The sequence below is a fragment of the Octopus sinensis genome, linkage group LG2 (assembly GCF_006345805.1).
Source record: "Octopus sinensis linkage group LG2, ASM634580v1, whole genome shotgun sequence".
In the NCBI taxonomy this organism is placed as follows: Eukaryota; Metazoa; Mollusca; class Cephalopoda; order Octopoda; family Octopodidae; genus Octopus; species Octopus sinensis.
Genome location: NC_042998.1, coordinates 109,480,151 through 109,602,650, shown reverse-complemented (window position 1 = coordinate 109,602,650; position 122,500 = coordinate 109,480,151). Strand labels below are relative to the sequence as shown.

The 122,500-nt window shown below is 35.3% G+C and overlaps 1 protein-coding gene and 1 long non-coding RNA gene across 3 annotated transcripts; one reads left to right on the top strand and one right to left on the bottom strand.

Annotated features, from left to right (window-relative positions):
* The first annotated feature begins 9,313 nt into the window (after nt 1-9,313).
* On the top strand, nt 9,314-82,903 carry LOC115229640 (zinc finger C3H1 domain-containing protein). 2 transcript variants are annotated; one of them, XR_004997190.1, is made up of 33 exons: nt 9,314-10,104; nt 22,904-23,262; nt 24,983-25,175; nt 32,487-32,728; nt 33,436-33,603; nt 35,044-35,502; nt 36,255-36,377; nt 36,875-37,015; nt 39,470-39,603; nt 39,731-39,905; nt 41,497-41,667; nt 42,931-43,302; nt 44,150-44,239; nt 45,777-45,886; nt 46,896-47,027; nt 48,166-48,287; nt 49,700-49,801; nt 56,877-56,999; nt 57,088-57,271; nt 57,618-57,810; nt 58,608-58,787; nt 62,452-62,619; nt 63,595-63,776; nt 66,038-66,158; nt 69,628-69,705; nt 69,821-69,921; nt 72,873-72,983; nt 73,104-73,208; nt 75,445-75,702; nt 75,869-75,970; nt 76,393-76,432; nt 80,496-81,228; nt 81,615-82,903. XR_004997190.1 is itself a non-coding variant. In XM_029799968.2 (33 exons), the coding sequence occupies exons 1-33, from the start codon at nt 9,414-9,416 to the stop codon at nt 81,890-81,892; spliced, it is 5,907 nt and encodes a 1,968-aa protein (XP_029655828.1). In that variant the 5' UTR covers nt 9,315-9,413; the 3' UTR covers nt 81,893-82,903. The 2 variants fall into 2 exon arrangements, 1 of the variants encoding a protein (XP_029655828.1); XM_029799968.2 differs by having other exon boundaries at nt 9,315-10,104; nt 80,496-80,558; nt 81,779-82,903.
* A 454-nt stretch (nt 82,904-83,357) lies between these two features.
* Nucleotides 83,358-83,874, bottom strand: LOC118761191. The gene is made up of 2 exons (XR_004997205.1): nt 83,439-83,874; nt 83,358-83,408 (listed from the first exon to the last, which is right to left on the bottom strand). It is a non-coding gene; the product is annotated as an uncharacterized LOC118761191 (long non-coding RNA).
* Between the last annotated feature and the right edge of the window lie 38,626 nt (nt 83,875-122,500).

Here is a 122,500-nt window from a genome sequence, read left to right as displayed (position 1 = left end):
TGGGGTCAGGGTATCGAATGAGACGAAACATATGAATAAACAAACAATTAAAATATATACAATTAAATGAGAATGAGTGATTTACAAAAAATGAAGCGGAGGACGCGGTCAACCCCACAAACCACATACTCTCACTGAAGATTTTGCTTTCTCTTTTTTATATTCTCATTTAGACAGGTTCTTTCACTCGCAACATACTTGCTATATACTTCCATCTTTTACGAAACACTTTGCGACAGGCATTTCTTCTCCAGCCTTATTTTCCGTTTCATGTGGAAAACGAAAAAGTCGACTGGAGATAAACATGCCTGTTGCAATTCCTTTCACTCTCGTCTTCCATACTAACCCTTTCGCAACAGCAACTACCGAGAGAAGACAGGCTCGCTCCTCCCTATTCAGGGAGTACGAGGTAACAATAAAAAAAATATTGTATTTAGTTTCTACCAAGTTACACTGACAGTCCCTTGTGCTTCTCAACATAAGGAATTCAGTGAACCAGTGACGGGCCCCTATGTTATTTGTAAATAACGATGACGATGATGCCACGTAAAATAAAATGAAAAGAATAAATATCAAAGCATGAAATAAGACAATCTAATGGTGAGAGTTGTACAAGTCGTTACGCGTGAATGTTAACTATTACGTCATTACTTCCACATCCACAGGTCAACGTCCTGTTGCCATCTACACTTTAGATGGAAAAGCACGATAGATACAAGTTTAAAAGTGTTTAGTTACAAAGAAATTATTTTAAAAATCTGCCGGTCAAAGTGAAAAGATCCTGGTTTTATTTCTTACCTCTGTAAATGAGGTACCTTATATATATATTTTTTTTTTTTTTGCACATATAACATATTAACATGTGCATCTTTTAGAAGATTATCATTTTATAAGATTTTGCTGGCAAACTTTTAAATTAACATAAAACATTTATTGTTCAATATACAGTTTTAGCGATGCGGCGAGCTGGCAAAAACGTTAGCACACCGGGCGAAATGCTTAGCAGTATTTCGTCTACCGCTACGAGTTCAAATTCCGCCGAGGTCGACTTTGCCTTTCATCCTTTCGGAGTCGATAAATTAAGAACCAGTTACATACTGGAGTCGATCAAACATATACATGACAGACTGAAACTACAAGCATTTACTCATTTTACCCCGATTACTAATTTCCACTACCACCTTCTCAATACATGACTTTAAACTGAAACTGCAAACGTTTCTAAACTCGGAACTTTGAAAAGCTTATTTCAGATTTATCAGTATTGTTGCTATTATTGTTTAATCTTAGATTAACGCATATAAAACTCACCTACGGTCAAAGGTATTTCGGTCTTGGTCATCATTTTTTTAACTATATTCCATCCTCTAAATACAGTAGTTTTGGTATGTTAGAAATTTGATCGCTATTTCTACATGTTGAAAGTTTACTCAAATTTACGTTAATACTAGGTTAAAGCCGCCATTCAACCAGGCTTCCAGCACATGTACCCCACACCAGAGAACTATTCACAAATACTGGGTAGAGTGGCGACTATGCAAGATTTTTTAACCGTATACTCGACCTAAAAGAAAATAAATGAATAAATAAATAAATAAATAAATAAATAAATAAATAAATAAATAAATGAATAAATAAATAAATGAACCGATCATTAATACATTGTACTACTCCTCTTCTCGTCATGAGTTCAAAATTCAAACACATTTTCTTCCACGCTTTTCTTCCCGTACGTAAATGTCTCCTGTTAAACACCGCACGATCGCCTTACAAAAGAAGCCAAATAAGTGCCAAACGGAATAAGGAGAAAACACAACCGTATAATGTATAAGAGAAAAGACTCTATTTAGGCGTTGATAATGTGGATAGCAGAGCGGGTGTTCGTGAGTGCTACAAGTGTCCGTGTTCGTGAGTGTGACAAGTGTCCGTGTTCGTGAGTGCGACAGTGTGTCTGTGTGCGTGTGTGCGTTATGAGTGTGAGACAACACAATACAGAGCATAGAAGGAGTGTCCAGGCACAAATGGAGATAAATACAAGTTTGTAGTAATGAACGCAATAGTATTAGTTCTGTATCAATGAAGTTGGTGGTCACAGGGCAGATGCCAGTTCAACACATGTTGTGTAGCGGTTGTGGCTTCAATGCTGTGCCGGGTTACTTTGGTACAGAAAGTTCTCGCAGGTAGACTGAGCTGTTAACCTTGGTGGGTATTCTCAACAGCGTAAAGTTAAACCTAGGCGAATTGCATGAAGGCAACGGTGGTGGTGACGGCATTAAGGCGAAGTCGATAATGGTGATGGCGACGGTGGAGAAAGGTCCTGAAATGCTGCGGTGGTGTTGGTGTTGAGTCGCTGGAACATGGCTGTCTGTCGCTGGATGCTCTGTGGTCAATGGCCTAGGACCAAAGACACAAATGGTTTGTCGTGACTAGCTTTAAAAGGGTTTATATGGTTCAAACAAGGTATTAGAAAAACAGTGTCACGGGACCTTATCTGAAGGTTGCAATTTGTTGGTTTACACATTGGCGCGAAATAAAGCAAGAGATAAAACTGCACCAAAACCAACCAATCAGAGTAGCGGACACAACAGGGCCTAAACAGCCGAAGGAAGGCTGCTCTCTGCCACGAAATTATTTGTATGATGTCTCTCAAAGGGGGATAACGTATTTCACTAACCGCTACAGAGCTTTTCATCAGTCCTTTTGTTGAAGACAAAAGAGACGATAATAAAAAATGGACATAACTGTTGTGAAAAGGGGAAATTAGAACGGTTGGTCAATTAAACTGGTACTGGGTCACCATTTATAGACGTTCGAGTGAGCGTAAAGGCCGGCTGAATATATTTGTGGCTGCATGTTAGAAAACGAGGGGTCACCACTTGTAGAGCGACCGTATGTAAAGGAGGTGGTGACAAATGTCTCCCTTTTGAACGCCGCACGGTCGCCTTACAAAAGAAGCCAAATAAGTGCCAAAAGGAATAAAGAGAGAAACACAACCGTATAATGTACAAGAGAAAAAACTTTATTTACAGGCGTATTCGTGAGTAGCAGAGCGTGTGTGTCTGTGTGTTCGTGAGTGCGACAACAGTGTGTGTCTGTGCGTGTGTGCGCGCGTGCGCGCGTTATAGAAAGAGTGTCCAGACACAAAATGGTATTAATTACCAGTTCGTAAGATACACAATAGTTAGTTCTGCAACAGATAAGTTGAGGCAAAGTGGAGAGCCGGTTGAACACATGCCGTGTAGCGATTGTGGCTTCTATCCTATGCCGGGTTACAGAAGATCTCGCAGGTAGACTAGCTGTTAACCTTGGCGAGTATTCACAAACAACGTGTAGTTAAACCTGGATGATTTTGATGTGTATATATTGTTGAAGTCGACGGTGGTGAAAGACGACGTTACGGTGAAGTCGACGAGATAAAAGCAAGAGATAAAACTGCACCAAAACCAACCAATCAGAGTAGCGGACACAACAGGGCCTAAGCCTCCGAAGGATGGCTGCTATCTGCCACGACGTTATTTGTATGATGTCTCTCAAAAAGAGATAATGTATTTCACTAACCGCTACAGCTAAAATTCTTTTTTAAGCACCCTCCACAGTATTCCCCGAAAAATCCACCCGACTGGTTGGTATGAAGTCGTTCGTCAAAAGACATCGTCGAACCTGCAGACTTGCTGTCTCCACTCTCTGTCATTTGTACTGCTACTACTGTGGCAACTGCAGGGTCATAGCCAGCTTCTAAAGTTAATGGGAGCAAGCATATAAAAAGAAAGATGCTATAACACATACCAAACACTTTTAAACTCATTTCATTTGTTTATGTTTCTGTAACAATGTCAGAAATTGAAGAATTAGAGGTGTATCAAAATTAAACAGCAGAAAAAGTAAAGAAATAAGTAAACACAAAGATACCAAAAGGAACAGAAGAAAATTACAAAAGTTTAAAAAAAGAGAGGAAAAGGGAAGGAAAGAAAAAGAACAAAAGTTATTAATCTTTTCTACTCTAGGAACAAGGATCGAGAGGACGAAAGGATAGGTCGACCGCGGCGGAATTTGAACTTAGAACATAAAGACAGACGAAATACTACTAAGCAGTTCGGCCGGACTGCTAACATTTCTGCCAGCTCGCCGCCTTACAAAATTTATAGAATACAAAAGCAATGTATAAGCACCGACACCCATAATCGTCACGTCAGTTGTTTCTTACTTTCATTTCAACCCCGTGCTTGCAGCTCTCGCCTTGAGATTTAAGCTAGCCATTACAGGTTTTTGCAAAAGATCGAGGGCAGCAACGGAAAATAATCTTCGTCATTATTGTCAACATCAATTTTATCATTATTAACTTAATTTAAGTCATTTAGATATTGTGATCGGTGTTTGTTTAGTTTGGGAGTGACTTGTATAAACAGGAAGCGTGTATATGTGTAGAAATGGAAGTGCGTATGTGATTTGTGTTTGTACTTACAGCACTCTTTAGTAAAACCAAGGGAGACCCTAGACCTTCGAACAAAAACCGGTGACCTGGAACCACCACAAAAACTGACGATCTCGTAATAACTATTCACGCTCGACAGCCATCTTAAACAATGATTGAATGCCGCTCATATACAGAAGATCAAGTACACCTTCGAACAACGAACCTTCCACAAATCCTGAATGAATATTGACGCTCAGTTGTTTCGATTACCGTTACATACTGTGCACAAAAGTCTTTTCCATTGAAAAATTCAAATACAGAGGTTTTTCATCGCCGATTTTCCAGTTTGAGTCATTAGGAGTGCGAGAAGTTTTCTACGTTCAAGTATTACCGACTACCCTCCGCTATTTTGGGCTTCCAAGGGTCCTCAATAGATAGTTGAATTAAAGTGAAATTAATTTCGCGAATAGCTGTGGAGCTATACTTTCATGTTTTGCGTGTCGATGTGTCTCAAAACGTACGAAAGATGTTAACTTACTCTCACAAGATGTTGCTTTTTACTCTTTCCCTTAACTTATCAACTCTACCCAGTCTTTTACAGACAGACCTAGAATGGTGAGATAGAGGCAAGATGTTGCATAGCTCGAATTAGTGTAGATTTTTAATGGTTGCTTGACCTACTAAAAGTAGCATCCAAATCTCCATCGAATGCTACCCCCATCGTTGTTAAAAGGAAGAGTAGGATAGAATGACACATTAGATTCCTAGACACACACATACACACACACACAAATTATATGATCAGAGCTGGAATGCTTTTGTCCAAGTTTATTCGGACAAGAAATGTATGCATGCCCTTGACAGGCCTTCCAAAGCCAGCGAAAACAATTGTGAATTGACGACTGCAGAAGATGGAGGGGGAATTTCCAAAATGTTGACGTCTTGAGGTTGAAGGATTAAACAGCGAACACTGAGGTTGACGAGAGGAAAAAAGACAAGTGAGTTGGAAAGGCCTGAATAGAGGTGATATGAGACCAACCAGCTTCGAGAGAAAGTTGCACAGTGGTGTAGCTAATAGGGGCATAAAGGGAGCGACCACACCCATCGAGCACGTTTTTTCAAAACCGGTGCCTTTTCAACAACTTATTTTTGGTAAACTATTTACTTACTTCTATCAGTAGTTGTAAGTTTCATATATGACGTTGTTACTGAAACATGAACAAATGAAATGAGTTTAAAATTGTTTGGTATGTGTTATAGCATCTTTCTTTTTATATACTTGCTCCCATTAACTTTAGAAGCTGGCTATGCCCCTGCAGTTGCCACAGTAGTAGCAGTACAAATGACAGAGAGTGGAGATAGCAAGTCTGCAGGTTCGACGATGTCTTTTGACGAACGACTTCATACCAACCAGTCGGGTGGATTTTTCGGGGAATGCTGTGGAGGGTGCTTAAAATTTTTTTTAAAGCTATTATGGGAACAAAAGGTGTTTGAATTTTGAACTCATGACGAGAAGAGAAGTAGTACAATGTATTATGATCGGTTCATTTATTTATTTATTATCTTTGAGGTCGAGTATACGGTTAAAAAATCTTGCATAGTCGCCACTCTACCCAGTATTTGTGAATAGTTCTCTGGTGTGGGGTACATGTGCTGGAAGCCTGGTTGAATGGCGGCTTTAACCTAATATTAACGTAAATTTGAGTTAACTTTCAACATGTAGAAATAGCGATCAAATTTCTAACATACCAAAACTACTGTATTTAGAGGATGGAATATAGTTTAAAAAAATGATGACCAAGACCGAAATACCTTTGACCGTAGGTGAGTTTTATATGCGTTAATCTAAGATTAAACAATAATAGCAACAATACTGATAAATCTGAAATAAGCTTTACAAGGTTCCGAGTTCAGAACCGCTTGCAGTTTCAGTTTAAAGTCATGTATTGAGAAGGTGGTAGTGGAAATTAGTAAATGCTTGCAGTTTCAGTCGGTCATGTATAGAGGTGGTTGTGGTGGCGGTGGAGGAGATAACATTAGTAACCGGGACAAAATGAGTAATTTCTGATTTTCTGTTACTTTCTCTTCTCATGTTTGAAACCATTATATTGCAAGTATAGCATCATTATTTTGTACTATTGCATCATCTTTTGGAGACTACTTAACTTATCTTGGCTTAGTTACTTTGTCCCATCTAAACTTATCTTTTATATGCTCAAAGAGAACGGTGATATTTTTCTGAAATATTCTTCTGAATATGTCATAGTGTTTTGAATGCATTTAGAGGTCATTTGTGTAGCTGATATAGTTTTTGTAAGATAGTGAACATTCGTGAAAATAATATTTTTTCCTCAGAGTCAAAAAATATAGTAAAAATTCCTCACTACCCACCCTCTCTCTCTCTCTTTATAGCTTCCCAACCAGATGGTTCTAGGTTCAGGCCCACTGCGTGACACTTTGGGTAAATATCCTACTAATAGCATCGGGCTGACCAAAACCTTGTGATTGGATTTGGTAGACGGAAACTGAATGAAGTCCGTCGTGTGTGTGTGTGTGTGTGTGTGTGTGTGTGTGGTGTGTGTGTGTGTGTGTGCGTGCGTGTGTGTGTGTGTGTGTTTGATATTCAGGAAGTAAATTTGATAGATAACAGTGTCAGGAAATGCAATTTATGAAACAGAATGAAGTGGGTTTTTAAAAATATTTTATTTATAGAACAGTGAATAAAACGTTAGCTGTTTCAATCTTGACATTTCAAATATAATTTCTCATACTAACACAAAACCATACATTTGTAGGGGAACAGTAAAGTTATTTGAATTGACCTTAGTAAATGGTTGGTATCTATTTTAGCGTCTGAGAAGAAGGAATTAAAGGTAACGCTATTCCTCGTGTCATTTTAACAGGGAACAGAGACGAAACCAATTACCCGAAGATATTTACTGTAATGGCCTGTTATTTTTATCATTCCAGTATTTTTCTAAGTGAATAATAATGAATAAAAGGCAAAAACATTATTTTAAAAATTATATCTCTGTCGATTGTTTGAGGTGAACAAAACGAGCAGGAATTATGACATAAACAATGATTTCATTGGTATTTTATTTATCGACCCTGTAAGGGACAAATATCAAAGCGAAACCGACTGGATTTGAACTCACAACTTAAGGAGCTGTACGAAAATACTAAGCTACCACCTCCAAAATAAAGAACACAAATATTTATTAACAGGAATACCAATTTTATGTATTACTTTTATTTGCAATATGTAAAAAAAAAAAACCCACAATAAAACGGGAACGTGGTAAATAGAAGTGACATACCTACACAAGAGTGCTCCCCCGACTTCGTTTCCTCATAACTTCTAGAATGGATATTTTCTAATGAATTTTTTAGGTTACAAATACGCTTCAGATGGTGTAGATTCCGATTATATCGGAATTTATTGTGACAAAATTTGTCCGAGGGTAGGGAAAGAAGTTTCAGAAAATTCACACAAAGTGACTTTATTTCCTAATAACTTTTTTAAAAAGTAGGTATTTTTTAAATGAAATTTTCTACAAATACCTTTCAGATCGCGTAGATTATGATTATATATATATATATAGTTATATCATTTGATAGCTTAATCATATATCAATTAATTAGAATCCCTAAACACATATAAAACATCTAAGGGTATATTTTCCTCTGAAGATATTATGGTCTGGCCATATAAATTTAATATTTACTGAGTATTAATTGAAACAGCTGTAAGGGATGATGATTAATTTACTGTTAATAATAAACAATTATTAACTTCCCGGTCTCCATTTTCTTTATATATATCATTGGGCTCACACGCCTGCATACCGACGCACATTACATGTGTCTACAAAATGAAATTTGAAATTCCGAAAAAAAATTGTGGTATGTGTCAGAATGTATGTGTGCGTGCTCACTGTTTTTTCTTTTTTTCACTTCAAATTCCGATATGATCGTAACCTGCCCATCCTAAAAGGTATTTGAAGAAAATTTCATTAAATATACCTGTTTCTGAGTTATGAGGTAACAAAGTCAATTCGCGTGAATTCTCCGAAACTCCTCTCCCCACCGCTTGGAAGATTTTTTTTTTCACAACAAATTCCGATATAATCGGAATCTACATCATCTGAAGCGTATTTGTGGAGAATTTCATTAGGAAATAACTATTTTTCTGAAAGTTATAAGGAATCAAAGTCGGAGTGGGGTACACATTTGTGTGAGTATGCCATAAAATTAATATGCATTGCACCAAGGGATACTCGTATTCGCATCTAAAATTTTTGAAAGCATACCGAAACACTCTCAGCATTACCGAGGGTGATCGCGATGTTGGGGAGCTGGCACCATCACGAATATTATTTCAGACATTGATGAATCAAGACGCTAACAAAGTTATGAAGTTCCTTGTCAGCATTCAGCTCAGCAAAACATCGAAATGCCACAGGTTGAAAAATGTAATTTACACACAAATTACCGTATTTCAACATCATAAGAAAAATAATATCAATATGCATCTATACCTGAGAATTATAGTGTATTATATCGATTTCAAATTTTGGCATAAGGCTACATATTTTGATGGGTGAGGAGATAACGAACTAGTACTTGATTAGTTCTTATTTTATCAAACCCGGAAGGATGAAAGGCAAAATTGACTCCGACAGAATGTGAACTTAGAAAGCTGAAACTAAATAACACTCTAAAGATCCTGTCAATCAATCGTCACAAAATATATTATGGCATATATATAAATTAATCTGTAAATGAGAATTATATTGTAATTTTAATAAGTTACCACAGTGATTTGAAAAAGGGATTGGGAGGCCCAAGTGGTAATTAATGGAACGAAGGGGAGATAATTATTAGTTGACTTTAGCTTAGTCAATCTTTAATAACGAAAGCGGATAAAGAGAAGTAACGCCATATTGTGTTGAGGCGAGACAGAAGAAGAAAGTTCGTGTAAATACACAAAATAAACATGGAAGACATGTTAATTGTTGTGAAAAACCCGAAGTATTATTCAGCGAAAGAAGAAGGGGAACTCTCAGATGACGATGAAGACGGAATAGTTCGTAATGAAGGCCGTGGTGAAACAGACGAGAACAAACCAGTAGAAAACAACAACAACAACAACAACAAACATTATTGTAGGAAACCTCCATTGTTTAACAATCATTCCAGAGGTATTTTTGATAAATTTGGTAACAATATGAGAGATCCTTCCTGTGGTAATGGTGCTCCTTTCCCATTGTCTCCAAACCGTAGCGGTGAAGACAGCCCAAGTGGGTACTTCAAAAAACGGCGACCACCCCCGCCACCTTCGTTATCTTGTGGTATGATGAATCCGGGTGGCCGTAGAGACAACAGCAACCCTATGTCTTCTGACATGTGTGGTAGTAATTCTAATACAAGTGTTAGTGGTGGTTACTGGGCACCTCCGCCACCTTTAAGACCACATCACCCGTCACGAATTCCTCAACAAATGCCACCGATGTCTCACCACCCTTATCGTCCTTCGCCTCCAAGGTGTCCAGGTGGACCGGGTGTTGAGAACCTTGGCCCTGGAGGACATGGTCAGATGCCTCCTGGTAACAGAGATGGTCTTCCTCCTGGGCCTTGGCAAGACAATCGTCGATACGGTCCTATGACTCCTCGCAGTAATTTTCAATGTATCCTTTTTTTTCACTCTTTTTTTTCATTCTTGAGTAATCAACATTAAACTGCTAAACATTTATTGCTGTATTCATTCTCTCCTCGGATAATTGCAATGTTTTATATACATTTCTATATTGTATAAGTTAACGGTAAGATGTTTGTTTACATTATAACGTATATGACGAGCGACATATCCGATTATTTTTAAATTCTTTAAAAAATTTTATATCGTTAACATTGTTGATTATCTTAAAGTAAAAAAAAAAGAAAAAATTGACAGTAGTCATTTAATATTAGGTACAAACCATTTTAGAAACCTTTCGTAGGTTAAGTTTGTATTGACGCAGTAAACATGAAATGTAATTCACAATAAGTATTTGTAGCTGAGTTGTGAAAGCAAAAATTTAAATTCAAATTTTTTTTTTTATAACAATCATCAGTTCTCCTTTCCATGTTATATGTATTTTTTTTTTCAAGATATATCTGTATGAATAGATATAATAATTATTTTAACATTTTCTTGAAGAGTTCGACTCTAGAAAGATAAATGCAAAGTAGACATGTATCTTGCGTGGCCAAACTGCCACATATTTTACAGAAAATAAAAAGGACTCGTATTTTATAATACTTTTATATTGTAAGCAATTCCTCTTGTTCTAATGTAACTTAATAGGTTTCTCTAGAAATGTCTGTTATTAAGGAATATTAGTGAATACAAGGAAGTTGTAAACATTTTGGTACCACAGTTCTGACCATTTCTTAGGTCTGTAGGAATCAAAGGGAAAAGATGAAGTGGAAAAAAAAATCACATATTTAAAAATAAAACCATAAAATGTGATCTTTTTCATGCTGTTGCCATTTTGATATTTAAATGTAATGTGACTTTTTCTTGCTCGTTCGCTGTTTTAGAAACTAAGTTTGTTGTTTATCAAGTAAACAGACTTCTGTTGAAAGGCGTTCCAATCGTTACCTTTTTGTATGTTTAAAATTAAATCCTACATTATGGCCTATCTTTCCAAGACAGTAGGGTGTAATTTGATGGTTTTAGGTTGTTATTGCTTGCAGATCGATCGACCGCATATTAAAGGCAATTTTTTGCTTGAACTATGGTTTCGACTGTCAGCAACAGAGAAGTTAATTCTCAATCTCTTGTTTATTCCCATATTACCATAATTTAAATGAAATATTCATTTGTAACTTATGTTACTACTAAAATAATTTTGTAGTTTTCCTCAAGTTTTAATTAAAAGTTGGAAGGAATTTAGATACTAAATCGTTACCAGATTATTTCGAGTAAACTTTTCAATTCTTATATATAAATTTCATTCAATGTAATCTTTCCTGTCTACTTAAATTTTATGTTTGAACAAGTTTTTAATCCTTAGAAGCAATGGTTAATATAGTCTCTATTTTTTCTTATAGTATTATAGATTCCAACTTTGGTATTAACTTTGTCATTGATAGTTTTTTTTTTAACATTAAGTTTGGTTTTATGCTTGCTTGTAATTTCATTTATAAAGCGACGACAGCATACAATGGTACCAAAAGGTAGCCTGTTGAATTAGCCATGCATGAACTGTTTTCAAACAATCTGAGGAATATGTCTTATGACGAATATGAGTCTGTGGTAACTAAAATTAAATTGGATTCGAAAATAGTGTGTACCGTCTCCACTGTCGTTGCTTGACGTAGACTTAGTTTCTATTTCTAGCATATTTAAAAACCTCTATTTAGTTCCCTTGCTGGGATTATTTGTCTTACTGAGTCTCTCCTCCTTCCATTCTTCTAGTCCTTTTTAAAAATTATTTTTACTGAAAAATACTAGTTTTCCTCAATGGCAACATTCTGCTCTTTTAAAACAAATTATATTTATTCTGTTCACTACTACATTATAATTCATATCGGTGAGTAATTTCTTGACCTGCTAAAGAAAATCTCACTATTGTTTTCGAAGGAAAAGGCTGGCTCATAAGCTCCCCCGCCAAATCCTGTAGTGGCTTTTAGTCTGTTCACTCGTGATTGACCTGTGGCTAAGCAATAGGAGTAACAAATAGAATAAATTATATATCTCAGATATTGAATTTATAGTTTTGCCCAAACTATAACTTCTTTTCACTCAATGCAGGCTATTCTAATATTAGATATCTTAGAATTATTTTCTAGAAGGCTAAACGTTTTCTATATTTTTGTAGCTCACTGGAAACATTATTATCATATTGTTCGAAGAACGTCTTAATAATAATTATCATTATAATGATACTGATACTATTTTCATTAATGTAAAACTATTAACTTTTGTCGTGGAATTATTGCGGATGAGCCGTTGGAACAGCACTAAATGTTTGGTCTCTAGTCATTCTGATATCGAGTGTAACTTAATCACTGGTCTACCCTATAAGGACAAAATAATTTAACGTAGCTTCGCGTTTATTTTTCTTTACTTTCGTGATTTAGACAACTCTCCACTTGTTGGTGTTCTTTGTTAGCCCTCCTAACATCAGCTAGCATTTACCGCTCTCCCCTCCCGTATTTTCCTTTGCCCGCAGGATCGCTTTGCACATCTTTACCTGTCATCCGCCATGCGCATCGCATGTCCGTTCCCACAGTCTTCCCTCGAGCAACCACATTTGATTCCTCTACTCTCTCTCTTTCTCTCACACGCTGCTTTCGATTTATTTTGAACTATTACTTTCATTTTGATTTGTGCACGCCTTCTTTTCTTTCTCTGACAGTCACCATCGATAACGTGTAACTCCATTACTTTCATACAGAGGCCATTTGATCTTTTCTGAAAAATAATACCCAATTAAAAAGAAACAAACTTGCATAATGTTGTAACAGATATATGTATAGTCACGAGTAGAATGCTTATTACTCATATGATGCCTGTTCCATTAGGGCTGACCTGAACAGCAGTATTGATTTTCTAGGAAAAACTTCATAAATTATAAGGCTTCTTACATCCACCCACCTCCTCTTTTGACTAATAACGTTATTAAAAAGGAAAATATTTGCTCATAATTCCATCAAAAGTGTTCTTTATTGAATAAAATGGTTTTTATTTTATAATATAAGATATATTGCAATTCTTTTACAAAAATATGTATATAGATGTTCTAAACCTGTAAAAGTAGTACCAGTGCAAAGCCCAAATAGATATTATCAATATCAATTACTTCCATTATCGAACACGCACATGTTGATTTACTGGTTGCTGAGGAACACTTTATGACAATATAAAAATTACGTATCAGTGGATTCAGTTAATTTATATTATGTTGCACTCTTGTGAGCAATAATGTCGACTGACTAGACATTGGTTCACTGCATTTTTGACAGTGAGAATGAAATGGCCGTATCTCTAACACCAATGTCTTTAGTTAGAAGAGTACCGTTTTTCTCATATACATTACTGAAAGATATATATATACACATACATCACACACTTTCCATGATCACTTACCCCCTTGTCACCGAATTGTCTTACTCTTCCCCATCCACTCTTGCAACCCAACAACTTATCTCTCTTGTCCTTCTGTTTACTGTATCTTCAATATTCTGCTGCTGCTCTGCACTATTAAACATCCCCTATGTCCCTACTCCTTGCTTCTCTCTATCCCGCTCGTTCCTTCCTATCACATACCTTGAAGGTCCACTCTGATATGTCATCACCACTATTTTAATTGCTTCCCACCCTTTTAAAATGTGAGTAGTTATGTAGTTCCTCTACAGCTAGAAATCTGCTTCTTTTCTCATTCTTTACGTATCTCTGCTCATCTCTTAGCATAAAGTTGCTCCCTTTGGGCCTCATCTAGTAGGCTACAAGGCAACACTAGTGCTGGTTGTGTAAAATATATCTAGTATATGTTGTAATGTGGTTGGCATCAGGAAGGGCATCCAGCCATGGAAACCATGCTAAAGCTGACACTTAAGTGCAATGCAGATCTTGGGCCCATTGGATCTTCATACTGTCCAATACATTCCAGCATGTAACATAAATGTTAAATTATAGATGTGTGTTTATATGTATATTTATATTTAGTAGTGATAGGGTTCCAAAGAATCAAACAGATCTATTTAGTCTCTGCCAAGTGCATAGCTAACCGGAATGACTGTTGAGGTTATGTATTTATATATGAATACATGTTTATGTATGTATATATATATATATATATCCTCATTTAATGTCTGTTTTCCATGCTGGGATGAGTTCGATGGTTTGGCAAGCTGGTAAGGCCAGGGGCCACTAGGCTACATTGTTCTGGCATAGTTTCTATGGGTGATGCCCTTCCCGATGCCAACCACTTGAAGTGTACTGGGTCCTTTTTATGTGTCACCTGGACCAATATACATATATATACATACACACCAACCAATTGTGTCTGTTGCCAGCCTCCTCTGGCTCCTGTGTCAGTGGCAGCTAAAAAGCACCCACTACACTCATGGAGTGGTTGGCATTAGGAAGGGCATCCAGCTATAGAAACACTACCAGATCAGACTGGAGCCTGGTGCAGCCTCCTGGCTTACCAGACCCCAGTCGAACCGTCCAACCCATGGAAAACAGACATTAAACGATGATGATGATATATAGTGTGTATGTATGTACACACACTCACATATAAGTGAAGGCATAGATGTGTAGTTAAGAAGTTAGCTTCCTTACCATATGGTTGAGTCCCACTGTTTGATGCTTTAGGCAAGTCTACTATAGCGTTGGGCCAACCAAAGCCTTGAGAGTGAATTTGGTAGAGGGAAACTGAAAGAAGCTTGTTATATCTATCTCTTGTATAAGAATATAAAATGTCTGAGTTTACACTTGCACTTTGAAAATTGTGAGCTAATGGTGTTGTTGCTATTATATCAGCAAAATTGCCTTTGCTTTATAGCTTTGAAGATGTGTGAATAGACCTCTTCCTTGAAAACAGGTGCAGATTAGTGACTGAAAGGGCATCTGGCTATAAAACAACACCTGAATAATATATTCAGATAACCCATGCAGGAAAGAAAAATGGATGAACAAAAATACATTCACATACATGTTTGTGTACTTACATTGTATACATACATGTACATATGTTTATATTTGTATGAGGTTAGTTGAAATTTAGGATTGCATTGGACTTTACCAGACACTTAGTAAACTTGATTTTTCTTGTTTCAACATTCTGTCATCCCAACCACTTAACAGAAAAGTTTCTAGTTTCATGCTGCCATTTGTCCATTACTATGACCTGAACATTACAATAACACTGGTTTGATTTTTGGTAGATGTTTACTTCAGTACAATCTTTAGTATTGGCCTCTATATTTTCATGAAAATTATCACTAGTTGTTATTTGATCTCTATGTGTTGTGGAAGTTATCTGATTTAAGGAGTGACGTTGTCCACTCCTAGTTTTCATAAGTTCTTTACCATTAAAATAGCAGGATTTTTTTTTACATTGGTTACTGTTGAAATATTTCAGATCATCAGTCTAAACAATACTCACTTGCAAAATTGGTGAGAAAACTTCTGCTTTAAATATAACACTTTTAAATTTACAGAGATACATTACAGATTGATATGGTGAGGTGGCATAAAGCACTCTCCTTGTGAACATTTTGATATGGGTCCTATTATTTTCAGAGTTTCTCACACAATTCTTTAAGGAATTTCTTCTCTGGCAGCATTGTGTCTAACAAAATGCCATGTGTTATTTACTTATGACTCTTTACAACCTAGTTTCAAATCCAGCTGAGGTCAGCTTTGCCTTTCATCCATCCAAGGCTAATAAAATAAGTTATAGTCAAATACTAGGTTGATAACGGCTAACTCCCTTCCCCTAAATGTCAGTCCTTATGCTTGTGTTAGAAACAATTGTAACTTCTTTTGTGCATTTTACAACTTGGTAGACAAATCTTTAGTTAGACATTCTGTCCTTCGCCTTTTTGTTTTTCATTATCAAAATGAACTAGATATAAAGATTACATTCTATTAAAAACATGTAAGTTAGGCATATCTTGACTGCCCCACTCTAATTTTGACTCCTTCCACCTTTTCAGAAACATGATTTTATTTGAAAGGTTATAAGCGTGATAATATATGATTTTCATAGATTAACAGTGATGCTAAGTTGTGATGTGAATTTTCTAATAGAATTAGTGACAAAAATGTGATCAAAATGCTTTGTCACAAGTTTCTTACCATCTCAGCTTATCAATCTGTCATGAACACAACTTTCATTGTTATCAATTTTATAAAAGACTTTTGATAAGACTTTTCCAGTTGTGACTAATCCTCCTTTTTGACAAACAATATTGACTAGTACTACCATGGTTGGAGGAAGAGTTGTGATGTAACAAAAGTAGTATTGTCATCTCTAAAGCAAGCTCTAGTGTTTTAGATCAAGTATGATTTTTAAAATTGACTTCCCCATATGTTTTACAGGATTGTCTCCCTTGATGTTCACAAGGCACTATTAAACTGGCCTTTTTTGCTTTTATTTTTATCTTGTGTATTGAGATAAAAATACATAATTACAAATTGTTGACCTCTTCTCTATATTGCTGTTGTTCATACTACATTGACAATTTGTCGTTATTTAACCCTAAGTCAACTTTAATCCTGTTCAAAGTATTTTCTCTTGAAACCAGATGTGGCTATGTGGTAAGAAGCTTGCTTCCCAACCACATGGTTCCGGGTTCAGTCACACTGCATGGCACCATGGGAAAGTGTCGCCTACTATAGCCTTGGACTGACCAGTCTTGTCAATGAATTTGGTAGATGGAAACTGAAAGAAACCAGTTTTGTGTGTGTGTATATACATGTTTTGCATAAAATGTGACCTCGTGTGTACCGTTGGCGATTTTTTTTGTTTCCTCTGTCTTCCCTTCTCTGGATCTTTCCTTCTATGTTTCCGATGAAGAGCTCCGCTCAAAACGTTAAACCATCCTTCTTTCCTGAGCGTCCAATAATACTATATTTGTTCCATGTCCTCGCGTTGTTGTGTTTTTTTGTGTTTTGTTGTTTGGATTAACTTTATATATATATACACACACATAGCTTAAAAATATCTCATGTTAACAAAAAATGTAATTAATAAGAAAAGAATAGTTGAATTCAATTATTCAAAATGTAATTGAATGGTTGGAGGAAGAGTTGTGATGTAACAAACATAGTATTGTCATCTCTAAAGCAAGCTCTAGTGTTTTAGATCAAGTATGATAAATTTTTTCTGCATTTTAAGTTCTTTGTTATTCTAACACTTAAAGCTGTTTAAAAAAATAATTGTTTAATTAGATACTTTGCCTCAAATTAAATATAATAAATTAGACATCACTCATTCAAGTCTTAATAAAATCAAAATTTGGTACCCATCATTCCCTTGATAAATAGTATCTTTCTCCTCCCTAGTTATGATTTCTGATGACACTTCGGTTATATATTTTATGGAGAGAGTAATCTACCATAGTGATATCTCCATTGCCTTATATGTTTTTTCTCTTTTAAGAGCACTATTTTTTTTTTCTAATTTTAAATTTCCCTGTTTATTCCTTGATTTGCATATTTCTGTATAATTCAGCTTCAGAGCAAATGGTTTTATTTAAACCTATGCATTTGATAATTCGTCTGCTGAGTCTATGAAATATTTTTATATACATACTTAACCCAATTATCCACATTAACAATATTTAGATCACCTTCACACAGGTCATATTTGAAAGCATTGTGAAGAAAAAATTATGAACATACTTTAAGTTCAACAATATAATAGTCATTATTATTATTGCCTTTATTAAAAACTCAGGATCGATCTTTCCATGAAGGTATTTCTAATGAAATACACTATGCTTCTTTAAAATATTTTTGTAAATTACTAGACTTCTGATGGGTTTAGTAACATAACTAATTTTATTCATTGAAGTTGGTGTTTGGAATCTAATAAAAACATTTTGCATAAAATTATAAAGGGCAGTTTTAATTAAAATATGAATGCTTAAAAACAAGCACTTTATATTGTAAAACCAGTGGGTTGACATAGTATGTTAAGTAGGCCAAAATAAGTTTTTTTTCTGTTCCTTGATTTCATTGCAGATTCACTACAAATTTCTGGTTAAGCTGTATCATTTTTACTTTATATATATATATATATATATATATATATATATATACACACACGTTGGTGGCATGGGTATACTTATCGCTGAGAAATGGATAGATAGAGTAATTGAGGTAATCAGAGTAAGTGACAGAATACTTAAGATTAGAATAGTGCTTCATAATAGATTAGCAACCATTATATCGGCCTATGCCCCTCAGCCAGGGCTACCCGATGGACAGAAAGACAGTTTCTATGACACCCTACTGCAGACCACCTCATTGACGAACGACAGGGACCTTCTCTTTGTGGCTGGTGATTTCAATGGGCATGTTGGACGACATGCTGGGGGCTTCCATGGCGTGCATGGAGGCTACGGTTATGGTTCCCGCAACGAGGAGGGAACCAGGCTGCTGGAGTTCTGCGATGCGAAGAGTCTTATGATCTGCAACACTAACTTCAGGAAACCAACAAGCCACCTGGTCACCTACCGATCGGGCCAGCATACTAGCCAAATCGACTACATCCTCGCCAGAAAAAGGGAAAGATGGCTGCTTATAAATGCCAAAACCTTCCCAGGCGAAGAATGCACCCCACAACATAGACTGGTAGTTAGTGACTTTAGGATCAGGACTAAGAGGGCGACTAGAAGACGACCAACATGGAGAAGAAGGGTCTGGAAGCTTAAAGACCCTGCGAATGGACAGAGATTTAGAGATATGTTACTTGAAGCCTTTGACGAAGTGGAAGGGGGTATAGCTACACATGGGGTAGAAGACAACTGGACGTTTCTGAGGGACAACCTGCTGAAAGCCGCTGACCAGATCTGTGGCTGGTGCAAAGTCCCCTTAAGACGCAAAATAACATGGTGGTGGAACAATATTGTTGATAGGGCTATTAGACAAAAGAAACAGGCTTGGAAGGCCTGGAAGAACGGTGGTAGCAGGGAAGTGTATCAGACTGCCAGAAGGGAAGCTAGGAGACAGGTCTATCTAGCCAGAGGGGAAGCAGATAAAAGAAAATTTGCCAATGTCCTGCGCCGTGAGGATGAAAGACTTGAGGTATTTCGTGTTGCAAGACAGTGTGTGAGAGAGAATCGAGATGTGGTAGGAGAGAAATGTGTTCGCATGGAGGATGGCTCACTTGCGCTAAATGAGGATGCAAAGAGAGAAGCTTGGAGACGCCACTATGAAAGGTTGCTGAATGAGGAAAATGAATGGGATAAAGAGAGTCTGCCGAATGTTGACCCAACAGAGGGACCAGCTATCCGAGTTGATAGTTCCGTGGTAGCTAAGGCAATTAGAAGCATGAAGACAGGGAAAGCCCCAGGCCCATCAGGAATTACTGCAGAGATGCTCAAAATATCTGGTAGTGTCGGCTATAGCATAGTCACCCGTATAGTTAACCAGGTGATACACGAAGGAGTCATACCCAATGACTGGTGTAGCAGCATAATAGTCAACTGCTACAAAGGTAAAGGCGATGCCCTAGATACAAATAACTACAGGGGCATCAAGCTGTTGGATCAGGTAATGAAGGTTACGGAGAGGGTTATAGCCCAGTTAATTAGAGAGAGAGTTAGCTTAGATGATATGCAGTTTGGGTTCGTGCCAGGGAAAAGTACTACTGATGCTATATTCCTGGTAAGACAGCTGCAGGAGAAATACCTAGCCAAAGGTAAGCCCTTGTACCTGGCTTTTGTTGACTTAGAGAAAGCCTTTGACAGGGTCCCCCGATCCCTTATCTGGTGGTCAATGAGGAAACTAGGGATAGATGAATGGTTAGTGAGAGCTGTGCGAGCCATGTACAGAGACGCAGCTAGTAAGGTGAGGGTTGGCAACGAGTACAGTGAAGAATTCCGGGTAGAGGTTGGGGTCCACCAAGGTTCAGTCCTCAGCCCCCTCCTATTTATCATAGTCCTCCAGGCAATAACGGAAGAATTTAAGACAGGATGCCCCTGGGAGCTCCTATATGCTGATGACCTTGCTCTAATTGCCGAGTCACTATCAGAACTGGAGGAGAAGTTTCAGGTGTGGAAACAAGGATTAGAATCGAAGGGCCTTAGAATCAACCTAGCCAAAACCAAAGTCCTAATAAGTAGGAAGGTGGACCAACCACAAACAACTTCAGGTAGATGGCCCTGCTCGATCTGTAAAAAAGGTGTAGGTAGAAACTCTATAAGGTGCACCAAGTGTAAGCTATGGACACATAAGAGGTGCAGCAATGTCAAAGGAAGGCTAACTAAGAAAATAGTTTTTGTCTGTGGCAGATGCTCAAGAGAAATAAACACTGGAAATGTGCAGAGACCAACTTCTACCACGTTCCAGGGAGACAAACTAGAAGTAGTTGATAGCTTCCGCTACCTAGGAGACCAAGTCAGTAGCGGGGGTGGGTGTGCTGAAAGTGTAACTGCTAGAGTAAGAATAGCCTGGGCAAAGTTTAGAGAGCTCTTACCCCTGCTGGTGACAAAAGGCCTCTCGCTAAGAGTAAAAGGCAGACTATATGATGCGTGTGTACGTACAGCCATGCTACATGGTAGTGAAACATGGGCCGTGACAGCTGAGGATATGCGTAAGCTTGCAAGAAATGAAGCCAGTATGCTCCGATGGATGTGTAATGTCAGTGTTCATAATCGTCAGAGTGTAAGTACTTTGAGAGAAAAGTTGAACCTAAGAAGTGTCAGTTGTGGTGTGCAAGAGAGAAGGCTGCGCTGGTATGGTCATGTGACGAGAATGGCTGAAGATAGTTGTGTGCAAAAGTGCTACACCCTAGCAGTTGAGGGAACCTGTGGAAGAGGTAGACCCAGGAAAACCTGGGACGAGGTGGTGAAGCACGACCTTCGAACTTTAGGTCTCACCAAGGAAATGACTGAAGACCGAGTCCTATGGAAGTGTGCTGTGCATGAGAGGACCCGGCAGGACTAGTCAGGCCATATCCCGTGGCCCCTACCTGGGACGTAGTCGATCCACCTGTGCATACCTTCCTTCTTGTGACACTTGTGAAGACCTGCTGAGGCAAGTGAAAATCAATCAAAATAGATGAACATCAATGGAATTTGTATCTTTGTGGTACCAGTGCCGGTGGCACACAAGAATCCATCCGAACGTGGCCGTAGTCAGTACCGCATCACTGGCCATCGTGCTGTGGGCACATAACAAACACCATCCGGTCGTGGCCGTTCGCCAGCCTCATCTAGCACCTGTGTCGGTGGCACATAAAAAGTAGTCAGTACCGCTTGTGGTACCAGTGCCGGTGGCACACAAGAATCCATCCGAACATGGCCGTAGTCAGTACCGCATCACTGGCCATCGTGCTGTGGGCACATAACAAACACCATCCGGTCGTGGCCGTTCGCCAGCCTCATCTAGCACCTGTGTCGGTGGCACATAAAAACACCATCCGAAGACCCGGCAAGACTAGTCAGGCCATAAACCATGGCCCCTACCTGGGACGTAGTCAGTCCACCTGTGCATACCTTCCTCCTTGTGATACTTGTGAAGGCCTGTTGAGGCAAGTGAAAATCAAATCAAAATCAAATCAAAACAAATCAAAATAGATGAACATCAATGGAATTTGTATCTTTGTGGTACCAGTGCCGGTGGCACACAAGAGAAAACCATCCGAAAGTGGCCGTAGCCAGTACCGCATCGACTGGCCTCCGTGCTGTGGGCACATCCGAAAGTGGCCGTAGCCAGTACCGCATCGACTGGCCTCCGTGCTGTGGGCACATGACAAACACCATCCGATCGTGGCCGTTCGCCAGCCTCATCTAGCACCTGTGTCGGTGGCACATAAAAACACCATCCGAAGACCCGGCAAGACTAGTCAGGCCATAACCCATGGCCCCTACCTGGGACGTAGTCAGTCCACCTGTGCATACCTTCCTTCTTGTGACACTTGTGAAGACCTGTTGAGGCAAGTGAAAATCAAATCAAAACAAATCAAAATAGATGAACATCAATGGAATTTGTATCTTTGTGGTACCAGTGCCGGTGGCACGTGGCACACAATAAAACCATCCGAACGTGGCCGTAGCCAGTACCGCATCGACTGGCCTCCGTGCTGTGGGCACGTAACAAGCACCATCCGATCGTGGCCGTTTGCCAGCCTCATCTGGCACCTGTGTCGGTGGCACATAAAAACACCATCCGAGCGTGGCCGTCTGCCAGCCTCGTCTGGCACCTGTGTCGGTGGCACATAAAAAACACCATCCAAGCGTGGCCGTTTGCCAGCCTCGTCTGGCACCTGTGTCGGTGGCACATAAAATCACCCACTACACTCTCGGAGTGGTTGGCGTTAGGAAGGGCATCCAGCTGTAGAAACACTGCCAGATCTGACTGGACTGGTGCAGCTTTCGGGCTCCCCAGACCCCAGTTGAACCGTCCAACCCATGCTAGCATGGAAAGCGGACAAAGAAATAAGAAGAAAAAGAGAAAAAAGTAAGAAGACACACATGGTTAGACCTGTTACACTGAGACAAGTTATAGAGATGATTAGCAATGTAGTTAATTGTTTATCAGATAATTTATAATCTCTAAATTGCCATCCATATCAGCTGTCCTCCGGTTTTTAATTGTTACTCCTACCAATTTTAGTTTTTCTTACATTGTTCTTAATGTTACAGTCTATATTAGCACACGCAGTTGTGTGTTTGTGTATATATATATATATATATATATACTATGATTTCATATGTATATGAATGTCTGTTGTTACCCTTAACAATTAATTTCAGTATGGGAGAAGAAACGGAGAATGCGTGAGAGTCGTGGATCGCTGTTTTCTGTTGGTGCTCATCAAATGTCATCTCTCAAGGAAAACAGTGACTATGAAGACCTGTTGAGAAAGTACCGTAGTATTCAAAAACAAATAGCCAATCTTGATGAAGAAGAGAATTTAGCTGTTCAGGATAAATCTACTCAGTCTCCTGGCAACAAGAATTGGGACTCCTATCGAACTATTTCTGTTAGCTCCAAAGGTTCTCAATCTCATGAATCATCTTCAGAGTCTAATAAAAAAACAAAAAGTCGATGGAATCCACCAAAATCTGGGTCAGAAAGTAATGATAAGAGAGTAGTTTTTGTTAATTCTCACGTAAGTTTTTATTTATCTTTTTTTCCAAGTTTTTCCAAAATATAGCTTATGAATTTTCATTTTGGACTGTCATATATTTAATCTCTAGAAATGATTGTCAACCTGACCACTGTACCTATTTTAAATTTTCATGAGAAAATATTTCTGTATGTGACAATGGACCAAGATGTCTGGTGGTATAAGGTTCTTGAAAAGACCTGCTCACTTAAGTGAAACTGAGTTCTAGAAGTGCTGTGTGTTCCACCCACATGTACACCCTACCCCAACAAACCAAACTACATATCTTCCTCACATTTCCTCTTTTTCATGTCCTATGCTTATCTCTTCCTCTCTAATCCTGTACTCACTATATCATTGCTATCCTGTTGTTCCTCTACCCAGGTTTCACAGTCACTACATTCCCCACACCAACACTTTGCATTCATGTGAAGTCTCTACTTTTTACTCATGTACCTTCGGCAATACCCTACCATTTGTATTCTGATCCCTGTTAGCTATGAGTATGCCCTGGCACTTCACCACCATCTCTCTCCTGCATTCTCATATTCTTCTACTCTTGCTCTCTCCATCTGACTGGGTAACCATGTATTTCCTCTACAGCAACATACCTGTTTCTGTCCTCGTTCTTGATCTCTTTGCCTCTCTCTGGCCAAGTAACCATATATCTTCTCTACAGCAAGGCACCTGTTTCTGTCACACTAACCTTTCATCACCTGAAACAAGGTTGCTTCCTCCATTCTCAAAGGTTCATTGTTTTGAAAGCTACTTGGTGATCCTGCCAGTGTTGGTGCCATGTAAAAAAAAGTATCCGGTCCACACTGTAAAATTACTGGCATTTGGAAGGACATTCAACTGTAAAAACCATGCCAAAACTGATATTGACTGCTGGTTCCATGTAAAAAGCACCCAGTCCACTCTACTGGGTGGTTGGCATTAAGAAGGGCATCCAGTCATAAAAGCCATGCCAAAACAGACATTGTAGTCTTCTGCCTAGACAGTTCCACGGAAACCAGACATTAAATGATGATGATGTTTTATACAGAATTTTAAAAAATTTCTTTTCCTGTGATATTTTATTGATATTAAAAGCTGGATTGTTTGATACTCTTGAAAATACTGACAACATTTATTTATTGGTTCTGCTATTTCATTTTACATTTTCCTTTTAATGCATGATTAGATGGTTGTCATATATGTTTCTAGAAAGGCTGTTGACTGAATACTATGAAATCATAAATGTTTAAATAAATACAAAGTCACTTCAGCAAGCAATAAACGTATTCAAGTTGTATTATAGAAAATGTTTGTCTACTTCAGCTGTCTTAAAATTAAATGTTGATTATGTAGTTTTAGCCCTTCTTTTTATATAACTCGAACATTAATAATAGATTCATTATCCCAAATATAGTCCCTATTTTGGCTACCAGCTACAGATTTTGTCTCTGTTATTCCTGATCTCATTTCTTCTCACATATGAATGAGAAATATAATTTCTTTAAATTGTAAGATTATGATTCAGAACTGTTATCCATTTAACTAAATAGCCGTGCTCTTGAGCTGAAACAAGTAAAAAGATAAAAGAAAACTTTAATATTTGTCATTCTTAATGTGATATGTTATTGTCAATTTTATATAAGTACTGAATTTTTGTATATTGTCTTTTTCATTTACTTTCCATTTTTTTTTAGCCATGTTTGTCTTTCCATATTTTGTTTTTCAGAAGGCTGAAGATGAGGATGATGAAATAGAAGAACTGCGACGCATTGCTTTAGCCTCAACATCAGAAAATAACAAACCTAAACCCTCTGTTTCAAAATCCTCTCAGTCAAAGCCTGTTAGTCGGTCAAGATCTGAGACTTTGCGTCGGAAGACAAACTCTTCAAATAGATCGTCATATAAAAGAGAGTCAACAGGTTTGTTCCCAAAACTTATTTTACCTAAAAAAATTCCATTACTACATAGATTTCTTGGATTAGTACAATAAAAATAGCCATATATATGTATATATAAAGTGCTGGCATGGTTGTCTGGTTAAAAAGTTTACTTTGCAGTATATATATATCTTTCCAGTTCCACCCCACCCACTCTTTTATAATGTGAGAAAGCATGTAGCTCCTCTACAGCAAAAAAACCTTTTCGATTATGGCCCCCTTCTTTCATACATCTCCTAGCATAAAGTCACCTTCTACTGCAGTCCCTTATATATGTGTGTGATGGGGTGGCAAATCTTTGTGAGTGTTGATGCTTACATTCCCTGCTAACTTTCTGCTTTCAAAGCCTTGTGGAATAAAAAAAGTCTCTTTCCTGAAAAACATTTTAGTAACAGGAAGGGCATCTGGCTGTAAAATCTTGCCTCAAATAAATCCCTGTCCAACCTATATTGATAAACACATTAGACATATGAATGAGTTTATATATCCTGACGGTAACATACACCCATGTTCTTGGGTTCAGTTCCACTGCATGGCACCTTGGGCAGGTGTTCTACTATAGCCCTGGATCAACCAAAGCTGTGTGAGTGGATTTGATAGAGGGAAACTGAAAGAAACTTATCGTGTGTGTTTTTGTATGTATCCTTGTCTAGGCATTGTGTGATAGTTTTAAGTGAGCATCATCACACAAGTGAGGTTATTCATTTTCAGTCTTCTGTAAATGCATGTCTAGCTATGGCAAAATATTACTTTGTTTGGAAACAGTTTCTGCCTACCAAATCCTCTCAGGAAACTTTGGTTGACCTGAGGTTATTGTAGAAGATACCCAAAGGCTCAAGCAGTGGAACTGAACTTGAAATTACTTGATTGGGAAGAGAACGTCTCAACCACACAGCCATGTCTGCACTTTGTGTGTGTGTAAAATCGTGTATATATAAAATGGATCAATATAATTTTGTTGAAAGTTTGCAGAATTTTATTTACCATACTGATGTGTCCATCAAAGCTTGGTTCTGAACCTCTTGATTACAGTTCTGCAAATTATGAAAGAGGCGTTCATCACCATCTGTTTGTGTGATCTCCTGTATGATGATGACCTAGTTTACATATCCAAATCAATTGAAAAATTAGGCTTAAGTTCTGATATGAAAACAGGCTCTAGAATTGAGAGACCTGAAGGTGAATTTCTAAAATATTTGATAAAGAGAGAAAACACAAATACTACCAAATGGGAAGTGATCCTGCTCAGTATGCTGAGAGTAGGTTAACAGCTCTATACTGTACTCCCAATGTAAATACACAGTGAAATTTCAGGCAGTCTGACAGAGGAAGATTTTACATGTAAGAATGGTTAGCACTGGACACACTCAAGAAATGAAATCTTTCAGAAGGCTCACTAGAAGTTGTTGGTAGTTTTTGTTACTTCAATGATCTAATATGTTGTGGAGGTATGTTTTTATAAAAGTACTAGTGCAGGCATATACAGCTGCATGCGTGCACACATACACGCGAGTACTGTCCAAATCTCTGACCAATCACATATAATTAGCTGGCATTCAATTGGCATATCAAGTTTCGGGCATTGTGATTGGGTTTTGGATAGAAAATTCACAAAAATGTCACTTCTATTGATTTTTTAATGGCTTTGCGGGGTGACTGGGGAAATGTAAAGATGTGCACGACCACCCTTGGATGGTTTTGAATGACCATAGAAAGTGTGAGCTCTAACTGAAAAATTGTGGATTTGCATAAAGGATACACACACACACACACACAGTCATTTTGCCGTTTATATATATATAGATTTTAGCTATAATAGAGCTTCAAGGAAATATTACTCCTGTTGGTAACAGAATGTGTCATGGAGGGAAGAGCAGATTGTATGATACTTGTGTATGATGTAAGATATAAATTGTAGCAAAAACTGAGCACTGAATGTAAAATATAAGCAAAAGGTGGAAAAAATGTACCCATTGCAAAGTTAAGGTGAGATACACAATGGGGTACTCATCATGCATTTGGGTCTGTATTCAGACAAACATCATAGACTTTATCTAAAGAAAAGTTATTTAAATGGTGTAAAGTTGCTCAACAACATATTCCAATTTCTGCTGTTTGGTCTTGTGCCACCTTAACTCCAGTAGTCTTGACCCGTTCATTTCTCTTACTCTCTCAACTTGCATAGCAATTAGTATTCCCAGTCTTACCTCTCCTGAATGTTGGCCCTCTGGAATTACACTCCCAACACGTTTTTCTTGCTGCCATTGACTGGAATTTGTTCAAGAGCACTGTTAAAAAGTATTGATCTCACCAGACTTGGAGCATCTGCAAAGGCCTTGTCCTTCAGATAAACAAATGAAAATAAGTCAGCATACATGAGCATCAAAGCACAAGTACACTGCCAGAAAAACTGAGTTTTAGCAGTATCAGTTAAAGTGTGTAAGAACAGAAACTGTCTTGGTGTAAATGTGATGTGCATTAACAATGATATTTAGGTGAAAAAAAAATGTCATGATACAAGTAGAAATGAACCTGTGAAAGAGGAATACTGAAGAAAATGTGGGCAGAAATGTTAATGTTCATGGTTGATTTTAGTTTTAATTTTAATGCTAAATTTGAGTAATGCTTCATTTATAAGTGTTGAGGGAAAGAATGATAAGAGGTTTGTGGATCAGAGAAACTTCAAGTCAGCAAGGTTTACAAGTGAATTATCAGTGGACTAAGGTCAGTGAAAGATTGAATAAAGATTTGGATGTGGTAAAGAAATCAATAGTCTCAGCAGTTTACTTTGTCTACTCCTCATCTTGCTCATGTCACTATAAATCAGTATTTATTGAGTTTGGTTTTGTTGTATTAAAACTGATATCACAGGGTTTAAGTTGGATCTGTCTTAACATTTAAGTTTTGGTTCCTCTGATCAATATTAAAACAAATTAATATGTAATTTAGTTGTTTTTTTTTAGTGTTTGAATTGTACATTTATATTTATCAGTATCACACAGCAGAGGTAAAAGTTTTGCTTTTTGCTTCAGCTTGTTAACCACATACAATTGCATCCTATTGTAGCCAGGGAAGCAGCATCTACATGGTCACTCACCCAGCATGGCTGGAATGCTTGTGATCATAGGCCTGCTTGTTCTGAGCTCACCTATGGCTAAAATAGTAGTAACTGCAGAGTTTGTATGCTGTTACTCATAGCAAAGTTCCCTGAAGAAATAGTGTACATGTATTAGCCTACTCCACACCCAATTATTACTAAACATTTTCAAGAAAGATAGAATCAAAAAATAATGAGATAAATTGGAAAATAACTTCAGAAGATAAGAGAAGTCAATGTTATGAAATAATGAAATATGAAACCACTTCTCTTTGCTGTAAAATAGATGAGTTCAGCGATTAATTTACAAATGAAAATAGAAATTTTACAAAAGCGGGAAGATTTTGCATTCACCATTAAAGAAAGTTATAACAAAGCTAGTAATTAAGAGCACCATTATGAAGTAAATTGCAAAATCATTTTGTGTGATTATCCATCAAAATCAGAAAACGAGTCAGCTATAATAAAACATGACTAAATAACCAACAGGTCCATAATAATGTTCAACAAAAAACTGAAACAACAGTGAAAGCTAGTTATGCTGTGTTATGGAATTTAGAATTTTTTTAATGCTAAATCCAACTTTCTGAAGAATATACCTGTAGTTATTACATTGTTAAATTTTGACCCCTTCCCCTGGTAAAAAAAAGAAATAATAATAATTATAAATTTCAGTGACCAAGCAAACAAACTTTGTTATCACAAAATGATTCTCTCCAATCAGTATCGATGTTGCAGATAAATGCAAAATGACTTAAAGAATTTCCTGGAATTCAGTTTAGTTCTTGGTGAATCTACAGCAGACAGGGTAACCTACTGTTTATCAGGCTTCTGATGTCAGTTGTGAAAGAAAAAGCATTGGCCACAAAAACAATATGTGCCATTGACATTAAAAAATGTGCTTGGTAGAGCCTTAAATATTGATATTCCACTGTGTAGACTCATCAGTGCTGCATCAGACAGAGCACCTGCAATAATGAAGAAAATGCAGAGTTAATTGCATTAAAGAAAAGAAATGCCTGCTTTCCAGAATTTCTCCATCTACATTCTTCAGTGTGAACAGCTTGCAGCCAAGTATTTTATATATGAAGATATAGCGCAAACTGATCTTGAAGTTGTTTATTTCTCATACTTAAAAGGAAGACCTGGCATTTCAGAAATTCTGGGGATTGAAAGCTCTAATGTAAACTCAGTGATATTTCTTTCTGTTGTGATATGGATGGAAAGTGATGAATGGATGCATGATCTGATGTTCCTTATTCACATAATAAAACATATACAAACTCTCACCTTGGTACCCCATTGGATGTATAAGATTGTTTCCGATCTTACTCAGCTGATTTTCAGTTTTTGAAATGTTATCCAAAAAGACATCTTGTCAAGAAACTTCAGACACTTATCCAATTCTTAGTAAAGTAAACACATTCTTTGATATTGAAATAAAAGATCAGAACCCGAAAAATACTAAGGTTAAATTACAAAGATTTCTTGATAATTTCCTAGACATGTTTTATGTCTTGTTGCAGCTGAAGTCTTGCCTCACTTTTTTTTGCCAATTTGTACAGCTTTGACAACCTATCAGCCACAGTATTAACCCTTTCGTTACTATATTTCTGACCAAAATACACCCCCCCCCCATGAGTTTCTATTAAATTCTAAAATAATCATGAATCTAGACTAGTTTCATTAAACAACTGTAACCTTTTTTACTTATCAACATTTTAATGTGATATTTGGAACATAATTAAAGAAAGGGTTTTTAATTCAATTGCATAACTTTTGTCTCAAAGTGACTCTAATTACAGGTAAATCCAGGCAAACTGAGCAAAAGGTAAAAATATTTAAATTTTGTTTAAACATCACCATAGAAAATGAATTATCAGCTAATATTCATTTGGGTATGAAACAAAATTTTGATATAAAAGAATTGTACACATCACTAGATTATCAGTTGAATTTAATGCACAACAGAACAAGTGTACCATAAAGGTGAAATAAACCGAAATACTGGAATCCACCTAAATCCACTGCAAGTTTGACCAAACTAAAAAAAATATAGGTAAAAAAATAATATACGGCCCTGGTTATGGTATGGAAGTGATAAATTCCAGGCCACATCGTACCCTAGGCCATGCTGACTAACATTATTTTTCCTGTATAAAAACAAAATCCACAGCAGTACCCAGTATTTGCTTCACAAATTTTCCAAACTTTGATCCCCCATTTTGTGGGCTTTCGTAGCATATACTGTTTGCTTACATTCTGCGTAACAGTTTGTTTCCACAGTGATCGCTTCAAACAAGCATACTGAAAAAAATTGTTTCACTTCTTAAGAAAGACTATGGATAGACCCCATCTCCTCAGAAAAATTGCTAATAAAAACATTTTAAAGTTTTTACTTCATTCCGATGTAAAATTGTCTTCACTGTTGCTATCACCGCTTTCGGTTTCAGATACAGAAATATCCTATTCATTCTCGTACACCACGTGCTTTTGTACCTCATTCATTCTTTTTCTCGATAACTCCATATTTTCTGTTGAAAAGCTTTTAAATTTGGAATCACTGCTTGGTAGCATGAAACTCCTATCCATTTTCAAAGTTGAAAAAAAAAAATTGACGTGGAAAAAATCTCCCAAAATTTACTGAGTTCAGATATCACATCAAGCAATGTCGGATACAATAACTCAACTATTTACAAAGTGAAATCACATATTTTCACAAATGTACTAATGAGATTTGTGCTTAAATTCGCATTTAAATAACAATGGGTACTCTTGGCTGGCTATAGCTGGGTTGGTCTTATGAACCAAAAAGTTTTTCAGCTGGGTTAGTATCGAAAGGGTTAAAGATTCACTGCCAAGGTGGAGACTCACAAGACTTAAAAGCAGCAAACGTGGCTTTAATATCTTGGTAGTCATAGCAGTAGCAATCATAAAAATATTAAAGGCTGTAATTTTGGAAGGTGTTATTTGATTAAAACATTTCCACTTTTTAAAAGAATATATGTATACTTTTGATTGTTGAAACAAATTTAGAAGTTGAAAGTCAATAATAAAATTTGTAGACATACATTTGTTAATATTTATATCTAATTTTTGTTACCAAATATTTATGCAATATGTAAATGTCTTGCATCTCTTGAGCATTTGATGTTTAATATATGTGGCTCTTGCATTTAGTGTATTTGGCCCATAAGCAAGTGTATTGCTTATGGGTTTTCTTTTTACTTCTTCAGTTGTGATTTCAGAACTAGTAGGGCTGTTTGTGATATTTAGTCTTGATTCATATGGTTGGTTGATCATTGTAGGCTTTGTGAATTGAGATAGATTCATGCCCCTTGAATTGTATATCTTATATGTCTATTTACATATTTCTGCACTCTTATCAATTTTAAAAGTGGAAAACTGTTGTCAGATACATTGATGCCTTGCCATTTATCAAGTTAGACTCAAATACTTACTAATTTCATCAACGAAATTTATTTTTTCAGATTTTCTGATTAATATATTTGTGCTAAAATTAGTCAAGTTCTTAAAGAGTGACATATTTGTTATTGAAATGCTTTATTATAGAATTATTCCTTTTGTTGTACATACATTAAGTGTAACTTGCTGTAATTGGATGTTAGAAATAAGAATAACAATTACTTTGATAATCTCCAATGCAAATTAAATTATTTTATATGAAAATCCTCTCCATTTGGTTGGAAGTGGGGCAGGGCTCATGACATTATCAGGCTTTTTTGACATTCTGTTTGAAATTCTGTAGGGCAATGTTTGCAGGGAAAGAGACTTCCAGACCGTTATAGCTTTTGGAGTTAGGTTTGAGTGAAATGTTTAATGCAGTATCTGTACTGGGTTGAAGAAAGGCAAGTGAGTCAAGTCAAATTGAGTAAAGTGTGTTCGTATGTGAGTGTTTTTCAAACAGTTGAACACTTTTCTTTTGGAGGGAGCTGAAGATGCTTGTAAGGTAACAGTAATTGTGTCCTATAGACTTCTCCATTACAGTTCTTAATTACTTTTTACAATAATAAACCTTTAGAAGCTTAAGTTTCTTAGTGCTTTCAGGGAGGTAACTGCAGTGACTATACTTTAATTCTTAACTGGTTCCTTGGTAATTATGAGATCATATTGGTGAAAGACATGGGGCTAATTTCAGGACTGTACATAAATACTACAATAATTGTTACTTTCAGTGTTGAGAGAACAATCCTGTAATAAAAGCGGAATCAAACGGAAACTTGGATTCCTGAAGCACCGACCAGCTTACCGTTCGTGTCGTAGAAGATTGAGTTCCAGTGAAGATAAGTCAAAATTGGTAAATAACCAACGCAGAGAGATAAATAAAATTCTTGAAGTAGATGACCCAGTTGAACAAATAGAGAGACTAGCGAAGTATCTCAGTGAAAAGAAGAAGGAATTGGCAATTAACAATAAGGTGTGTTTCATTTTCTTTCATTAAATGTACATATCCACCGCTGAGAGAAAATATAGACTTTTATTAACAATAACTGATCTTTGTTTAAACCACTTAGTGAACAATGTCTTATCCATAGCAGCTTATTACATTTGCATGAGAACATTACTCCGTCTTTCTTGTAGCTAAAAATCATTGATATATGTTTTGACTTTTAAATTTTAACTAAATTCTGGGACTTAGTTTTGATTAAGCAATATCTCTTTTCATGTATGTACTTTTATTACAATGGTGTGTACTGAATATTCCTTCCACTACCAGCATACATCTGTAATGTATCTTACACAATTTAGACTGTAATCTTTTAAATTAAATAACTACTTTTAAAAAATAGTGTATAACCTTACACCAGCAGCATACTAATAAATAGAATTAACAATTGCCATTGGCTGTATTCGCTATCATTTCTACAGGTAATGAAATATATACATTGTTAGCTGCCTTGGGGCTTCCTCCTTTGGTATCTTCACTTTCATGGGTTGTTTACATTTTTTACTACTCTTGAGTGTAATGCTCCCTCTCCCTTTCTCTCTCTCTCTCCAATTTTGACATGACTTTATAAATTTTTGCATTATGTGCAAGTAAATATTGTTTGTAAAAAACAAAAATTTCAATTAAGTAGTATGAATGTATCATTATCACTTCAATATCTTTATTTGAACATCTAGCCTCCATCCTGTTTGTCCCAGCTGAATGAAACCAAAAGCGATGGTAAAACAAGTAAGGTGCTCCAAGACAACTATGAAGAGGTAGCAATGGAAATTGATTCTGATGATGGTCTTGTTGCTGTTAATGAAATTGAAGACATTCATATACAAAGAGAGCCATCCCTTATGGCAAGTAAAACATTTATTTACCAAAGCAATTATTTTAGTAAACCAATATTTTACTGAGCAATTGTTTCTGTAGTAAACTAAAATATTTACCTAAGCAATTATTTACCAAACCATCTCAAGCACTTTTACATGCTGGAGCCTGTAAAAGCGCTTGTGTAGTGCCATGTAAAAGGACCCAGCACACTCTGTAAAGTGGTTGGCTTTAGGAAGGGCATTCAGCTGTAGAGACCATGCCAAATCAGACTGTAGCCTGGTGCAGCTCTCTAGCTTGCCAGCTCTTGTCCAACTGTCCAACCTATGCCAGCTTGGATAACAGACGTTAAATGATGATGTTCTGTTTATTGTAAGTCTTAAAGTAATGTTGACAGTGTTTTTGAGTTGTTGTTGCGGTTTCATCCCAACAGCAAAAATTGTCAAACCAGTGAGGGAGCTTCTATATGATTACTAGAAAAACCAACAGCTACTGTCTTAAATGGATACATTGGGTCGGTGTAATCCCAGATATGTACAGGCATGATCATCATGGCAAGAATATTTTTGACCATAGGTCTGCTCAGTTAGAGCTGAAAGCTGATCTATTATTAAGCAATAGTATCAACAATAATGAAATAGAATTTAAAAGAATAAGTTGCTTGTAAGTATATTTCATATTATCTCATTTTTCAAATTAACTTTATTTTGCCTGTTGTCTATCATGTTTAGAGCTGTAATTTAAATGACTATAACAGTTAACCTCATTATTAGACATAGTTTTAATGCTACTTAATGTATGTGCACATCTGTATGCCTGTCTTGTGGATGCTGGCATGGAAAAAAGATAACAAAATTTGCTTTATAATCACATGGGCAAGTGTGTTCTGTCATAAGTTTGGGTTGACCCAAGCCTTGTAAATGTAATTCAGTAGAGAGAAACTTTGTGGAAGCCTGTTGATTGAATTGTAGCTATAATCCAAGGAGCAAGCCTTGTTGTGCACTGTTTCATGAATGTGCTTCAGGATTATGTTAATTGTGTAAGTGCTTTGGTATTCATCTACTTAAACTATAATTTAGCAAGTAGGTAGTTCCAGCATCAGTTTACTTCTACATGTTAAAATTATTGCTGTTTAATCCCCTGTCATCTGTGATTGAGACTTATGGTCAAAAGCATTTTAACCATAACTATCATATTTTTGTGTTTGTCTGGTTGCTTATTATCTAATGTACCCTTTCCTTATTTAAAATGTATGGTTAGGGGGAGATTTCGTTGCTATTTCTACAATCTGGAGCAGTCATGTAAATACTCCATTTTTGGCTTTATAGTTGCTGTAATTATAATTGTTTCTACCACCAAAGCCTACTTTTGCTATTCTTTGTGCAGTAAATTTATTCCCAATATAGCCTTCTGTTCTAACTTGAATTTTTGTCAGTTCTTATTCATTATTTTATTTATTTTACATATAGAGTTCTATATCTGAACTGCCGCCAGTATCTAACAGAAATGGTCAAGATATGAACTTTGAAAGCAATCCCAAAAATTGGGTGACTCTAATACCACCTCCTCCTCCTCCGCCTCCGCCGCCACCTCCACCACCGCCGCCACCACCTCCACCTCTTGTTGACAAGTCTGAGAAAGTTAAGCCCAATGAACTCTCTCTCCTTGTGTCTAGTGTTGATTCCTCATCACAACTACCATACACTCTTGATCCACTTCTAAGTCCAAATGTACAACCGTTGATGTTTCACAGTCTAGTACCACCACTTCCACCCCCTCCACCACTACCTGATGAGAAACCACCGGAGAAGCCACCTGAGCCAGACTATGAAGAAGATGAAGAGGAGGAGAAGCTGCTACGGGCACAGTTGCTACAATCAATGGCCATACGTCGCAAAGAAAGTGTTCAGATCCCACCTAAGGCTATTGTAAGTTGACTTCCCTTCATTATACATTGTTTTGGCTAACATTTACAGATTAGTCAAAATTAAAAAGGTATATGGGTGTATGTTCACTGGTGTGTGTATGTGTTTATATTTATTCCCAAGTCCCTTAATTTTAGTGCAACTTTGTCTTTCATTCTTCTGTGGTCATTGAAGTACCAAACGAAGTTAGTGCTGGGCTGATGTGACCAGTGGATATTGGTGTTGCTCAGGATTTGTCAAGCAAGAGAATATGACTGGAAATCGTCAGTGAATCTTAGTGTTTTGTACTTTAACGATAGAGAAAGCTATAAATCTCCAACTATAATGATAGAATAATTCCACTCAGAACCCATATTTAGCAGTTTATATGACATGTCTATTATCATAATAGCAAGTTAATACAATATGCATATTATCTTTTTATTTGAAAAACAAATATGAATTGGTGACGGGATGTGTTTCCAGCTGTAAAAATCCTACTTCAGCAGTTACTTCCATATAAGCCATACTAGCATGGGAAACAGTTGTTGAACGAAATGAATGAGATTCAAACATACACCTGCATGTCATCATTTTAACACCTACTTTTCTATCCTTGCATAGGTCAGCCAAGGTTCATTTAGATAGATTTTTCTACATCCATCTTCTCTTCAGCTGATCTAAATCTGTACTTGTGGTGGAATGTTTCAAATTGATCTGATTAACTACCAATATAAATGTATTTCAAAGAAGTTACAAGTATATATATTTTATAGGTTGATGATACTTCAGGGAAAGAATCGCCATTTTCTCCTAGGAGTCAGTCTCCTCACAACACTGATACAAACTTACCTGATAAGAAACAGCCTCCTCAGCAACAGCCGTATTGTGCTCCAAAGGTATGTAATCTTTAAATTTATAGTTTTCTATTATCTAGTGGCTGGTGATGTTATGTACAATATATATGTTTTATTAGGTGGATACAAAGTATTGACATTATCTCCTAAAAGAAAGATAAATGGTCATAAGTTCATTATTTGTATATATTCTGTTTTTTAGGTAGATGTTTTAATTTGTCCCTAAAATGCCCTCTACAAATGCTCTGTATGACTTTGAAAGAAATGATTTCTTTCATACCTGCATGTTTGTTATCCACATTAAACTTTGGAAAAAGGTTTATTTTATTAGTCAGTTCAAAGAATAAACAATTAAAAACAGGAAAAAAAGGGGAAAAAATGAATGTGAGCAATATATTAATTTGATGCTTGGTGAAAGGAGAGAATTGTTAATGTTTCGAGCATGGTTCTTTGTTGGAAAGAGAAAAGTCTAAAGAGATTTCTTTTTCCATTGTCATTTATTAAATATTTTGAAGTTTAAATTTACAATATCTTTGCAGATTCCGAAGCATCCTTCTGTAGTAATAAACTTGGCTGAGGATTCTACTGATAGTGAACATGAGGCAGAAGCAGAAAGTCAAAAACAGAACATTCTGTCTGGTATTGACCAATTTCTTAAAGATGCTCGCAAATCAGTTGAGGTGAATATTTCTCTCTCTCTCTCTCTCTCTCCTCTCTCTCTCTCTCTCTCTCTCTCTCTCTCTCTCTCTCTCTCTCCCTCCCTCTCCCTCGCCCTCCATCCCTCTCCCTCTCTTTCCCCTTCACTTTCCATTTTTGTTTCCCTGTAATTGTGTAGAAGTTGTTCTTTGATACTTTAGAATTGTCCAGCTTACTGTGTAGAGATCACCTGCTATTAGCCTATTGTTTGAAAGCTAATGGAAACCCTCATTAACTCTTTTCCTGATCTGTTCTGGTGTATCTCTAACTGGTGCTTTCACACTGCTGAGAAGTTCCATAGAAGTAGTGTCAGTGCCTTTAACATCATTTAAATTTGATTTCTTGAATAGGAATCTTCCTAGCAGATTGCACTATCACAATAGATATTGACAGTTCCCTGGTTACAACTTATTAACTCTAATTGCCTCAAAGTTTTGTTAAATTTACCTCGTTTTGCTTGCTGTCACCTTGAACAATGTACTCTCATTTCTATTTAGATGATTACAACTTTCATTTGTTTTAACTCACCGTACAGAAATGTCATCTATATACAATCTTGTTATCTCATGTTAAAACTATTTCTGTGAACAGAAACCTTGAAAATATTCTTCAGTGGCGTCATAACAATCCTATCTCTTTCAACAATACAGACACAATCACTTGTTTATATCAAAGAAACAGTCAAGTACTTCATCCTCTAATTTTGGATGATATGCTGCTTATTTATGCCTTCAAAATTTACACTCCTCTCTCTCTTGGGTACTCAACATATATAGCTAAAAATACATTTCAAAGACTAATTTTCCTCTTCCACCACCAAAGCGTATTCCTCTCATTAACAGGCCCTTACTGATATGCTCTCACCATTTAAGGACAACACTACAGCTATGCTACAATGCATTTAAAGAAGGCCAGCCAACTAAATACTAAAATCTCACTAATCAATGTTACTACACATACACCCCAACTTCTATCATTGCTAAAATGGGCTCTTACGAGTTTCATACCAAATCCCCCGAAGCCCTTCTCTTGACATCCCCACTGTATCTTATTCCCCATGCCTTTCACTGACCTTTCAATAGTCAGATATAAATGAAACATCACTGCCTTCAACCTCGAATCTGGAAGGGTGTGTGTGAAGATTTGGAGATGCATTTCATCATCATCATTGTTTAACAGCCGCTTTCCATGCTGGCATGGGTTAGGCAGTTTGACTGACGATTGGCAAGCCAGGAGGCTGCGCCAGGCTTCAGTCTGATCTGGCATGGTTTCTACAGCTAGATGCCCTTCCTAATGCCAACCACTCCGAGAGTGTAGTGGTTGCTTTTATGTGCTACTGGCACGGGAGCCTGACAGGTAACACTGGCATTGACCATGCTCGAATGGTGGTTTTTACATGCCACTAGCATGAGTGCTAGTCAGGCGGCACCGGCATCGGCCACAACTACGATTTTGCTTGACTCAACACGTCTTCTCATATACAGCATATTGCCTGACGGTTGAAGGGTGCTTTTAAATGGGCCAGTTATGCAACACTGGCATAGGCTGCACCTACAATCTTGCTGGATCTTCTTTATCACAACATATCTCCAAAGGTCTTGGTCATTTGTCAAGCCATTAGAGGTGCTGAGGAGAAAGACATCTGGTAGAGGTCAGAGGATAAAAACTTCCGGTGGGATGGACAGGCACACCACAAATGGCAAGCACTGTGTTAGCCCTATTCCTTAGAAGGAATCAGCATGGGCAAAGCAAGTGGTTAACAAAACAGAGGGAGAGCAGTGAAAATTTTCCAGAATTATGGTTGATCAAAAACAAGATGAAGAGATGGAATTTTCGAGATTTAGAACATTTGAACATTTGCATTCTTAATGTTAACTATAGCCATGACTATAACCCACAGAATGTAGTAAGCCAAATTTTGTGACAAAAATAGATAAACAAATGAATGAAAACAATAATTATAATTACTGTTAAGGTGAGAGATTTGAATTGAATTGGTGCCAGGTAAATAGGTAAACTCGTTTATTATGTTCACAACTCTAGTGGTAGATTGTAATTGAAGCAGGTTTAGATTGGTGGGCAATGAGAGTTTATAACTAGAGTAAAATGAGGAGAGAGCAGTACTGGAGTAGTGCAATTCTGTTTTCTCTATTATAGTAATTGTCATTTTTATATGGCTTCAAGTCAATACTGGCTGAGGTCATGAGATAGTTGAACAAATGATTAGGTATAACATAGAATTGTTGCTTATGAAGTGTAGTAGAAATAGCTTTTACTGTTGAAATGGAAATATTAGCTTTGATCAGCCAAATAGCTGAAATTCTTAATAGACTTTGATAAAAAAAATGTAGCTGATATTTGTATAAAGTTGGTAGAAATTTATTTGCTTTCAATGATCATATGTAATATTCTTTTATACCTGAAAACTGCTTTTACAGACCAAGAAGAACAGTATGGAATCAAAAGACGTTAGTAACATTAAGAAAAATATCAGCCTGAATAAGCAGGAAGTAGATTTGTATACTGCAGACAGGGGCTTTCGGGAACTCGAAGAGAAATATGTTGCTCAAAGGTAGATTTTAAAAATTTTTTCATTTTTCTTTACTGTTTTGAAATTTTAGTGTTGTAAACTGCATTTTCTTCTGGTGAAACAGTGCATATCTTTGCGTGTTTATCTGAATATGTATTATTTGTTTCAGAAAACTAATGTTACAAGACCAAAGAGAATTGAAAGCTCTAGTAACCCAAGCATCAAAAGTCCTTACCAAAATCAAATCAACAGAAAAAAAGTGTGAGATTTTCAGGAAAAATCTGAAAAACTCTGATCATTTGGTTGCTATGTATCGTAAACAAGATATTAAAATTAAAGACAAGGTAAGATTTTAAGGTTTAATTTTTTCTTTAATAAAATCTTTAAGGAACTCAAAACAAGACCACAATTACAAATGTTTTCTTTGCATGTTGTCTCCCTCCCTTCATATAAATTGTAAAATTAAAGGTTTAGAAAGTGTGTAATGTAACACCTTGGAAAGATTTTATTCTCAAACTAGAAAACTTGTTTTAATATCTTAAGATAAATTTGTTAGTTTATATGCTATGGAAATTATATATTTATTGTATGCATGTTAGTATTATTATGTAATACCTAGACATCACAACTCTGCCATACTTGTTTGGTAACTGAGTAAATCACCAAATGAAAATTAGATACATAATTTTAAGGTTAGTTGACTAGAATTATGGCCACAATGCAATAAGTTCAAACCTTGCTATTATTTCCCCTCAACAAAGCAATGTTGCTCAAACTGTAGGTTTCAAACTAAAGTAGTTGCCATTCTATAAATTTTGAAAATAGCACAATTTTGATTAAAAAGCAAAAAGAAATACTTATTAGCATTATATTTTAATTATTTTTCAAGCCCATGTTTCTTATGAAACCCACTGTCAGAATGTTTCAAATTTGAAAATGATCAAAAATTTAACAGGATACAATTAAGTAAATTAGATATGTTTTCTTATACAGTGTACCAGTTTTTTTTAGTAAAAAGTGTCCCAGAAAATTGGCCTCTGCTTTATAAACACCAGGTCAGTGTTTGCGTTACTAGCAAGTGGTGGTTTATTTGCTGCGGTGTCTCATAAAATGTACTAACAAGTATCTCTCTTACAAAGCTATTTCCCAGAGTTATTAATGTTTTCAGAAAGTATTCTTTTTACATGATATAAAATAACATATTTTACCTGTACTTGTAATCAAATTCAGTTTTGAAATAAAAATGTAATAGATTCAAGAACATTTGCTGAGTGTGAAACATTTGAATATGTCAGAAATTTTAAAAAGTGATGTTTGTTTTGGGAAACTAGATTATTAAATTGGTTTGATAGTGCAGAAGGCTATGAATATTTGCGGGAAATGATTTTTTAAAAATGTTTTTCGAAGAAGGGCCTACCAAAGTTCAGGTGTATTTTATAAATTGTACACCTTACAAGCTGTCAAATACCCTAACTTTTTTATTATTAAGTGGCTGTTTTGCAAAATATTTCCCAAAGAGAATTGTATTATTTGGTAGTTTGCTTTTGGCTCAAATTGTACGCAAAGCAACTTGGCTCTTCTTCCTCTATTGGTCAATAAAATGATTACTAGAAGTACTGGATCTACTAATGCCATTCAAGAAAGTGACCTAGCATAGTTGCAGTCCATTGACTAAAACCAATGAAAGTAAGATTCTTATTACAAAAGATATGTTTCAGTTCAAATATGAATGCCTAGAAGGAGATAGTTTTGTATTAAAGAACTTGGTATTATGTTTATGACTAGTCTAATTGGCCTAATATTGTCATCTAGCTGTATGAAGAATTCTATTCAGATATGCAGTTCATGAAACTTCAATTGTATACAAATGGACCTGGAGTAACAATCATATCTCTTTAATAATTGACATTTAATTTTTGCGATCTTTTACTTCAGATACAACTTGTGAAGATTCAGCTTGCTCATAATGAGTCCACGGTATTACAGTTAGAAAAGAATCTCCTACAAATTGGGAAACGTCTTTATGGTGCCTGCTACCAACCCCGTACAATTGCTGTTGATAGTGCTGGAAACAAAAGGGTATTGCCCCTTCTTTCACATAATCAGGTAAGTCTGAATGCTGTTAAAATAATTACCTTTTGTTTTTGTTAAAATTATTACCAACACAATCTGCACAAGTATATCTTGTACCAGTTAAGGATCCTTTCATTGATCAACCTGCTAAAGATAAGGTAGATCTCCCTCAAAATATACATTACTTTTTAAATTGAAAGGCCACTGTATTATGTAGACTGCCCACCGACACACATACACAAGCACGCACACAGAGGAAACAAGAAGGCTGTTCCAGTTGAAATGCTAATGATCATAAGTCAGTTCAGTTTGTCTACTCTGTGCTATAACATTAACACTGTATCTCTTAAATTAGAAAATGAATTTAAAGAAGCAATTTAGAATGTCTGAAATGTGTTGTTAAATTATACTTTTGAGTACTATTAATCTCATCTTCAAAGACAAAGTATTATAATATTTACATCTAGGCTGTTTGATAGGTTTGATGTTCTAATCACTCCAGATGAACTTGAACCGGGATTCTTTATTTCAAAAATAACCCATTGAAATGTTGTGTAGGTATAGATATTAAAAATCTTTCAATATGCACTGGGTATTCTGAAGAATTATATTTTATTTAGTATGTTAATCCTTACCTAGATTAGCATATTCTTTATGCACATTTAGGTTTCTTAATATTCCAAAAACATTTTAAGAATTTTTTTTCAATGGTTTATTTCCAGTTGTAAAGCTGTTACATAAGTGTAACAATATGAGTCTCTAAAAATTACACTCGTTTAAGATCATTGGCTGTGTGATAAGAAGCTTGTTTCCCCAAACACATAGTTCTGGTTTCAGTCCCACTGTGTGGCACCTTGGGCAAGTGTCTTCTCTTGTGGCCTTGGGCCAACCAAAGCCTTGTGAGTGGATTTCATGGACAGAAACTGAAAGAGGCCCACATATATATATATATATATATATATATATATATTATATATATATATATATATATATATATATATATATATTATATATTATATATTATATATATTTGTGTGTGTCCTTCCACCATTGCTTGACAACCAATGTCCCCGTAACTCAGCAGTTCGGCAAAAGAGACCAATAGAATAAGTACCAGGCTGACAAAGAATAAGTCCTGGGGTCAATTTGTTCTAGCATGGCTACAGTCAAATGACTGAAAAGAATAAAACATTGTTGTGATACTCATTTTTACTATATTGCTAATTTGGCATTCAATAAATATGTTTATTCTTCAAATTGGGTTGCTACTTATTGCACAAGATAATCTCTTTGCAGCTTAAAACAAAAATTGAGGATATTCCTCATAAAAGACAACAACTTCAACAGATGCAGCAACAGTATGCACTAATGTTGCAGAAGCTACAGACTCAAGCCAATAAGAAGATTACCAAATCATCAGTCCTTCAGCTGGAGAAAATTTCATTAGACTGTACTGAGGAAGCTGAGGCAGCCTCTCAACAAATTGCTGAGAAAATAGATTCTCGACGACGTTCAATGATTTCACTTAACTCCAAAATGAAGCCAGAGATCATCCAGAACAAAGAAAATATTCAACCAGATATACGTGTCCCTCAGCAATTAGATAAGACAGAATATAACTTTGAAATGCCTGAAAATTCACAGCTAGCAAACCTTAAAACGATTTTGGTAAATATCTAATGCTTGTTTTAAAGATCAATAATAACTGTTTTTCTTTTCCATATAAAATTTAATGTATTACTTTTGAAGAATGATTCGTATAGTCAGTCTCCAGATGTTTGTTGTTCTGTGGAAGAGGTAGACCCAGGAAGACATGGGATGAGGTGGTGGTGAACTATGATCTTTAGATGTTGGGTCCCACGGAGGCGATATCAAATGATCAAGTCCTTCGGTGGTTTGCTGTACTTGAGCTGGCTTGTTAGGCCAAGTGAAATCATAGTCATTGACAGTACCAGTGACACGTAAAAAGCACCCACTACACTCTTAGAATGGTTGGCGTTAGGAAGGCTGTCCAGCTGTAGAAACCAAGCCAAAATCGAACTGAAGCCTGGTACAGCTCTCTGGTTTACCAGTTCCAGTCAAACCATATAACCCATGCCAGCATGAAAATGGGCACTAGATGATGATGACAATACACGTATTTTCTAGTTTCACTTGTTTAATTCATATTTGTCCATCTTTTTTAACTGCATATGCATTACAAACTGATAAATAGTAGGGTATTGCACTGAATATTCATGCAAGTGTTTTATAGTATCTTTGTTTCTGTCTTCCACCAAGAAACTGAATTCTGTTTATCATACTGGAGTATCAATTTGATACTGTAGAAATAAAGAACCAGAGTTTGCTCTAAAAAGAATCTACTTCTAAAACGTAGCTGGACTTAACAAAAATATAAAGAGCAGAAATATTGTTTGAATTATATTTTTTTGTAACCAATTCTTCCAAAGTCTTAAATATTAACCTTGAATTAGAAATTTGTTAGATTTTGCTATTTTAATTTTCTAATTTTTAGCATGAAAAGATGCAAAATTTAATAGAACCAGCACAATCAAAAGCTGTTTCTTGGGAAAATTTCTCTCATTTGACTCCACCTTCAGATTCTGTAAGTTGCTTAATTTAATTTTACTTTAAAATATTTTCTGCCATTTTGTGCATGTGTTTTGACAAGCTTTTTCTTCTGTCTTAAATCTCAACTTGTAAACTAATAAGATTTCTCACTTTTATGGTAAAATGTGAATTAAAAGCCCAGTAAATCATTGTAACTTGCACTGGTACACCATGACATATTTCTACTTGGTCAACCATCTAAATCAGTCATTCTTAATGGAAGCCAATATGAAAACTGAAAAGAATGGCCTTGATATATTGTGGTGAAGTGGCACAGTTGAAAGCTGTAAGATAAGCAACGTTTTAGTGTTGGGGCAGAGATGTTCATCCAAAACTGAAACCATGCCAGGAAAGCCCACGAAATGGGGGATCAAAGTTTGGAAAATTTGTGAAGCAAATACTGGGTACAGCTGTGGATTTAGTTTTTATACAGGGAAAATAATGTTAGTCAGCATGGCCTAGGGTATGATGTGGTCTGGAATTTATCACTTCCATAACATAACTAGGGCTGTATATTATTTTTTGACCTTTTTTTTTTTTTTTTGCCGTTTTAATTTGGTCAAACTTGTAGTGAATTTAGGTGGATTCCAGTATTTCAGTTATTTCACCTTTATGGTACACCTGTTCTGTTGTGCATTATATTCAACTGATAATCTAGTGATGTGCACAGTTCTTTTATATCAAAATGAATACCCAATTAAATATTAGCTGATGATTCATTTTCTATGGTGATGTTTAAACAAAACTTAAATACTTTTTACCTTTTGCTTAATTTACCTGGATTTACCTGTAATTAGAGTCACTTTGAGAAAAAAGCTATTGACAAATATTACATTAATATGTTAAGTAAAAAACTTACAGTTGCTTAATGAAACTAGTCTAGATTCATGATTATTTTAGAATTTAATTGAAACTCATGAGGGGTGTATTTTGGTCAGAAATATAGTAACGAAAAGGTTAAACAGTGTCGGATACTATAACTCAACTATTTACTAAGGAAATCATATGTTTTCATGAATGTACTAACGAGATTTGTGTTCAAATTCACATTTAAATAACAATGGGTACTCTCGGCCAGCTACAGCTGCGTTGGTCTTATGAAGCAAAAAATTTTTGGGCCAGCTAAGGCCGGGTTGGTATTAAAAGGGTTAAACTGCTTCAGATATTTAATTGATTATGTGAATAAGTTCCATTCTTGACTTACATTCTAGAAAGTTGAAAATATGCTAATGAAATAGAATTAATTTTATTATGGATTGTGTAAATGTTTACATATAGGTGCTAGGTGCATAAAAGCACACAGATTGCAGCAGACGAGAATTGTCTGTCATGGGTGCTGGAATTCCTATATCATGTGATTTTATTCTATTGGAAATCAACTGTGGTAGGCATTCAGTCATTACTTACACACACACACACTTGTATATATATATATATATATACATATACACACACATGCAAAACCATTGATCTATATATATAAATAAATACTATAACATATTTTTTTACAACTTTTTGTTTTCTTTCTTTAGATTCCTTATCCTAAATCTGATAATCAGTCCCTGAATAATCTCAAAATGTCCCAAGCTTTAAGATCATATAAGCCATATAAAAGTCCCTTGTTACATTTTCGAGCATATCGGTAAGTATTTATTTAACAGTTGATATTCCCCATTTGTTATTTATTTAACTATGATAGCACTAGAATTCAGTATTTACAGATAATCTTATTCATTTATCTATTTGTCATATCTGTTTGTAGTACATGTAAAATCTTGGTATTTGCCCTATAATTCTCAGTCTCATATGAAGAATAACTGTCTAAGCTGAAGATGCATTGGAGGAAAATTTAGAAATGACAACTATAAAAGGGAATGATTGAAATATCTGTTTCATAAATGCTTAATTTAATTCTTGATAAGCACCTTGTGTCAACATTCACTTCCAAATCAATTGAATTTTTATACAGTTCTTGTTTAGTTTATGTTATTAGTTATGATGAAAGAAATAGTTACGACAAAGTTTCATTAATAATAATGATAATATGGCTTGAGAGATAGGTATTGTAAAACAGATGTAAAACCTAGAATGTTGTTTAGTGTCACTGAGAAGATAAGTAGGCTACTGCAGATTAAAACAGCAGATTAGTGAGATTGATATGGCTGACACCATGCCTAAATATTTGCGAGAAAATCTGAAGGAATGGAGTAGCAGGGTTCATATGCTTGCAACTTCATGAACATAATTAATGGATCGGATGATAGTATACAACCAATTGCTGTGTTAGACATAACAGCAAAGAAGCAAGGTTGTTACAAGCATGTTGCATTGCAGTGTCTGTTCACTGTTCATGAGTTTAAATCAATATCTGGTATAGAGTTGCTTTCTTTTTATTAATCCAACATTAACTCAGTTTACCTAAATGTTGCTAAAATATTCTAGATCAATCTGGCAGAGCTCATTCTAAGTTAGTGTCTGATGAAAACAAAGAGTAGGAGTAGGTGAAAAAATAAAATAGCCAGTTTGAACTCAAACCTTAGAAATTATATTGTTGTAATACTCTGCTTGTATGAGTATTTAAGTTTGACTTATCTATTGATTTTTTATATCTATTTTAATTATTCCTCTTGTTTTTCTTTATTTTCCAACAGTTTCAGTCCTTTTCTTCGTACAAAAGAGAATTTGTCCCTTTCTAGCCAGAGTTTCTCTCATAAACTGAACTGCAAAAATATTCTCTGTCAGTATGATCTTCAAGGAACCTGCAATGACCAACAGTGTAAAAGGTAGGGAATTTTTCAAAATGTGAAAGTTCACTTTGCTCCCAACTTTCAATGTTATTATTATTGTTTTAACCTGCCTGGTGTTCCTATTGGTTTCTTTTGTACAAATTTGTGTTTGTTTTAAAGTTTTAACTATTATAATTTTATGCAAGGAACTGTTTCAAACAACAGATTGATAATGAAAACCTGAATTATTTTACTATATCCATCCAGATTATCAACCCCCCACCCCCAAATAATTGAAATACAGTGTATTTTCATTTAAAATATTGTGAAAAGGTTAATAGTGTAGTGAGTTGGTTGAAACTATAGAGCATCTTTCCATTGACTTCTTGGAGAGGCTTGAAAAGAAAATGTGAAGTACTAGGAATACTTTTATATATGAGACACATATGAGGAATGATTAATTGTAGAGAAGGAGAGTAATAACAGCTACCTGATGGATGTCAGTAAAGAGTGGTAATAGATGAAATATTGGGTAATATAGAATGATTGGAGAAGGAGCAATGGTTGAGAGAGAAATGGATTATGGTAGCTGGGAATGAATAGGGACAGACTTAGTTCACATGATGAGACATTGTTTTCTGTTTCATAGGTGGCAGATGAAAGAAAGAGCTAGTGTTATGAGCTAATGTGTACAAGAGACCCAAATGTAGATATTTAACATCCTAACTTTCACAACCATTAGTATTGCTTTTACTACTATTTTTTCCATGTTGTCTATTTGATGGATTTCCAGCATAGCGTTTTGCTATAAATTGCAGTCATTTTTCACCTTCATGAGGTTCAGCTACTTGAGATCAATCTTCACCTCTTTTCCCTGTCATCTTTGCCTCTTCCTTCCATATGTTCCATCCGTTTGACATTTTCACTTCCTTACACATCTGATATCTAGTGTAGTCTTCTCTCTAGTACACTACACTTAATTCCTCTTATTTCCAGTTTGTCTCTTAGCTTATTTGTGCTCTGATGCTAACATAAAGAGGGAGATATAGAAGATAATTAGTGGGAATGCTTGTGGAAAAGAAGCAGTTAATTTATTTACAATTTTGAGATTTTGTGTTACAATTGTTTGGCTGTGTTTCATGTAGTTTCGTATATTAGCGCATTCCTAACCATTTTGTATTTTTCATTTTTCAAGTCAACATTTGAAGGATTGTTCCATGTCAACACAGGAGATTTTACAAGATATTGTATCCTATGCTCCTGCTCTAACTGGTGCTTCTAAGGAACAATCTGGAGAAAAAATAGCTGGCCAAATTTGTAAGTGTTATTATTTGCTTTTTTTAAAATGTCAAAAGAATCACATATTAAAACAATAAACAGTGTCATCAGTCATCATTTAACATCCATTTTCCATGCTGGCATGAGTTGGATGGTTTGACAGGAGCTGACCAGCTGAAGAGCTGCCCAGGCTTCATGTCTGTTTTGGCATGGTTTCTACAGCTGGATGCCAGCAACTTTACAGTGTACTGGGTGTGTTTACATGGCATATGTATGGGTGCGTTTTAGAGTTAAAAATGCCCTGTTGCATATAAAGGACACTGTTTCACTTACCTGTGTCATTACAGATATTTGTAAAATTAGTTTACTAATTATGTCTTCTGCAAATGCAGTTTATGTATCTTGAATTTTAGCCAAGTTTAATCAAATTTTATGTTAGAACATAATTTCAACATAATTTTACTATTATTGTAAGGTTGACATTCATTTGGGGTTCAAACAATTGAATTTTTCTTTTCTTAATTTTTTTTTTAGTAATGCTTATACTATGATAGACTACACAGCTATGGCTATATCTTTTATCTAAGCTGTGTTTTACTGATAAAGTGGAAGATGAAGTAGATATAAAGTGAAACTTGTAGGAATCCAACTCACATCAATCATGTTAATAAAATCTCTAAAAATATTTGGAATGTGGCTTTGGTTTCTTTAAAACTGATCTGGTTGAATACTGAAGGCTACTTTTACTACTGGGATAGTATTGTAATATTTTGTGATAATTTTTATCTCACTTGTAAATTTGGATCAGAACAAGATACTAAAATGTTCATGTAAAGACTGAAAACGGTTTTTTATTGACTGTCAGTATATATGGTACTCATAAAAGTATCATCAGAAATTACTTTGAAGTGATAACACTGAAGTCACCACTAAGGAAATGTGTTCAATTTCCATATCCCTTATCTACATTTTAAGATTTAATCAATGCCCATTCCCTTTCCAAGACTGTTAATATTTGTACAGTTTGTGTTCAGAAAAATATCAGTATCGCTGAATTTCAGAAGGTTTTTCTAGAGAAGAAGAATTGTAAAAATTGGAACACGGTATGAGTAGCACGAGAAAGATAAATGGATGTGTCAAATAGGCCTAGGTGGAGGGGGTATGGCATTAACTAGTTTGAGAAAGCAGATGCTTTTGTAGTAACTGAAGGTTATGGTGTCTGTTGGCCAAGGGTTGTGTTGATGGGTCATTGCTGTCTTCCACATTTAGTATCTGTACAACATACAGTTTGAGGAATACATAAGTGAATATTAAAAAAGTTTTTAAAATCTAGGAATCCAGTATATAAGAACTCATTAAGGAAGTTCCTGATATGTCATTCTGCTATTGTATGTCAAGAAAAATATATTAATTACTACTCATCATTTTGTCTTGCCTTTTTTCATTTCTAGGTGATTATGTAGAAAATATAATGAATCAAAACCAAGGTAGAATGACTGTTGATGAATTGTGTTTACTTCAGATCAGCAAAGTAAATGAATTTGTGCATCATGGTATGTTTCTTAGTCTTAATTATTTTTTCACCTTCTTGTAATTTTCTCTGACTAGTCTTGATAATATTCCTGCAAAAGTTTTATTCGTTTTAGCTTATTTCCTTGTTTGAAATTAGACTAACCACTGCTCTTTTCCCCTCCAGTAACTTTTCCAGGTACTTTTTTAAGTAGAAAATGCATCTTTCTCTGTGTTTGTTTTAAATAAAGCTCAACAAAATGTGAATATTAATACAATAAAATGACAATAAAAAAGTGTGTTCTTATTTAGGCAACTTGATCTGATATTTTGAAACTGAAACATTTACATGGTGGTAGTTATTATTGTCCTTTATAACACATTTTATTTTGTAATATAGTATACTCTTAAGTGTCAATGGTTTTTGTTACGTATATACAATTTTGTCACTGACACTATTCCATTATGCCTGAATGTAGTGGAATGGCATGTTAATTACCAGTTGTAGATGCATTACAAAATATAGTCATAGCAAATTTTAAAATGTAGTTCTCAGAATCCTAGTGATTTATGATACCTGTATAAAGACATCGTTGAAAGGAGAATCATTCTAGAAAAAATGGAGAAAATAATAAATCAAAAGTTTTTTGGAAGAAGTTATTTTTATTGCATCATTGTGGTCAATATTAAATTAATGAAAAATGTTTCAAATTCTTCTTTTCATTTTTGGATTTGGTTTGCAAGATTCTTTATATGAGTTCATGTGTTGAAGCATATTCTGTTGTGTCTGGGAAGATTCATTTTCTTTTTGTGCCTTATAACATAACACACTCACCAGTAAAATTCCCACCTTTTTCTTATTTTTATTTTCCTAAAATTTTCGTTGTGTCTTGCAACCTTTTCAATAGTTTTGACTCTCAAAACTATTGAAAAGGTTGCAAGATGCGGAAACCGGACGTTAAACGATGATGATGATGATTAATTTTATTGTTCATGCAGCAAAACATTAATCAATTGGTCCTCTGGTCCCAGTTAAGTTGTGATATCATTTTGAGATTAATCATTTAAATTATAATGGAAAAGAGTGAATTTTAAAAACTTAAATGTGATAACACGTTGAAAGATAAAGATTTTTCACTATGTCATTTCACACAAATAATTAGAAAAAAGCTACAATAGCTTACATAGAAGCATTACTTTAACCTGGAGAAAACACATACAATTAAATGCTTTTAAAACCTGAAGCAGATATGAGTGAAATCTGGGTGAAAAGTCAGTTAAAAGAAATCATAGGAATTCCACTTACTACTTATACAAGTTGCTCCTAATATTAAGGATTTATCATGTAACTTCACAACTGCTTGACTTGTCTTCAGAATTGTTTGGCACACAAATGGGCAAATCATCAGATGTTACTGGTCTTACTGTGTTGCAGTTTTATACCCCATACCAGTGTATCAAAACTGAGCTCCCTACAGATAACGAATCATAATATAGCAATATCTGAAAATGCATGAAAAGCTTGTGACAACTTTTTTATCTCTGATCTCAAACTCTGCCAATTAATAGTTTATAGCCATTTATAATAGTCTATTAAAATATTATTGAAATGGTATCGTGTCCCAAAATTTCAGGATTTAATTAGTTCTATGCCTACTACAAATGTGCCAAAGCTGACACCCCTGTGGTTTGTACTTTTGGATTTAGCTAATCTGAAAACACATGTAAAGCTTATGCTTGCGTCGTGAAATTACCTGTTTGGTATATGCAATGAAATAGGCTTTACATAAATATTTAAAACACTAACTGGCCCCGTACCATGAATAATGACAGCTAATTGTATTTTATATGTGAATAAGGTACAAAACCAAGTTTTTAGTTTAATAATTCTTTTATTACCAAATTTTTTTTGTGAAAAATCTATCCATGACCAACATCCCTTGACTACTTGTTTCCTTCAAAAGAATTTTAAAGTTTTCCTTACTTCTTGTATGACTTAAAGCCACATAAAGCTGGTCATGACTAAATGTGGGAGCTAGCGAGTAAATACCAAATATGCAAAGTTGAAACACTATTTTTCTTTTCAGCATTGAATGTTCACCATCCCACTTCTATTGCGTGCGCACACACACACACAAACATTCAGGGTTGAAACACTGTTTGATTCTTTTTTTTTCACTGTAGAATTTCCATCATCCCACTACCTAGTTTGCCATTGCCTGATCTATCATCCTTGTCTTATATGCTGTGACAGAAAAACACAAAACTATTATAGTAAATTTCCCCAAAAAGTTTCATTTTCAAGAACCTGAAAAAAAAAGAGATGGGCAGCTGCTATCCCATGGACACTATTAATCTGTGTAATTTGAAGATGACTTTTATTGCTGTTTCAAAGATCACAAATATCGCTAATTATTCATCTAGGCCTAATTAGGCAAGATTTCAACCAATTTACAAGCCATTCAAATTGTCATATTTCCTAAAATATTCATCCAAATTTCACAAATGCGTCAGAATGTTTCTTTTTGCATGCTCTCCAAGAAAAGGTACAATAGAAGTATTTTCAAGAATTCATAGTGATACCTTTTTTTAGCCTTAATTTTATGTAGCTGGACAGGTCTTTTCAAGCACAGCAAATCACTAATTTTCTCAGTTCTTTGTCATCTCCTCTTTGAGGCTCAACATCTGAAGATCATTTTTCATTACTTCATTCCATGTCTTCCTCTTCCACAAGTTCCCTCCACATTTAGAAATCAGCCTTTTATGTGAATAGTATTTTCTGTTTATACAACAATAATTAATTGAATAGTGAGATTGATAACAATTCAGCTCTTGAAAATTTGCAGAAAAAAAAGAAAATTGTCAGTCACTCCATTAGCTTTTCTTTCATTTTACTACCTTTTCCAAATAAATGTAATTTATTTTACTATAATCATGTAATCAATTTAAAAACCTTTTAGGGTTTGCATATTTTATAAGAAAATTAAGGGTTCAGCAGGGTAAGAAAATAATAAAAAGTTTGAAAGTCACTGCTTTGTATATGTATGCACGCACATACATTATTACCACAAAAGTATGTATCAATGTGTGTCTTGAATACTTATTAATATTGTGTTAAGTATCAAATAGTCTCCTATTCAATGGATTAAGTGAAGATATATTGATTGGTGATGAGAAATCTTGTATATTTTGTGTTGAGAGAGGGAGTAGGAGACAGGATGTATGCTAGAATGGATGATGGGTGAGAAAGTGTTGTGAGAGAAAGTAATAAAGTTTAGTCAAAATAAAGATAGAGAGCATGCACATTAATCCGTTAGCATTCAGATTACTCTCTCAAATGTAATGTTTATTTATTCACATTATTTTGAGTTAATCATGCATTAACTTGAGCTAAGATATTTCCATGATGTGATTGCTTAGCTTTAGAAAAAATATTGTAGGATAGGTATGAGAGGCCAGATGTGGCTAGTTTTAACATAAAAACTGGTAGAATATTTAGACCAGATATGGCTGGTTTGAATGCTAATGGGTTAATGCTGATCGCCAGTCACATAATTCGTTGATTTAAAAGCTACTGTCTTAAGCAGTTTTGGCAATATCCAGTCATTGAAATGACCTCTGCATGGTTACTATAAAAAATAGCAGCCAAATCTCTCAAGTAACATTTAACTATCTTCAAAAAAATGAAAGGACATATCCTATAATTTACAGTTCTATATTTAAGAGATGAGGAATTATGTACATTATTTACATTTGATGGATATTTGTCCTCATCTTGTTTGTTGTTAACGCAACATTTCGGCTGATACACCCCTCCAGCCTTCATCAAGTATCTTGGGGAAATTTTGAACCTGGGTTCTCGTTCCTAAGGTATTTTTCGATGTTATTATTATTATACAGGTCACTGCCTGGAATCGAACTCGGAATCTTGATGTTAGTAGCCTGTGCTCTTAACCACTATGCCATATTCCCATGGGCAGTTATGGAGTGAAGTTTTAGGGCTTATAAGTCTAATAAGGAAGGATAGGTAAATATTAGATTTGTAAGCCAAAAAAATGCACTCCATAATTGTCCACAGGTATATGGCGTAGTGCTTAAGAGTGCGGGCTACTAACCCCAAGATTCCGAATTCAATTCCAGGCAGTGGCATGAATAATAATAATAATAATAATAATAATAATGATAATAATATTAATAACATCAATAAAAAATACCTTAGGAATGAGAACCCAAGTTCGAAATTTCCCCAAGACACCTGATGAAGACTGGAGGGTATATCAGCCAAAACGTGTTAACAAACAAGATGAGGACAAATATCTGTCAAATGTAAATATATGCTATATTGATATACTATACTTGAAAACAAAGCATGATGGTCATGGTTGGAACCCTTTTGATCTTAGGTCTGCTAAATAAGGGTTGGATTGAGTTTAAATAACTACAAAAGTACAAGATACCTGACGACGACGATGATGATGATCATCATCATCGTCGTTTAACGTCTGCTTTCCATGCCGGCATGGATTGGATGGTTTGACTGAGGGCTGGCGAGCCAGAAGGCTGCACCAGGCTCCAATCTGATCTGGCAGGATTTCTATAGCTAGATGCCCTTCCTAATGCCAACCACTCCGACAGTGTAGTGGGTCCTTTTTACATGCCACCGGCACGGGAGCCAGTCAGGCCGCACTGGCAATGATCACACTCAAATGGTGCTTTTAACATGCCACTGGCATGGGTGCTAATCAAGCAGTACTGTCATCGACCATGACAGTGGTTTCACTTGCCTCAACAGGTCTTTGCAAGCACAGTTTATTGCCCAATGATAGGCCATGGTTATGGTCTCACTTGGCTTGCCAGGTCTTCTCAAGTACAGTATATCTCCAAAGGTCTCGGACACTTATCATTGCCTCAGCGCGGCCCAATGTTTGAAGGTCATGCTTCACCACCACATCCCAGGTCTTCTTGGGTCTACCTCTTCCACAGGTTCCCTCTATTGCTAGGATGAAACACTTTTTCACACAGCTGTCCTCATCCATTCACAACACATGACCATACCAGTGCAGTTGTCTCTCTTGCATGCCACATCTGATGCTTTTTAAGTCCAACTAGTCCCTCAGGGCACTTACAATCTGTCGTGTATGCACACTGACATTACACATCCAGCTGAGCATACTGGCTTCATTCCTTGCAAGTTTATGCATGTCCTCAGCAGTCATGGCCTGTGTTTCACTGCCATGTATCATGGCTGTTTGCACACATGCATCATAGTGTTAAGAGTATTGCTTTTATACAATTTTGAAAATATAACAAATCAGTAACTTATTTATGCTGGCAGTGAAGAATTCTTGAGAGCAAGAGGTGATGAAATCACAAAAGGTTGTTTTTACCTCTTCAGATTTGAAGCCTCCTTGCAAAAAGTTGTCTAATGCCTGGAAAATGTGATAGTTGTTGCAAGGTCTGGTGACTATGGTGGATGACAGAGTACTTGCAAGTTCAGTTCCTGTAACTTGAGTAGCGTTCTTTGCGCAACATGTGGTCAAGCATTGTCTTGCAAGAGAATTGGCCTGTCTCTGTTGACCAATCTCGGTTGTTTAACTGCAAGTTCATTTCATCGTTTCATCCAATTGGCTGATGTATACATCCACTGTAATTGATTTACCAGGTCTCATGAAGCTGTAGCAGATGACATCAGTGCTAGACCTCCACACAAACACAATTATCTTTTTTTGGTGAATATTGTTTTTTGGATTGTGTTTTGGACCTTTGTCTCTATCCAACCACCATGCAGAATGCTTGCTATTGTTGAAAAGAATCCATTTTTCATCACATGTAACAATACGATACAAAAATGGTTCGCTTTTATGCCATGACAGCAAAGAACAGCAAGTTTCAAGACAACGTGTCATTTGATGTTTGTTCAGTTCGTGTGGTACTCACTTGTCCAGATTCTTTACCTTGTCAATTTGTTTCAGATGGTCCAACACAGTTGGAATCAAAACATCAAATGTTACTGCTAACTCACATGCAGTTTGAAATGTATCCGCTTCCACTACAGTTTGCAGCTCATCATTATCGACTTTGCCTTTCATCCTTTTGGGGTCTATAAATTAAATACCAGTTGTGTACTGCGGTCGATCAAATCGACTGGCCCCCTCCCCCCAGATTTCAGGCCTTTTACCTTTAGTAGAAAGGATTATCCATCTTGGTCTCGGGTCTACCATGGGGCTACTTTTCAGGAGTAAAGTCACCAGACCGGAACTTCTTGGCTCATTTGCCACACCTCCAGACACCTCATTGGTGTTTCAAGCAGTCTGGAATGCATTGTTTCCATGACAGAACTCATATTCATAAACAACACACATTTTTTATCTATCCATGGGTTCACAAAAATTGATTTACAAGAGAAAACTTTCTATATAATCAGACACCATGAATTGCATTTCGAAAAGTGATGTAACTTTTCAATGTTGGATAACAAAAAAATTGTCAGGATAAAACATTAGTTAACAAATGATAAATCTTGACTGCTTATTGTAGCTTCCTAAGCCGATTCAATTGATTCTAATAACTAGTCATAAATGTGGCTAGTCATGTCAATTCAGTTTGAAGATGAACCAATTACATAGTTGATTGACCTGCTAGAAATAGCAGCCAAATCTCCAGCATATCAAGCCCCACTATCTTAAAAAAAGATTGTCACAATTGGAAGTCTTTTGGTCATATTCTTGTTGGATCAAGGCTAACCTGGGCCAAACAAGTATTAATTGACATAAAAAAAAAAAAGTTTAATCTTTGAGTAAAAATAAACTATTCAGATAATAATTGGGGTACATTAATAGGTACTTATTGAAAATATTAACTAAATTACACACTTAAACATGATTTGTACTTTATATGATCAACCCCAGAGGAATGAGAGGCAAAATGACTTTGGTGAGATTTGAAATTGGGATTTAGAGAGCTGGAACAAATACATTTCATTTCAGCCAATTCACCCAACCTTCGTTGATATAATGTTGAGATCTCTTTGCCAGGAAATCACTATAGATATTAGCTATTATCATTCTTAAATGAATGTCTTCTCACCAGTGTAATATACAATTGGCTTTTTTTTTCCAGTTCCTCCACATACCATGTTTTTTGAACCACGATGTTGGAAACCAAATCAAGAAAGTCTGCCTGATACTGTAGTTGACATTGACAAAATTTACACTCAGGAAACTGATCTCAACCCCCTCTTCAGTGAGTATATATCTTGTCTTATTCTGGATATGTTACTTAATTACCAGACTTCAAATGTAGCTAATTAAATGTATCTTTGTGTTGACAGTGAGTTCAAAACCAGATGTTTTGTCTGAGTGGGAAGATATAATTGAAGAACAAGATGTACGTTATTTCGATATTGGTAACAATACAGCAGCAATCCTAGATTTGGAGGCTGCTGTACTGGAGAATCCTCAGAACGAGCAACTGTGGTTGAAACTTGCATACAAAAAGTTGTCTAGTCGAAGCAGGTTAGTAGTTTTTCTGGAAAAGTTTAATTTTTTTTGTGAAAACAGGAACCCACCCTGCAGTAAAACAATCTTGCCTATTTTAGTTTTCATATTTTAAATAAAACCTTTTATAATTTTATCTAAGAATCATTTATTATGTTTCAAATAGCAGATTAATAACAAACAGGTTGGTTATTTTACTAAATTGCTCAATTCCTTTATATTTCCAAAATTAATTGGGAAACATCTGTACATTTAATTTTATGACCAAAAATGAGTTTAAAATGTTAGTTGTCAGGATTATTCTGCTGATTAATGATTCCATTTGTTTCCATATGTTCATTTTAATTATTTTTTTCTCTTTTAGTGATGCTGAATCAGGTCACCTAGATCAAGCTTTGAATGTATTAGCACGTGGTCTAGAAAACATGAAACAGTCTCCAGATCTCTGGCAATATTATTTACAGTTGTATAGTCAACATCCAGACAGCAAAAATGACCTTGTTGATATGTGTTGTGTTGCCATTCAAAATGCTCCTTCATATACTTTATGGTGGCAGGTAAATAAGAGAAATATATTAATTATTGGTAATGTTTTTCTGAACATCATTGACAATATAATCTATAATCTACCAGGAGGGAAGTTCACCTCATTGGTTAATGTCCTGGTTATCCCTGATTCAGTAGTTCTTTGCTGAAAGGTGTTCAAACCTGTCCTTTCACACACACACACAGGACTGCATTATCCTAATGTGTTCTCCCATTAAAAAAATATGGTAGTGTGATCTGAAAGAGATTTGTTAGCTCTTTCTATCACCTTGAGTGACAACATGGAGGTGAGAAGTTCACTGTTGGTTCTAAACAGAAGCCAAATGATAAGTTTAGTTGTTATCAATGTCTGGCAGAATCGTCAGCACACTGGACGATATGCTTAGCAGTATTTCGCCCGTCGATACATTCTCAGTTCAAATTCCGCCAAGATCAACTTCACCTTTTGTCCTTTCGGGGTCAATAAATTAAGTACCAGTTGAGTACTGGGGTCGATGTAAGAATTTGCTGTTTTTTCCTTTCTTTCTATCCAATAGCAGGAAGGCCCTACATTCATTGGCGCTTTCCTCTTCCTCCACTGACTAAGCCATATGCAAAAAAGTTAATGTGCAACATTGTCCCCTAAATGCAACAAGGCTGAAGATACAGTGAAATATATTAGCTTAAACATGACTTCATTGTATTCACATGGATTCACCTCATAAGCATGTAATGTTAAAATTTGATGTTTTAGTTGTTAAGGAGAAATAATTCACTGGTAATGTCACTTTTGTAAAATGAATAATTGCACTTTGTATATATTTTCTAGTACCTCTGTGCTACGGAAAACTATTTCAGTAAGATTGAAATATGTAAGCAGATGCACCAATATTTAAAGAAGCAGGAGCCCAGTGAAGTAGTATCACAACATATCACTGAAGTTTCACTATACCGATTGGGTATTACAGTTGTTAGTAATCGCTTCAAAACTGGATTGTTGTTTTTCAAGGTAAGAAAAAATGTTTTTGGAAATATCTACTGTGATTGTGGAATTTTACTGAGTTTAGAGGATGCTTTCACTCTAAGGCTGCGAAGTTATGGTACTTGATTGCTGACCACATTGTCCAAAAGAAAAATTTTATTGCCATTTTGTATGAAACCTAATGCCATTTATTTTAGTTTAGTTTGCCTAACTGATTTAAAACGAAAAAAAAAAAATAGAGAAGGAAATAAAAACAGGTTCCACTCCTATTTCATGGCTAAGTTGTTTAGAGGTATGAATGGCATCAAGCTGGGAAGACAATTGTTTCAACAAATTTGCTGTTGGATGTCTTTGAAATAATGGTATTGAAGGTGCCTTTAAAATTGTCTAAATCTTTATAAGGTTTGCTTCATTGCCATCTCTACCATAACCTCCACCAACTAGCACCACCATTAACGTCATCATGCTTTTGGTTAACTTTTTGCTATTATGATTTGATACTTTACGAAATGATAACTGTACAAGTAACTTTTACGTTTATTTACCATCCACGAAGGTAACTTGATTCCATCCTATTTCGGTTGGTAAAATAGAATACTAGTCAAGTAATGTGTTGATTTAATCAGCTGATACTGCCTCCCAGATTTCAATGAAGAGATTGTAACTTAGGGTCCTGGATGAAATGTCTTAGTATTTATCTTTTAAGAGTATTTCACAGTATTCCTCTGAGGCGCTGCAGCCCCAAATATAATCTTTGGAAGACAAGATGATGGAACAATTCCATGCAAGTTTGTCATTATGCTCAGTGCAAATTTAAAGTAGAAGTTCTGTGATTAATAAACCTGGAGACAAATAGTGATGAGGGTGATGTTTAAAGGTGATATAAATACTGCTCAGAGATCATTTACCTGTCTGATTAGACTAAGGCATTATTTTCTATTCAGCTATATCATAAAATAAAAACGAGGTGTGTTGAGGTTCTGTAAAATCATACAATCTTTTGACATTTTGTATAATAATGATATTCGACTGGTTTATTTCAATATATAAAATGAATTGAACTTAATTTTAGCTACAAAGTAATGAAGAATAATTCAATGAAATGAACATTTGTATTATTGATTAAACGCCCTTATTTAGACTTGTGAAGATGGAGTTGCTAATAAAATTACTGGTGGCATTTCTAGATATTTACAGGTATCTAAGGCTGACTATTAAGGAGTGATGCTAGAACTGTGAAATCTTCTGTGCATTAATTTAGCAGGAAAGAAATAATACAGTTATTAATAAGAGTTGAAATTGACACCTGACTATTCAAAGAAGACTTCAAAAGTAACTTGTATCGAATTCTCTTGAAAATGGACAAAATTTGGCATTGTGGTGTTATCAAGTACCTGCAGAAAAAGGGTTTGGCTCCAAGGACATTTATGCTGATATGGTTGCTACATTAGTGGATGCTGCTCCAGCTTTATCAACAGTGCAAGAGCGAGGAGCTGAATTTAGAGTGGGAAGGGAAATTCCTGAATATGACCTCATGTCTGGACGTCCGGCAATTGCCACCACCGAGCAAACATTGATCATGTTTTCCACTTGGTGATGGATGACAGGCAACTGACTTTAAATCAAATAACCAATGCTATTAGCATATCCCATGAGAGAGTTGAGAATATTCTGCACAATGAACTTGGCATGATGAAGGTTTCTGCTCAGTGGGTGTCACATCTTCTCATACCTGATCAAAAATGCAGGGTTTTGTTTCATCAGGACATTGCTTCAGCATGTGTCCTTTCAGTGGCTGTTGTGCATGACTGTGACTAAACTAGTTGATCAGCTTTTCTATTTTCCTGATTTGGCACCATCTGACTCTCATCTGTTCCCCAATATGACAAACTTGACTGGGAACCAGTATCACAGTGATGATGAGGTCATGTCTGCTGTTGACTTTGTTTTAGCAACAGGATGAAAGCTTCTTCACCAATGGATCCAAGCTCTGCAATATTGATGGAAGAAATGTGTGAACCACAAGGGGTACTATGTTGGAAAATAAACCTCATTTGGTTACATTCCATGAGAGTATCTTGATCAGCCTATGGATTTTCAGCCAACCCCTATAATTACCATTTCTAATTGTTTGATACTATTAATAAACAGGTCAACTCTTGACCCTTCCTACATAATTACCTGTAAAAAATTTTTGCAGTGTACAACTTAACATTATTGTTTCCACACATATACCTCTTTTTATCAACTACTTAATATTTCATGACAAACATTAATAGTTGTTATTTCAAAGTATCTTAAACTGTTTTTAAAGGGAACCCATTTGCTTCTTGGTTGAATCCTAATGGACAGTCTTCAGACTCTAGTCAAATATGACTGTACATTTGTTTCTTGTTCCATTTAATACAATTTCAATCTCATTATCTTTGTACAAATTCTTTGTCTCTGCTTTCTACTTCCTGCATAACAAACTGTATTCATAATGATTAGTTATTCTTATCAATGACCTAAGAAAACTCACATCACTAGTAAAGACAGTCAGAATTCATTAAGGCATATTTTCTGTTTCTGGATGTCCTTCCTATTGTCTTCTTTGCCTTTTTCCAAGGAAGACTTGAAATGAAACAAATGATGGTAGTATTCACTCCCAACAATCATGTGATATCAAGACACACACACACACATGGAAAAGATGGAATTCTGTTACTTTCCATCTACCAAATCTACTCTCAGAACTCTAATATATCCAGGGTCTATATTAAGACATTTGTTTAAGATGCCAAGCATCAAGTAAAAAGCACCATTTGAGCGTGGTCAATGCCAGTGCCACCAGCCTGGCTCCCATGCCAGTGGCACATAAAAAGCACCATATCAGCGTGGTCAATGCCAGTGATACCAGACTGGCCCCAGTGCCGGTGGCACGTAAAAAGCACCCACTATACTCTCGGAGTGGTTGGCATTGGGAAGGGCATCCAGCTGTAGAAACATTACCAGATCAGATTGAAGCTTGGTGCAGCCTCTTAGTTTGCCAGTCCTCAGTCAAACCGTCCAACCCATGGAAAGCGGACGTTAAATGATGATGATGATATTTTAGTGTGTATACTGGAATGTGATAGGTCTGAATGATTTTACTTCACTAAATATCTGTTGAGATTTGGAATTCTAATTTTTGCCCATTTTCTACATACTAGGAATTTGATAGTGTTGGCATGAATACTTTAGATGCTTGAGTACTATAATTCAATAATGCTTTAAGTGTTTCTGGTGCATGTTTGCAATTTTATCAAATGTTGAGTTTCAAGTTTTCTTTTCCCCATAATTGTTAATGAGTATCTGGTGGATGAAGAAATCAAAACCATGGCCTAGGTAGAAAGTGCAGCTGGCTTTTGGTACAAAATAGATTTTGGGTTAATATTGTGTTAGATTGTAGTGTGTGTGTGTGTGTGAGAGAGAGAGAGACACTCACACATGTTTCAGTCTCTAAATTTTCAATAAACATTGGAGTTAATGAATCTAATCTAAATTTTATGCTAATGAATTATATGGAGATCAATATTTTGTGAGGTTTCTATGTTTTCTTTTTTTCTTTTCCTTTTTTTTTTTGTGTTGAACTGAAAATCATTTCTGTATATAATTCAGCATTCACATGATTTTGTCCACTAATCTTGTAATTTCATTTCCCATTTTGAAGAATCTACTGCAGACTCCCTCCTCTCATGATGAAGAATTGATGTCAATGCTACGCCCAAGTGATCGAGCTTTGTTATGGCTCTGCTATATCTATTTACATGAATTTCAGCGGTTACCTGACCAACTATATGATTCAACAGGTCATTTTCTTGACCATTTGTTCCCTAAGGTCAGTATTATTAGTCATTGTTGACATGACTGTAATAAGGGCATATTAAAATTATCAAATTTAAAAGCTGTTAGTATTTTTGTGTTAGTTTGATATTTACATAGTTTAACAAGCTTAGCTAATCCACTATTCTATAGATATTGTTGATATGTTATGTGGTTATATATATATTCATGTGTCTGCAATATCTATAAAGGCTCAGTGAGAGTGTGAAGGCATGTGACCTAGTGTTGGTTTCACAGTCATAAAGTTATATTATTTCTGGTTTGGGTAGCATGCTGCGTCCTTGACTCATAAACTTCATTTCATATTTCTTTCTACTCAGTTGAAATGTCTAGCAGCTAAATACTTGTCTTGCTCCAGCATGTCCTCTGGGTCATAGGTAGGAGGGATGAGAAAATATATTACCCTGAGGTGCCATGCAGTGGGACTGAATCCACATAATTAGGGAGCAGACTTCTTAACACACACACACATACATCAAAACTTTGCATTAAAATGGTAAATTCCTGAGATGAACTAGCTACGGTGATAATCTGTTGTACAAGTTGCAGTCATAATAATGTGTAACTGTAGGACAATAGAAGACTTGCCATGTTTGCAATAAATGTGATAGTTGATCTCAGACTCCCAATGGTAGCAGCTCATAAACTACTGAACTGTTTTTTTATGCTCTCTTTCAATATTTTGATTCTATTTTTTAAAATCAGTTTCTTTAATTGTTATTAAAGCATCTGAAAAGAAATTGTTATACTCGGACACTTCACCTTGCCACATAAATATTTGGTAATTTTATTGGGTCTATTGATAACAAAACTATTCAGAACTCTTAAATCATTCAAGAATAATGTCATATTTTAAGACCCAGGATTATTTTATGTAACTGAAAGTATAGTACCTGCCCTCTTTCTTTCTTATTTTTCTCTCCCCATTTTCTTTTTCTCTCTCTTTTAAATTTTTGTTTTGTCTACCCAGTCTCTCCACATAGATTGGTATAGCCATTCCAAGCTGCAGTGTGATATCAAATTCTTACAGAAGCTTTATGAAGAGTGTTTGACTTTCTGTTTACAAACTGATGGTGAAAGAACTGATGAGCATGACAAAGTGTCTTCTGAAGTTTACTGTAACTTTCTAAAACTTCTTCACAGTCAGTCCAGGTATAATTCTTGTCTTTTCTATTCCTTTATAATTACATTTTAGAACAAATGTATATCCTATATCTTTGACAAGATCAATAACAAATGAATTAAGCTATTTTACTTTTATAACTGATATTACAGAGTTATCGAAGCTTGAGCTGGCTGCTATTTTGTCTTAAAGAAGGAGGACAAGCTTCCCTGAACTTCTCTGGGAGGAAATTCCAGTGGGTTACATTTCTGGGAAGAATGATCATGAAAGTGTTAAGTGCACAGCACTTACTTTTTTATTATTATTGTTTTATGTGTATGACAGCTACTTTGCAGTGGAGGGCCAGTGGATGATCAAGAATATTTCTAGGCATGAAATGTACTGAGTTTGAATTTTCACAATCCCGTATAGATGAAGTCAACATAGGAGATCGTAAGGCCTGGCACTTTGAAGATTTTCGACGTTTTCATATCTCTTTTTCAAATCAGCACATTTATTAGGTTACATGTAGATGCCTGTATGAAGAACTTTGAGGTGTAAGGTGTGGTGGTATCTGCAGAGAAGTGTATGTAGTTAAAATTAACAGCAAGGAAGTGTGTAGGAGTATTTATAACATTTGAGAAGACCTTATCAGCACTTGCTGCAATGTGGTTGTCTTGCAGAAAAGTTTTGTTTTTTACTTAATTAAATTGATGTGTAATCTTAGGTGAGTTTTCATCTCAAGCACAACTAAAGGACTTTTTGATGTAAAAGACATTGTTGATGGAGAATTGGTGTGTGACCTAAGTGAAGTTTTGGATCTTTTCCCTTTGAACGGCAGATCGAGAAATTAATTTTTTGCAACTAAACACTTTCAAACTTTGGACACTGGTAGAATATGTCATATAACATCTTTTACTCTTAGTGTTGTTGAGAAAAGTTTATATTTTCAAAGTTATTTTGTGTTAAAGTAGTCTTATTTTGGTAATTTCAACCAATTAATGATATGTATTCAGCTGAATAAAATTACTGCTGTCGTTTGTCAACAACTACTATCAGCTACTATCAGCGGTGTATATTTCGTTTGTCACTGTTATTTATGACATCGTTCATGTGTTTGTACTGGTTTTAATTTTAGGGTTAGAGTTATGGAAAAAAGTGAAAAATTAAGAAATTGAAAGGGGTGGGGGCCAAAGTCTTTCTGAAAATAGTAGCTGAAAAACAGGAAAAAAAAACTAAAAGCAGTAGAAATGCACAAACGATTATGGTGGTGTCGTGAAGTAAGCGTGCTTCAGATACACTCGTTTACTCATATGGCCGTAACTGAGATGAAATATGTCATAAATAACAGTGACAAACGAAATATTCACCGCTGGAAGTTGTTGTTGACAAACAACAGCAGTAATTTTATTCAGCTCAATAGACGTCATTGATTGGTTGAAATTACCGAAATATGACAACTTTAACATGAAATAACTTTGAAAATACAAACTTTTCTCAACAACACTAACAGTTAAAGATGTTTTATATGACACATTCTACCAGTGTCCGAAGTTTGAAAGTATTACAAAAAATTAATTTCTAAATCTGTCGTATGAACGGTTACTGAGAGGGGAGATAATCTTCAGGTGATAAGATTTCCATCAACTTTTAAGATATTGGAAGTGAAAGAACAGGAAAGTAGTTAGTAAGATTCCTCTTATTGAAAATAGGAAGCACTTATTCACATTTTTAGTACATTGAGATAGATCCCTGTAGAGAAGAAAATTGAAGAATTTGGTAGTTGTGATCTAATATTCAATATACTGTTTTAGGGTAATAGAAGAGACACTGTCAAGACTGCTTACATTGTTGGATTGGTGTGGCTAGAGTAGTACTCACTTCATGACTGGCTACATGGTGGTGAAACAGGTGGAATGTAGTAACAGTTTTTATCCTGTTCAGTGGAAGTGGTTACATATGGAACTATTTTTGTTGCGGAGTGATTGATTGGAAGATTCACGGAGGTGGTTTTAAAGTCTAACAGTGAAATTATTTTGCATTTTTGGAAATCGTTAAAGTTTGTATCTATTTTGATTGAGGATCACTGACCTTTTCTTAATGCAATATGAAATGGAAATTCAGATATTTAGCCAGTTTATTTCCCCAAGGAATGTGAGTTACCATCATTCCAAAGAATCTGTTTGACTAAAGATAAAAGGTAAGTTTCTATTCTAAGTTACCTTCAGTAGACATATATCCATTGTATCATTGCTTTTTATTCCAAAGAATGTATTTATATAATAGATTTGTTTATAAATGTTATTTTCAGAATGGATGAAGCCCTTTCTATAGGGCGTGAAGTGTTAATGAAGTGGCCACACTTGGATGACATTTGGCTCTCAATGGCTGAATTTTATTCAGCAGACAAGAACGTTACTGCTGTTTGGCAGGTTTGTGTTAAATTACGCATATCTATTATACTAGACATTTCTATTCCTCACTATAACCATGCTAAAAATTGTGGTTTTCCTTAAATTTAAAAAGTATATATTGAATAATGTAGGTCTAAGCACACTGTCTAGGGATCAGACCTGGTGGTTCAAAATTGTAGTTGATGCACATGACGGGAATGGTGAGTTGGGATGGAATATTTCTACAGTACAATTTATGAGGACCACAAATCAGAGCTGTGACTGATGGAAGATTCGTACCAGATGGAAAGTAATATGGTGCTGGAGATAAAGCTATGAAATGGGGCTGGAGAGACTGGAAAAAAGGCTGAAGCTAAGTACATCATCTAGAAAAGAAGCTAAAAATTGAATATACTTAACAAGCAGAGAAACGGAAAGTTATAGGTTTGCACAAGTACTCCAACATGAGGATCAGGTGTGAGATATTCTGAATTGCAAAGCATTGTACAAAAGAGAATTGAGAAATGTGTACACAAGAATGGTACTCTTGCCTATTGATACCAGAATGAATGAGGTATGGAAATGCTGTTATAAACGATTGTACAGAGTCAGTTAGGTTGTATAGAAAAGTGCCATGGCAAATGACAGACATAAGTGTTGTCATCACCTATTAAAAAGGAAAAAGAGATGCACTAGAGAAAGGTAACAGCAGAGGCTTTGAGTTGTTGGTCCAAGTTATGAAAGTTATGGAAAAAGAGCATTGACCTAGATAAAATGCAGTTTGGCTTTGAACCAAGAAGAAGTAGTACCAAAGCCATTTTCCTAAGGCAATTGAGAGAGAAATACATAATTAGAAGTAAGCCCTATATCTTAGCATTTGTCTATCTCATGAAAGCCTCTGGTAGGGTCTGTACTCTGGCATGTGGTAGTCTCTGATAGCAAGGAGTAGATAAATGGCTTGTGAAGGCTGCAGAAGCCAAGTGTAAAGTGAAATTAGCAAGTTGAGAGGCAAGAATGAATTCAGATAAATTTAGCAAGCAGGTAGCAGTCTATCAGAGCTAAGAGTCAGCCTCTCCTATTTATTATTGTCGTCCAGGCTATAACAGTTAATTTTATGACCAGCTGTCCTTGGGAACTTGTATGTTGATGGCTTAGTTTTTGCAGCAGAATCTATTAGAAATTTAGTGAAAACAATTCAGATATGGGAGCCAAGCTTAAGACTGAATGGCTTCAGTAAGCAAAGTAGGAAAGGTGTGGTGCTGCTACTATCACAAGAATGGGTGTATTTGATGTGCAGAAAAAGATTAGGTAGAAATCCTTTAAGATGTGCCCAGTGTAAACCATAGACATACAAAAGATGTCATGGAGTCGCAGGCAAGTTGGCAGAGAAAGTTGACTTTGTATATGGCAGATGCACAGGAACAATTAGCAGTAAGAATACATATAAATTTCTTCAAATGCATGTAAGGCTCACGTGGAGTAGCTAATAGCTTCTTTTACCTAAGGGACCTAATTAGCAGTGAAGTTTGGTATTCTGAAAACGTAACTAGAGTAAGAATATGTTGGAAAAAGTTCAGGAGCTATTTCATCTGCTAGCTACATTGAATTTCCCTCTCTCTCTCCAGAATAAATTGGAGGTTGTATGATGCTTTTGTATGTAGTGTGATGCTAAGTGGTGGCATGACATGAGCCTTAAAGGTGGAAGATTTGCACCAGCTAGAAAAAAATAGTGATCATTCTCTGCTGCTTCTAAAATCTTGTGTAGGAGCAATGAACTGAAAAAAAAAATAGATATAGAAGGAATTGGGTATATTTGTATAAAAAAAGTTCCATCAGCTTGAAGCGGCTAGAGCCTGCAGAAGAGAGAGAAAGCTGCCTTCAAACCCATGGAATTATATAGTGAATGTTCATTTCAAGAAGATAAACCTCACAAAGATAATAAAGAGCTATGATGAATGGTAGCATGCAACATTGCAGAAGAACCATTCATTAGTGCAAAGCAATCAAAGTGGCCATTAGAAAAAAAGTTGATCATTGATAAATAGAGTATATTTTTACATTTACTCTTTTGCCCATGGTAATCCTGTTGGTTTCCCATTCTTTAGCCTCTTTGTTATCTTATTTTCACTCAGCCTCTGTCTTACTATGCTATGCTTCCTTTATAATGGGGAATGGCATTTCATCTATCCATATTCAATCCTTCTACCATCACCCTTTATCACTCTATCTTTCCTTTATTACAGTATCTGTGTAACAAAGGATGGCATTGAACCTTTCCATATCTGTTACTCCCTGCATCACCAATATTTATTGCTGGCCATCTGTTGTTCCATGTGACTTTACATTGACATCTACTTCCCACACATTTCTGTCCATCACTTACTGCTAGCATCATCTATCTTTTTTGCAATCCTGTTATGCTGCTCATGCTGTTTTTTTTTTTCCTTTCTGTTTATCAACAACCAACAAGTAGTTATTGTCTCTCTTCCAGTACAACCTCTTTTGCCATCCTCTCAGCCCTATTACACTCTTTCCTTCATCTCATTCATACAATCTTCTTTCAGTCTCTTGGTCTCCACACTGTCTTCCATTCACTTTTTCAATCATGTTTACTTTGAAAGAACATAGAACTCTTGCAATTGACAAGCTAATCTCTCTAATGCTGGTTCCATAATAACAATGTATCTTACACGCATTTTTTAAAGTGATAAATGTTAGTAAGGACATCTAGCTGTAGAAACCATGCCAAAAATAAAAAGTATGTGTAAGATGTGGTCCTCTTACTCATCTAGGAGGACAATAACTCTGAATAGCAGCCCATGCCATCATAGAAAATTGACATAACACAATGATCACCAGAACAACTGTTGTCATAGATCTGCTTGACCAGGGCTGAACACACACACACACGCACATGCATACTGTGATGTTCATTAATTCTGCTAGAAATAGCAGTCAAATTTCAGTCAAATCACATTAGATAGAGATGGCATGGTCATTACTGGAACACCTTTGATCAAGCTGATCTTGGGCAACCGTATTCTAATTATTGATTATTTAACTTTTGTTGGAGTACTGACTTCAGGCTTTTGATTGAGGTGGCTGATTTCGCATTACATTTGGTATTGATATGGTAAATAGACATTGAACTTTGTTTTATTTGAATGTTGGGGATGTGTTGATATGTTTAAAATGTGACAGGTGAAACAGCCAGGAAACCTATTGATCAAAAGATGAAGTGAAACATCTCAATCCTTTACACAGGTATGCTAATATGAAAGTTTATCTCACTCAGCTAGAAATTGCAAACTCCACATTTTAATAGCTCTGCAATAAAATATTTGAATAATTCATAAAAAATATGAAAAATTTGTAGCATTTTTTATTGTATAAGAAAAAACAATTTCATTGAAAAAAAAAAAATGATTTTCAACTCTACTTCACTGTTTTCTTCTTTATTGTGCATTATTACAATAGTTCCTTATATTTCAATAAATGTTTTACACAGATATTTGATGAGGCACTGAAAACTGGATGTTACTCAGCAAAGCTTTACTTGTATGCATCTCACATGGCATTGAGTTTGGTGAGGACTTCATTTCTGTCCATCTTTTGCTTCATATACTCTTTTCTTTATAATTTTGATATTTTTTTATCGTTTTGTTTTTGTTTTCCTATAGATTTTATTTGTTTAATTTCAGACTGATTCTGAATGTGCATTAAGATATCTGGAGCAGGCATCAATATCTTGTTTCTTGATAGACATTACTGATAGTCGTTGTGATCCAAACATTCTTTATTGGTAAGACATCATCATCGTCATTGTTTTAGGTTACAGGTTTTTCTAAAACCTTATATTAGATCAGTCCATGTTAATTACTCTTTGAAAAAGTCCTCCTTCTACACAATGTAATGAAATTATCTTGTAAAATACATTTTTCAACTCTATTTTGTTTGTAACCTGTAACATTCCATTCTACCACGCATATAAAACTCAAGTAAAATAATAGCTTCTAACACAGACACAAGGTCACAAATTTGAGAGCAAGGTTTTGTCAAACTGTTCCCAATATTTAGTTAGTGTTTCAATTTTATAGACCTTAGAAGGATGAAGTTGACTTGGCAAGAAACAATACGAAACTTATTTTATCTGTTAGAGTTAATTATTACTACGGACAATATGTTGATATAAATAAGGTGTATCAATATTTTGAATTTTATGCCACTAATTGTCCAGAAATCTCTTCAGTTTTGGAAAACTTTCTTAGGAAAGAGTATCTGTTGAAATTAAGGAAATGATTTAACGTGTTTTAATTTAATTTTAATTTTATAATATTTCTAATCATGTGTTTCAATTAAATTCTAAATTGTTAATTTAAGTCTTGTTTGTAAACAATTGTAACTTTTGGCTTATTATATCAAGTTTGTGTTTGGAACACAAAAGGTTTTCACGTAAATCTATGATGGAACTTTTATCTCAAAACTATGTACAGCTGAAAGTGAAATGTGAAATTAATTTTTTTAATATCTTTCTATATAAAATGAATTACTAGTAAATTTTCAACTGAAATAAGTAACAAAATTGTAAAGGACATCCAAGATGTCATTAGATTTTCTGTGCAAAACAAGTACTTAATAACACCAAATAATATTTATTTAATTAAGATATATTTTTAAAAATTTGAAAATGAAATAAATTCTTAAAAAAAAAAATTCCACACAAATACCTTAGTGATGAAAATATTTACTAATTATAAACAGGTGGTCATCTTTTCAGTAACTTGAGGTAAATTATATGAAAAAAAATTGAAAACAAGTAAATTTGAGAATATTTTGTAAAATTTAATTCTATATACAAACATTATCTTATATTTTTCTTTTGTGGAAAGCTGTAAAACATGCTTTGCTGCATATGTCAATTTTGCTGGATGCACAGTGGAAAGTCAGTTTATTTCATATGCACTGGGAGCTTCCTTTTATTGATATAAGCATTCATAGCATACTCTTTTGTGACTTCATTGTTTCTTTATTATCAAAGAAATAGTCCAATTCTGAGAGCTAACCCTGTTACCAGTTTTTGCTTCTATTCCTAATTATTATTTGAATAACCTGTCCTCAGTAGTGTAGCAAACTACTCAGAACAACAGACAGTCATATTGCTTCTCTATTCTTTGAAATGATGCTTCAGTTTCTAATATAATGTGCCTATTTTAAATAATGGATCGTAATTTTCTTCCCTTTGTACTGGTGTACTGGTGTTAGTGTATTGTATGTAGAAATTTAATGTTTTAGAGAATGTGTTTAGTCATAATGCTGGAAAAACAAAGTTTTCATCAAAGGATTCATTCATTAGTGCTCTAGTAATTGATAATCCTGAGTACTTCTCATTATGATGTTTGTTGCAAAAAGTCCCTGAATTTCTTCTAGGCATGACTCAATAAACTGTCACCTTTTTTCCTTTTGTGATTAGTGTGTACAGTTATTTCAAACACTTGGATGGAAATAAACAAAAGTAAGCAGTCATTGAATTTTGAGTCCCCAAGAAGGCTGATTGGTCCTGGGTCCTTTCAAAATCTATTCTCTTTTTGAAGTCAGTTTGTTATTATATTCCTTACTGTTGCTTTTTCTATTAGAAATGGAATAATTCGGTACTAGTTCCACCATATCATAATTGTTGTATTTTAAAATTTCTTTTGGCCACTTCTGTCCTTGAAAATCCATCACTTTCTTGTCACTGTTTTAACTCCTGTAGATTCAGTATGCCAGAATAGTTAAGAAGTTCACTTTGCAATCAAGAAGCTGCAAGCTTGGTCCTACTGTGTGGCATCTTGAACAAGTGTCCTATACCAACATCATTTAAGTGAATTGAAAAAAAAATGGAAACTACAAGGAACTCCTTTGAATGGACTGTGCCTGTATTTCAATGGTTTTGTCACAAACTCTCACATTTATTCTGCCTTAAGATTGCATTAAGACCACATGTTTTGTGAAATAGTCAGCCACTTATTAAGTTAATGAGAAGTTGATGCAACAACTGAAAATGATGGCCAGAAATATAATTGAGATCCATTTTTTAATATTTATTCTAACTTTGAAGTTTGTATCCATTGTATAAGGAGTGGTATGTTAGAGAAGTAAAAAAAAATGTGTAAAAATAATCAGAATATCTGTTGACCATTCTATTTACTCTAACAGTGTAAATTTGATTAGTCAAATCCCATTATAAATAACATGGTTAAAGAGATTTGTATCTATATGTTAATGTTTAATTAGGTGATAATTAACCAAAGATGGTCATGGGTGGGCTGGTGTTGAAAGCATAAAAATTCCTGGGGTTTTTTCTTTTGTCACTTAACCCCACCACACACATACAAAAATGAAGTAGCAATGTCCACTATTGAATTCCATGGTTACTAAAAGTTTTCCAGTATTCAGAAATATTTGTAAATCTCTTAGAATTTTTGGCTTTCAGCATGGGGTTCTTGAAATCTGGCACTTCATCTGCAAGCAAGATGCTAGTCTTCTGCTCTCTACATAGTTCTAAGTCCAAAATTTTTGATATCCTCATTTTCAGCATCTTCTTTGTGTTTTAATTAGTCTTCATTGATATACTGATGGTAACAAAATATATGACTAGTAATGCACAGTTTGTCATCTTAAAAGAGTTTTCCACATAGCTAATTACTTCTACTTTCTCATGAGAATGTCTTGATTGTTTCTATGTTTAAAATGTCTTTTTTTTTAATTCCCTAGCTGTCTACTTCGTCAGACCATCCCTCTTGACTATAAAATACCTGATTATTGTGAAAATATTTCTCCAGAAGTTCTTCAAAAGAATCAGTTATATTTCTGGCTTACTTATTGGTATGTACTCAGTCATTATGTTTCTCATGTTTGTTAATTTCTTTCTTTGATGAAATACCTTTTTAAAATAATTTCCAAGTACAAAATTTCTCACTCGTTTTTTTTTTTTTTTTTTGTTAGTTTATTATTGGAGTTACAAAGTGATTATAGTCAAGCGATTGAAGGATATGAAACTGCTTTGTCCGCTATGAAATCAACATCTGACATTGCTCAAGTTTGGCTACAGTAAGTTCTCTTTTCTTCTTTCTGATAATTGATAATTTTTTCTGTATCTTAGAGTTGGAAAGTGCTACATGCCTGTAGCACTTTTCCAATGGTTCTGGGGCAAATGGTGAGGGAAAAGAAGTAAAAACTACAATTAAATATGAAATGCATCCAAGGACCAAGTTGAAATGTTAAACCGAGTGATTGGTTAGGATTCTAACTTTATTGCTTGTTCATTAGATTATTCAAGATTTACTATTCTTGTTGGATGGAAATGTAATTTTTATCATTTTAATGTCTTACAAAAGTTTCCTTGGGTTGGATAGGTTTGGTGTACAACATATCATTTATCTCAATCTCGCTTCATCTTTACCTTATGGCTAGGTACCTTGAGATAAAACTTTACTGCTTTCTATCTTTCACAATGAGTACATAGTACACTTTTACTCAACATTCCTTGGCCATATAGAAAATAGGTTGCAGAGAGGTTATATATTTCCCTTATTTTCTATAGATCTCCAAATGTGTGAACCTCTTCCAACCTGGTTTTGCTATAATTTGAAGCAATTATGTTTTCTTCAAAAGATAGACAGCAATGAATTCAAACAAAAAGAAGTCTAAGATGACTGGATTAGTAAAAATAGGGTTTGCATAAAATTGCTTATACATATATTTGTGAATATAAGTTCAAACATGTAGAAACAGCTTTATGCATATGTTCTTGACTTTAAACGTTTGTGTTATGTGGTGAGAGGAGATAGCAGCCGAGACAAATGAAAAGGTAAAATGTGTTTAATCTGAAGAAAATAGCAGAAAATAGAATTTGTGAATTGACATCTTGTTGAGCTTTAATGTGAGCGAACAAGTGGTCAATTCTTTAAAATGATGCTGCTCTACTGTATGATGCTTGGAAAACCAAATCAAAGACTTACTACTATCCTGTTTATGTGAGACAAAGTGTTCCACTTCATATATCCAAAATGACTGCCAGAATATTGTAGTCTTTTTTTTTTTTAACACTTATCCCTCTACTTTTGTTGTGGCATCACTTCTCACAATTAGATTAAAGATCACCCAATGGTAGAAATTATTACTTTAACGGTTTCCACATTACTATCCAACTTAACAGAAATATCTGCACAAGGTGACCTGAACATTTGTATAGGCAAGACCAAAGTTAAACAACTTTGTTACCACAGAAAAACCAGTTTATATTAAGGATGACTCACTTGAGGAAAATCCAAGCTTTACATACTCAGGTAACCTCAACCATTCAGGCAGTGCTGATGCTGGCAAGAAAGCCAGGATTGTCAAAGCATGAATTCTGTTCCTTCTGTTGAATGACATCTGTAAGTTAAGACTAATTCCCAGGAACACGAAGAGCTATGTCTTCAATTCAAATGTGGAGACATGCAGATATATCAAAATCAGTCTTAAAAACAACCAGACCTTCAGCTACTGCCACTGAATATATTAAGAATCTATTAGCCAAAGAAAATCAATGATAAATCCTTATGAGAGCATACCAAACAGACTATTAACATGGAGATCAAACAAAGAATATAGCACAGGATTACATATACATTCAGAAGACCCTGGCAGAACATTGCCTGTTAGTTTTTCAAATAGAATCTCCGTAGGAAGCAAGGAAACCATAAAGATCTGGATGTAGTAGGAAGCAATTAGCAAGGAAGATCCAGGACAGGGATGACTGGAGAAACCAAGAACCATGGTGAAGATGAACTGATAGAAAACATTGGATCTGAGTTGTGTTATAGAAAGTAAATATTTTCTCTCAACATACTCGATGCTATCATTGTTTTAATATCCGCTATTCCATGCTTGCATGGGTCAGACGAAGTTTAAAGCAGATTTTCTACTGCAGGTGGCCTTTTTTATAGCCAACCTTTTCTTGTTTTTAAGCAAGGTAATATGTTCACACAAAATGTCGGAAATGAATGATACTGCTTATTTGACATTGACATGAATCATGTCAGGGCTATAGAAGATATTTGTCCCCAGTACTATACCAGGGGAATGAACCTGAAACCATGTAGTTAGGAAGTAAACTTAGCCACACGGCCATACCTGTGCTGATTTCAATATATCTAAACATATTAAACATAAAACTTTTTATTTGTCTCTGGAAGTTATTAATATCACCTATCATATCTAAGTAGAAGAGAGGAGTTGATTGCTGCTGATCTGGAGATAAACAAACTGAGAATGTAAATAAAATTTTACTTCTATTTTTCAGTTACTTGAACTATCAAATTCGCCAAGCAGCTCATGAAAGAAGCAGTGCTGCTGATAAACTTCAAAGCCTGGTTATTCGTAGCTTGACTTGCCTTCCAAGTCGAGTGGAGACCTCTACTTCTCGATACTGGCATGACCACCAGCATCATAACAAAATCATTGATCTTTATATTAACTGTCTGGAATCAACTGAACAGAAGATGGCTGCTTATGATAAATTCCTTACTATCATGCCTAACAATATTGAACTCATACTCAGGTAATGTCCATTTCATTTATATATGTATATATATAAATATGTGCACTTTATGAATATACTTGAAAATTCTTTATAGTATACAAGAAATAATATTCATATTCAAAATATTTCTACTTGATTTTGTAAATTTTTGCAAATTATTCTCTCTTTTCATCCTTTTAACCAGAGCTGTTGACCTGGCTGTGAGCTGTAATGATATGTGGAGAGCTTTATCATTTTGTCAAACTGGGGTCCATGAAAAACTTCCTTGTATCAGTTTGTGGAACAAGTAAGAAACCTATTTAACCATTTATTCACTGGTTATTCCTTATATTATTATAAAAACCAGTACTATGATGGTAGTTAACCAATGTGAAATGATCACATTTTAACATCAAGGGAACTGGAAGTCGGGGTTTAGTTGAAAATTTTTTCTGTAAAGCTGAAGCCAGTTTTATAGGCTTTGATTGCATTAAGTATTGTATGATTTTTAAATGTATTCTTATAGCCAATTTTTTAATTTGGACTTGTTTACTGTTTTATCTTAATACTATTGTCAGTAAGGGTGATTTTTCTATGATTTATTTATCCCTTCTCAGTGAAAGACAATTTCTCAAAAGAAATACATTTTGATTGTTGTGTAATATGTTATTGAGAATAGACATTTGAAATGTGAATTATCTTTACTAATATTGTGCTGTTTACTTTCAGAGTAACTGCATTGACAGTCCTTAGATGTAGCCAGATTGAGGTTAGTAATTTCTCAACGTAACTCTGTTTCCTTACACTAGAGTAGGTTAGTGCCAAATATGAAAAAAAAAATGTTACTGTGATATAGATTTAATATACCTATATTGATGATAATAATGAGAATCTGTAATATAGGCACAGTTTTATATTTGTAGAGAGAAAAAGAAATTGAATAATTACTAAGCAAGTACTTATAATTTTGCTTTTCTGGAGCAGACTCCTTGGAGATCTTTTTGATCTTTGTCAGTATTTTAGATTTCCTCTTTAAATTTATTAATTGAATTATCAAAGTAATTGTATATACTTGTGTTTGTAGAATATTTATGTAAATATAAAATATGACCCTTTTTTTTTATTATTAGACTATCAGTTTTTCAGTATTTTTATGAAGCATTCTTGTTAAATCTTAGTAATATCTGGTCTTGTGTTCTTGATTTGCAATCATTTTGTAGTATTTAAGTTTTTATTGTAATGGTTTCAAATAATTTGATAAAGAAATAGCTAAAAAAATCTCTTTGATTCGATTCTTTAACTGAAATTTAAATTAGTTTATTATTTCATCTCCACTGAACTCACACTTACTACTAATTATACTTCACAAAATTTCAATGAGATGAAAATTAAATGTTCAAAAACATGTGGATATTGAATTTGTGTGAGTTTTGTGGCTTCCTTCTTCAGATCTTATTAATCACAACAGACTGAAGAAAACTGTTTCTAGACACAACTTGCTGTTTTGTTGAATTTTTTTTTCCTGTTTTATGTTTGTTGTTTATTTTATATGTTAATTTATCCCAAGTTTCAAGTGTAATAGGGAATGGAAGCATGATGTCTTACCAATCAGCTGTCACAGCAGATTTTCTCTGCATTGGCTATGGAAAAATCTACATCCCAAAAGAATAGGCTTCTTCAGAACCAGCTTTGACCTACTTGTTGATTCCCTCTGCTGTTAAACATGCACACTCAAACACACCCATTTTATACTGCATTAACCTATATTCCTCCAGATAATCCATTCTGTATATTAGCAAAGATTCACTCAGCGAAACTTTTTTTTACCTTTGATATGGATGTACTATCACTTTTCTGACCTTTCTACCACAACTGTAACAATCCCTAGTTTTCGAACTGGCAAATTATCCCCACCTACATCCAAGCCCACTTAATTCACCCCCACCCAACTCCAATTCTTGTCATCTCTGTGTGTCACCCATAAATTCTTAGGCTCTCTCATCTTCCCAGAATTACAACCAAATGAAGCCACTTCTCAAAATACAGCCAACACCAATACAATGTCAGTTAATTCCCCAACTTCCTTATAAAACTTTAAGTGACTCAAGAGCCTAGAGTTTTGTGCATGATACTTATTAAAACTTTAATAAGTGCCTGGCACAGCTGTCTATTCTTAAGTCATTTATGTAGCTTCACAGCATTAGAAATATGTATGTCCTACTTGGTGTATTGAATTCCATTTCTCCTGTTAAGAACAGTTTTAAAGCATTCTGGTTAGATCATATCAGGGTCACCAGTAGAAAATAATGTATCAGCAATTTCTTCATTTTCCACATTTCAGTTGTAGTGTAGACCTTATCTGGTCTTAGTGAGTACAATAATTCAAAGTAATATAATCCCAGTTAAATAACATGTTCTTATAAAGACCATAAAACTACAGGTTTGAAAATTACAATGTTTGTAAGAGAAAGGTTTATTTAAATCATCATCATCGAATATTTGTTTTCTAAGCTAGCATAGGTTGGATAGTTTGACAGGCTCTGATGAGCTGCAGGTCTGTGTCAGGCTTCAATATCTACTCTGGCACAGTTTCTATGGCTAGATGCCCTTCTTGATGCTAACCACTTTACAGAATGTACTGGGTACTTTCTTTCATGACTCTGGCACTGAGGTCACCACGCAACTTAAAATAAAGGGGGGAAAAAAACCTTGATTGAGTGAGAATGTATTTGGGAGGAGTGGAGGTGGCTTTATGCCTGGCATTGAAGGCTGAAGTATGATAGAGAGAGAGAGGGAGAGAGAGTGAGAAGCACAGGTGTTTGCAAAATCAATTGGGTAGTTGTATGTTGTAGAAAATGTATTATATGTAGTGCTTGTGAATTATAGTTGTTTTTGGAATGTTACACTAATTAGTGACTAATATCTGTGGTGAAAACAGAGAGAAAAAATACCTTTAATGGAAAGCTGCAGGAAATGAGATAATACAAATTGTTATTCTTTCAACTTAAAATGTCTAATATGGCTGACTGAAAAGATTGTCAGTGACACTGACAATCTGATTATAGAACATTATCATCATCATTTTACTGTCCACTTTTCCATACTAGCACAAGTCAGACAATTGATTGAAACAGATTTTCTATGACCAGATACCCTCTCTTGTTTCTGTGAAAGTTTATATTTCCCCATAGCCAGGCAATTGAAAGGAATGACATTAGTTGGGTGGTGACACTTATTTACTATTGGCGTTAGGCAGGGCATCCAGTCGTAGAAACACTGCCAGATCTGATTGGGCCTGATGAAGCCTTCTGGCTTCACAGACCCCAGTTGAACCGTCCAACCCATGCTAGCATGGAAAACGGACGCTAAACGATGATGATGATGATGTGGAAGTTAAGACAAGGAGACACAAATATTCATTCAAACACGCATATACACATTTTATAAAATGGACTCCTGTCTGTTTTCATCTACAAAATCCTCTCACAAGGCTTTAGTTGGCCTTGGGGTATAGTAGAAGACACTTGCCCCAAAGTGCCACCCAATGAGACTGAATGCAAAACCATATGGTTGGGAAGCAAATTTCTTAACCACAGGCATGCCTGTGTAGCTATAATTATTGCAGCTTTCATTTCTTGTGGCTGTAAAGGTGTTGATTTCTGATTGCAATGCTTTGCATAATAATTTGTTGGAGGATGTGTCACTTTTAACAACTGCTGAAGCTACAAATAGCATGTTGATTGTAAAATAAAATAAAAATGGCTTAAGTTTTGATAACGTTCTTCTCACTGCAGAGTTGGAGTGGACTAAACGGCAAGAACTAATTAATGAAAGCTACTGCTTTTAAAGATACTTAGGATTACTTTTATCTATTTCTTCCCGGAATGAAACTTGGCACATAAGCTTTAATTATTTTACACTGACAACCAACAATTACCAGCACCATATATATAGCTAGCATTTCTTTTATGAAGAGGAGGAGGGCAGCACCAATAACCATAAGGTCAATGTTGGAAAAGGGAAGAAGAAACTATGATTTGATGCTTATTGAAGTAAGAAGATCAAACACCTAACATATGTACATTTAAATAACTGCAACCATTTGGTTAATTTATTTTGCATTACCATCATGTTCCTGCAGAATATGCTGACACTGCACTGCTTCCGCTGAGACATTACTAAAGTGAAAGGAAAACTTGGAAAAGAATTAAGAATATAGGAAACCATTTAAACCTGATTTTCAGCACAGTTTTATATGATAGCCCTAACAGCATCTAGTATAGTTGGATGATGGAGAGTAGATTGTTAGTATTGCTAAATTATATCCAGATTGGTGTTCTTGTGTATAACTTGGAATTTTATTAGTCTTTCTTGAACTATAAAATCCTGTTATACACTCTAACTTAATCATTGTATATTACATGATCAGTAATGAGATAATGTTATTGTTTTTTTGTAAATCTGGTAAACTGTTGTCATATCTGAGATAGTATTAGATATGCTGCACCAAGATTAAGCCGAGTTAGCAAATAATAAAGTTTTGTATTTATCTAAATGTATAACAATCGCTTAACAATGCACCATTTAAAGATTATTTGCTACTCTTCTGAGTATCTTCCATGTTTCTGTTCTCTACAAATGAATTCTTGGTAGACTTTTTCTAAAGTGAGTTATTTAGCCTTGTAACTTAAGTCTCTGGTCTAAACATTTATTAAATGAAACCAAATGAGCTCAGACATTATTTTGTCTCTTTTCTTTCAATATTCATGTATAATATATATTCAGTATTTGAATTTTCTCCATGGATCAGTCATTATCCACTCTGCTTGCAGGTGCAACAATTATTTATCAAAGCTGTCCGAGTGCTACCCTATGCTGTATCATTGTGGAAACATGTAACAAAGATTTTTATCAATTTTTAACCCTCTCCCTCCATTCAGTAGTCCTCAGTCTAGTTTAGTTGGTTGGTGGGGACATGTATATAGTTATTAAATTATTTTGTCTTGCTAAGAGCTAGTTATTATTGATACCAACCAGTATTAAATTCTTCATTACTCACCTTTTTTTTTTCTAATAAATTCTTTTGGACAAAAATAAATTAAATTTACAAATAACATTTAAAAAAAAATTAGCTTATGTATTTCGTTTGTAGAAACCAGTTAGCTTTTATTTCCATTTTCATTCTCTTTTAAATAAACCAATCCATTTTTGCAATTTCATTTTCCTTGTATTTCCTCCTTGATGAATGTTCTTTACCAAGTCTGATTAAGTAATGGTTTTAAGTTACCAATCTTTGTATATATCTTAGTTATATATGCTTGACACTGAATCACCATTGTATGTTGACATATTTTTCTTGAATTGTGTTTTTTCTCAACTTAAAATTTGTATATTTATATTTGTCCAACTTCTTTGATTATTGAAACCAAAACTTTCTTTAGATCAGTGATTTAAAGTATTGTACTTCTTTTTTTTACTAGTTAATATGTAAGGTCAAAAGAAAAAGCAGCTACAGTGTAGTTTATCTTAAGAGTCGGCCATTCTATCAGCAGAGAAAATAGTAGTGTGTGTGTGTGTGTGTGTGTGTGTGTGTATATATATATATATATAAAATTATTATTTGAGGGAATAAAATTTATTTATTTACTTTATTTATTTATTCACTTTAATTTTCTAGATGGTGTAATTTAATTGTTCATTTTGAATTGATAAAAGGTGTTTTTTTTTTCTAATTTTATATATATATATATTGGTAAAAACGGTAAAATAACAAAAGAAAGAAAGAGACCTCAATATTATGTAAATAGAGGAATTTGTATGTATCTGTAAATATATGTGACAATTATCCGGCCAGATAACTGAAGAGATGGTGGTGTGGATTTCCACCTTGGCATCCGAAACTCAGAGTTTTATCTTGGCTACTGAATAATTGTCACATATTATATTTACAGATATATATATTTTAATTATATATTTCTGAACTTAGAGTCCAAGATACTTTAGTAAATATATAATTGTAGATATCTGTTGATAACCATTGTTTTAGTTCCTTTTCTTCATTATCTTATTCTCACTTTATATTTTTTTCATTTTCTGTTTATTTATCTTTATCTAGTTCCTGTTGTTTGAAGTGACTATTGGAGCCAAGTCCAATGTGCTGCAGATTATCCAGCGTTGTCAGCAGCTTGGACTCAATATTGATGGCTTTGTGAAGACAATTTCCAGGTGACAGGCAGTAAATAAATAAATAAAAGATAAACTTTTACTTCCTACTTTGAAAACCACAGCAAACTGAGATTAGAGAATCTGGAAGTATTTTAGCTTTCAGCAACATTACTAGTTGGATCTTTATGCTTTCTTTTCTGGCACTTTACTAATGTGACTGGTTAAGGAAAGCAAGTATATTTGTATAAATTTTGAAAGCAAACCCTTTTAGTAATATTTAAAAAGTTAATGTTTGACATCCATCACAGTATTACTGTGTTGGTAAAGCTAAACAAATCTCAGTTTTTCTGTTATATGGGTCTATTATGGCCACTGGTATTCACTACAGGCTAGTTACTACTACTGCTACAACAAGCTGAATTCATTCCTGGTCTCTTGCTGTCACTGCTGAATAGTGCTGGTAATGTTACTAAACCACAGTAAGTATTATGTTCCTCTACTTCCTTTACTTCAAAAAGAATAAAAGAAAAGAAAATGCAAGATGCTGTTTACTCAAAATCCAAGTAGATCTAACAGCATCCATGTATTTCATGTATAGGATTAATTTCTCCCTTCTTTGCAGATTATCTGATGTTGTCTTTTAAACTCTAATGATTAATTGCTCAATGTCTGGAAAGATGAATATTGAATACTTGAAATATTTGGCAATATTTACCAAATTCTGTGTATGAGTATGATTGCAATGCAATGGCAACTACTTAACATAAAAAACAAATTTCACTTGTTGAGTATGAATACATTCTCTTGTGCAAAAGATAAAATGACTGCGTGTGGATGCCTGAGTGTATGTATTTGAAAGTTGGACCTGATGAAGCTAACTTTATGTAAATGGTTGAACTTTCATTGTTGAACTTTAGCTGTCTTCTTGCTATATTGTAGTTGCTTCTCGGTTTCATAGTTAACTACTCAATAACCTCATCAAGAGTTTCATGATTTTTTTTATATATATATTAATGCCCTAATCAAATTTCTATTCTCAGGTTTTAATTAAAAATTTTCACTGTAAATAATCTTTGATAAAAAAGGCTGTGAATGAACTTACAGGATATATATATTTATATATATATATATGTATATCATATACATAAATCATTGTTTAGAAAATGAAACCGTACCTATATTATATTTCAAAAAAGAAAAAAAAATACATTGCAACAAATTATGAACCAAAAGAAATGTTATATATTGAGATTTGAAAAAGAAAGGAAAATTCTAAGAAGAAAAAAGAAAACAAAAAGAAACTGGCATTAAATTTCTGAGATTTTTGAGCATTATCAAATGACCAACAGTGCTGATCATTACTGGTTCCAGATTGTTGAATATACTTGGTCATTTCTCTGACTGACTTGATGAAAGAAAGATAAACAAAAGCATCTAATATCAGTTTGACATAATGCCAATCTACCTCAATGAAGGCCCACTTCACACGGATAACTGTTCTTGAAGCAGAGTAGGAGAAGTACTTGCTCTTTCTTTTACTCTCTGTCTGCCCATCTCTCTCTCTCTCTCTCTCTCTCTCTCTCTCTCTCTCTCTCTCTCTCTCTCCACACACACACACACACTCACCTCCCTAAGTCAGAATGTTTTCATATACTGTATATGGCCCCTAAATTAAGATCTTATTTTCTTTGTGATCTTTTGGAAATATCTTTATTGTCATTATTGCCCCTCTATATTCTAAATTCATATGGCTATACCTATCTTAGGTCTTATCCCTAGTGTAAATGATATGAAATGGAAAACAATTTAAGTTGTTCAAAGTTTTAACAAATTATGTCAGGTTTTCTTAGAGATATCCTAGCTTTATTATTATTGGCAGTTTATCTGCAAATCATTTTTTTTTTCTCTTTATTTTATTTTATTTTTTTTTTATTAACTTGTCTTTAACAGCCATTATAATCATTCTCTGACTTATCCCTGCAGTTTATCTCTACATATAGTCTTTATCATCTTATCCATTTCACAACCTTCTACGATGTGGTTTGATATTCTGCCTCACTCTTCTACGAGTTCATATATGATATTATTGGTAGTGCAACAGTCCCAGTCACACTCATTTTAATGGTATAATGGATACTTTGACATTTTTTTTCTCAATCTTTATCTATTACTCTCCTACTCTGCATATATGAAGATTCATACATATGTGAGTGTGTGCATATATAATATATATATATATATGTGTATATATATATATATATATATATATATATATGTATGTATGTATGTGTGTGTGTTTGTATATGTATACATATGTATATACTTATAACAACCAGTAAAAATATTTGCATCATAAAAAAATCTTGTTTGTTATTATTTACTTATTACATGGTTTGTGTTCATCATCAATATTAATATATTAACCCTTTTAATACCAGCTCAGTTGAGACTGCCGCAAGTTGTCTGATGTAAACTTCCTATTAAAAAATAATCTAAATTAAAATTTTCCATCAAAGTTTATGTTCCAAATACCATCTTAATGAGTTATTTTACTAAATATTTCATTATTTTCAAAATTTATTGAAACCAAGGCAGTGTATTTCAACAAAAATCTGGCAACAAAAGGGGTTATTATTGTTTCGTAAAGATTTTGTTTCTTAGTCCCAAAAATGACTTTTTGGAGCTTTTAGAAGTGGATAATGCTTTTGAGTGGGTTGGGTGGGGTCATCATAAATAGATATTTTGTCTTTAGTGTAGATCAGTATGCTAGTAATCAATCAATCCTAAGAGACAAAATATCTATTTAAGCTGACACTCAGTAGCATTGAACCTGAAAGTGACAGTTATGAAATGAACTTCACCCCACAGCCAAACTTGCATCCATGATTTGAAATAATGCCCCTATGGTTCAGCCTGTATTTGTTATAAGAAAGACTCAAACTGAAAGTAATGTAACAAAACAAGTTTATTTTAATTAACAATATTACCATCACATGTTTCAGATATTTACTTAAATTTTCCAGCTGTAGTATACAAATACTTAGAAAAACAAAGTTTGTACATGAACAAATAATGTGTCAAGAAGTACTCCTGGTTGATTTAGTTGATCTGCCTAGGATGATGTCCTTAATGATTGCAATATCTAATATATTACAGTTTACTTAAATGCTATGTTCTATAGAAAAAAAATTAGTTGATAAAGATTATTGGCTTTAAAATTCCAAAATGTATTAATTTCCTTTCTGAAAAAGATAGTTGAAATGCAACTACTTATGTGTTATTATGTTTATTGATTATTTTTAACTGTTTCTCATTTCATAAATTCAGTGTAACATTTAAGAATTTACTTTAAAGTGAAGATACACATTAGAATTTACATAATTCCATGCCTCTACTAAGAGGCATGGCAGTGCCTCTATTGAAAGGATGCTAAATGTGGAGAATGCAAGGAAGGTAGAGTGTTCCTAATGTGGACCCAACAGAAGGACAAACTATCCTTGTTGACTAACATGACGGATAAACCAATTAAAGATATGAAGACAAGGAAAGCATCTGGCCTGTCAGGAATGACTACTGAAATGCTTAAAATATGTTGTGGAATAGGATACAGCCTAGTTGCCCATAGTCAACTGCTACAAATTGAAAGAGATGTCTTAGACAGGTAATCAAATTGCTGGATAAGCTATGAAAATTACAGAAACAGCCATAACACAACTAATTGAGAAGTGAGTTAACTGAGATGAGATGCAGTTTAGTTTTGTACTAGGAAGGAGCCGTACTGATGTTATCTTAGGCAACTGCATGAGAAGCATTTAGCCAAAAATTAATTGCTGTACTTGGTATTTTTCAAAATAGAGAAAGTGTTTGACAGTCTCATCTGGTGGTTGCTGTGGAAGCTAGAGGTAGATGAGTGGTTGGCAAGAGCTAGCCAAGCCATGTACTAGGGGTGCTGTCAATAAGGTGGAAATTGGCATCGAGTACAGCAATGAATGTGTGTAGGTGGTTCACTAAGGCTCGGCTCTTGGAATCCCCTTGTTTATCATAGTCATCTGAAACATAGAAGAGAAATTTGAAACTGGTTGTCCATGGCAATTCCACTATGTTGGTAGAAATTCTGTACAGTGTATTCAGTGCAAGCTCACAGAGAAAGTAGTCTGTGTGTGACATGTACTGGAAAAACAAAGCACTAACACATAGGAAATAGATTTCTTCAAATGCTCAGGGAAATCCTCTCTCTCCAACTGCAGTAGCTACAGATCTCAACTGCAAGACAACTATTTTTCTCCCTCTATTCATACTCTAACCTCTCATCACCTGGCACAAAACCACTTCCCTTAATACCACTTTCCTCAGTTGCGTGGTCTTGACTTGCAAGTTGCTTCATTACCTTGGTGCCACATAAAAAATACCCAGTAGACTCTTTAAAGTGGTTGGTGTTAGGAAGGGTATTCAGCCATAGAAATGATGCCAGAGCACAGTCTTCTGACTTGCCAGCTCCAACCTGCACTTATTTCCAAGTGAGCTAATAACCTCGAAGTCTTCAACAAGCCTGGATTTCATTATATGGGGAACTGAAAACAAATGACATTGTGAAAAGCCTTTGTTTACAAAGATGGCATGACATGCCAATGAGCCATGTCTACTTTTGTAGTGGATTGCAAGCAAATGACAGCATTAGTGAAGCCATTGTTTACAAACTAGTGAGCAAAGCATGAGAATGAAATACAAAATCATGCACACAGACAAACGAGTTTCAGTTTCTGTCTACCAAATTTACTCAAGGCTTTGGTCGGTCTTGGACTATAGAAGGTGTCATGCAGTGGGACTGAACCCAAAATTGTTGTTGAGAAGAAAATGGGTAGAAAACTAACCTAAAAACATGAAATTATAGCACCTGGACATGTAATGTTATTTTGATGAAATATGGTTGATTTGGCTGCTAAGATTTTTAATGTAAAATATTTATGCAAGTTAAAACAAAAGGATACACTCACTAATAATTTAAGTACTTTATGAAAGGATAGTTGGTTCTTTGACAGAATGTGTATTTTTGTAATTTTACATTGTAAAATCACCATTGACAATTACTGCTGTTTTGGTTACAGGTTATGTGGCCTTTGATAAATTGTTCTTCTATACAGCTGCTACCAACTTTATATATCACATGCATACAAGCTCCTTCTTTGGTACTTGACCTTCTGGGAGAAGCAACCAAGCTGCAATTCACCATTTTAAAAACAAAGATGCATTAGGTAATGTAATTCCAGAGACAATCTGAAAATGCCACGGATAGGTCATGACTAGAATTCTTTATTCATAGGGTCCACTTGATCAGAGCTTACCTAGGGTTAAACAACACTATAAATACAAAGTTGATTAAGACTACAAAATGAAATCATGTAAATACTCAGATCAGAAATATGTGATTTTTTTGGTTTTAATTCAGGCTGTGATGTCTAGTAGACTTCATCTAAATTATATTCTAACATTAAACATCAGTCAACCAATCATATTACTCAGCTCTGAGAAATATTCACCCTAAGACCAAACAGACATCTGATGTAGCAGCCCTTGAGATTGGACTATATCTGAACAGAACTCCAAGTTAATTTTGCTTCAGCAACAAAAGACTCACTGGATTAGATCACCCTGTGGTCCCGAATGATGAGGTAAAAGTACTGAAAGTTAATTGTAGAGTATAAAAACAAGAAATTTAGGGTTCATATCTTGTTAGTTTTGTGAACAAAAAACTGGATTTTATAGTCTTATACTTCTTGCTGTAAAAAGCTATCATAGAGCAGAAATAATTTGCTGATATAGTATTTAAAAAAATACAAATAGATATTCAACTGACTTCATTAATTATTTCAATCTGCTTTTTCATTGGACCAACACAATGATTTTGATTACAGGCTGTGGGAAATAAGCTGGTATATAACCATTCTGATTAGAGGCTGTCAAATGATAGCTGCTATGCAGCCTAGTCTTATTACAGGCTGTCATTGATAGTGGTGGATGGCTAAGAAGACAAATTCCATGATACACAAGAGATTCTCAGCAAAATAACCTAGCTCTAGTTAAGCAAGTCAGACCCAGAAGAAAAACAGCTGCAGCACATTGTAGTTCAACATTATAGTGTAATAATTCATTTTTGATGGATTTCTAACTTTGATACAAATTTGCATTTAAACAACTGTTGCATTATTCTGTTTGTTACTGCCATAAATATCAGAACCTTGTATTTTCCCTTAAAATAAATGTATGCAAAATAACTTTGTACAATGAAATAGTAAAATAAGCAAATGATTTGGCATCACTGAAATGTGAATATTACTGTATAAAGGAGAGTAATCAATCATATTCCATTTCTATATAGTGTATTGATTTAAATCAGAACATTTAACCTTTTATTTTAACACATGGAGCTAAGGTGGTTTTCAAGAAATGATAGACTTGTATGACTCAACTATGGTGTTTCTTACCAATATCAAACCCTTACTATATGATATATTGTAATGGGTAAGAAGCATAGCAAGGTAAAAATCTTCCAATAATTCAAGCCTAAACAATCTTAATATGCTTCCTAGTCAATGAAGCTTTGTGGAGATTTTAGTTCAACAGCTGGAAGATGATGAAAATTTTTCAAATCATCACCCAGTTTATCAGAGCAGAATCAATAGATCTTTGAATTTAATACATTGCAGTATTTAGTTTTATCTCATTATAAAGTAAGTTCAATTTCCTCTGGGTTCAACTTAGCCCTTTGAACCCTAGATACCCATTGTCCTCAGCACCCTCATCTCAGGTTCTCTGGGTAAAAAATCGAATAAAGTGATTTCCCACTTGATATTGTTTCAGTGTGTTCTCTGTCACACATATTGAAATAAATGCCAGAGGGCAATATTGTCTTTACCACATTTTGTTTTTGTTTTATTGCTTTTATTTTTTTTTTTTATTGCCAATTGAGCCAGCAGTTACTGTCTGGCTTTCCAATGCAGAGGAACTCCTCAATATTTGCATCTGTAAACAGCCTTACTCACATTCAATTTGATTCTTAGTTTCCTCGAGTAAAATATCCCATAAGTCTTCATTCCAGAATAAACTAAAATAATCAATTGGAGTACTGTCTACATTTATAGTGTCAGGCATGTTCCTGGGCCAAGGTGGCTTATATAGCGTAAATTGACACTCTGCAAAGCCTATAGTATCTCTCTGCCATCTTGGAGGAGTATTGGTTCTTATCTCTGGGTGGAACATTGGGCCTACCACCTGGAGTGCGCCTTCTGTTCCCACCACAAACTTGAACATGACCCTTCTGACAACTGACAGGCACTGCACCATGCACATTTGCCAGTGGCTGTACATTTTATTAAGCAGCATAATCATCGAGATCATTGTTATCACTTTCCGGGTCTAAATCGCCAGATTCACTCCCAAAATCAGCATCGTTGCCATAATCATCATTGTCAATGTTCTCAAAACAGAATTGGAAGTGCAATGTGTCCAGAGGTGTATAACATTCATTGATGTCTGGTTGTTACTATAATCCTGTGATATATGGAGAAGCTCGCATGCACACACATACACGTGAAATTAAGAGAAGGAACAGAAATATGTATTGAAAAGGGAGAAATGGAAATTTGTCTAAAGAATTTGAAGGTGATATATATTTTGGATAAACTAATGAATTATAATTATAGTGGGTTAATGTTTACTTTAGTACCTATTAAATATTAACCTTATATTGACTCTACTATAGCAATAGTCTTTTTTCAATTATTTTTGTATCTTCAAAAAATTACTTTCATTTCAATTGTTTGCTAAATACTGTTCATTCATAAATGAACTATTTTTTTATGACTAGTGCAGCATAAATCATGTTATGCTCATGTTTAAATGTTTGCTTGGTGTAGTCTAGTTATACACAACTTTCAGCAACTAACCAACAACACATTCCAGATATATTGGAACTTCTCAACCATGGTCTTGATTGTGCGATGGTGTCGGTCCACAATCTCCTTTCCACGTGACTTAAATGTAGCTCTGAAGAAGCGCCTGGTGTTCTATCTCCTGAGTATTTCTTTCAGCTGTTCTGAACAAAATGCTGAACTTTTGTCCATCAATAGCTTGTCCACTGGCTTCCTTTCCAGGAATATCATTCAGCATTTCTGCAATTTCATCCACAGCCCCATCCTGATCTTCTCCCCATATCACCATCCTCCCTGCCCCACAGTCAATCAGGGAGAGGTATGATCTTCCCTGGTAGTATGTCTCGTCAACTGCCAGTCTCCTCCAGTTTTCCTCCTCCTGAATCTTTCCTGTTTCATGCAAACTCAGAGCAGGGTCAATGGACTGATACCTGTTGCAGTTCCCTGCCACCTTCCAGATACTCTCCCTGGTGACATCAGCATCAACTTCCCTTGCTAAAAATAGGGTCTTGTCTACTCCTATATGACACATGTTGTACAGCCTCTGCAATCCTGGCCCCCCCAGCCAGCATGCAGCAGCCACTGTACTCCACTCGGTAAATTTTCCGGCACTTGCAACCAGAGTTTCCTTTTACCCTGGTAAGAGAATTGATCTTAGTTTTATTCTGAAGGCACAAAGGTTACCTACACCTGGCCAAACTCAGTAGCCAGCTCTCTCAAGATTCCCAGGCGGCACTTGATTATCATTTCTGCGGCTCCTTTTGTTTGGATTCTCTTCTGATTAGTGATTAGTGATGCTGCCCATCCACGTACCGTGGCTGAATCAGTTCGAATCTTGAAGAGCACTTTCCATCTCAGTGTCCAGTTCACGCCCTCAACACATTGTCCAGTTCAGCTACAATGATATGATTGCAGTCATCCTTCTTCCTGAGCGATGCTGTATATTCCTCCTCGACCCCTTTCATTTCAGGTGTGACTGTTACTGCTATGCTACTCACATCATACCATACAATTCCATTTTTGTTTTGGTCACGTACCAACTTCCCTTCACCGGGTCCTCTCTCTCTCTGTCTCTCTCTCTCTCTCTCTCTCACTCTCTCTCTCTCTCTCTCTCTGAAACATTTCGTATCATGGTAACTGTCTTTTCTCTTACTTTGTCGCCCCAGCTCACTTCTTCAGCTCGCTTCTTGATGTAGCTGCATGCCGTTTGAAACAATCTGCAAAAGGATAGCAGCCAACCAGTTCCCCTTACTTTGTGAAAAGTTCTCGCCAATTCATGTCCTCGCTCATGTCTGGAATCTCATTTCCTCTCCAAAATCAGGCCTGCTTACCTTGACTCTCTCGGCATTCAGCCCCAGCATAATGCCTCATTCTGAAGCCTCCTGTGGTTTTAAACTCAGCCCGAACTTTTTCATATTTCCTACAATTTCCTCTGCTGACACCACGGTCTCATATACTAGAATTTCATCAATGTAGGAACTAATAGCCCACTTCATCTTGGCCACCTTCTCCACCAAAACCACCCTAAGAACCTTCATCAAGATTTTTGGTACTGAGTTCAAACTGAATCCCAGCTGAGTCAAACAGTATGTCCTACTCTTGTATCTCACCAGGTGATACCGCCACAATTTTTCATCCACGTAGAGCCGCAGATATGCAGATTTGAGAACGATAGTCGTAGCCCCCACCCCACCCCCACCCCCGGCATATGCCTTCACTCACGCAAGGTTTTCCCTCAGACATCTGCCGCTTCACTGCCCTTATGACATTGTGCGTGCTCATTGAAATCTCGAAAGTCTAATACCAGCCGGATTTTACCTTTTGTTGGCTCGACGACATCCATCGTCAGTAACACTACTCTTTCTACGACATTGAAATACCCTCATTCCATCGGTCGATTAGTCTCCAACTCATTCTTGGCCCCTTCTTTGAGGGCGTGCTCGTAGCAGCTCACGTTATTTCTCAACATCAGGAGTTCTTCCCTCCAAAAGTATTCCACCATCCATCGCTTACCGTCAGACTCAATCCGGAAGCCCTCATCTTCAAATTTGTCTGCAGTATTTCTTTCCACAGAGTTCAACTCGTCCACCCTACAGCCTTCTTCCTCCGTTTCACACTCACAGCACAAGGCACACTGACTCTCACCTCCAAACTCTACTCCTATCTTGCCGTCCGCCACACCTCCCTGCCAGCAAATGACATCCATCCTGACTACTATATCAATATCATCCATAACCTTGTCGATAACAATTACCTCTACCTTCATCGGCATTACCTGTACAACCAACTTCACCACACCGACGCCTCTATACCCCACCTTCCTGCGAGCCACTGCCCCCCACCAAGCTGGGTTTTCCATTCCATCTTCCAACCTTTTTCGCTGTCACCAGGACTCGACAAGGGCTCTCGTTTCCCTTGATACCCCCCTTCCCGCCGCCAAACCCTTATTACAGGCAGTGAACATAGGAGCACCTCTAATCGGTTGTCGGAACAGCTATCTTGTTCTGTTTCCTTGTTTGCTTTAGACCGTGGTGCCCGGGGTGGTCACACCAGTAGCATACCACTTCAGATTTTTGGCTTCTTGCAATCTCTGACCATATGCAGACCCCGACATCTGAAACACAGCCCCTTAAACGTATCAGTTCCTCTGCCACTCTCCAGTTTTTGCTGTTCACCGCTTGAACCCTCATTCTACTAAGCTCCGCCGTCACCATTGTTGCGACTTCACAGTTGTCGTTCTGCATCAATATTCGCGTTATATCCACCAAATCACCCACAGTTATTGTGTCAATGTCCAGTAGCTGCTGCAGCCGCACCAAATTATGGTCAAAGAATCGCTTCGCCGGTAAACACAGAAAGCCCAGCCAGTCTCTTTAGCTTGTTTACATAGTTATCACTTGCTCCTCACCTCATTTCACTGCTCCTGGCTTGCAATTCCCCTTAAATCACCCTCCATGAACTCATCCTTCAGCCATTCGTCGATCTTCTTCAACTTTAGCTGATCTGCTTCGTCCATTTCTAAATACATATACAACGCACTTCCCTCTAGACACAGCGGCATAAAACTAGTCACGTCTAGTAAGTGTTGCAATATGCCTCACTTTCTTAATCCAGGCCACAATTTAACCTTCACCAGAAAACGGTCTGAGTACAACACTCCCGATCCTTATCTTAGTGAACATCTCAAAATCGATTATAGAAAAACTCCCCAAGATAAACAAAATGCCGAAATAACTTGTAAAAAGGACAGAAAAGATAAAGGCAGAGAGAAAATTATCCTCCATTACAACTGAAAAAAATTGTTGCACGAACTTGTATGTTTCTTTCACTACCCAACCTTTGACCAGACTCTTCTTGAACTTGCTACACACAACCGTTCACTATGGAAGTTTGTCGAATTAAAAGAGGCCGATCAAATCACCTGCTTTTCCTATGACTTCACTTCTTCCTTCGTTTCTAGTTCTGACATCTCTCTTCAATGCAGAGAAGTTATTTTTCCATGCACAAGAGAAACAAGTTCATTTATTTTGAGGGTTCCAGGATCCAGACATGTCTTGCAAGTGATTTAGGCTCTCAGATTTTTCCCAATCTTGAACCACAGAAAATATGAAGAAAATATGCCACCATAAAAGGTATTTAAATAAAAGAAAATATGCCACCATAAAAGGTATTTAAATCTACGTAAATATGATTCGACCAATGGTCGAAGCGGCAAATCACAAAGAAAGTGTGCGAGTTTTCCCATAAACAGTTTGGTCGAAGATTCTAGCAGGACAGTTTACAGCTATAAAAGAAAAAGAAAAACACTGGTAAGCTCAACCTCAAATAAGAGAAACATAAAACCGTCTAAGGGAATCAATGTTACTTGTCTCAGCGTGTTGGTCTTTCTCTTTTTTTTTTACGTTTACATATTTATGCCCTACTTGACAAAAGGTACCAAGTAACATGCATTAATTTATATGCTGTGGTTGAAATTCCTTGTATTACTTTCATAACGTTGTCCAGTAAGTTATATACAGAAAATTTTAAACAGTTATGTTCATTGAACATTGTTCCATTAATTTATTGGATGTATGTTTGTAATTATAACGATATGGGTTAATAAAATACTTGAAAACTCAATTAAACTTTATTGTTGTCATTGTCTACACGCACAACCTACATTGTGAACAGTCTAAGAAGAACATGTGACTAACCGCAGCACTAAAAATTGGTGACCCGATATGAAATCACACTCAGAAAATTGCTAGCAACAGTTTACGAAATCTTGGAAACAATTTTAACAACATGTGTATGTAATCAGGACAAAGCTACTGGCTCATTGAATTCTTCCTTACAAATTGGGAAAATAGTGAACTTTGAATCGACCGAAAATGCCGACATCTTGCAAATTAATTCGTAATTATAGAATTGGAAAATCGGAGGGTAATGGTTCAAATCTCAGCCTGGTCCTTTCTATTGTGGTGGTGAGTCATATATTCTTTTGAGGTCACTTTAAAAGGTATTCAAATCTATGTGAATATGGCTTGACCAATCAGCACTATTTGACTTACTATAGTTGAGGTGGCAAGTGAACTTTCTGCTTTTTGACAAAATATACAATTTCTATTCAATTGACAAACTTCTCTGTTCATATTAGGTCAAATGAAACGAGATGAAATGAGTTTTCTGGTGCTGCAACTCCCAGATAGAAAAAAAATGTGAAGATCAGAAAGAACTGCAAGTCGATGTTTATCAGACACAAAATGTTGTCCATGGTACATAAAAATATCACACCAAATATGCTTCGTGGAAGCAAACGGAGGAAGGCAAAATTCTAAATAAAAAGACTGAGTTCTTTAATTGCAAATAGTTCTTCATCCGATTCTTGATATATAGCCATTTTTTTTCCAGATCTATAGAATCTTTAGAGTACAGAGAACTCATATGAACTTAGGATAAAGTGCCAGTTAGTGCCATTATTAGAACTCTTGATATAACGAATATCGGCAACAAACTGTAACAATCAAGGAATTGTATGAGCTTTCTTGCCAAGAAGTTTGGCCGAAGGTTCTAGAAGGATGTTTAACAGTTATAAAAAAAAAGCTAGCGAATTCAACCTCAGATAAAAGAGTCACTAACCGTTTAGAGGAATCTATGTTACTTGTCTCAGTGAGTCATTCTGGCTCTCCGTCTTTCACGTATCTTATGTAACATACTTAAGTCACACTCAACTGAAGGCACCAGCCTTAACTTGTAGCGTCAAATAATGCACATTAATTATATGCTATGATTTAAATTTCTTGCGCTACTTTCATTATATTATCCAACAAGTTATATTCAGATTTCTATCCGTTACGTTTGTTGCATTTTGTTCCTTTGGTTTATTGAATGTACATTTGTAGATATAAACGGTCAAGATTAATAAAATATTTGGAAACCCAAACGTTGGTGTAGTCATTTTCTATACACGTAACTTACCTCATATTGTCAACAGCCAAAGAAGAATAAATGGCAAACCAGAAGGCTGAATGTTTGAATTGTCATGCGCCACTACTTTAGTGTGATGGTTAGTCATATCTTCTCCCTAGGATGATCACAATGCTGGTTGCGTGTGTAGACAATGACAACAATAAAGTTTGAGTTTTATTAAACTACATCGTTGTATTTACAAACGTATATCCAATAAATTTTTGGAACAACTTTCAATAAACATCACGGTTAAGATCCTTTTATATATAACTTGCCGGATAATGTTATGAAAGTAATACAAGGAATTTTGATCACTACATATATTTTGCTTGACATTACAAGTTAAGGTGGGCACCTTTTGTTGAGTAAGGCATAATCAGGTTATATAAGAAACGCGAAAGATGAGGCGAGGGATCAACTCCCAGAAATAAACTACACAGATTCCTCTAGACGGCTTAGTGGATCACTGTTCTGAGTTTGAATTTGTCAGCTTTTTATAGTTGGTGGTCATCCAACTCAAATCTTCGACCAAACTGTTTGGCAGGGAAAAAACTTGCACACTTACTTTGTAGTTTGCCACCTCAACCACAAGTCTGATTGGTTGATTCACATTAACGTAGGTGTTAATATCTTTCATGGCAACACTTATCATTTTATGGAGATACTTTAGTTTTAGATTGGGTAAATCTAAGAGCTATGGTTCAAATCTGAACCAGGGTCTTGCAATAAAAGGACCACAATCTTAGAATAAAAATCGGTTGATATCTTTATGCAGTACAAGAAACAGGTTTTGCAAAATTTAAAGTACATACAAACAGAAATACTGATGTGAACTTTAATATATAGATATAGTCACGACCGACATATATATAGCCTATTTACATAAAATGCATTACGTAATTAAATGCCTATCCATATAACTTTCTATTTATACATATTCATTATCTATCTACGTACATTACTTATTTATTTTTTTACAATTTAAACTCCATTCTATATTTATTACCTATTTTTTACATTAGCGTTAATAATTTTGTGAAAAGCAATTTTAAGACAATTACTTGTGAAAATGATTCTGTGTAATATGAACATTTTTTTTTTCAAGAATATATTTTGAAAATACATTTACTACACAGTCACGTTGCTGTCTTTTGAAACATTTTGATAAACTATTGTGACTTTTATTCAATAACTATTAATGTGAATGTCAAGGTGATAGACAAACCTATCTAAAGTTCACATGCTCAAATCTTACTGTGACTTTTAATTTATCTTCAAGTAAATTTCGTTATTGCTTACCTCAGTCAATTTAGCTACAAAATGAGTCGGAATACTATTTTATGGATGAATTAAGAAAAGCATCAACCTGAAAATATACTCCAATGATTTTCAAATCGAATTTATGCTACTTTAAAGAAATATGAGCAAAACTATTCGAAAACCATTTTCACATTTGATATAAAAACTACTTTCTTGCAGCCATTTCATAGTTTGTTGTTTGAAAATGTTGCGTTTAAGTCTGTGAAAAATAGCAATTAAATCTTTCTTGAATCATACTCTACCATTAACAAATGGCAAATTACATCAGATAAATAGCCATAGTTATAGTATGCTTGGTAAGAAGTGGAATGGTTATAGCTTGAATGCTTTTGATTATAAGTAGAGCTGATTCGGAGCCAAATAAAATCTTCTATATCTCTCTCTTTCCACCTTTCTCTTTCTCTCATTATGTGTGTGTGTCTTTGTGAGTGGGGGCCACTTTGGGTTCTTATTCTTACGGGCTACAATGTGACTATCACTAGTGGTGGTGTCACTTCGAAAGAACCTAATACATTTTGTACAGTGGCTGGTGTTAGGAAGGGCATCCAGCTTTAGAAACTATACTAAAGTAGTCATCTGGTACGTGATGCAATCCTTCAGCTTGTTAGATCTTGTCAAATCGTTCAACGTATCCCAACGTGGAAGCCAGACTTAAATGATAATAATTGTGTGTGTGTAAAATGTGTACAGGTAAAGAGGTGTCGGTCCCCTGGCACCAACACCACATTACATTATAGCAATTTAACAGCCAGAACTACAACAAAGAAAACCACCCTCCTTGCTTAGCCATCTCCAGAATTTTGTGGTAAATCGTGACCTTTTTTTTATAAGGAACCATTTCATTACGTTATTAGCACGTACGAAAATTGGTTTGCTTGAATTACGCATTACTACTTTCACTATAGTATTCTTATTATGGAAAGTGTATATTTCAGCAACATGGTTAGGAAGTTATCTCTGTTATCTTAGAAGAACCCTAGACATCACTCTGTCAAAGGTTTCTGGTAAACTTTAAGTTAAACATACATATCTCATTAGAGTATAGAAAAAAATTGTGTGAATATGTAGTCAAGGAAGACGATCTTTGTCCATGTATGTGGCATATTTATATATACGTATGTATGTGCATGTAGACATGTCTATGTATATGTAGGTATAAATATGTGTGTGTGTGTATGTATATATACACATCTATCTGTCTGTCCATGCGTGTGTGTGTGTGCGCATATATTATTTTTTTTACTTGGCCATGCTGGTGCACCACCTTGAGAGGTTTAGTTAAACAAACCACTCTCATTATTCTCTTTCTTTCTAAGCTTGGAACTTAGCTGTCAGACGATGGTGAGGAGAAACACAAACAAATAAACATTCACATATATATATATATATATATCTTGGTACAGTATATATGTGTATAGATATGATAGATCGCTAGCCACTACACACATCTTTTTGACTCTCTTTGTTTCTTTCTGTGTTTCTCTCTGTGGAAGAGCGTAGGCTCGAAACGTTAAAGACTTTTTCAATTCCCGAGCGTTATACTAATACATCTGTTTGTTTTCTACACCACCCGTCTTCGTCTCTTGTTTTTTGTGAATTCTCCCTACACACCCACACCCACACACACACAAAACACACATACACCTTTATATATTTATAGCTATGATAGAAACATATTAGATTACCTCAATAAATATTTTATTGTGACATAATCTTTTTAATCAAGCCTTTTTAAAAATAACCACTTTAAGATTTCTAACTCTAAGTTTGACCAACTTCAACGCCAATTTTGACCTCTTGACGACCCATTCTCTGTGGCAAATTGAACTGGTATTATCTGTAAGCATTATTCTCTGGACTCTAGCATAGCACAAAGCCACCCTGACATACAAAGAATATTGGTCAGTCTCAAGAAAAACTTAAAATACCACAAATTATGATCCTTAATATGACACACCTGGTTACTCTTTTACTTACACTAAACAATAACAATGACTGGACACTAAACGATAACAAACTTCCACTATCAAACAAGAAAAACTTTCTCCACAATCCTTTTTTCTTAACACATACTCTCCAAACATATATTTTCCCCTTGCCTGTCTCTATAGCCCTTTCCTGCATAACGGCTTCTCGTGTCTACTGACTCTATATGTAATTATGATTCATATCACTTCACCTACTAATGGAAAACTTTGCCAGAAACTATGTATAATCGGAAAGACCAAAGTAAACTACAGACAATTGCTGGCAAGCTGAAATTTTAAAATTTCGGTCAATCTTCTACCAATGGAAATAAATATGTACTCTACTAAAAAGAATTGAATGATCATGCAGTTTAATGTTTAATTGTTTATATATATCATTTCACATAAAAAAACACACGTGCATGTGTGTGCACGCACACACACACCCACCCACACACATGAGAAAATGTGACGCAGAAGGATGACAAAAAATTTATAGGCAAATGATAAACATCCCACATATGAACACAAACAGACTCTACCCCGCATCAGTTGCCATGCAAATATCATCACAATTTCAACACACATATACATGCATCAACATATGCATATGGTGAAGGTGCATAGCTTAATGACTAAGCTCATTATCATATGATCATAGGTCTGATTCTTTGTCTAGGAAGAACGTTGTATTGTTAAACAAGATACTTAATTTCACAGTTTATTCAAGTGAAATGAGCACCATTTCCTTATTGGTGCAGCCATTTCTCAATCCAGCTGTCACATACTAAGTATTCACCTGGGTCAATGACAGGAAGGGTGAGAGAGTATGAATTTCTGCTCATAATTACATAAAACAATCAATACCAGCATGATACATGTTACTATGTCATACTAGCTTGGAAGAGAAGGGTATGGTTAATGAATGAATAGAAAAATGTATGTGTGCATGAATGCATACATGTATTTACACACGCACACATACATGTGTGTGTGTGTATATATTCATGTATGTGCATGTGTGTGGTTAGGGTATTTGGCTCATAATCATAAGGAAGTGAGTTCAATACTTGGCAACGCCTTGTGTCCTTGTACAAGACAATTTATTTCATTAGAAAATTACTATTTGTAAATATCACAACAAGAGATATCCAGCAACAGCACTTTGGAGTAAAGATTGTTTGCCAACATAACATGGCAGTCCTGGTTTAGAATGAATGTTGCTGCAATTTAGCTCCAGGAGACATCGTCTCCAGCTGGCTATACAACACGACCTGTATCCTTATATTTTTGAACAAGGGAATCTAGCACCCCAACTCAGCTCAAAACAATATCTGTGTATCACGTTTTCTGAGTTATTTCTCTTCTTCAGCACAGAATAATTGTTCAACTAGAGTGGCACTACCAAATTCCCATTCAAAATATGTAGTTTTCAAAGTGACCAGAACTGCTATGTTATGTTGACAAACAATCTTTACTCCAAAGTACATTCATCCTAAACTAGGAGAGAGAGAGAGAGAAGGAGAGGGAGAGAGAGAGAGATGAAGAGAGAGAGAAAGGGAGAGAGAGATGGAGAGAGTGAGATGGAGAGAGAGAGAGAGAGATGGAGAGAGGGGGAGGGAGGAGGAGGAGGAAAAGCCAATCATTTTCTGATAACATTAATGCTGGTTAATACAGCTAGAAGTGATACTGTCAGTATGTGCTGAAATCATTGTGATCTTCAGTCATTAGCTGATGAAGAGAATGTTCCACATTCTCTTCATCAGCAACCAGCTGAATGTAAAATATTGATATGTGTCACAAAGATAGCCTAGTAATATTCTTTTCTACTCTAGGCACAAGGCCTGAAATTTTTTGGGAGGAAGCCAGTTAATTAGATCGACCCCAGTACGCAACTGGTACTTAATTTATTGACCCCCCAAAAGGATGAAAGGCAAAGTTGAGCGAGTTAGAATTTAAGCTCAGAATGTAAAGAGAGATGAAATACCGCTAAGCATTTTGTCCGGCACGTTAACGTTTCTGCCAGCTCACCACCTTATAGCCTGGTAATATTAATAAAGAAAAGGAGAAATTAATTAAAAAGTAAATTCGTTGTTGAAAAAGAAATGATTTTTTTCCTATTTGCAATAATTTCAACACCAGAAATAAACACAGTAAGCTTAAGTAGAATGATTAATTAAAAGATTTATGGTTAGCAAACATTATTCTCTGCTAGAGCTAGCAAGGGTAATGACTTTGAATATTAGTTAAACCCTAATAGTTTTCCTAAACATCAAAATTAACCCTACTTGCATTATTTTTAGAGTTGAAAATATTGGGTATTATTTAACTTACACTTTTAGTTAAATATGTCGTCAATGTCTCACTATAATTCTTTTCTACTCTAGGCACAAGGCCTGAAATGTTTTGGGAGGAGGCTAGTCGATTAGATTGACCCCAGTATGCAACTGGTACTTACTTTATCGACCCCGAAAGGATGAAAGGCAAAGTTGACTTCAGCAGAATTTGAACTCAGAAGACAGACGAAATACCGCTAAGCATTTTACTCGGAATCCTAACGTTTCTGCCAGCTCACTGCTTTCTCTGTAATTAAAAGATTAATTAGTCTTATTGTCTAAGGTCAGCATAATAAATGAGGCATCTGATATGCAAAGAGCACTTAGATATGACTGTGATGCTAATGGCAGATAACTGGGCTATTGAGATTTGACTGCGATAAAAGAGCATTGAACTGGGTCATTCGTGTGTGACAGAAATGTAAATGACAGCTAATTTGATCACAAGCACTGACTAAGAGTTAAAGAGCAGATAATTGAGTCACTGAGATGTATCGCAGATGTAAAGAGTAGACAACTGTTTAATCCAGTAGTTAAGAGTAAATAACTGAGATACTGCCATGTGACTGAGCTGTAAATGTAGCTGTGTCATTGGGGGCTGTAAATGAAATGTGAAGGACAAATAGCTAAGTCACTGCAGTGTGATTGCATTTATAAAGTGTGGTGAGTTTTGTAATAGAAGGCAAATATTTATTTTTTTTGTGGTGTAGACAGGATGAAGGGGCAAAATTTGAAAACTGTTCAAGCATTTTGAAGCTGGTGAGAAGACAAATATGGGAAAATGCTGGTCACAAAAAAATTCCACAGAGCTGACATACTAGAGAAGATAAATTAGATGCTGTAGCTTTTGGTGATGGAGGTTAAGGGGGGAGTTGGTTTCAACAAGATTGTTCTGAGAAACAGAAATTATTTAGTGGTGACAATATAGGCAGAGAGGAGTCAGCATTTCTATGGTCCAGAAGTTGTTGTGTGTTGCTGAGTAAGTAATTGCCAATTAACTAGATGGCTTCTTTAATTGGATGCCAGCCAAGGATGTTCATGTGCATAGCAGCAGCACAATCGAAAGTATGGGAGAACATTGTAGATCTTACTATAGGAAGCAGGTGGAGAGTGAAAAGTAAGAGTTAGACACATGTATAATGACAGAAAAAACAGACAAGAAAGGAGACAGAAACTAGAAGGGGACAGAAAGAGAGAGGAGGAGGGAGGGAGAGATATGTGTGTTTCTGTATTTTTTAATCTATTTTTCAGTTATTCAACTGTGACCATTGAGGGACGTCACCTTCAAAACTATAGGTGATTTTAATCAACACCTTCCTTTGGTATTTTACTGGTATTTGGTTTATCAATTTTGGAATGAAGAAAAGCATGTTTTATTTTACTTCACATTTTTTACTTCACCTTTTGAAGTTTTCAGAAATCAATATATTGTTTTGGCTATTAAGATTAAAGTAAAAAATTCAAAGAAGTTTTAGTGTTAGAAGGGAAGATATATTGTAATTTAAATGTTACCAACATCAAATAATATTGTTTTTAAAAAGAAATAAAAAACAAACAAAAAGATGTCTCACAAGTTTTTGTATTTGGTTAAGTGTGAATCAAAATTGTTTAGGGTGGAGAGTTTGGTGTGTTTTGAATGGGGGAAGCTTTCTTCTCAATATTGTTTCTTCTCAATATTAGATTCCATTGTTTTTGTTATCATACACAGAGTAAAAGGAAGAAGAATACATACATACATACATACATACGAAATAAAACTGAACAATGACATACATATGCATGCATATGTATGTGCATACACATGTATGAACTTATATGTATACACACACACACACATACATACAATGTGTGTATGGTGTGTGTGTGAACATGTACATGTGCATATGTGTGTATATGTGTGTGCATGTGTATAATGGCAGCAAATTTCCAAAGTCGTCAGAGTGTTGGATAGACTACTTTGCAGTGTTTGTTTCAGCTCTCAATGTCGTCAACAAGGAGAATTCATCTAAGAAGTAATTGCCCCAGCTCCCCTTCAGGGTTGGTGAAAGTGATGTGGTGGCCAACGAAAAACCTGGCTGATGACAGTCAAGGCTGATCTGGAACCCAACCTAGGCCACCATATCTACAGCGTTCGCCACTGGAGTAAGGAGTGGTGGTTGGAGATCACGCAGTCGTTAGCCTCAAGTTGCCAGGTCTGGTCGGCGTTTGTGAGAGATGCAGCATTGAGGATGAATGAAGCCGGCTCAACCCACCTGGGTGAATGCTGCAAGACAACAACAACTCTCAATGTACTGAATATAAATCTTGCTGCAGTCAAACATGCTTTTCATTCACTCAAGATTGATAAAATACCAGTATGGTGGGTTGTATTAGTAGAATTGCAACAGCATCAGATGATGCCTTTTGTAGTATCTATTCTGGCTCTTTGCAAACTGATAGCAAAGCCTGCGATGAGACTTGTGCAAAGCTGTATCAGCCCTTGCCATTCCTTTGGAAAATATTCATGGCATCTAGAAGGAGAACTTCCATGCATGGGGAGCTGGTAGTCTTCCATAAAAATCTTGTCTAAACTTAAGGGTCCTCTCATCCCTATGTTTTCTCCATTCATTCTGCAGCCTCTTTACAGAGTGCACTGACTGCATTTTATCATGGTACCAATACTAGTGAGGTTATCTTGTAATGTTCAAGAATAAAGAATCTTTACTGCTTAATGTTGTCACCATTCACTATGCAGAACATGACCAACAGAGTGGTTAGAAATGAGGTGGTAGCAGATAATGAACTGAGGTGCTATGAAGAAAAAGTGCAAGCATGAAGAGGAAAACCGAATGTTTGAAATGACAATATAGAAGGAGAGGGAGAAATAGGAAACATAAGAAGGTAATGAAAGAGAGAGAGAGAGAGAGAGAGAGAGAGAGAGAGAGAGAGAGAGAGAGAGAGAGAGAGAGAGAGAGAGAGAGAGAGAGAGTTTAAGTTAGATATTTACTGGCAAAGAATAATGAGGATGAATAATTATGAAAAAGGAATGGAGATAAGAGAGTTCGATAGATGTCAATACTGAATGATTTGGAGAGTGGCTAGAAAGTCATAATTAGAAGCATAGAATGAGGGATATTTACAAGTAAGAAAGTGTATGGAGGACAGGTTGTTGAGATAGTAATGGTAAGAGACTGATGTCACTGAAGGAGTGAGTCAAGAGAGAGGGAGAGTAATGGCTAATTGCACAAGAGAGTAACTAGAGGATGTATTGAAGGCCAAAAGATTCAATAAAATCTCTCATTACTCAGGCACTGTGATGAAAGAGAGAGGCGGGGAGCAGGGTAGAGAAGTACGGATGGTGGTTGGGAGAATTGTGTATGAAAAGAGCTAAAGTTTTCCATCATTACAAGGTTAACATAGTACAATGATCAGGAGAGGAAGAAACGCAGCAATGAGATAGTATAAAATAGGCAAACGGAATAAAAGTGTGTGTGTGTGGGGGTGGGGGGTGGCAGTGACAAATTACCAAAAGATCCTAAAGTAGATATATTTTATATATAATGGTAAAGCCTTGCAATTTCTTTGATACCAAGTTGTGAAAACATTGCTATTTTCTCAGATAACATTGGTGCCATGGAGAAGGGAGAGACTTGTATGTTTGAGTGACTATTAGTCTCCTATAAAAAGAAAAAAGTCTACTAGGTATGTGTTTTGGACACTTTTCATAAAACATATATGTGATTGATCATTAATTTTACATCCAATTTTTTATCCTGGGATAGCTTAGATGAGTACTTTTAGGCAACATTTTTACAGCTGGATGCTTTACTTATCCATCCATACCTACCTACATACATAAAAACATACATACATACATAATTACATACATACATACTTGTCTACCTACCTACTTGTTTATTTACCTATCTGTGTATCTATCTCTCGATCAGTCAGTCGGTCGGTCGGTTGGTTGGTTGATTGGTTGGTCAGTTGGTTGGTCAGTTGGTGGGTTGGTCGGTCAGTCTATCTATCTATCTATCTATCTATCTATCTATCTATCTATCTATCTATCTATCAGTATATATATATATATATATATAATTATAAGTATATGAAAGAATGGAGTTGAATGACTAGTTAACAAATATCCTTTATTCTCGAAACATGTGTCGAAACATATGTCGAGAATAAAAGATATTTGTTAACTAGTCGTTCAACTCCATTCTTTCATATACTTATAATTTTAAAATAAACATACAAATTTCCGCATGAAGACACATAGTCTATGTCCTAGGGACGTAGCTTCAACCATGTTCTTTCTGATGTGAATTTGCTACCCATGTATCGGTTATCTTTCGAATTATCCATAATAAGATAATTCATTCAACTACTCAAATATATATATATATATATATATATATACACCATCATATATATATACATAATATTTTGGACTAATGGCTATGTCGATCAGTGTGTTAATGTGTTGAGTAAAGCACTGGCATGGTTTGAGCTACCTGATGTCATCTGCAGGGACTCTCTACATCATGTGTTGCATCCATTTTGCAGTCAGGGTCATATCAGGTGCATCCATACATAAAGTGGAATCTCAAAAAGATCTTGAGTTTGGGCCCATCAAGTTAGGGAATGAAGCATTACTATTAGATTTCCGTAACAAAAATGGTAAATATTTCTAAATATAAGCATATACACTGTAGATAAGAAAGAAAACAAAAAAAATATATATTTTTTTTTAAGAGGTCATGAGCCAACAGGTTTTTGGGATCTGATGATATGCCATAAAGCTAAACCCTTTATGAATGGGAAACCTAAGGTAATCCCATAAACCAGCCTTCCCTATTTTTAATATATACATATAAATATATATATATATATATATATATATATATAAATAATATATATATAATAATATATATATATGTATATGTACATACATACACATATATATATGCATATATGGGTACAGAACGTCACAAACCATAAACAACATGAAAAGAGTTGAATACACAACTGTCCATCTGCTCCTCCTTTCGAGTGCTCAAAATGAGAAGCAGATGGACAGCCGACAACTGATGAGGGGTTGTTCTTTATGTTAGTTGTCCTGTTTTCCATTTGTCTTTCTCGTTGTTTGCGTATTCAACTCTTTTGCTTTTGTATTTCATGTTGTTTATGGTTTGTGACGTTCTGTACCCATATATGCATATATATATGTGCATGTATGTACATATACACACACACTCTCGCTCTCTCTCTCACACACACATGCACACACACACACACATGCACACACACACACACACATATATATATATATTATTTATATTATTATTTGAGTGAATGCCATGCATCCATTTCCAAGTAAGTTTATCTTATATATGTGTGTGTGTGTGTGTGTATATACATGTGTGAAGGCACATGGCTTAGTGGTTAAGGTGTTGCACTCAAGATTGCAAGGCCATGGGTTTGATTCCCAGACTGGGCATCGCGTTGTGGTCTTGAGCAAAGCACTTCATTCCATGTTGCTCTGTGATCATTTCAACATCTAACATGTGGCACTCATTGTACCTGTACGAGTAATGTTGATCTGATGGAGGGAGTGAGCTTATGTGTGCACAAACATTTGATCACTATAAACAAATCATCTGTGTGATTGTTCAGTAAGAAATTGTTGAACCCTCATTCATCGTCTAATGACAGGAGAGTCCATTATTATTATATACATATTTATATGTATATACGCATATCATCATCATCATTGTCTAACATTCATTTTCTATGCTAAGTTGGACGGTTTGACTGAGGTCTGGAGAGCCAGCAGATGCACCAAGCTCCAGCAGATGCACCTGATCTGGCAATGTTTCTACAGCTGGATGCCCTTCCTAATGCCAACCACTCCAAGAGTGTAGTCGATGCTTTTTATGTACCATTGGTACAGGAGCCAGTCGAGCGGGCCAGGCATCGATCACATTTGGATAGCGCTTTTTACGTGCCACCGGCACAGAGGTCAGTCAGAGGGTACTGGCATTGGTCACATTTGGATGGTGCTTTTTAGGTGCCACTGGCATGGGATCTAGTCAGTGGGCTACTGGCATTGGCCACGTTTGGAAGCCAGTCAGGTGGACCTGGCATTGACCATGCTTGGATAGTGCTTTTTACATGCCACCAGTAGGGGAGCCAGTCAGGGGGCATTGGCCACAGCTATGATATTGGTTTTATTTGACTCAACAGGTCTTCTCAAGCATATCACATCACCCGACACATCATATATATATACACTCTCACACACATAAATACATACATACATTCATACATGCATGCATACATACACATGCACACACACACACACATGTATGTATATATGTATCTATGTATAAACAAATACAACAGAGGGACGAGAAGCAAGGAGTTCTGGTTGAAGTTACAACTGTTCCATAATCCACTCAGAGTCACATCATTGACTTTAATGTGGACACATGCACACGCGCACGTACACACACACATGTATATAGTAACCATCCTGAATTTGTCTCTAGATGCCTTGTAAGAAATGTTAAGTTGCATCAAACTACATGCAGGGTGTCCCAAAAGTCACTGATAGGTTTCAAGTTTTAATAGCTTCCTTAGATTTATAAATAAATGCATGAAAGTTTGATACAATATAAAAAAGGACATAATGGAAATTAATATGCATAAGTCAAATTTTGCAACACCACAACATCACATATGAAAAATTAGATTGCTTAAATTGGAGCCATATTCAGCTTCACACACCTGTGTTCTTTCCAAAACTTGCACCATAACAACCTAATGAGTTTCAGGCCCCACTTCTCTGATTTCTCTATTGGTGTTCTCTTTCAGTTGCACCAGGGTCTCCGGTTTGCTTGTGTAAACCCTCTCTTTCAGGTATACCCACAAGAAAAAATCCAGGCTAGTCAAATCTGGGGAATGTGAAGGCCAGTTGACATTGCCACAGCAGGAGATTATTCTCTCTCCCAAGTACTGCCATAGCAACTGCATTGTTTCTCTTGTGGTATGAGAAATTGTCCCATCTTGCTGAAACCATGTGTTCCCCTGACTTGACTTGTCTGGATTTTTTCTTGTGGAGATACCTGAAAGAGAGGGTTTACATCAACAAACTAAAGATACCTGAAAGAGAGAGTTTACATCAACAAACTGGAGACCCTGGTGCAACTGAAGGAGAGCACCAGTAGAGAAATCAGAAAAGTGGTGTCTGAAACTCTCAAGGGTGTTATGGTGCAAGTTTTGGAAAGAGCACAGGTATGTAAAGCCGAAAATTACTGCCATTTAAGTGATGTCATTTTTCATATGTGATATTGTGGTGTTGCAAAATTTGACTTATGCAGATTAATTTCCATTATGTGCTTTATATTTTATCAAAATTTCAAGTATTTATTTGTAGAAAGTTATTAAAAATTGAAACCCATCAGTGACTTTTGGGGCACCCTATATATATATATAAAAATCACTGTTCATCATATAGTGATATGATGAACAGAAAATAGACAATTACTTGCAGACCACATTTGGAGTAATGCTTCAAGGTCTCTGTATACCTTAAAACAAAATCCATTCATGGACATGGAGTGGATAAAATGTGTGAAATTAGTAACCCAGACAGTAATTAATTAAAACAAACCAAAGCAAGAGTCAATGCCAATTGGATATCCAAGTAGATATTCACACAAAGTTGATAACTTTTTCTACTCTAGGCACAATTTTTGGGGGAGGGTGGTTCAGTCGATTAGATTGACCTCTGTATGTAACTGGTACTTAATTTATCGAACGTGAAAGGATGAAAGGTGAAGTCGACCTTGGCGGAATTTGAACTCAGAACGTAAAGACAGACAAAATACCACTAAGCATTTTGATTATGTTTCTGCCAGCTTGCTGCCTTTCACACAAAGTTGATAATGAAGGTGGTTACAAATAAGATCAAACGAAGTTCAAAGGGAAGAAAATGACATTCCACAAGAGTGCTAAGATGTGGAAAAGAATCTTTGAATCAATACATTACATTTTATAGTTGGGTAATAATAGAAGCTTCTGTTAATGAAGAATCTTGCCTCTCACAATATTGAGACATTCTCATGGCACTGGCACACAAAATGGAAAAGGCGTTTCTCCAGAGGATAGCGAGGGAGGAGGTCAATGCATCCTTTATTGCCTTTGGAGGAATAAACAACAGTTTTGGGAGGAAGTATACCTACTGCTGACAGACACTCAAAACTGCAAATGCTAAAACATTCACACATGAATACCCACAAAATGGTCTGGCACCACTGCACCTGTGTGCTTACCAACAGGTGAGAATTCACACTCATACACTTGCACTTGTCCAAATACACTGCACACATTCGTTCCCATGCATTCTTACATGCACACCCCCACGCAGTTTTTATACAGAATTATATTGATGCATTCACATGCACACACACACACACCCATGTGCCTATATGTGTGTGAGTGGGTGTATATGTATTTGTAAATATGAATGTGTATGCATGTTATTTGTTTTGTTTATTTTAAGTCAGTTTTTCTATGCTGGTATTGGCTGGCTGGATACTTATTGGTTGCTGTATCTTACATTAGATGCTCTTCCTGTCAACAACTTGTACCAGTTCTTCTTGTACGGAATTTTTTACTTCAGTAAAATTGAATGTGCAAAGCAAAAGGATATTATGTTCGCTAAACATATCAATACATCATTTTTTTTTTCTTTTGCAAAAACAACTTCATGCAAAAAAGTGAAGGTAATAATTTCAAGCACACACACACACACACACACACACCACACACACACACACATGTGATGGGCTTCCATCTAGCAATTCCATTCACAAGGCACTGTTTAGCTATAGTATAAAACCCAGAAGCACTGTAGTCAGTACCTAAGGCCATGTGATTGTGAAGCAAGCTTCTTAACCACGAAGCCATGCATGCTCATGTGTAAATACTACTTAGTTTGCTCATACATACATACATACATACATACATACATACATACATGCATACATACATACATACATACATACATACATACATACATACATACATACATATGTACATGTGTATATATATATATATACATACTTACATATGTACATGTATAGATGCATTCACATAAATATAATATAAATGTATGTGAATAAACCACATGGTCATTGCAACAGCAGATATCAATAGCTATGGCAGCAACAGAGTAGAGGAAATTACAGACTCCTATAGCAAACGGAGACAATCATAAAACCAAGCCAAACCTAAGTTATTTATCCTAGATAGCCTAAAAACATACATACCATCACAGTTCGTTCTTAGGCAATTCATATAAACAGCCATATCATAGATAAGTTCAAGATGAATCTTATAGATATTTTCAAAGAATTCAGCCAAAATATAACTGTTATCACCAACTTGACAAAGATCAACATCTTGGACAGAACCCTAGCTCTCAAGATAGGTAACTGTACAGAAACCAATGAGAAAGCTGTTTATATTCATGGATACTCCATCTATCTCCCAGCTGTAATTAGACATTTAATCACAGATATCAATAGAAGAATCTCTAATTTATCAGCAGACAGAGAGATCTTCAACAATAATGAGATACTAGCAAGAAAGGCTGATAAGTAAGTGCATATGAAGATACTCCACCCCAATTCCGAAGAGAGTCAGAAAGAAAAAGGTAATCTGGTTTATTCCTCCATCCAGTCTGAAGGTTTCTAAAATATAGCTTGGAACTTCTTAACACTAATTTGAAAACTTTTACCAGGGGCCCTTCGACATCATAAATTCTTTAATTTGCATAATTTCAAGGCTAGATACTCATGCTTAGATAATAATGCTTCTAACATTGCATGATACAACAAAACAAAACACACATCCACAGAATCTTTAGTCTTCACTTCAACATATAACTACCAAAATTCTGCCAAAAGGAGGATTTTACCTTTCAAAAGCTGTGGTCTGTAGAGCTATCTTTCCACCATCCAATGGCATCAAGAAATACTACATGGCCATGACAGCCAATGACATTAAGGAAGGATTCATGCAACACACACACACCACACACACACACACACACATACACATGCACACACCTTCAAGTATAATGATAAGGAATACCTCAACTCTCAGTTTCTCTTCAGTTGAAGACTCCTGGACCATGAGAACGACATCCATAACATCAAAGAGTGCATACTTAAGAAAGCCTCTCCTTACTCATCTATACATGAAATTGCCAACTCTGCATCTGTGAGAAGCACACATACAACATGCTCTCAATATCTATTAACAGGAAAACAGATCTATCCTATACTATTGCAATCAGAGGCATGCTCTGTAAATGAACTTCAAATCATCAGTCACAGAGAACCCAGAAATACTAACATAGGACCAGCTGGTCAATGCACATTTATAGTGTCATAGAAATTACAGCCTACTATTGCCCATGCTAGTTACACCAACTCATATGTAAGCTGACACACTCAAGTCAATTAACTTTGTATGTAGTAACTGTTGTCTACTTAATTTCAATTGACATCAACATCCTTTCTGCTCTACCATGTGTAAAAGCCAATGTAAGAACTGATGTCATTGAAATATCACAACTTGCAGGATGTCAACTAACTGAGGCCTACATTTTGTTTGCTCAACCATTTGAGGGTCCTTGTGAAAGAACTGGTGCCACTTAGATAAAACAACCACATGACATGAATTGATCAACTGAGTCGTAAATACTTACACCTAAAAGATGCTTTAAATTTCTTTTAAAATCTCTTCACATTGAATATCTAATGATGTACACTTGTTCTATGTACTCAAAACTTTAAGAAACGTGGAACTAAGTCAAACAGTTATTAAATAAATATGTGCATTTAATATAAATATATACTATATAGACAGTATATATATATAATATATATATATATATAGATAGATAGATAGATAGATAGATAGATAGATAGATAGATAGATAGATAGATAGATAGATTGACAGAGAGATAGAGAGATAGAGAGAAAGATAGATAGAGAGATAGATAGATAGATAGATAGACAGACAGACAGATAGATAGATAGATAGATAGAGAGATAGATAGATAGATAGATAGACAGACAGACTGACAGATAGATAGATAGATAGATAGATAGATAGATAGATAGATAGATAGATAGATAGATAGATAAATAGATAGATAGATAGATATGGCAAGTCTATAGGATTACCCTGGGTTTCACGTCCATAAAATGCTTAGCTTTACAGTGTTTCTTTAGACTCTAAAACCCATTGGCCTATGGCCTCTCTTGCAAATGGCCTCCTCCATTTTCTAGAGAGTTCACTTGCTAGAGAGGCCATAGGCCAATAGATTTTAGGTTCTGAAGAAATGCTGTAAAGCTAAGCATTTAATTGACATGAAACCCGGGGTAACTCCTTCGACCAACCATATCCATCTTTATCTATATACTCTACTGCTCTATAACATAGAGTGTGCTTCTCTTTTGGATTTATGCTTTTCTGAAAATGTGTGTGTGTGTGCATGCATGTGTGTGTTAATATACATGAATATATAAATATATTATATATATAGAGAGAGAACAGCTTACTTTTATGCATGTTTCATTAAATACCTGACTATGTTCAAGTTTTATCTTTCTTATTTTATATTCTTTATTAGCTTATTGAAAACCAACTGTATAAAGCTAATAAGAAAATATAGAAAACATAAAAGATAAAAGATTAAACTTGAACATAATCAAGTATTTAATGAAATTTGTATATATATATATAAAAATTATAATTTAGGGTATTTAAGAGATACCTCCATGCTGGAAATAGCAGACAAAACTTGACTCTAAAACCACAGTAGAGTCAAGTTTTGGCTGCTATTTCCAGCGTGGAGGTATCTCTTAGATAGTCTAAATTATAATTTTAATAATAATTATTACCTTTGAAGGTTTATATTCCCGTGCTGGCCACTTGATGAGATCGATAATTAAATTAACGATCTTATCCTTATATATATATATAATATATATATATATATTATATATATATATATATATATATATATATATATATATATATATATATATATATATATATATGTATATATATTTATATAATTTAGTGAAAACACGTATTTCTGTTATATTTTATTAAGGCCTTTTGTTTTTTTAATATTTTCTGTGAGTTTCATACAGTTTGTTTGAACAGCAAAGTTTCCAAGTCCGCAATCAACTTTTCTAGATTTTTACATCCTCATCTTCTAGATGAAGTGATGTTGCTGCTTATGTGTGGTAGACAAGATCAAGGGGTTCAATATTGATATTACTGCTATAATTTGAAGTTTTGGCTGTTAGATTCATATGTTATCTCATAGCACAGCATTCTGTTTTCCTATGAGTGTTACTTCCATCTTTAACCATCTGTTTTCTTAATGAGTTTTGTATAGAATCATTGTGTTGTCAACTAATGTTTTCCTATCTTTATTTTTTCGTGTTTTATCTTTTGTGATTTAGTGCATTGCAGTTGGTCCTAATTTTAAGTATATTGTGAACCTATGGTAATGTGTCATAAAACACTAAAATAAAAAATTCATTAATAACAACCCACAACTTTGGAGCTACTAATAATGCATACGATTTACAAAGCTGATTGCAAATGTGAGTTATAAACTTTATAACTAATTATTATATTGACTATGCAAGTATAACACTCTACCACCACCTCATCATGCTCCTATAACAAGGAGTAGTTGCAATGCAATAGTCTAAATTTTTAGTCCAGCCATGCCAGTCATATTTGTCTCTGAAGGGTAAAGATTTTCTTTTGTTTCTTTGGATATTTTCTGTTGTAAGCTAAATTTTATGGGAAAAATTTGACTGTCCTGAGTTCAAAGCTTCCTCTCTCACCAGGGCTGGGAGTTGGTTGGCATTCTCACCTGAATGATAATGAGATGGAGAACAGCCAACTCGCACACATGCACGTATTCTCACTGAAGCACATGCACATTAATGCACAACACACATATAGACACACACACAAGCTAACACACACTCATACACACTGACATACACATAAGCTCACTCGTACACAGACACACCCACATATTTTGTTTGGAGTGCCAATAAAAATCCTTATTGAATCAAATTGACTCAGATAATTGATCAGCATCTATTCAGACCACGTCAGTCATTTTATTTGTTTTTCTACCGACTGAATAGATATTGATCAATTATCTGTGTCTATTTGACTTAGTAATTGTTTTGATTGGCATAAAACTATAGCTGCCATGCCAAACGTGATTGAGAAATGTAAAAAATAAAAGTAACTTTTCAACACATATTGTGTTCTCTCTACACTCACTGCATATGACGCAATTTTAGATATATATAAAAATATATTTGATTAGAGGTTGTGTTAACTTCATCCAAGGAAATACTGGTTCAATACCTAGTATTTTGGGGGAATTAATTTTCTTAAAATAATCGGTATATTCAAAACTATTAAAAAGGTTGCAACATGCAACGGAAATTTTAGGAAAATAAAAATAAGAAATAAGTGGAAATTTTACCGGTGAGTGTGTTAAATAATAAGGCACAAAAAGAAAATGACTCTCCCCAAACACAACAGAATATGCTTCAACACACGAACTCATATAAAGAATCGTGCAAACCAAATCCAAAAACGAAATCGGTAAATATATATAATATATATATATATATATATATATATATATATATATATATATATATATGTGTGTGTGTGTGGTGTGTGTGTGTGTGTGTGTGTTGTGTGTGTGTGTGTGTGTGTGTGTGTGTGTATATATAGTTTATATTCATATAAAAAAGGAAAAAGAAATTGGAGATTAGGAAGTTAATAATTGTTTATTATTAACAGCAAATTTACCATCTTCACTTACAGCTGTTTCAATTTTAGTAAATATTAAATTTATATTTATATGACCTGAACATAATATCATCAGAGGGGAAAAAATATACCCTAGGATGTTTTATATGTGTTTATAGATTATGTGTTTATGGATTATTGTTTATGGATTTTATGTTTATGGAATCCATAAACACATATAATACATCCAAGAATATATTTTTTACCCTCTGAAGATATTATATTCAAGTCATATAAATATGAATTTAATGTTTACTTAATATTTACTGAGTATTAATTGAAACGGTTGTAAGTGAAGATGATAAATTTATTGTTAATAATAACAAATTACTACTTCCTAATCTCCATCTTCTCTTATATATATATATATATATATATATATATATATTATATAATATATATATATATTATATATTATATATATATATATATATATATTAATATTAATATTAATTACTAGTGAAGGCCCATGGCCATCAGGTCTTAGGTTCTGAAGGCCTTGGTGAGAAACTCAGGTTCACCCTATAAACTGGCCTTCACCAGTAATTAATATAGACTGCTCTACTTTTTAGAATGTGCTTTTTCTCCAGATTTATGTTTTTCCAAAAAAACTGATTATATACACATATATGTATATCGCCATGATCGACCCCTAAAGCTTTCTTTATTCTCTCTCTGTTTATTTTCTTATGTCCCTTTCTGTTGAAGAGCGTAGGCTCGAAACATAAAAGGCTTTCTCACCTTCCCAAGCATTAAACTAATACACCTGTTTGTTGTTTACACACCTGTCTTCGTCTTTTTTTTTTTTTTGTAAATTCCAACTATAGACAGACAGACTGATGGATAGATAAATAGATATATTGGACATGTGGCACACAGTGCACCTGTACAGTTAATTTCGATTTGATGGAGGGAGTGACTTTATGCATACACAAACATTTGATCACTATAAACAAATCATATGTCATTTAACGACAGGAGAGTTTTTGGTGCCCCAGCATGGCCACAGCTTGTGAGCTGAAACTAGATAAAAAAAAATACACACACATATACATACATTAATACATACATACATACATATATATATACATAAAGAAAAAATTATTAAATAACGTCTTATATTATCGACTGCTATTTCCAGTAAATATTGGTGCATTGTTGTACCATTATCTTATATATATATATATATATATTATATATATATATATATATATATATATATAAAGGAAATGAAGAAAATGCTGACAAAATAATTTAAGTAAGGGAGAGTGTATTTAATTAGGTGAAAGTTCTTTTTTTAAACAAAAAAAGAGAAAAATTGGGTTAGAATACAATGTTCATTTTTTGTGAATGATTTCAGTGTATAAGAAAAAAAGTAAGTCTTTTACAGTGTTCTGTTTCAGAATAAGATATTTAGTAAAAGCGTGTAATATACAGTTTTTTGTGGAAAAGTTCAATGTCAGATTTCAGTGTAGAATAAAAAAAGTAAGAGTTTACCGGTTGCACATTTGTTATGCTTATCAAAAGATATTTTGAGTGAGATAGAGTTCCTTTCTGATTATTTTTTTCTCTTATCTGACTTTATGTTGGGTTTGCTGTCTCTTATATGTGAAAAAAAAAAGGCTCCAGAGTTGTTTAAGATTTGCTTGGTTTCGCGCCTAAAATTTCTTGTGGACAATGGTCAATACAATTTTGATTGGTCATTATAAAGGGTTCACGTGAATGTTTGAATGGAAGTTGGTGTTGGGGTAAGAAAATAGGCTCCAGAGATGTTAAAATTTGGCTGGTATCGCGCCTAAAATTTCTTATTGGTCATAATAAAGAGGTCACGTGAATGTGGTCATAATAGAGAGGTCACGTGAATGTTTAGAATGAATGTTGGTGTAGGTGGTGTACGGAGTTTTCGAAAATAGCGTTGTTGAAAATTCTTATTGTTCAGGCTGGTCAGTAGACGTCATGTGGATATTTTGAATAGCTTTTTAGCGCGTAGTTAAGGAGTGTATTTTCCGCTTGACTAAATTTGAGCTGGAAAAGTAAGTTCGTTTAGGACAGGAAGAGCTATATGTATGTATGTGTGTGTGTGTGTTTATATGTATGTTGGGGCGCGCGCGCGTGTATATATGTGTGCGTGTGTGGGTACAATTTTCAATATTTATAGTTCTGCTGGCCTTGTGCCTGTATCAGGAAGCAACGTGTTTGTGTGAAGTCAATATTTACAGTCATTTCCAAAAAATAGTGTTGGATGTTTTTCACCCGTATCAAATTATGTGTATGTGTGGAATCATATGTTTGCGTGTGTCATGGTGTTAATATCTGGGTAAAAGTGTGTGTAGGGTGTGTGCTGGTGTAAGTGTGTTTGTTGTGAGTTCGTGTTAGGGGGATGTGTTTAGAAGTGGTCTGTATTTATTAATAAGGTGGGATTCCATGGTTATTCGCTGGGTATGAGTGGCATTGTCTTTAAATTTGTAGAGGGGAAAGATTCTAAAATTGGGATGAAGTTGTGCGGCACAGGTATCAATATGTGCACTAAGTGCTATTTTTCTGTATTCCTGTATTTTTATTTGGGACCTATGGACAGTCATGCGTCGGCGGAGGCTATTTTTAGTTTGGCCTATGTAGTGTTCATTACAGCCCGAGCAAGTTAAGACATATACTAGGTTTTCTGATGCGCATGCGAAGTTGTGTTTTACTGTGAAACGTTGTCCTTGTTTAAAAAGGAATTCCGGACCTTCTATTAGGTTGATGCATATACCACAGTTGGGTCTATTGCATTTGTTTACTGTGGGTTTAGTTGTTGTGGTTGGCAGTACTTTGGCATTTGTTAGGATGGTTTTCAATGATTTGGGTTACCTTTTGCTCTTTATGATTTCGTGTGTTAGGAGGATTTGGTTCATTCTATGGTCCTTTTTTAATACAGGAATGTTCTGGAGGATGGTGTCAAAAGCTTCATTGTTGAGGGGGTTGTGTGTAGAGATGTATGGTAGAGTATGGGGTTTCGATGTAACAAGTTTAGGGCGTCTAAGTTCCTGTGTGCTGAGTTTTAGGGCGCGTTGGATCCCATTGTCAATTAGTGACGTGGGGTAATCCCTGCTTGTTAATGTGTCCTTAAGTTCTTTCCCTTACTTAAATTATTTTGTCAGCATTTTCTTCATTTCCTTTTTTATATATCACAACTCGTGTTCCACATCTCCTTTTTAAATATATATATATATATATATATATATATATATTATATATATATATATATATATATATATATATATATATATATTATATTGTTGGCATCCTTTCTGTCTCGGGAGACAATGGAGTTGCACATTTTTTTTTTTTTTTTTTTTTCTAGGTCTAGTCTGGCTGTTATATTTTATTTCCTGTTACATTCTTGCTGTGGCTGTGTAGTCCTATCCTGGACAAACACTCCCCTGGCAGGTACTGCAAATGTAGCGAAGACTGTTCCTGGCTGGTTGTAGTGCCATGGTCTCTTGTTTATGTCTCTTCCTTTCTTTCCATTTCTCCTCTCTCTTTCTGTCACTCCTCTGTATACCCTCTTTTACTGTACGTCGCCATTCTCCACGGTTGCCGGCGACTGCCTCCCAACCGCTAATGTTGATGTTGCAGGCCTTCATATCCCTTTTGCAAACATCCTTGTAACGTAAGATCGGTCTACCCACAGACCTAGTACCCCTAGCAAGCTCTCCGTAGAGTATGTCCTTGGGGATTCTGCCATCTTTCATATGGCTAACATGCCCAAGCCATCTCATATACACATATATATACATATATATATAAGATAGTGGTACAACAAAGCACCAATATTTACTGGAAATAGCAGTCAATAATATAAGACATTATTTAATAAGTTTTTCTTTATATATGTATGTATGTATGTATGTATGTATGTATGTATGTATGTATGTATGTATGTATGTATGTATATGTAGTGCTTGAATTCGAACAGTGCATAGCAACCAACCCTGACAGCAAAATGTTCTGGAAGTATGTACATTCAAGGCAGAGACCTCACTCTCCATTTGGCCCCCTTCACAATCCCCACACAAGCCAGATTACTGATAATCCCAAAGAATGTGCAGAAATCATTGCTGGATGCTATGCAGGCATCTTTACTGTTGAAGATGAAAATGTTCCATCTCCATCACCTCTAACACTGGACTCTATAACTACTATGAAATTTACACCAGCAATGCTACAACGCCACCATAGGAATAAATGTAACTATGTCTCTCCTGGTCTCGATGGTGTTACATACCTACTTTTCAAACACGGTGGATACTTTCTTCTAAACCAACTTTCACTATTCTTTCAATTCTGTCTTGACAATGGTGTTACTCCAGAGTAGTGGAAAACTGCCAGTGTTATCCCTCTGTTCAAAAAAGGTGCCCGCACATCACCTGTCAACTATCGCCCCATCAGTCTTACCAGCTGCATCGCCAAACTGATGGAATTCTGTGTCAGAGAAACCCTCTAGAACTTCTGGAAGTCTCACAGCCTCATCAAGCAGTCACAATTTGGATTTATTCTTAACTCCAGCTGCTGTAATCAACTCATCGAGTTTCTTGAGGACATTACCTGAATCACTGATTGTGGCTCCTAGGTGGATGTTGTTTACCTGGACTTTGCTAAAGCTTTTAATTCTGTGCCAGACAAAAGACTTATGGTGAAACTCTCTGCAATGGGTGTAAGAAATGATCTCTATAATTAGTTAAAGTCCTTCATTATCGGCTGAAAAGAGGTTTTTGACATATTCTGAACACCATACTTCCCTGAAGATGGATACATTGACACTCCGACGTCTGGCAGCTGACTTGGCAGACACAAATAAAATTGTTAACCATCTTACTAACAATAACTATGAACACCTTTTCAAACTTATCCTGTCTAACACCTGTGGACATGTTTACAAAGTCAGAAAACAGCACAGCTCCTATGACTTCCGGAAACATTTTTTCACGCTAAGAGTTGCTGAAGCATGGAACAACTGCCGGCATCAGTTGTTAGTTGTCAGAGCACTGCATCCTTCAAAACTTCCATGCTTCTTGAGATTCGCCAACACTACACCTGATTTTCTCCCCTCCATACACACGCAAGCATATATCTAACTCATACACTGTTCACTTTCCAGACATTTGTACACTACTGCATATGTTTTATACACACTTTTGACAAGTTGTGGTGCACCCAAGAACTGTATACAATAATTTCATTATTATTATTATTATATATATATATATATATATATATATAATATATTATATATATATATATATACAGGCAATAAAGCATACATCAGAAAAGAAGCACACTCTAAAGTATAGATAGAGCAGTAATTATTACAACTAAAAATTTTAATTTTGGATATAGTAACCAAAGGTTTCATATCCACATGGCCAAAGCCTTGTGGACAGCTCGTCAGATTCTATACAAAGACAAAAAATGTAACCTTTCTATGTCGCAGATATGAGGAAAAGCTTAGAAATTGTGATGTAAGATTTAACCTATAAAAACGTTAGCCATTAGAATGGTTTCCTAGTGCCCCCAACTTTTCAACCCAAGGTGATGAATTGTTTTGTTTTCTTCCTTTTCTCACTTTTTTCTTTTTCTCTTTTTTTCTTTTTAATCTTTTCAATTGTGTTCTGTTTTATCCAGTTTTCTAGTTTGATTTTGATTATATGTTGTATATGAAAATAAAAAATTGCTAAGATTTGAAATAAAAAAAAATTCCTGATTCGAAAACGTTAATGAGGACAGATTGTGCCCCCTGAACCAGAGGATAAAATAACCTTTAGAGCCCCGAAAAAGTCTGTCCATGATGTAGAAAGTTTAAATAACGAGCTGTCCAGAAGGTTTTAGCTTTGTGACTATGAAACTTTTGGTAAATCTATGTACAAAATTAAAATTTTTGTTATAATGTATATATATAATTATAATAATAATATTAGGGAGTATAACTCCAAACTTACAGGGAAAAATTCAATTTAGTATTAAATCAAATTTCACAATATAAATATATAATATATAAATTAGAGAAAAACCACTATTATGCAATTCAGACAATGATGGACATATACCAAATCATAAATAAAATGTAAAATATATTTTTTAAAACATATAACTAGATCACAAAAAGTATAAAAATGAATAATCAATATTAATAAGTAATAAGTATATAATAAGAAAAATAAATATATATATATATATTATATATATATATATATATATATATAATATATATATAATATATATATACTTATATATTGATTATTCATTTTTATACTTTTTGTGATCTTGTTATATCTTTCAAAAAATATTTTTTATTTTTTATTTATGATTTGGGTTTATGTCCATCATTGTCTAAATCGCATAATAGTGTTTTTTCTCTAATTTATATTTATATATATGTGGAAGCAAGGATTAGAATCGAAGGGCCTTAGAGTCAACCGAAGTCCTAATAAGTAGGAAGGTAGACAAATCACACACGCCTTCAGGTAGATGGCCCTGCTCGATCTGTAGAAAAGGCATAGGTAGGAACTCTATAAGATGCACCAAGTGTTAGCTATGGACACATAAGAGATGCAGCAATGTCAACTGAAGGCTAACTAGGAAGATAGTTTTTGTATGTGGCAGATGCTCTGGTGCAATAAACACTGAAAATGCGCAGAGACCATCTTCCGCCACATTCCAGGGAGAAAAACTAGAAATAGTTGATAGTTTCCGTTAGCTAGGTGATCAAGTCAGTAGGGCGGGTGTGCTGAAAGTGTAACTGCTAGAGTAAGAATAGCCTGGGCAAAGTTCAGAGACCTCCTACCTCTGCTGGTGACAAAAGGCCTCTCGCTCAGAGTAAAAGGCAGACTGTATGACGCATGTGTACGAACAGCCATGCTACATGGCAGTGAAACATGGGCCGTGACTGCTGAGGATATGCATAAGCTTGCAAGAAATGAAGCCAGTATGCTCCGATGGATGTGTAATGTCAGTGTTCATACCTGACAGAGTGTAAGTAGCTTGAGAGAAAAGTTGGACCGAAGAAGCATCAGTTGTGGTGTGCAAGAGAGACGTTTGCGCTGGTATGGTCATGTGACGAGAATGGCTGAAGATAGTTGTGTGCAAAAGTGCCACATCCTAGCAGTTGAGGGAACCTGTGGAAGAGGTAGACCCAGGAAAACCTGGGACGAGGTGGTGAAGCACGACCTTCGCTCTTTAGGTCTCACCGAGGTAATTTCCAGAGACCGAGACCTTTGGAAGTATGCTGTGCGTGAGAAGACCCGGCCGGACAAGTGAGGCCATAACCCGTGGCCTCTACCTGTGACGTAGTCAGTCCACCTGTGCATACCTTCCTTCTTGGGACACAAAACTCTGCTTGTGAAGACCTGTTGAAGCAAGTGAAAATCAAAAATCAAAAATCAATCAAAATCAAAATCAAAATCGAAATCGATCAACATCAATGGAATTTGTAGTTGTGATACCAGTGCCGGTGGCACATAAGAGAACCATCCGAACGTGGCCGTAGCCAGCGCTGCATCGACTGGCCTCCATGCTGGTGGCACGTAACAAACACCATCTGATTGTGGCCATTGCCAGCCTCGCCTGGCACTTGTGTCGGTGGCACGTAAAAAGCACCCACTACACTCATGGAGTGGTTGGCATTAGGAAGGGCATCCAGCTGTAGAAACACTGCCAGATCTGACTGGGCCTGGTGCAGCCTTCGGGCTTCCCAGACCCCAGTTG

Excerpts from the sequence above, each read along its gene's own strand:
- LOC115229640 (XM_029799968.2), top strand. The coding sequence starts at position 9,414 with ATGGAAGACATGTTAATTGTTGTGAAAAACCCGAAGTATTATTCAGCG. Across the intron at positions 57,272-57,617 it reads AAGTTGTCTAGTCGAAGCAG|TGATGCTGAATCAGGTCACC; the intron begins GTTAGTAGTTTT and ends TTTCTCTTTTAG. Across the intron at positions 73,209-75,444 it reads ATTGCTCAAGTTTGGCTACA|TTACTTGAACTATCAAATTC; the intron begins GTAAGTTCTCTT and ends TCTATTTTTCAG.